General features: G+C 44.4%; 1 protein-coding gene across 3 annotated transcripts; it reads right to left on the reverse strand.

Moving 5' to 3' along the window:
- Positions 1-10928: 10928 nt before the first annotated feature.
- Positions 10929-66375, reverse strand: MUSK (muscle associated receptor tyrosine kinase). Of its 3 annotated transcripts, XM_076362217.1 has the most exons (17): positions 66279-66375; positions 61901-62027; positions 57197-57348; positions 55655-55782; positions 55015-55156; positions 38959-39083; positions 34920-35079; positions 33409-33415; positions 30356-30622; positions 25543-25718; positions 25101-25124; positions 21830-21918; positions 21330-21489; positions 19889-20078; positions 19380-19571; positions 13686-13834; positions 10929-11605 (listed from the first exon to the last, which is right to left on the reverse strand). In XM_076362217.1, the coding sequence occupies exons 1-17, from the start codon at positions 66373-66375 to the stop codon at positions 10929-10931; spliced, it is 2862 nt and encodes a 953-aa protein (XP_076218332.1). The 3 variants fall into 3 exon arrangements, with proteins under 3 accessions (XP_076218332.1, XP_076218331.1, XP_076218333.1); XM_076362216.1 differs by lacking the exon at positions 33409-33415 and having other exon boundaries at positions 34916-35079; XM_076362218.1 differs by lacking the exons at positions 21330-21489; positions 21830-21918.
- Between the last annotated feature and the right edge of the window lie 43794 nt (positions 66376-110169).

The following is a 110169-nucleotide window of genomic DNA, read 5'->3' on the forward strand; positions in this document are numbered from 1 at the left end:
CCATTTGCTTGTTCAAGCTAGAGTTGTGCTAAGTAAAACTAAGGGTAAAGCATCTCAATGGCTCCAGCACCCTTTGTCTGACGGGTCTCCCATGGGGCTGGTGCTGTACCTCTAGTTGTCCTAGGATTGGCCTTCAATTAAGTCCTGGGCCTGATGGTTTGCCTGATTAGAGCCATGAGTTACAGCTTCCCCTTCCCAGGACTGCAGGTTTAGGTGACAACTACCTGACCTAGCAAGGTCATTTATGTCTCCTTGTTTTTCCCACTGGCTCTCCTTCCACTGCAGTGAAGGACATTTGATTGTTCCACTGTGTCATAAGCATTAAGGAGGCAGGGGACATCCAATGCCCTCCTGTCATTTTGACTTGGGGCCCTCACAGCATGAATTTGCTCTAGTGTAAGTAGCAGACAGCAGTGTTTTGACCGTATCAAAACATACATTTGATTTTAAAGAAGACAAACCTCATAGGAAGGGCACTTCCCCAGAGCTTGCTGTAACTTATTAATTCAGCCAGGCAGCAGATGCCAGGAGGCTATTCCTGATTAAAGTACCTCCGAGGCAAAGGGAAAGGGGAAAGAGGGAGAGAGGAAATTTTCCTTGTCCAGCTGCCATCGAAAGTGTGCATCCCCCGGGAAGACATTCCAGGGGCAGCATTGGGCTACTTGGATTCCCAGCTTGCCAGAAATTACTATATCTGGAATTTGCCAAACTGTTTGGATCCGAGTATAAATTTGTCGCCAGAAGATCTCTAATTACACACAGGAAGCTGCCAGGGGAGGTCAAGTACAGGTCACTCTTATATAACTCCAGCATGAGTATGCAGCAACTCAAAAAGCTACATTACATGATCAAAACTGTCCGGATTCACATCAGCATAGATGTTATAAATCTTTGCCTTGCATAACCACTGACATTACGAAAACCTCGCTGTCAACAGTGAGGGTGGCATTTTCAAGCATGCTCTGAGCAAGACAAATTCTCCCGCTGGCGCCAAAATCAAGTGAAGTTCGACTTCAAGGGCCAGCAAGCAGCACAGCCTATGCAGTGGAAGGGGGAAGGACGAGTCTCATACTTCTGCCCCACTTTTCCTTCCCCAGGAAATGGAGCGGATCAGGAAATGATCCCTGCTGTATCCCACCGTGCCTGTTACTTGGTAACAGTATCAACATGCTTGCTGCTGCTTGGCCAGGACAAATTGCATTCCTCGGGAGGACAGAAAAGCCATCCCAAAAGTAGTCACACCCTTCCTGGGGTGCCTCACGAATGGTCTCCTGCAGTATCACAGTGTCTCTGCAAGGCGGACTTGCAGCAGAATGGTTTCAGCACGAAAATGGCGTGCCCACAAACCATTCTCCTTCCTACCGCTCAGCCAAGCGTTGACCCCAAAACGAATGGGAAGAAGCTTTCTGGAAATGTGGGGACATCCGTGCCGGCGCTGGGGTTCATGTCCTTGCTGGGGCAGCGAGTGCAGGGATTGCCGGCTTTCTTGGCTGTGGGTGGAACTGCCTGCCGATCCAGGGAGCCATCTGAGGATGAATCACGGATTTCCTTGGAAAAAGGCCTGCCCAGGGGAGACGAGGCAGCCAGCTGCTTAGGTTGACGGTTTCAGGGTTTGGAACTGAAAGAATTGCATTTGGCTGCAATCATTTGAAGCCGAGGGACTGATAGCTGGTAGTGACTGAATGGAAAGAGTACTTGCTAAGAAATGCCACTGCTGATGCCGTGTCGGTGTTTTACAAGTAGTGGCATTGCCAAATCTGCAGGAAGAAAATTACTTGATCCTGAAATGTCGGCGCACCATATCAGTTCAACGCAGGGGTAGCCTTAGGGACATGACCAGACTCCAGAAACTGGTGGGGTGTGCATTCAGCTTTCAGCACATGTTTCGCTATGGCTGGCTTAGAGGCAAGGGCTCCAAATGCATGTTTTCTTGATTCTAACTTGGAAAAAGGCTGTGTGCAATGCCAGCCGGCACCGTGGGATCGCAGGGTTGGAGTACCCTGTTGCAGTGCAGGCCCTACATGGGCGGCTGTAGGGCTTCAGCCCTGGCCTCTAGCAATTGCCTCTGCAGATTAGCTTGGATCCTTGCTCTGTATCTTCTAGTCTGTTTTTCATTATATGTCCCAGTTATTTCCCTTCATTTTTAGTACTGTTGCATCTTTGTCAGTGGAAACATGGTGAAGGCTTCAAAAGTCATTGACACAAGTCAGTGGGTAGCAACACTTCGAGGAAGAGTTTTTCTGATCCCCTTGGCCCTGCAGATGCACACAAGGCATTTGCCCATTGAAGGGTGCTCAGATGTTGGTTCAGCAGGTATTATAGCATTATCCAAGAGACACTAAAACACTGCACAGGAAAACAAAGTTAACATTTTTTTGTCCAGCTACATGCCTTATGTCAAATTCAGACCAACCAACTATCCTTCAGGTAGGAGACATCTGTGATCTGAGCCCAGATTTTACAACCCAGGCCCTTTTGCAAATGACTCTCACAATAGAAGCAGTAAATCGGGCATCAGAAGGTCAGACATTTGGTATCCTGACTCCAACTGTAGCCAGCAGATATTTTAAGAAAAGCACCAGATCAGGTCACACCTACATCCATAAAGTAAGTTTTTTGCCCTGTGTTCCTCTAAAAGCTTCTAGAAAACAGCACTGTAAGGCATTGAAACCATCAAATTTAATGAAAATTGGTGGGCCTCCCCTGTGTGAATTGGTGAAATCTCTTTTCTTTTTTCTTTAAATTTGTTCATGCTTTTGGCATCTGTAGCCTCCTGTGCATTTTTTGCTTCCTTGTTGTTACGTTCATTGGAGGCCCCTTCATTCCTGTGTTGGGAGAAGCAGTGAATAATTATCAGCTCCGCTAACCTCTGAGTAAAGTTAGAAGGATTTCCAGTGAAGCCACAGAGGATCTCAGAGTCCCAAAAGGATGAACTGTGCATATCTTTTATCATAGACAGAGATACTTTTATCCCATGTGTAAGATTTTAATCTAACGTTTTATCTCAAGTTATTTTTAAAATGTTCTTGCTAACAGATAATCCTTTGTCTGGAGTGGCATAAAAGGGCAAATGTGTAGTAGCAGCTACTTGACTGTATGGTAGCTGTCCAAGAAAAATATTTGTGCAAGGCTTGCTGAGTCAGGGTATGTTTCCAAATAGGTAGTGTTTCCCTTTCATTGACAGGATTTATCTCATGCAAGCCAAATCCAATACTCTGCTGCCCTGCACACTCAGGGAAATAGTGCACCTCGTTTGCAAAAGAGACAGCAACGCTGTTCAGCACAGTATGTAAGTATCAGTGTCCTGTCTGCACGTGGTGTGTTACACAGTAAAATCAATTGGCCAAAAACGTAACTGTTTTGTCTAGACAGGTGCCACCTGGTGCCCAGAGAGTATGTCACAATTTTTCACATGCTAGATTAATGAGAGGACAGATCTTTAGCACGCTTTGCTATTGACTTGAAGATCTCACATGCAAGACATACCGATACCAAGTCGTCTTGTCCGTTCCCCTGCCAGTCCACGACTGTTGGACTGTGGTGTGCTACCGACGCCAAGCTATAAATCAGGCCAGTTTCTCTTGAAATGGAGCCGAGCAGCAGCCTAGCAGCTCGCAGATCCTCTTAGCGAACCTCATCAGGGCGAGTAACGACACCCAAACACAAGTGGCTTCGCATTGCTGGAGGTTTTGATCTGAACACTTTGTACAGTCCTCGCCAGGAGCTCTTTCTAAACAAGGCGCAGCCTCCCAGCCCCACGGAGACTTGCAGCCATATCACACATCATGTACTCGCCAGGGGCAAGGGTAGTGCCGATCTGAGCAGGCGCCACGCAGCCAACATCCCTTCGCCGCCGTAGGAGTCATGGAAACATGCACTTTGTTTGCTGGCGCTGCCTCGCTCCGCAGGCGTGCACCTGCCCAGACCTTGCAGTCAGATGAAAGCAGTGCAGTGCTGGGAGGAAGGGGGGGGGAGAAGGGAGCAGGGCCGTCCTGCTGCTTTTCCTTGAGAAGAGCACAAGGCGTGAGGAGTTCAGGGTCTTGGAGCACCAAGACAGCTCACTGTGCTCCAGAACAGGAGGAACGATAGCAAAGGCACTGGAAGTAAATCCCAGGCAAAGCCAAGTGAATCCAACATGGGAGCGAGCGCGCCTGGTATTGCATCCCTTGGGAAAATGGCATGCTCCTCCGGTGAGGAACGCCCCATTCCCTGCTGCCCTTTCCACGCAGAGATCCTGTGTCATCCCGCCGGCTCCCAGCCAGCCACGGGAAGTTCCCCATCTTCACCATAACCAAAGCCCGCCTGTTCTCCAGTGTCGCTGCTGTGAAGTTAGCACCGCTTTAAGTAAGAAGTTAAATTTAGCACAGCATGAGCTCACCATCCAGAGAGTGAATAACCCCCATTCATTCATCTGGCGCTCCTCGTTTCTGCACAGATCCCCTCTTCCATTAAGTTGTTTGTTTACATAAAAGTTTGCTAGCCTGTATAAACTCCCAAGCTGCAACACCTCTTTTACATAAGAGCCATAGGGGAGGGCAGATAAACATACGAGTGCCTCAGCGTGTTCACTCATGCCCAGTAGAAATGTATAGTGCGATTATCGCAGAGTCGAAGTGAACACATCAGCCTATAAATGGCATGAGAATTAAAGCATCCCAGCAGACAGAAAAAAATATTTCTTCAATAAAATAATCAATTAATTAATTGATTGATTGCATGTTAGTCCAAATCTGTCATAAAACATCCTGTCTGTCATTTGCTGATGAAACTGTTATTTACTTAATCCTAAATTTGCGGGACACTAGAAGATGCTGTGTTAGCACAGAAATATGTCAGTCATATAAAGCACGACCTTCATTTCAGGCTAGCACCTCCTGCGTTGAAGAAAATTGTAGGTACTGGCTTTAAGGGCAGCTTTGAGCTCCTCAGATATCACCCCTGATGCAGTTACAGCTGGCCACTGTACTACCGGTACGGAGAGCTGCCTCTAGGGAATGCTCTTGGCTAAATACAGCAAGACTATATAAAAAAGTGAGTTTCTAAAGATTTTCCAGTGAATGAGTGCGTATTTTCTCTCCTAAGGTTGAGAAACTTGAAAAACATCCATGACTTTATTACAGCAGGATCTATGTCTTTGGTGGAGTTGGTAAATTGACAGGATTTTTCTTTTTTTTTCCTTCTTTTTCCTTCTTGCTAATAAGAAAAAGATCCTAGTCCTGCATTTGAGAACCACTGGCAGCCTCCGATATCTTTACGAAATATGAAAAGTAGTTTTGCATTTACTTCAGAGCTCCACACTGGCAGCAGAGAGGGGCAGCTGCTCCCACGTCACCACGGTGTCAGAGACTTGCAAAGGCCTCTTAGGACCTCAAGTTTCCTTTGACGAAGCGAGATGTCATTACATCCAGCTGAAGATGAGACGTTTTAAACAGCATGGAAATGGGTGAAGTGAAGGTTTTGAAAGACACAAGGAGAAATTTGCACAGAGGACTGACTGAAACCTCTTTCTCCTCCCCCCCCCAAAGCGTGCTTCCTCACCCTGACCATTCCCATACACACACACACAAACACAGGCATATGCACTCATGAGAACACAAATAAAAGCCAGGGAAAATGAAATAATCCGTTACACGCTTCTGCTCTCCCCAGCCATGTGTTACTGTCATTGCTTCACACAGGACGGCCGATGTTACCACTGTACTACCCAAAATACTCAGGGTGACTCATGATGCTGGGGACGTCTGCTTGTGCTGGCCGGTTCAGGTGATCTCAGAGGGGGTCTGGAGGGAGGGGAGCCTGGCAGTGATCGCGCTGCTGAAGACAATGGGTTCTGTCATAAGGTCAACCTTTTAGGCCGGGCTAAAAACATGTGTCTCTAAAGATTCAAATACCACTTAGTTTTGTGATGGGAAATGAGGGTCCCACTTCTCCTTGCACCTTGAAAAAGCTTGGCATCTAAGAGCCAACCCTTTTAATGTTATTCACCCCAATTGAAAGGCAAAAAAGTAACTATTTTCCTAGTTCATTATTGACTTTCTCAGTGAGGATAATATTTACAAAACACGGGTTTTTTTCGTAAGATTTCAAGCAAGACTATTTGCAGAAAACATTTTACATTGTATTTGGACAAAAAAAGAAAGAATGTACTTCATGGTTTGCCTGGCTAACTGTAGTCAGGAAATTTGGTTTTAGTCCCCAGTTCTAATTGTCAAATATTTGCAATGAATTTTAAAATAGTTAAAATTTCCATAGACTTACTGAATGAGTTCATGTTCAAGAATCGTGTGCAGAAAAAGGAGTTATGACTTTTTATATAAACCCATCAGTGACAAACTTTTCTCAGCTGTGTTCTATAGACAGCAAACTCAATTCCCTTTTGATTTTATACCGCATTTTAATTCCCAGCACATCTAGGTGTGAGATCGGAATCCGGGCACAAATGCCAGCAGAAATCAGGAGGGAGGCAGATGTCATTCCCACCTACATGAGACATCTTTCGCATTGGGAAAGTGGTCAAAGGACTCCAACCCACGCTGCTGTAAAAACACCCTCCTTTCTCTTCTTCTCACATCTTTAGTGTCAGGACAGGGATCCGTCGCGCTGAGAGCCCAGCGCTCTTCCACTCTGACCTGGACGCCGTCCTGCAAAACGGCCTCCTCCAGAGCAACCTGACCAGCTTCTTCGTTCGAAGCGTCTCGTTCAGTCTATAGTCTCTTAATGTGTTCCTATAGCACCCAATTTAACCCATCAAAACAACATGCCTTTGAGTGCACATAATAGGCTAACTTACAACTGCAATTGCCTACAGTATAACCACTGTGATATTAAAGCTGTAATAAAGCTGTTTTAATAAAATGAAATACAACCATTTTCAGAAACAAATACAGTGCTGGAGGAGGAAGAGAACAGACATATCGGAATTAGTATTATCCTTTTCTGATATCTCTTTATTCTATAAAATATTGCACACATGAGTTACACAGGTTGGGATAATGAGAAATGTACATCTCTGCTTGGGATGTCTTTCAAAGCCATCATTCGTGAAATGTGTAACAAACAATCACAGAATAATAATTGTTATATACCCTTGGAGAAATGAGACCAGACAGTGAAGTTTAGTCCACAATGTGTTTGAGAGGCAATTCCTCTAAACAAAATTTGATCATGTTGCAGGCAGTGTCCAATCAATTATGGAATTTATGCTTTTAACACGCATTTTAAATGCAACTGTTAAACAGAGTCACAGAAACATGAGAGGATTTCTGTGCTGTTTGGCTGATCAGATTTCACAATATGTCATCCAGGATAAAGTTCTGTATGTGCTGCAAATGCTCTAGGCAGGGCACTTGCAGAGGGAATGGGTACATCAAATGTGCTGCAAATCCTCTTCTTCTCAGGGTTCTCATCCAGTGCCACTCACTGCAAGGCTTCCTCTGCCATCAGTGGGAATGGGAATTGAAGCACCAAAAATGTTCATTTTTGGTTCATCCTCTTTCTCTGCAGGAATTATAAATCCAAACTAAAGACTGTAAAATATTTTTGTTTCCAAACAACTTTTTGAGTAATAAATTTTCCTTTCTCTTCTACTCTCTCACAATCTCTTTGTTTACTCCCATTCAGAATAATTTGAGTTATGCGATAGTTATACAGAAAGTCTAGAAGTCTCTGGAGTAGCAAACTGTACAACATACATTGAAGAAAGCAGACGTCTCAAAGAAAAGGAGGAGAAAAGAAAGCTGTGAAAGAAGGCAAACGGCTAAAGCAATTCAACCTCCAGCTTTTAGCAAGCTGAAAAGTGTACAACAGGAGGAAACTCTCAGGGGAAAATCCAGCTACGCGCCAAGGCAGCAGAAGGTCTGTCTACCATTTAATCCTCAAAGGACATCACCATTTAGGTGCTAAGCCCTCCTGCTGGATCACGACGCAAAAGTGATTATCATCCTTGGAGAGCATGCTGCAGAGAGATTCTCTGTGAGTCGATCTTGAAATGATCTCTTTCCTTTTATGACACAGGAAGCATTTTCCATCCCGACCTGCAGTCATTCACTACCACACATTTTAATGCATGCTTATAATGCAAAGGCTGGAATGCTTGATGAGGAAAACCAAATTTTCCACTCTTTTATAACTGCAGGCCCACCTTGATCTGAACATGGGGTCACTGAGAGAAGGATTTGAGCTAGGAAAGCGCAATGAAAAGGGCTACCCTTCTGAGTTTGTGGGAGTCCTTCTTTCACAAAGAAAATGAGAGAAACTTCATAGCATGTGACATTACAGGCATCTAACTTCATCCGACATGAAAACGAGAAGAAAACCATGATCATGGTTTCAAAGCAGTCTAGATGGGGGAAATGGAGAGCGAGCGACTGAAGCCAGCACTGGGATCCTAGAAGGCAGAGAGGCAGGCTGTCCTTCGGACTGTAAATGAGTGTGTTTGTTCACTTTAGCACATGGTGCAGGTTTTACAACCTAATCTGGTGCCCTTTGCTTGGTGTAAGATGCTTTCCAGATTAGGAGGAGGTGCTGGGTACCTGGACCCACACCACTACCCACATACAGGTCTGACCCTGCCCTCTCTAAAGAGAGTGACAAAACCCTTGCTGCCACGAGCACTGCAAGGCTCTTGAATTTGCACCCTCCGTTACAGAGATGGAGCAGCTGCTGGGCTGTGCACTGGGGCTCATCTCAGCAGAGGCTGCAGGCACCTCTGCTCAGCTGGGGGTGCAGCACACCCCCCATACCTCCAGACTCACATCCTCACGCCTGCCACAGGGAGGACAGCCAGGTAGCTGGCAAAACCTGACAGAATTTAATGCTGAGGACTGTGAGGTGGTCATAATGTGGTAACAGGAGCTATGTAAGCATCCCCAGTAATTATTTTATTTAAATTGAGGGCTCTGGGGTTCTCAAAGGGGAGGGGTGTTTAGCATCCAGACCTCAGTAAACTGTTGTGTCATAGTAGCATGATGGCAGGACTGCTAAATGATTAAGACAGCACTGGTCATTTTTCGCTCACTGTGCAGATATCCAAGCATTTTTAGCATTTTAATGTTTTGCAGCCCAAGCAGAGCTTCCTCTTTCTTCCCACTGTCTTGGGTAGCTGCGAGCTCTTTGCTTCAAGTGAAATTGACACCAGTGGTCTGAAAACACTAAACTATGCTCTTGTGGCCACAACCAGAATGAACTATGGTTATTTAAAAAAAAAGAAAAAAAGAAGAAGAAGAAGATAACATTATGATGTAGCAGAGATTAGCTCACATTATAGGAAAACAGCAGAGGAAGGTACGTGCTTTCCAGTTTTGTTCTTTGTAATGGTTAGCAGAGGTTTTCAAGCTTATTTTTCAGAAACCAAGGCTACTCCTGGTAGCCCTACAGATGGCTGCTCTCCACTGCTGTTTCTTGGATAGACTCAACCAGTGTGTCTCAGTTACGGAAGCCACACCAACTGCTCACTCACTGGTGCTCCTACTCTGTGGGGATAATGCACAACCCTGCCTCCAGCTATATTCCATATATTCAGCAATGAGGCTCTGGGACAACTGCTCCTCACCACCCAAGGAACTAAAAGGTAAAACCTGTCCTCAGAGACACACAATTTCTCTGAAGTATCCATTACAATATGGAGAACTTTTAGCAGACATTTGGTGTTTAGAGGCGGGCTGTGGACCATATGTAACCAAGGCAGTCTCATCTTTGCCCTGCAGATGGACAGTCTGCAACACTTCGTGTGGAGTGTGAACTCCCCCTTTTTCCACCTTCTCCTAACTGACAGGTTGTCTCTGAAGGCCACTGATGGCAGGCATCCACCTTCCTTATTTCTGTGCCTGTAAACTGCAGCACAAGGGAAGGTGGCCAGCAGATGTTGCAGTGGAGCTTACAGGGGTTAGGAGCTGCTGTCAGGAAAGGAAAACCAGAAACAGGAGGCAAAGATAGGCGAGAAAAGAAGAGAAATAAGTAACATAACCTGCCACATTTCTGCAAGAGGGGCTGTGTTTCTCCCTGCTCTCAGCGCAGCGAGGACCATACTGAAGGCAGAGGCAAATAAATACACCTTGTAGACCTACCAGGCGCAGGATCAGGCCTTTGTGCTGAATTTTTCCCTTAGCACCAAATGGATTTGTTGCAGGGGAAAGCAGGAAAGATGGGCTGCAATGCTTGAGGCAAGCTTTTGGGCGAGATCTTAACAAACATCAGACGAACCTCACTGTGGACTTCCCACTTTTGAAAATGTAAGGCTCTGTGCTTGACAGGAGTTTGCTCATCCGTGTAACATGAGATGCAGGCGGCTGCCAGTGGTCCTGCAGGCTCCTGTTTTGACTCTGTCAATGTTATGTTCATGAATGTCAAAGGGGAGGTGGAAGTTAAAAAGAAAAAGAAAGTGGCCTATGGCTTCAGAAACATCCCTTTTCTACAAAAGTAAGTTAGTATGCAAAATAAAATAGTAAACAGTATCCCCAAAAAGATTGAATTCTGCAATCTTTTTTTTTTTTTAAATAATACTTGAAAACACATGAGGAAGGGAAGAAAAAGCTAAAAGCCAAGAGCGTAAATACAGAAGGACATGGAGGGACCTGTTAGGAAGGGAAGTGCCACCAGCAAAACGTTGGTTTGCTTTCTCTGGGGAACTCTGTGCTCCTGGAAATGCCTAATATAGGTACGGAGTTAGCATGGCCAGCACCCTGGCCAACCCGAGGAGTCCAGGCTTGGTGGCCAGGGCTCAGCCCTGTCATTTGGGAGGTATAGTCCCACTAAGGAAGGTAAAGCCCACCGTAGGGGGGGTGCAGTCCACACTTCTTGTTTGGCAGAGGAACAAGCTGTTTCTCTTTCCCCTAAAGCAGGGCTTTGCATGGAGCCGCTGCTCAGGAGCCCATGGGCCGGTCCGAGTCAGTCTGGACAGGTGGACACGGGGGACCCCCCCAGCACACCCCTCAGACTGACGGAGTGGCCACGGCCCTCTCGTACATGCGCTCCAAGATGCGGTGGATGCTGGCAAAGCCTGGCCGGTCAGCAGGCAGCTTGCTCCAGCAGAGGCGCATCAGGTTGTAGAGCTCCAGGGGACAATTGTCCGGGCAGGAGAGGACGTTCCCATCCCTCACATAGTAGATGACCTCCTCATGAGCCATCCCATAGTAGGGCTGCATGCCATAGGTGAAGATCTCCCACAGCACCACCCCGTAGGCCCACACATCAGACTCTGTGGTGTAGCGGTTGTAGAAAATGGACTCAGGGGGCATCCAGCGGATAGGGATGGCATCATTCTCATTTGCTTTGTAATAGTCGGCTGAATACATGTTCCTTGAGAGACCAAAATCAGCGATTTTGACCACCATGTTCTCCCCCACCAGGCAGTTTCTAGTAGCCAAATCGCGGTGGACAAACTTGCGCTCAGAGAGGTACGCCATGCCGGCAGCCACCTGCTTGGCAATGCAGAGCTGGCTGGTGCAGCACAGCGCCAGGGGGTTGGGGAGGCGGATCCGTGCGTCCAGACTACTGTGCACCAGGCTGCAGAGGTTGCGGGGTGAGCGGTCACGCAGGTACTCGTTGAGATCCCCGTAGGCCATGTACTCGAACAGCAGGCACATCGGTTTCCCAACAGCACACACACCTGGAAGAAGATAGATGCACCACGCAGGTCATTTGAGTAGCAAAGAAAGAGGGTTCTGTTGTGCAAAACCAAAAAAATCCAAAAATACTTACACAAAGGGGAGACTTTCAACAATGCATGAAGGGACAGAGAGAAAGGTGAAGCATGCAAATACCATCAAGTTTGCATGCATCCCTTTGTGTCTTTGTAGCTCCTTTAGCAGGGATCTAATGCTGAGCTCTGTGGGAGATGCTAACAAGTCATGCAGTTGCCTCATTTGTCTGGATATCCCAGGAAAAAGATACACTTAATTAATGTTTAATTAAGACCCCAATTCTGCTTAAGTTGGCATTAACAGAAGTATTGCCTCTTCCTCGGTGCAACTGGAAGGACATACTGTCAGGAAGTAAACTTTATAGTTCTGATCACAGTATTTTTAAATCCTTTTGTTTGTTGTAATTATTGTATTTATACTGTAATGGGTGTAGGGGCTACACATATGCAGGAAGATTTCAGGAGAAATCACAAGGGGCATGTCCAAGGGTTCAGTGGGATACTTGAAATGCAAAGACACTCCCATTACAACTTCTTCTTGCTTTTTCTTTTTTTTTTTAACAGCTCATGCAAAAAATGTTGGTTGCAGAAATTACTTTTGCCATGACAGAAACTCAAAAATGAAAGGAAGACAAAGAAAAAACAGATATCAGAAAGGAGAGATTTGTCATATCTGATGGGTGCAGAACCTAGTCCCACTGAAGGGCACATGCTTGGCCCTACACCAGCTTTACTGGGGGCCAGCATCAGTACAGGACACCACTCCCACCAGTTTTACTCAGCATACAGTGATATGGCAAAAATATTTGTGTGCCTGTTATTGAATTGCCAGCCAGCAAAAGCCGGCATTTAAAATGTATGTGTTTTGCTTTCTTAGGGCCATCATTTAGCAATTGGTGATCCAACTTATTGTGAAATCTGAAATTCTTGTTTATGACCTAACACTTGAATCTCTGAGGAAAAACAGATAGCTGTTCCCCATGTGATAAAATCAGGATCTGACAAGCATGAGGAGTGTATATGAGAGCTTTATCATCTAAGCTGTCTTCAACAACGTGGCTGTTTTCTCCACACACCCATGATGTGAAACTAGTTTATTCCTGCACCTTTGCCCTTTCCTGACCTAAAATGTGTTGACAATAAACACAATGTTTATTTGAGTTTGGGGCATTTCCTGCTTTTTTGTTTCTGTAGCCAAAGTACTTGTATCAACCCAGCTTTCCCCAAACTGGAATTTATCTATTTCCAAATTTTGTGGAGCTTCCTATTGAAATAAATTAAGATCTCAGCTGCCTGTTCACAGGGATCAGACCTGCACACAACAACTTAGAGCAGGATTGCCAGGTGAAGGTGGCTAGCAACATCTACTTCAGTAAAAAACTGAAAATTTACTGAAATAAAATTTGGTTGGCAGCTTTCTTCACAGAAGAATGCCCTATTAGCCAAGCTGCAGCATCAAGACTTTCTAAAAAAACCAATAAACTGGGGTTTCCTTTCAGCTGGGAAAGGAAGGAAGAGACCATTTTTGCGGTTAGCTTTTTTTGTTTATTTGTTTCATTTTGTTTTTTTAATGCTGGTGAGCGTTCAGACATCACAATAGTAAGTGGGACCCATAAAACTAACAAGACTTGTTCCTGGTTTTTTTAAGTACCCACAAAATAAATCACAGCTCCAGGAAGCTCATGCCTTCCCTGTAAGACATCTGTGACAATGTTATTAAGCTGGAAGCAGAGCTAGGCAGCAAGATGGTCAACAGTATACTCAATGCAGGACAAGGAGGGTTTATTATGATGCACCATCCTGTCAAGGCAACAGCATCAGACCTACATTTTGAGACTCGTTCTGGTGGGCAATTTAGCAGAGCATGCAGTGGCACATAGAAAAGCTCACCTCTTTTGCAAGAGGCATCTTCTGTTGCAAAAGAGACCAGCATTGCCATTTGCATTAATTGCCGGTCATGCGTGTGTGTTCACCCCTGCACCCCCAACAACCCCACAGCAGATTTGCAGAAGGTGGTACCCAGTGCATGGGCGCATCATTCAGATACCTAAAAGCTTGACGATATTCGGATTGTCAAACTCTGCCATGAGGGCTGCCTCCCTCTGAAAGTCAGCTTGCATGTCTGCAGACGCTTCCTCCTTCAGCATTTTCACTGCCACCATTGTGAAAGACTCGTAAGGCAGCAGCCCTGGGGCCCTGAAGGGAGAGGGGAGAAAGGAAAGCATCAGTGATGGATGCATGCACACCAAATGTAGGCTCTGTTTCTGATGCAAAAGGATAAGCTGACAGAAAAAAGGAAAGAAGAAAAAAAAAGGTGGAAGGCCCCAGCACTGACTGGAGGAACATGAAAGACCATCTTCACCTCTCGGGCATGTTTGCATTGCATAGTACAGAGACATTTAATTTAGTTCAGGGGGTACTAAATCCAGTATAGCTTTTTTTGATCACTGTTCTTTCTGCTTACAGACTCTTTACCATGACTGGTAAAGAGATAAATAAATAACAGGTTGGTAAGCAATAAGGTCTCCCTGGGTTGGAGGTCACATCAAAAACTTCATGGAGCAGGATGGACTCCAGTCCAAACAATTTGCTTTTGGGGTGTAATGACTGAGCTTACCAGACATAAAAATAAACCTATTTTATACGAAAATGTAGAAAGAGCCTCTTTTCACTGCGTCTTGTCCCATACCTGGCACAATGGTGGCATTGGTACATCTGGCTACTATTAGAGTGAAAGTAACAATTAGAGTAAGTATGTTCCCCTGGCTTTGTAAGGAAAATAGCCTTTTGCCACTGTTCTCTGTGTGTGTTCGTGTGTGGCATGTGCATGTGCCTGTAGTTCAACAAGTTATAAACCCATTAGCTAATTTCAGCTGAATTTAACGTGTTGGAGCTGAGGTCTAGGAAATAGTTATGCTCCTGCAAGTTTTGTGGAAACAGGTGACAGGACAGAAGGGCCAAAGCCTACAGGTGCCCTGCCTGAAGAACAAGGTAATGTGTGAATACACCCGTGTTAAGACACTAGTGAATCTTCAGCTAGAGCTTAGAGACACAAATCCATAGGAAACAGAGCTTCCTGACTTAGAGCAACACAGACTCATTTTGTTTTCTTATCCACAGGTCACTGCACCCTCAACAAGTTTAATTAGATGGGCTTGCCAAAGATTTAGGGGTAGCTGTTGCCAATGAAGAGTAACTTTCCACTCTTCAAACATGCGTCAAACCTCAGATGTGCATTTTGTTGCCCACACTAATTCTTCCCAGGGGTCCTGCAGTTAAAACGCACTCCTTACAGGTAGCCGGCCAGAGCCCATGGAGAGTGGTGCCCATTTATGTGTCATGTTACTATGCCGGCCCAACTGCTCTCCCATTGCTCAAATGCTAGGTTATTTTACTGCTCAGTAGCCCCAAGAGGAGGTTCCGATTTCCAAAGCAAACTTCCAATTTCCTTGTCATCTACTCCAGACATATGGCAGTTGCAACAGTTGCACTTGGATGCTGTAAATGTCAAATGTCAGAAGATGGCAGGGTGCCCATTGAGAAAGGAATCTCACAGGTGGCCAGATCACAGCTGAGATGCTCGGGCGAGGAGGTCTGGCATGCCAGAGCAGAGAAGCAGACTCCACACTTGTCTGCTACTGCTTCCATTACAGCAAAATGTCTTCCTTTTCTTCCCTTGTGCTGGCAGCAAGATTCCAGTCTAGTAGGAGGGGAGAAGTACCAGCACCTACCAGCTGCTGTCTAATCTCAGCGCTTGAGAAAATCAGCAGCAACAGCCTGAAGAAACCAGTAGAGCATTTAAAAGTAAAAAGAGGAGGGCCTTTATCTCTTCCAAACAGCCTCGTTGTAGATTACCACTCATCACTGGCTAGCAGACCTAGTGCAGTGCCAAAGCAGGGGCAGGCACAGCTCCATCTTGCATGCTTCAGAGCGAGAAAATCACCCCAGGCTAAAGCCTGAAGTACACCCATCCACCTACTCTTCACTGAAATCCTGTAATGTAAACTAACGTAAATGTAACTTAAGTGAGATTAAGCCGCACAAGGCCTTTTAATGGGCCTTCAGGCAACAGCAAGTGATTTCACCCTTGGTAACTCATGTGCTCCTTCAGCCCATTTCTTAGCAGACCTGGGAAAATCACACTGATCTGGAACAGAGACAGACTCTGTTTGCAGTCTTGGCAGAGAGTTGTTGAAGTTGACCCCTTTGGTGCCCAAAAGACAGTCTTTGCACAAAGGGATAGAGGCACATCTGCAGGGGAGCAACGGGAAGCTGCTGCTTCTGAAATTGACCAAGACAATTCAGGTGGCAGGCCAGAATGTGGAGTGTTTTCTAGAAAATAGGTAAACTTCTTCTAGAACTGGGGAGCATCAACAGAAATTACCTTGGGTTTCCTCTCTCCTGATTAAATGCTTAGGAGAAATGTCCACTCTGTGCACAGGAGGGACAGCAGCTGTCCTCTCCTTCTTCACCATCAATGGATTTGTGCAACACTGGCAGCATTTGGCTTTTAGGTACCTGCCATTCAAAGAACTAACCAGCGGTGCAGCTAGGGATTTTGCCCAGAGCCTACCTACAGAGAGTGCCTGACTTTAAGTTTCCAGTCAGGTTTTCTTTCCAGAGCAGTAACTGTGAAAAAACTAAGGAGCAGCTTGAACCTATATTTAAGATTTTGTCCTGTCCCCCATCTTCCCCAGCATCACAGCTGGGTAGCTTCTGTTAGATCATTAAATGATGCAATTAACATCTACTGAGGCTGGTGGAGAACTATCTTTACCCTATCCTTTGGAGAAATTTGTACATGGGCAGGAGAGTACTCTGAATTGGCAGGGGCTTGTTTTGTTGTGGTTTTTTTTAATTAACATCCACACAGTTTTTCAGCTATATTTGAGACAGCAGGTCAAAGAAACACCCTTTGCACTTGGAAAGAACTTGAGGAGACTTCTGTCAGAGAAACTCCGACCTTAGGGACAGCCTTGTCTCTTTTGCAGAGATGACAAGCTGTGCCTTTGCAGTGGGGGTGTACTGGCCTGCTAGCAAAGACCCCACATCCAGGCTTTTAGGCAATTCTGGGTTTCAGGCTTAGCCTGGACCATGCAGCTCCAGCTCTGGGAGAAAGCTTGCATGCTGGTCTGCGTTGAACCACACAGGGCTGGTGTTCTGGTGGCCTGTGGGGCCAGTGTGGTCCTCCTGGGACAGAGGATCCTGAGTCGGCCATCACGACCCAGTTGGGACAGATCTGAGCCAGGTCCTGAAGCTTGTCTTAAGTACATCTGTTAGGGTAACTGGTTACTTCCTCATCCTTTCCAGTGTGAAGCTGCCCCTGTGAAGACGGCAGCCTTTCAGGAGAAGCTAGTAAATGATAGCCAGACGCTTCCTGTCCTAACATGTTGCTTGACCCAGGAATGAGTAAACACTGAATCAGGACTCACAGCAAGCCAGCTGGCAAAGGCATCACTGGCACTGTGCGCAGAGCTGTGTTTACAGGAGAGGGAGAAACATGAGACCAGGAGAAGTAGGAGGGTTGCTAAACTTAGCTCAAGATGTCCATTTAACACACGTAGACAAGTACATTTTATCCATCTGAGATGGGAAGGCAATGATTTGAGTTGTGATAGCTTCGGTAACCTGGAGGGATGCACAGCTGGCGCTACTGGATCAGCAGTCTGCGCTGATCTGCCAGTGGTGCACAGAAATGCCAGTGGCTTAAATGTTCCCTGGAAATATAAGGCCTTGGAGGGACTTTTGATAGAGATATTAATAAAAATAAGGAAGCCCCTCAGAAGCAATATTTCTGTGGCTCCTTCCCTGAGCCACAGAGAGCAGGCATTTCTCAGGGTACGGTACTCTCTACTTTGCAAATGCTGGCTAAGAAGATGTGTTGCTTTTTTTCTTCCCCCCGTCTCTTTTTCTCCCAGTTTCCACTGACACTAGCAAAAAGTTTTAATTAAAAGAAATTGCAGCACTGGGTGGGTGAAAGCCACATAAAAGATCTCTACACCACTTTAACACTTGCTTAACCCAGTGCTTTAGTGACATTTGAAAGCCCTTTGAGAGGTCCTGCTCGATGTGGGTGAGAGTCTTTTCCAGCTCAGAAAGGTCTGTGCAGCACTTAAATTATATTTAAGCTCCCAGCACAGGGCCAAAGCAGCACTTGGCAGGAAGACCGCCTGCCCTGCTTGTGCACCCGCAGCGTGGTGAAGACCCCAGCTGCACGAGTGGAAGGTGACAGTCTGCAGGGCATCTGAAGCACTGTTCTGAGGCTAGGACAAGGGCTGCCCCATGCCCCTGTGCCGGCTGGTGCGTGGCAGCCCCAGCACAGCTGTGGCACAGTTCCTACAGCCTTGTTCTCCTTTCAAGCTCAGATGCGTTTGGCTTTGCCATCCAGGCTAACAATCAATCACAGGCTAAGCATCTGTGATTTTCCCGTTGCACACCCTTCAAACTTTGTTAATTTTAGCTCTCTCTGTATTAAAGAAAAGTAAGCCAGCATTTCTTCCATTAGAAAAAATGTATCCCTTCGTTAGAAAAAAAATCCATCACAGCTATTGAAACTGTTTCCCCGCTCTTACACACTTAACCTGCACGTAACTCATTTCCTAGCAGATACATCAACAGCATAACGATAAACATGTCATATCTGCAATTATGACTGCATTTTGCAAGGGCAGTCCTTTGTCTTTGAAGTCAATGGGAGCAGTCCCACCAGGCAGGTCTTGGCCTGGGGTGGGACACTGATACTCCCCTGTTTTTTTTAAGGTCATCATACACTACTCCAGATACAGCTACAAAATCAGCCACATCCCAGACTTGTTAACTGTAAAGGGCAAAGAAAACCATCCTGTAAACAGGATGTCCAGTTCCAGTAAACATGGAACTGGACAGTTTATCTAGTTTCTTTCAGAAATTTGGGGATGGGGTTTTCCAAGGAGACCAGTACTGGCCAAAGTCTGTTCTGCAGAAATTATGGACTCTGTCAAGGCTAACAAGACGCTCTCCATCCACCTCAGTCTAGGAAGGACTGGGTTAATCTCTGGGGTTTTCAGTGAAACATTTTTCGCATTTGAAGAAGTGCATGATCTCACCTCCTGTGAGATTTAACAGAACTGGGATCTCATCTAATACCTTAAATTTAAAACAGGCAAAAATGGCTGCAAATTCCAAGAATAAAAAGTGAGTAACTAAAGGGGACACACACAAAAAAAAAATATTGGCCTAAGTGGGTTGGGTTTTTAGGGGATTTTTGGTTTGGTTTGGTTGTGCCACTGAATCAAATGGAAACTGGATTCCAGATACAGGGCCTAACTGTAGCATGACACATTGCCCTCTGTGGTAATTACTGGCCAGTGTTGGCATTATAATGGAGGACACCACACACTGACAGTTTGCAAATACTGGGAAATGCAAGAATTTCACAATAGGTCACATATCACAGGCAATACTCTTGGCAAAAACAGTGATGATAAATTTAGCTAAGCTTTACACCAGACTTTGGTATGTGAGTAAGACATTGCATCTACTAGAGAGAAGAACAGGAGAGCCATTTGTGACAAAAGTTTAACAAATATCAACAGAAAGCAGTGAACAGAAACAATTATTCAAGCATGAGTGTACTATTTGGTACACATGCATTTGATTTTGGTTTGAGTGAATGAATTTCCAGTGCCCAGATAAGTGGTTGCCCAACTGCCAATTTCTCCCAGGTACCTCCAGATAGAGAGGACTCACGCAGGCAGCTTACCTTGCTTGGAAGACTCTCCCAAATGCTCCTTCCCCGATATCTCTCACATATTCAATATTGTTCCTGGGATACTCCAGACTGAGCAATTTCGGATTGAGGAGAAGGGGCATCCGCTGGTACATTGGATTGGGATGCAGCCGGTCCAGGAGGAGTTCGGAGGGCAGAGTGGTGAGCGTCGGTGTCTCTGACTCCCTGAAACGACAGAGAAGTTTTCAGTCAGTGTCTGCACAGCTCCCAACCAGGAGATAACTAGCTGCATCTCTGCTGGGGCTGGTTTCTTCCAGGATGGAAAAGGGAGGTGCAGCAGGGCTGTTGAAAGAGCCTTGCAGCAAGGTGTCATGCCATGTCCCCAAAACCACCAGGCCAGCTTCTGCTCTGGCACAGGGACTCGCCAGAGCTTGCACTGGGATGCCACAGGCAAAGGGAGAGCTGCTCCCCCACTACCAGGCCTTTGCAGGGCAGAAACAGGCAAGCCCTCTTTCAAAGCAGCATTTGTTGCCGAGCTTTACCTTTTTTTGTTTTTCCACTGCTTTCGCCGACGGCAGCAAACCAGGGTGACAATGCCGAGGATCACGACCAGGGCAAAGCTGGAGATGATTGAGATGATAACAGTCATGGAGTATGTAGGGGAAAAGGGAGGAGGAGGGGGGAGATTTGGAGTCTCTCCATTTGGTTTTCTTGTTCCTAGTGACAATGATGCTGTAATGCAAACAAAATCAGAAGGTTATGCCTCTGCTCGTTATAGGGCTTTCTCTAAGAGGTATTTATGGAGTCAGCCTGAAGTCCTGGGAATTACTGACATTACAGATACAACTGTATGGCTGCATGAGAGGACCATACTAGGGAAGCCTGGTTTGCAGGAAGCAAAACCCATTTCTGCTTGCCAAATGTGAAAACCCAGGAGCTGGTAAAGGCCAAGACACAGTTCCCATTGAGCTGGGAACACAATTTTAGTAAGGAATGTTTGCACGAGTTACAGATGGGAGATCACATCTGATGTTCTCAACAGTATTCAAATATAGTAATGGCTGCAGTGGGAAAGATCAATGGTCTACAATGTGGACCACAATGTATCACATGTCCTAAAAGGAATCTGCAGGGAGGAGTGTAAGACAAAGTAAGTACCCAGTGATATTTTCCTGAAATATCCCCTTGGCTCCAACAATCTGCATCTCAGTGTCTTCATGGGGCAAATATGGTAAATTTGTGTAAAGTACATTTGGCTGTATCATTAGAAAAAAAAAATTAATATTCAGGTAGCCACCTGCTGAGTACTTTCCAAGACATTCTAGAAAATGCTAATCTGCACATGCAATGATTGAGAACAGAAAGAAATTTAAACCGTTCTTTTTAAGGCCAGTTAACTGTTACTGACTTGTGTTCCCTTAAGTCCACAGCACCCCTGTTCTCTGTGCAAGCAGAGTTGTCTTATTTCCAAACACCGAGATCCAGAAACTGTGCATCTTGGATGAAATACATTTCAAAAATTGTTCTGTTCTTTGAACAAGAAATAACAGAGTCTTAGTTTCAACATCACAGAGCAAAGATGTTTCCATCTTTTTCAGATTTGTTTTTAGTCAGAATTGGTTTTTTATTATTGAAAAAAATCACCAGAAGCAAAACAACTTTGGCAAATATGCCCAAAACTCTACCTTCTCCTCAAAACACAGTGTGGCAAATCCATTTCTCATAATACCACAGGAAATTTGATTTCATCCTTTGGCCTTAAGATAATCTGGGGCAAGGCGCTCGATTTGCCTATCTTCATTTTCCCATCTTTAAGGTGCATGTTAAACCTTCTGGTTAAAGATGCTGAGTGAATCTATGAGAAGAACCAGGGCTGGCCGAGTCCAGAACAGATCGGTACAGCCGTGAGTGCTCAGGATGCAAACTCCTTGCATGGCCCCAAAACAACCACAGTGGCAGTAATCATAAATTACAGTTGCCTACCATCTCCACAGGGAGACACGCTGCAGTATTCCCAGGTCACGGATGGGTCTTTTGTGTAGCACCAGGGACGTTCATTCTCACCTCCTGGATTGCGGCAGTAATTCTCAGCATCAGACAGCTCAGGGAAAACCTGAGGGGTCCTCCTGTGCAAGTGGGGCGCCTTGAGTGAGAAAACAAATTAGATTAGCATTTCAGCATAATTTTTCCTGCTGGTATTAGCAAAACAAAACCAAACAAAAGAAAGGAGCAAAGAAAGACAGAGGTAAAACAGCCTTCAGTAGCCTGCCAGAATGACAGAGAACGCATCTTGCCACGGGAAGGGGAACTTGCAGATTAAAATATGAAGAGGGTGTGAAACACGAGTGAACTCAAGAATGAAGGCAACCTGTCCCCTGCTCAGCCCTTCTACTGGGACTGGGCTGCCCAGCTCTGGGAAACTCTTTGGAAAAGCAGACCTCGAGCATGGCTCTCTGTTCGGTGGGTCTCACACTGATGCGCACCTGGTCGCTCCACTTCTGGCAAGGAATGCCGGAAGCCGTGACATTGGCCCAGCCCTGGTAAAACTGGCCATTGCCGCTGTAGCAAGTCCCTGGGGAAAAAAAAACACATGGGGTCAAGGCATCTCAGACCACGTCCTGCAGCGGGAACTCACAAGAGTAAACTTCATGTCATTACATGAGAGCATGTGGCAATTAGCAACAGATCTGAAGCGCATAAAAGGACCAGACAACTGCAGGCAGGGAACTCCTTAGCCTCCTGTTCGCACCTAAATGGATTTTGAGCTTAATACATAAGATCCAATGTGGTAAAACTTCAAAGAGGGAACTCAGATTGAGTTTCTCAACTCTTTCAGATTGAGAAAATGGGCCATGCGCCTGTGATGTTTGCACTGCATCTACCCAGTTCACAGCGCTTCTATGCAGAAAGTGCAGAGCAGAACCACAGTGAAGCCACCCATGCCAAACCAAGGCAGAACGCAAATTGCAGCACTGGTTGCATGATTCCCAGCCTGCACTCTTACAGGGGCACTAACAGGAAGACACCCATGCTCTTGGGGTAGGTAGCAGAGGACTGGGATTCATAAAGTCCCACAGTGCGATCCCTCCTCCCTGGCTCTGTACAGTGCTTGTCCTCTTAGACTGAATGTTTGGAAACAGCCTATGGTTTCCAGCATGTGTGGAAACCACACACAGAAGGCAACTACAGTTCTGAAGGAATAGTATCAGTATAAAATGTTCTTTACAGTGAAGAATGTGTAGTTCACTTTCCATACACAAGGCTTACTCCAGCTGCAGAAAAATTAAGCAGAAAATCTTGAGAGGACTTTTACTACAGGAATATCTTCCCAAAACAAAAATGTAGACACCACCTGTCCTCATAAGAGACTTTAATGCATGCTGGCATAATCTAGGAAGCAGGAAGACAACAGAGGAGATGCTGCCTTACACACTTCAAAACATTGTAGCTAATCTTACGTAAACTCTGCTGACCAGGGGCTAACATTCTGGTTGATGGCATGCATCAGGGTCCACTGCATTATTAACCTTGTTGGATAAATTATCAAGCCAGCAAACACTGTTGTCATAATTTTCTTTTCTATTGTGTTCTTAAAGTTGCAGCTCAGAAAAAAAAAACAGGAGGAAACCTGACCTGTTCTAAAATAAAGATTTTTTTAAGCGAATCTTTTTCAGCTTCATGAAAGCTTTGCAAAGTTTTGATCCAAGTTTGAGACAAAGGCCGTGTGTTTTAATTTATCATTGCAGATTGTCCTTTTTCTCTTGTAGGAGGAACATAGTAAATGCATCACGATGACTACCTGCTCTTTTCTTCTTGCATCACCCACTGCACTCAGGATTACAGTTATGGGTCTTTTATAGACCCTTAGCTTTCTGAACTTTCAGCAGGCACCAGGCACTACACATGAGTAGGCAGAAACACCACCATGACAACATTTGCTCCAGGTGAGTGAGCTTGAACACAGGATCAAGTTCCTATAGCCCAAGGCACGCAAACACCTCAGTATAGGAACGGCCATGGACTTCATGAGTGCACTTATCCCATCACAAATGCAAAGCAAAATGCTCTAACTTGGACTTCTTTGACTGATACGTGAGCTACCATGTTATGCCTCACATCTGCAACCAGCTAGCAGCCCCCACATGACCAGCACCTGTAGCTCTGCAGAGGTGTAAAATCTTGTTAAGCTGCCCTAGAACACAGTTGTGTGTCTGAGCCCAGCATTTTAAATGCCTCAGATTCAAAGGCAAGGAAAGCAATGCCTGAAACCTGCCTCATGACTGAGCTAGTAACCAACATGGAAAAAACTTTTGCGCAGATCTGACATAAACATCAGTGTGACACCTTAGAGGAGCAATGTGAAGAGCTTTAGGGGCAACAGCAACACTAAGGAAGCACCCCTGAGTCCTTGGTGGCTTGGAAAATGCAGATGCTCTCATACACGGTCTTGCTACAATGAGGACAGAGGGAATAATAAAGGTGGTCCAACTGGGCTTTAATGAAAAACTTTGATGGGCAAGCTAGAAAACAGTTCAGTTCATGCTTCCCAAACCTTTGTGCACATAACAGTGACTCTAAAGTAAAAAAGAGGGGGAGGGGGCAATATCGCTAAAATGTTACTGTTATGTCTCCCTGATTCATGACCAAATAGTGCACATCTGTGGAATGCCACCCTGGGAAAATAGTGTGAAAGCTGAACAAAAAGGTCACACGTTTACACAGGAGACAGATGCCATGTCCTACACTTGCAAACATCCAAGAGGGGGCTGAAATCATCCCGTGAATGCACCACTCATTTGCTGGCATCCCTCCCTCGTGCTCCTTTCCCCAGGAAGGGGATGGCTGCAGCTGTGGGCTGTAAGCATTGGGCAGTGATGCTGGAGCACCCACAGGGTGCTAAAGCGCTTGTCTCCCAGGTGTGCAGCGCCGGACACCTGGGGCTTGGGTGGCTGGGTGGAGCCGAGGCCTTCCCATGAAAGAAAATTCCCCGAAAGTCTTGATTTCACGTTTTTCACTTTCTCTCTCCACACAGAAGGTGCCTGCCACTGCCAAATCTGCAGACCTCACCTGCTCAGAAGCATGGCAGGAGGGAGGCACTGTTCTTCCTTTTTCCAATGGGACAAGTTCAGTGGCTGAGCTTTAAACTGCAGTTGCGTGTCAGTTGGAGGAGCGGCATGTGCATGTTTCAGCTGTGACCAGCAGCAGGGCGGGAGGCCGACAGAAGTCACAGCAGCACCGAGGGGGATGGCTGGATCTCACCGTTGGTCATGGGGGGGTCATGTGAAAAACAGCCAGACTTCAGAGATGATTGGAGGAGAGTGCTGGGGCCTTTTGGGTAATAAGGTCTTGTAAGGCCAGCCTGACATAGGTAACCATGTCAGTAACAGCATATAACAGCATATTATGGGGTGACCTCGTTAGCGGTATCAGAAATACCAAATTTAAAAAAAAGCAAAACTAGAAGCAATGGATAGAAAGAAGGGGGAACAGCTGGAGCGGAGGGTACCACCTAAAAGCACCATGCCTCTCTAATCGCTTTCAACAGGTACCAGCCCATGTTCTCCTCAAGCTCTGAAGAGCTGGAAATGTGTTTCCCCATGTCTTGGATGTGGAAGCTCAGGCATTCCCTGGTAATAACCTGAATCCAGCCAGCCAGGACCAGAGCAAAACACAAAAATGCTGTGCAAGCTGCATTTGCAACAAAGAATATCATGCCCACCTCTAGAAACATAGAGCCTGGAGCAGTTTACTTACTGGTTATATTCTCCTTCTTAAAATCTGTAAAAAGACAAGACAAGACATAAGGAGGGGTTGTCCAGGACGTGATATAACTGGGTGCTTGCTTAGGAGCACGCTATGGGAAAAAGTTCCTTCCCAGCAGTGCTTAAGCAGCTTGTTTCTCTGCAATGGCACCTGAATGGCAACTTTGCTGTCATTAAGACTGATTTTGGCAGAGGTTGTTACGACCCTCTCGATAAAGAGCCAGGCTTTATTTGCTTGCAGGATTTTTCCCACATGCCAGTTGGACAAGACAGGCAAAGAGCCAACGCGGCTGTCACAGTGCCGTGCACAGGCGCTGACAGGACAGTACCCACCGTCAGCCTTTACTTTAGTTGTAAATTATGGATCGCATCCTTCCCCCCTCCCTCACCAAGAACACAGCTCTCTGGACAACAGGCAGCTTGTGCCACCTTACCGAAGAAAGGGATGTGGATGCAGGCACTGGGGTCCTGGCGCAGACTGGGCAGCCTGTTGCATTCGGGAAGAGTGAGTAGCATCAGCCCTGGCTTGTAAATCCCCTTCTGAGAGTTTTCCTCCATTGAGAGCCATTCCTTAAAGCAGTAGAGATCCTTTACAGCAAGGCAATTCTCTCTACATTATTTTGCAAAAAACAGTGAAATACAGCAGTCAATGGCTTGATAACAGTGGCTGCACTTAGCAGCGGTGTGCAGGGATTATGCAGACTGACAGAAGTCCATTAATGGGACTACGCTTCTTTAAACCGGTCTGTCTGGCTCACAAACCATAAAAGAAACTCTGCATAAAACGTAACAGCTTCCTTTAGGAAACCCACAACACTACATTTTTAATGAAGCAGGGTTATGCTCAAAACACAACACACATCGCAGTCTGTGAGGAGTTTGTTCCTATCTTTTCCTACAGATTTATTACCATCTTCTACTAGTAAACATCACGTCTGGGAGTTATCTTAGCATTTTTCAGTAGATTCTAAAAATCTCACCTGCCTTCTGTAAATTATACATTAAGGTGTCATCTATTAAAGACAGGAGGTAAGCTGCAATTCTTAATCTTCTTAAAATAAATATTTGTCCATATTTTTAATCTCACTGAATCACCCATCCCATTTTCTTCTTTTCTCCACAGACACCTTTCAGTCCCTTTTTTATCTGTCATCTGTCTGCAGCAAAACCTTTACAGTGCCTGGTAAAACAAGAGACCGAACTGTTTCCTACCTCATGTATTACCTCCGTAACGATGTGAAACATTCACTGACAAGAAGTGCTTTGGATGTTGAAATGTTCCTTACATCAGAAACTGTTTGTGAAGAAGGCCAAGGCAGAAATATCTGCTCTAGCCAAAAAAAAAAAAGAAACTGTACCATACTGGAAAGTTTGAGGGTTTGTTGCATTAGTCAGTTTATCAGTGATTTGCTTATTTATGTACTCATTCTTGAGAGCCTGAATTGCAAAACCAGCTTTGAGGTCATGTGCAGAGGTTACTTTTGCTGAGCTCAACTGAATGTGGATCCACATCCTCCCCAACCACCACACCTGCTGGCAGGTGTGGGAGAGGACACAGTGATGCAGAAAGGTACTGCTCAGGTCCATGGTTAAGGTTTTAGCCAAATTCATCACCTGATGGGCTGACACAGTTTCTTTACTTATAGTCTGCCAACAGTTTTGGCAAGAGCAGATGGCCATGAGTTTCAGTGATGACTACCAATGCTGCAAACCTGCTAAAGCACCTGAAGGACAGAGGCCATTGGGAATTCTACCAGGGCAGCAGCTTTTCTGCAACAGCAATGGATGCCCTTCAAGTCTGCAGGCTGAAGCCATCGAAGCCCAGCTGCCCTGTGCTTGGTTTTAGCCAGTGCTGGTTTATTCCTTCCTCACTTCCATGAAAGACAGAATGCAGCCAGATGGCGTAATTTATCTTTTTTATGTTAAACAACATGTGGAACAGGAATGACCTTCTGAAGTAAAGAAATGTTTAGCTAGGGAAATGAGAAAATCTTGCATTTGAAGTGCTGGCTGACACTTGGGAGATCTGGACTGCATTAGCTGCCTTCACTCCTGAAGCCTGAGCATCCTTAAACAAGCCCCTTATTCGGTGTGCAAATGCAAAATGCAAAAGGCCATTCCTCTGCAATCCTGTCCGCTCACCCACAAATCCGCCCTGGGAGCATGGTGAGGCAGCCAGAGGGAGGGATGGTCAGTCTCAAGCTGGGTTCATACCATTGTTATAACACTTAATCCTGAGCAGCGAGAGCTTGATGAGGTCATATGCAAAGATTACTTCAGATTATTATTAGAAATTTTATGTCATGTAAATGGCAGATGGACAAAGAACAGTAGCAGCAGAAGAGGACAAGCGGACCAGTAGCATTTTAGGACCACAAAGGACTGTTTAAGAGGAGGTGGGGACACACAGACCCAACCAAAGTGAGATGTTTCCCAACACGAGACTGTTCACTGCAGCCTGGTCACTTCATATCAGCAGTAGTTGAAACAGAAATTGAGGGTTTTTCTTTTGCTATCACAGAAGCAGCCAGTGGTAAAAGGCAGATGTAATCAAGAATTCTGAGATGAGACATCACTTTCCCTTAAAAACAGGAAAACTCTAATTTTAATCAAATTGCATCTTAATTAACGAGGTGAAATTTTTCCCATATTGTTTTCTTCTCTTTCACTTCATCTTGTTTTACCCCTTGATTATTTTTATAAAAGCTTTCCTCAGTCTGTTTGTCAGTTGTTATTCTTGCTAGCTAGCTTCCAAACCAAAATGAACATAAAAAATTACATGGGGAGAGAAAAAATGGTGCAGAGAATAAATAACAAGATAAAAGCACATGGAAATATGTCAAGGGAAATATGCCTGTCAAAAACTGGGAGAATTCTCCTGCCTCTGAGGTAGTTAAATTCTTACTCATGAAGTATTTCAGCTGAAAATTGCTGTAGTCTAGCCAGTTTCTGCAGGGAGGTATAAAGTTGTCAGTAAAAAGCAGATAAGATAATTGGAAAGTAACCAAGACCATGTGAAATGTGTTCAAGAGCCCCCAGAGGTCTCAACTGTTCAGAAGTACGTATTAGATGTCTGAGTTATCAAAAGGAGTATTGGGATAGGGCTTTGGAGGAACTGTTGTCCAGCTGATGTGCTCTGGGAACAGGAAACAGGAAGGATGCTGTTCCAGGGCTCTTGTCAGGAAGAAAGCTGCATTTAAATCTGCATTAAAATCACGGGGGGAAATCATTAAAGGGAAAAAAACGTAACATTGACTCATGGATTTGAAGAAAGATGATGCCAGGCAAGTCCATTAAGATTTAGACGTATTTGCAAATGCTGTGCCTGTTAGCTCGAGATCAAGTGCAGTTTTATGCTGATTTATATCACTCTGACTTCAGAAGTGCCCCAGAAATGCAGGTCTTCAGTCGAATCACCACGAGTTCTGGCCCCTGCAGGACCACTCGTGAGCAGGGGTAAATTAAGTGAGACCCAGATCTCACTGAAATGCCTCGTGGAGCACTGTGCAAAATCCTTAGCTGACAAATGTGCTGTGCATGTGTGGCTCAGGTACAAATACTGTTACACATCTTGAAAAAAGGCAGAGAGATCGTGTACTAAAGGGCACAATGACAAAGAGCAGAACAACAAGGCGGCAGGGAAGAGTCTGCCAGCAAAAAGTAAGTTCCAGTACTTGGCTGCATGATTATCTGTGGATACTTGCACATATACTTCTTTGTAGGATATATGCCACTATCATGCTGGCAGAGGAATACCAAACAGCATAAGCACCAGACAGAGAACACAAAGTATTGTCAAGCTTTGTACTGGGATTTTCCTCTGTGCCTTTGTTTTAGAGATATTAAAGGAGGAGCAATCAGAAAGGTCCAGATTACAAAGTGCAGTTTTTGCAGACAACATGCTGCTGATTGTCCTAAAAAGCCCCTACATAACTGGAAAAATAATTGCCAGTAGACTACATCTGGCCCAAGTCCAGCTGGCAGAGTGCTTGCCATGTCTGCAAAGAAGACTTGTATTTTAGTTGAGACACTAGAGTTGGCGCTGCTCTCCCGATAAACACAAATCTGAATAATCTGTTTTAAGATGCGGTTCAAGGAGGACAAGAGCAAAGTACTGCACTTAGGCAGGGATGTCAGCTGCTCAAACAAGAAATGGGGAATGACTAGACAACAGTCCTTCAGGGGCTGAAAATGGACATAAGTCAGTTGTGGCCGACAGTTATGTTAGGAAAAAAGAAAACTTCACCTTGAGACGTCTATGTGGGGCTGTCCTCTGCAAGGTACATCAAGCAATCATCATTCTGTTATAGTTAACACTAACAGAACCGGGGCTGGAGGCTATATATATTTAGCACTTAAGTAAAGGTGAGGAGCAGAAGCTTCAGAGGCTGGAAAAGCAAGAGCTATGATGAGAGCTTGGAAAAACCTGTTTTATTCTAGTCTGAGAAGTTGGGGAAGATGTAAAATCTCACTGCAAAGAGGAAGGGAACAAGCTTGTCTCCATGGCCATGGTGGAAGGACAAGGAGCAATGAGGGAAGGGCTGCTCAGGAGGTTGCACGGGGAGGGAGCAGTGTCTCCATTGCTGGGACATGTGGCACAAACACCTGTCAGCAGTGGATTAGCTGTAGGGGGAGATGCTTTGGAGTCCTTGGGGTGCCTGTCAGCCCTGTTTCAATGCACATTTCTCTGCATATGGGAAGATATAAGAGCCAGGTGGGAGGTTTGGTTTAGAAGGTACAATTACACTGGCAGTGTCTCTGGTGTAGTCTTTTTTTGTTTCATCTTCATCGTGGTGGGAAGTGCTGAATGATTAGTGTATTGCCTTGGCCAGATTCGTTGCACGCACTGTGACCATATTTAGGCAAAATTCCAAAGAAGTAATTACTTTTAGTAGTAATGAGTATAAACTGACCTAGTAAGATTTAACCGATAGCAATATGTTAATTATTTAAATCAATTATGTCATTCAAATGGATATTTCTTTTCAACACTGTCCGCTAAAAGCCTGATATAACACAGACATCTGCGCCTGAAAGTCAGTCCACACCCCAGCAATGAGCACAGAGAGAGCTGGATCAGATTTTCTTTCTGTGTACAGAGGAAACAGCAAAGGGAAAACCCGTGCAAACCTAGAGGACCCATTTTCACTCAGTGTTGCTGCAGGTCTGTACAGACCCTCACCACTCCCCTGCTGCCTATACATCCCATGAAATGAAAGTGAAAAATGAGTATTTTTTTTCATTTACCTGCACACCGGTTTTGGAGCTGGCCCAGCTCCCGAGGGATTGCACTCCTGGAAGATGTAGTTACACAGCAGAGACTCAGCAGCCGGTTGGCAGAATGAACTCACCATTTTCAGTTCAGTCCAGGCAGTGTGCACAAGCAGCTCTTGGGTCTCCTCCGGGTCAGCATAGGAGGAGTTGTAGAAAACAAGAGCATTCTTCGTCAAGATAGCACTACACACCTCACCTCTGTATGTGCTGCAGTAGCCTGCATCACCCTTGTACAGCTTGCTGTCAAGGACAAGAGCATACACACACAGTAAGCTCACAGCCCTAAATACCAGCAGGAGCAGGATGCCTAGGCTCTGTTTCTGAATAAAGTGGCACCTATAAGGCTAACAGAAGTCAAGGAGAGGGTAGATGGTTATACCCACTAAAAACAGCCAATACCATCCAAAAATGAAACTTCTGCAGGGAAGCCCAGTCTGAGCACAGGGCCCTCCTGGTGAGCTCCAGGGCTGAGGTTCTGGCTGCGGGTTGCTAGCATTATAAGTGGGCAAAAAGACTGAGCAATCGTGCACAACTGTGACCTAACATGTCCCTTCACCCTGCCCCCAGGCCCTAATGGGAAAATGTTTTGTTTTCCTGCTTCCCTGCAGAAGAGATCAGCCATGCTGCTTGCTGCACACCTGTGATAACTCAGGATTTTTGCTCTCCTGACTAGCAACAGTTTAATTTTGGATGGACTCAGTGAGCGGGAGCCAGGTGAGTCCCACCCAACACATGCCAGGAAATTCTTTGCAAGATCAGACCAGCCAAGCTCCTGCCTGCCCCTCCTCAGCTCCTGCACCCCTCCTAACCCTGCCTCTCTTCCACACATGTTTAGGTGGGAGACACAGGGAGGAGGAAGGCACAAGCCTCTGCAGTTTTCCTTCTGGTGCTTCCCTGCAAGGTCCATCCTCTCCTCTCTTTATCACATCTCCCACTTTGCAAACTCCTGCAGCAAAGCATGGGGCCAGAGCTATGCACAGCAGGGCCGTTTATTTATCATTCCCACGTTTTTCACATCTAGCAGGAGATGGCTGTCATCCCTCCCTCCCTTATTCCCCATGGCCATCAAAAGCGAGCAGCAGGGCAAGGGCACGCACAGGTCAGCTGTGCTCCCAGCAGCTCCCACGGCTGCCCCACACAGCAGCAAGGTCTGTAGGTGAGGATGTGCCCTCCGCTCAGGCAGCCCATGGGATGCAGTGCCCTTGGTGGGGTGGGAAACCTGGGAAAACAGCCTCCCCTGTGTGGGGGGGATGGCCAAGCTGGGGAGGGAGGAGGGCTGGGCGCAGCTTTCCCCACTGCTCATTCAGCCAGTTTAGCCAGGGTCAGGGAGTTCAAGTCACAACATGCCAACCATTTGGAGTAGCCAGCAGAGCTATTTGTATCTTTGCCTTTTACTTCTTTCTCCTGTCCAAATAATCGCCCATTGTCAATCTTGGGGGTTCTTGCTGTTTTTCTTTGGAAAGCTGGAGGTACATGGACAAGGGATTACACAGAATGCCTGAATTTCAGCTCTTCAGATGCCACTCGCTGCAGATGACACTTTCTGGCCCTGGTTTAGCTGTACTACTTTGGGCTCAGTGTCAATTTTTTATTATTATTATTTTTTGCTATATGTCACATTGGCTAAAAAATACAGGAAGGCACTGATTCCTTGAGGTAGTACCAAAATGAGAGTGATGCTGTGACACCCTGCATCACCCCAGGCTCCACAGGCACACCTTCATGTGACACAGGCACCCCCCAGCATCCTGCACCGGTCCCCCAACCCGTGACATCTCCCTGGCACAGAGCAGGTTTCCCCACAGCACCACGCTGCCCCCAGCACCCTGCTAGAGCCGTCCTTGGCATAGCAGGGGTCACATTATTCACATTTTCCTGATAATGCCCATTGTGCTTAATCTGAAAGGTGCATCCTTCCTGTGCCCCAAGAGGCAAAAGAGGGCACAGGTGTGCATGGGGCAGCTGTGCTGCTGAGTTCAGTGGGCTGCAGAAGCAGCCTGACAAGAGCAACCAGCGCTAATATTGTGTTTCCTTGCTTTTTAAACCTGCGGGAAGACAGGGACCAGGCTGCAATGGAGAAGCAGCAACAACATGTTTCTCATGCCTTATCACAGAAAGGGAATTTTGTGCAGCAAATGTTGAGAACAACTTGCGGGACAGAAGGGCTGAGCATTTGATCACTGTTCCCATGCTTGTCACACCTACACAGGTGCAGGTGTAAGGCATAAGTCTGCCGTCATCATCGGGTGGTCACTATATCACTTACAAACTTCCTGAATCAGTCTTGCAAGCCCCTGTGAGGGAGCCAAGGACCTTTGCAGGGAGCCTGTGTCAGCAGAGTGGCAAAGCCATTTGCTCAGACTTTCTCAGGCTCTGCTCTTTGCTCTGAGAGCCAGTAGCTCCCAGCCCTCCTCCCAGGCTAACCCTCTCATTTTCCTTCCAGACTGATCTGCCAGTGCAGCATGTAGAAATATGCTAGGACTCTAAAAAGAAAAAGCCAGCCAAATTGTTCAGAACTCCAAAAAATACTAAGCAAAAGTGCATGTCTGATCACATACAAGTGGCTTTACCCATCCATAACTCTGCTTGGCACAAATATCTAAACCTCTCTTGCCCTAATCCTGTGATCACCGAACCAAAATATTGGCTGTGTACAGACAGGAGTTTAACTTGCAGTTAAGCTTTTGCCTGTAAACTTATAAGGTCAGTGAAGTTGTGGATGTGTAACTGTGAACAGAATTTACTCCAGAATATTCTGCCCACTACCGTATTTTAAACACCCTTACTGATGTGTGATCCATTGCTTGCTTGATACAGAAGCATCCTTATCTACCTGGTCCCAGTCTCCAATTATGCCTGTATAAAAAAGATCAGTGTTCCCTTCAGGTGAACCTCATCTGCATGCTTGGCATCCAGAAACCTGCTCCCTTCATTTAAGCAAAATTAATCAAAACCCTTCAGTTCATCATTCTTCTCCTCCCTGGCCCAGAGAAAACCCTGAGGCACCCACACAAAGTCATTCTTACCTCCACTCTGCCAGGAGGCACCGGATACAGGAATTGTGGTGAGCCAGGAGAAAGAAGAAATGGAAAAGACATCAGTGACACTTCATTGCCCCCTCTGAGATGTGGGAGTTAAGACTTCCATGCTATGAAATCTGTCTGAGACCTGTAAGCTGTCTGAAAAGGATGCAGCTAAATTCAGTCCTTATTTTGCACCTTCTTGTGTGGAAGAAGAGTTGGGCAACACTGGACATCATACGGGGAGAGGGAGTGAGGAGGAGGAAGTGGATCATTGACTGCAGTTCTTGTTGAGGTGGACTGTTGCACCCTAAACCCACACCTTTACCCTTATCCTTTGGGTCCTACATAACCAGCAGATAGCATCCTCTGTTTAAGCCACCTATGCACCTATTACTGCAGGCAGCAGCTGTAACAGGTGGGAGAAACGGCCGTGCCCCCTCTTGCAGCACCATGGGGAGCTGGGATGCACTGGCAGAGGGAGGAAGTGCTGAGCATGAGCCAAGGACCGGGACACCTCTGCCGTAGGACCCTCAGGAGCTGGAACAAGGCCAAGGCAGGCTCCTGCTCACATCTGGGGGGCTGCTCCCTTCTTGCTGAGCACAGGCAGCTTGGAGGAGGGCAGTGCAGCTTCTCCCACCAGCCTAAAGCACCTGCCCTCCCTCCTGCATTTGCAGATCTGATTTGTGGGGCAGAGCCTTGCCTGGGCTAAAAGCAGAAGTGGGGATGTGGAATATGGTACCAAGTGTTGAGTCTCTTATGGGGCAGAGCTTGCTGCTAAGTCTCAATGCCCAGTGTAAGAAAGGGCATGGTTATTTTCTCAACAGAGTAGAAGCTGAGGCACAGAGAGAAGGGCAGATGCATGCTGGGTTAACAGCAGGACCAGGGCTACCACCCCGTGTCTGGAGTCCCAGGTGATTCCTCTTTCCTCTGACTAAACCCCCCTGCCTGTCCCAAGAGGGAAGGCACAAGCTGCCACCTTTCTTTTGGTGTGATAAATGCTGTCAGCTGTCTCAGACCATTGGTATTTCTCCTCTTTGGATCATCCTTTCCCCATTTGGGAGATGTCCCTGGGAGCAGAGGTTACCCCAGGCACGGCGGGGTACTGCTCCGACAGGAACCTCCCTGCTTTCTAGATGCAACCCCCTGAGAAGTTGAAGTGCTCATGAAAGCTATTTTCACCTTGCTGTTAGGTGACACCCGTGCTGGGTCATGGCCACGACTTCCTCCACATGGATGAACTTACCAAGTGTGCTTCTGGGACATAAAGTACAAGGTGGCATCAAACATACAGGAAATGACAGCTGTGCCAGTCTCCAAAGTATAAGAATATATGAGGAAATAACCTGGCAGGGGATGCATTTGTACTCAAATTTAGCCCTCAGCACACTATCAGCTCTCCAAGGCTTTCCCTCCTCCTTCAGAGTACTTCATGCCCCTTTCCTCTCCTCCAGCAGGGAAGCTAGGACTACAATTGCAAGGGTAAAAAATTAATGACCCCTTCTTTCCCAGCATACCTGAAACACTGATGGTTGCTGCAGCTTTTGCAGCTCCAAAGGTTTTGCTGTGTTTGTTTGTGGCGAGGCAAGTGAACAGGCCAGGTCGGGTGACGTACACCTGTAGTCTGGAGTCAACCACTCTGTCCTTGACACTTTCCGCTATAGACCCTGCAGAAACCTAAGAGAGTGAAAAGCCCAGTGCAGTGGTGTTTCCAACAAAGGCAAACAAAAAAACCAAGGGAAAATCTAAGAAACCAAGCCCCAAACATTTAAATTGGCAGAGAAAGATGTAGCAAGCAGATAAAAGTGGCAGAGAGCTAAAGCTGCCAGCGTTCTTTTGGTGCTTTCATAGCAGCTGACTTCACAGACAAAAGCAAATGTTAAAGACCTCTCCTATTTCACACTTCAGCAATACTTTTGCAATTAATTTTCAGTTCCAGAGGGCTGTAGTCTCAGTTTTGCTCATGTAATTGAGCTGGCTAATTACTCCAGGACCTCTTCTAGTAGATTGCCTATTCATGCCTTAGCAAGGAAGGGCACGAGGCTGCTTTGTAGACCCTGGTTATACAGAGTGAGAAATGAAAAGAGTTTGGAAGCTGTTGATTCTGGATTAATGTAACCACTGCCACACTTCCAAAGCAGTCATGAGCAAAGCAAGGGCTCTGGCTCCAACACTTTGGCAGATATCCAATAGATTTTCTTATCTCACACCAGGAAATATGGAAGGGGCTGCAGATGTGGTGATTTTGGCCAGCTCTTTTCCCAGGTCAGAAATTCCCAGGTAAATGAGCTTGGAGCCTGCTGATTTTGCCCAGTTGGGCTTGATTATGTCCTCGAGTCTTTCCTGCTCATATGGCATTCATTAAAGTAGGAGGACATAGTACACCGAGACTCTACCCTGCAAAAGCGGTAGGAAGGAGCAGCGTTGCCTGCTCTACCCTTCATACTGATAGGAAGCATCAGGTGCAATTCAAGCAAGATGTGGTTGCCTGTGGATCCCACTGGTGCGACCTGGCCCTAAGGACAGTGAGAGTTGTCTCCCTGGATCCATCCCAGCAAAGCACTCTACCTACACATCTATCTGAGAGGTTAGAGAGCTCAATCTGACCTCCCTGGAAGTTAGTAGAAACATGATTTCAATGGGATCTGTGTCTGCTTCCAAAGGTATTAACAGTAAAAAGCAAGAAGGGATGTGTCAGTGTTGTATCACATCTTCAGTAAGCAGATTGGTTTCTCTCTGAAATGCTGAAAATAATATATTTGTTTTGCCTCACTCAGGCTCAACTTGGAGTCGTGGTGAGGGAACGTGCATAGGAAGAAATCACTAAGTAACCAGACCAACATAGTTATTGTAAGTATTGCATCAGAGATGGGTGGTATGCCCGTCACTGTGCAAATGCAGGGACCAGGGACATCTTTTGGCCTTATGCTGTGAAGAAAGTTCAGGTGGGTAGGAGCTCAGGGGATAATTTTTCACAAGTTTCTCTTTTGTTACAGTGCTGGTCAGATTTATTTTTAGAATTCTTTTCCTCCCCAGAAACCACTCAGCACTAAGACACGGCTGGCACCTCCCTGGTGGAAAGGAGGAATTTGTTTACAGGCTGCCCCTGCCTCCCAGCATCCACCCAGGAGAGGCTGCCGCTCATCCTGAGCTGCTTGTGCTGATCCGGTCCTCTCTCCCTCCTTACCCCTCCGGCCTCAGGCATACCCCCGTCCTGTTAGCTCCCCTCCCGGCAGCACTGGACTGTGCCTGGTGAGCACAGAGAGCCAGGATTGCTCCTCCCAGCTTGGGCTGCAGGAGGAAAAGGGCGCTCGGGTAGCCGCAAGCAGTACGAGCAGTACGCAGGGTCACATGCACCGTGGAAAATCACAGGTGAAAGCATCAGGTAGTTGTGCCTAGGACTTCCACACCAGCCAGCTGTTGTTTTCTCTACTGGGAACGTCAAGCCATTCCCTTCATGTTAATTTATTCCCTTCCCTTTTCAAATACATTCCCTGAGATTTTGTTTCCAGCAGGTCTTTTTTTAGCCTTTAAAATGCCACCTCAGCCACCACCAAAGCAAGGACCTCTTCACATCTTCATACCTGGCTCACTCATTCTTTGCGGTGTGGAAAACTACAGTTTAAGGTCCATGATACCCCGTGGTGCATAGCAGGAGGAAAAGGAATTGTGTTTGTTTAGGCAGGCAAGGCAGCTGCTGCACAGAGGAGTTTCCATCCTTCTCTTCAAAGGCAGCTCAATAACCTCAGCAGAGTCCCACTTTTTAAACCTCAGGACAATTACAGGTCGGCGTTCAGAGACCGTAATGCCACAGGCACATTGCATCTTCAAATGACTCACCATTGCTTGCTCGTGAGCCAGCACATGCTCCATTCCACCCGCTTCCTGGTCTGACTTTCCCAGAGACGGGCTTTTCTTAAGGTCTCCTTGCCATATTTAAAATGAGGCAGCCTGGAGCACCACCCTCCTGGGACTGGGCTTTGCCTTGCAGACAGGAATGGGGCAGAGCAGATCTGACCAGCCAGGCAGTGGTCCCGGGCAGGGGCTGAGCATTGTCTCACACACAGCTCTCTGCGGGACCGACACACTGGTGGGAACTTGGCAGAGCATGAGTCTGTGCTCTGGAAATACTCTGCCCTTGCCAGGGACCCCAGGCCCCCCAAAAGGTTTCTTCCCCAGTGGGGAAGAAGTCTTGAGTGAACACCTGCAGTTGTCTCAAAATAATTATCGCCAGAAACTACCAAGGACCCATGGGGCTCTGTGGAGGCTGATCTGCTCCCTTTGCAGTTCTCCCTAGTGACCTCAAGGGAATATAGAAAATTAGCCCTAATCAGACTGGAGGACAGAATAAGGTTTAGAGGAGACAAGGAAGGCAAGGCAGCCTGCAGAGTAGCCCGGGCTCCTCAATAATATATTTTAATACATGGAAAGAGAGGATACAGACCAGGGTGGAGATAGCCTCCTGAAGTAAGGAACTGGAGCAAGAGGATTTATTGGTCCTATGGCACAAGCAAGTCCACAGGATTGGCGATGGCCAGCCAGTGGCCAAAAGAACTTGGAGCTGACAGGGGGTCAGTGAGAAAGAGTGGAGGCAAATTGCCAGCCTGCATGCAGTGGCTGTTCCACCTGCCTCCACAGCATCATGCCCTGGGGCTCACATCCTTAAAAAAGCTGTTGAAAGACCACAGGGAGTATAAAACATGTCCACCATAACTGTGTGAAGACTGGAGGAAACCAATGGCAGGCTCAGGCTGCAGAGCTGCTGTGACTGTGGTGCACCCAGAGAGGCAATATCAGGTGTCAAGCGGCTCTTCAGTTCAGCTGAAGGGAAGGCATTGCAATAGCCTACACACAGACATGAAAGCCAGACTAATTCAAAGCAGGCACCTATTTTAAATGGTCAGGATAATCAGACCATGGAACAATTTCCTGTGAGAAGCAGTGGATTTGCATCTCTTGGTGCCTGCCGCTGAAGAGGGTGTGCCTTTCTTGAGGACGTGCTTCTAGCCAGGAATAAATTGATGACATACTTCAGCACATCACTTAGGTCAGTCTAGAAAATTTCAGATCTATTCATCTGCAAATATGCTGTGCATATATGGTGTCCCACAGGTATTTTGCTTCAAGACAGTTTGCTCTAACTACCTCGGTTTGTGTTATTTTGTCAAATAAGCAATTTTGCCATGTTATTGTTACCACATTAGGAGAAAGGAGAGGAAAGGTGGCTGCAGAAATACTTAAACCCACGATGAAGTCCTAGAAACCCTGGCTCAGAGGAAGGTTGTAAGCATCTAAAGTATCATTCATCTTGGGCTTTCCAGACCCTAACAAATTAACCCATGCAACACCGTGGAGAAGGGGGAAAGTGTTTTGCAGAGGAGAAAACTGCAGCAGGGAGGCGAGGCAGGCTCAACATCATTGCACAGCAAGGCGCTAAGTAAGGCAGGAATAGAAACCACGGGCACTGGCTCCCAGCCCCACATCTTAATCCTTGGGCTATGCTTCCGGCTGCTAACAGCTCTCCGGGGCCAAAACCATGAAAAAAGAGACACTTACAGCTTTCCCATTTTCCAGCCAGGTGATGGTGGGGACTGGAAGGCCGGTCGCTGCACACCGCAATGTCACCACAGACCCAAAGGTGATATTTTGGGATTCAGGAGCCTTCAGGATTCTGGCAAAAACTGCAGGAGAAGACAAAAGTGCTAGTTGAATGGCGATGTAAAGCTGAGGCTGTGCTGCCATGAGGATGCTTCCTTCCTGACAGGTCTTGAAATAAGCCCCACAAACAAAAGTCGGAGCATAGCACGGGCTTCCCAGTGAGCAACAGTCTTGGGAGAGGGATGAGGAGGAGAAAGGAAATGATTGGCGCAGTTAAGTTCTCACCTGACAGGACGAAATTTTACCTCTGGAAAAATCTGCATCATCTGTGTTCTACACCTCAGGGGAGATAACGTGCAAAAAAACAAGGGCAAACTCATCGGTAGCGTGCAGATGGTACAGCTTACAGCAAATACGCGGCAAGTTACCATGCTGCCCTGCCAAGGGTGACCTCATGCGAAACTTCTTCAAAACCGTCAATGGAGACCATCAGTGTGGTCACCTACTATGAAGGTTAAGGGTCAGATAAGCTCCTCAGTGTGATCGCAGTGATTAGGACTTACCATGGAGAGCCGCAAACCCCAGCATTTTCCATGCCACGACAACCTGCCATAAGGGGAGAGAGTCTAACATCGACTTATGGGGGAATGGCTGGCAAAGACTTTGGGAAGCTGAGATTGCAGGGGGAAAGTAGGTTTTTAAAGTGGCTTTTCATCTCTACTGCTCTTGCTTCTTTTGTGGCAATATGGTTACTGGGCAGTTTGAAGATAAGCAAGATAAGCGCCTCCCTGCTCCGAGAATTTTTTTTTTGTGAAAGGAAGAATCGAAGTATTTTTGCTGAAAACTTATTTCGATCCAGAAACACAGCTCTGATAGCCTTCACAAGCTGTATTTCAGCTGCTGTACTTGGACCACATAAAGGAAAGCAGAGAAGAGAGACATTTCCCATGTGGAACATTTGAGTTTTGACCCAAAATTTTTAATGGGGATGCCTGAATGTCTGCACAGAAACAGGGTGAATAGTTCTGTGCTATTTCTTACTCCAATTTCTCATGCTTAGTGAGTAATGCTTGCTCTCTACCTTCTGGGCTGCACAGCAATGACTAAAAGCCTCCGTCAGAAATTTTAGTAAGCAGAGGAGTTTCTCTTGGAGTTCTCAGACAAACCTGATATCTTCTTTGCCACTTTTGCTGTCTGTATGTTTCCCCTTACCAACATATCAGATCATGTCACGGTCTTCTGTGACTCTGTTTCCCGACGCACCTCTTGGCACTGGCCACTGGTTGCTCCCAGATGGAGACCTCCAATGCAGAGCAAGTAGGAGACCAATGAGGGTCTCTTCAGAAACTGAACATCTGTCCCCACCATTTGGGATGGGAAGGCTTCGTCTGCAAAATTTCAGTTGGAATAAAAAAAGTATATGCTTTCCACATCGTACTTCCACCCAGTCTTGGCCTGGGAAGGGGCTGAGATTTGTGTTAACAAAGAGCCTAAAACCAGCTTTTGTTCGTGGATAGGCAACACTAGGAGTACATTTCAGCATAGAAACTTTTTTGTCTCAGGAGCACAGCCATTCGATAGGCTCCTGGGCAGGGATTTTTAGGAATATTAAATTTAATTTCAGGGAAGTGAAAAGGGTGGGAGGATACATATTATATTCAGCTTCTTAATTCCTCTACGGTCTCCAAGCAGTCCCTCACTGTCAATTCTCGGTGCCACTTGCTTAAAGTCAAAGCAAAGCAGCAACAGGGCTGCTGTATCCCCCTGCCCCCTCAGCAAGGCAGCAGGTACGATGTTCCACCACTAATGAGGAAAGCTGCAGTTGCTGGCTAGGACTTTCCTGATGAATAATAAGCAAAATGAAACCTTTGCCTGAAGTTTCACTTCAGGCCATTAACACCAGATGGTTATGAATTCAGCCCCAAGTGCCCCAGGCCAAGCTCATAATTGCTTTTATACTTCGTTCAGAGAAATACTAAACTTTTGAGCCTGTCCCCTGGCAGCAGTTACGTGCACATGGCTCCCACTGAAGCTAGCACGTTAGCTCCCAGAGCCAGAATATGGCCCTTAGTGCTTTTCTCATGCTGCTGTTGGTTTCTCAGTGTGCTGCTGGGACCCTGCCCTCTTGACAGCTCTGCTGTTCAGATCCTGCCCAGCTTAATTAATAACCAAGTGATGAATTAACAGCACCCCGTTAGCTGGTGCCAGACACAGGCATGTATGCCCTCCTCTGTACCAGCTTCTTTCCCAAAATTTGCGAGGAGCTGTCAGCCAGGAGAAAAAAAGGTGCGCTTCAAAAATGGTGGCAGTTGCACAGGCGGGGAGCAAAGCCACAGCAAGCATGGCGGCTGGTCTGGCTCACGCGCGGCACCTGTGGGAAGGCCAGAAAGCTTCATCCTGCTCCCTGGGGCCGCCCCACCAGCGCTGATCACAGCACTTGCTTTAGAAGGTCAGCACACTGCTGGCGTCAGCACTTGTCCGCCAGCATAGGGAAGGCAAAGGGTGAGGCTATTCAAGCCTAAAACACCAAATACAGGGGTAAAAAATCCAGCCACAGCTGCTAAGCATTCACATGTTTCTTGTGGAAAGTACTGCAGGTGTATTATCCAGCACAGGGAGGGGTGGCTAAGTGAAAGTGGGCCTATAAGGAAATAAGCTGATTTCCAAAGTGTGGAAGAATGGTAGCTCTTGCTACTCGCAGTGCCACTGTGTGCATTTCCAGGAATTTCAAAATTGAAGTTACAGATTTAATACTTTAACATTTCAAGTACTTATATTTGCATACTTTTTAAAAGTATTTTACTTGAAGTTTAGCTATTTAACTTAAGTACTTAGCTCTAGATACTGTGAATGGAATAACCTGGGGTTTTTTACATTATTTCATTTTTAAGTGAGAAATTCCCTGGGATAAGGGCTGGTCTCCCCAGGTACCAACGGGCTTTGGAGCACCACTGACTGGCACACCCAGGGTCATATTTTCCAAAGGGTTCTTCATCACTTTAGGAAACAGCATTAAAAAAAATAGCATCAGCTATTTCTCAACCCCATCACCTATGGATGGATTGACACACTGCTGTTGCCGGCAGACTTGGGTGCTGTGGGAAAGCCGGGACGGGTTGTGTGAGAGCAGCCAGTGCCACCTTCCACGAGTGCAAAGTAGGGCAAGACCACCAGGATGAGCTCAAGGTCCATTTTGGTGACTGCATGAAGGAAATTTGTCCTGTAGCTAAATGAAAGAACCCAGCCCCTAAAGCTATGACCTTTTTTTCCCCCACCATATTACATAAAGAAAGAAAGAGGCGAAGGCGAGGAAGAAATGGTGACCCTGATGGTGCCAACCTAAGCAACTGGCAGAGAGAGGCAGATGAAAGGCAGGAAGAGGAAGGAACAGGAAGTGTCAATAGATGTTTGTGAAATTCATGTTATTTGGTGGGCTCAGGACATGGTTTTGTTTTCATTTTTCCTCAGAGTGAAAATTCCCAACAATCAGGAGATTTTTAACACCTCCATTACTTGCCCTCCTTTTCCAGATCTTCCCAAAAGTGGATTTTGACAGGACCTTTGCCTATTTAGCTACATCACCACAAGGTTAACAACATTCACATCAAGACCCCCCCAGGCTCTCAGCACGGGATTTACCCAAAGGCATACCAAAAAGCAGTTAGGGAAGGCGGGCGAAGAGGCTTCATTTATTTATTTATTTAAGTGCAAAATAAAACAGAGGAGCTGGAAATGAAATCCGGACAGCTAAAAGCCAAGCCAGTATGTTAAGTTTCACTCCCAAGCCCCCTAATAAATGTCCTTTCTTTTACAGCCCTGCTAAATGATGTGCTGTGCACTGCAGGGCTTGCTAGGAGGTATCTGCGCTGCAGCCAGCTGCTCTTGTTTCTGAGAATTAAGTAACATCATCCAGTCCAAACAGTAGGGCTTTAATTCAGTCACGAAATTTTAATACTATAAAAAGATTAAAGCAGGGTCCCCCCCCAGCCCCTGGTTTGAACGGCTAACTCTTTCCAGGAGACTTTGTTTTCCCATCGCCTTTGACTGAGCTGTGTTTCATTTCCAGGGTTTGGGGCCCAATCCTGCAGTCCTGGCAGATGCCTGCCCCCCGACTGGGTAAGGACTGTTTTTTTGTTAAAGCAGGCTGGATTGGGCCACTTGCATCCAGACAGCAGCCTGGGTGGCCTGGGGCCATGCTGCTGCTTTCGGGAAAGGACTAAGTGACATTCAGAGCTCATGGGAAACCCTTGTGTGCATAGCCCCACTGCAGAAGGCCGCCCCTTTTAGCCAGGGCTTCATAAGCCTTAACGCTGGCTTTGACACACCAGGCCCAGTCAAGCACTGGTTTTGGGGTGTGGGGTGGGGTTTTTTTCCAGAGCCTCCACTGGCTTTGGTGAACCTTGACTTTCAGAGAACGCAAGCAACATTTCCAATGTACATGAATTAACCCAGCCTGTCAACATCCGCTCATATACACATCCAAGAGTTTTTTGCTAGTCCTGGCATGCTGTAAAGCATACCTGATAGTCCAAAATTAGATAAGGCCACTGAGAGCTAAACCTGTGTTAGCAACCACTGGTGACAGTGGGTGCACATTCCCTTCCCACCACAGTCTGAACCTGGTCTAACACGTGAGCCAGACCTGGCATGCCCATAGTGCCAGATCTGATACCTCAGCCTGCTCCACTTTCCCTGATTGTTTTGCTTTTATCATGAAAAATGGCCTTTTGGGTGATTACGGCCAAGTCTTACACTGAAAATTTTTTCTAGCTAAGCTGCAAAATGCAGTGGGTAACAGCAACTCCTGTGTGCAAAATGTCTTTTCTTCTGGTACAGCTGGTGCCGTGTTGAGAACTGATGTGTCTACATTACTGGGAGAATTGGTAAGATATACATCGCCTTGGAAACTTCCCCAATATAAATACCCTGACAAAGCTTTTGTGCTGCGTACTATTCATGTGTAAGCATTTAGGAGCTAAACTGCAAACATTTTTTTGTTTGTGTTCACCGATGTTCCCATAGCTCTTTTGTACCTGAAGCGTGACAGATCAAAATGACTCCTTGTCTACAGAGGAGTTCTCTGGGCATGGACCTTGCTTACTAATCTGTAAATAATCATTTATGCTTGCCACCTATATGCTCTGAAGAACCATAAACTTGTGCCAATGTGTTTGCAGTCTTTTGCCAGTGAGAAGCCCAGTCATCTAAGTCCCCATTCAGATTCATTCATCTCACATCCATTCACTCTTCCTGACAAGCCTAAACTAGACAGTCAAGGAGAGGTAACAAGCACAGGGGCTACCATTTCCTTCCCACTGGTGAGAGATGAGGGAAGGTCTCACAAATACATTTACAAACACATAGAAAGCTGCAACATTTGTGTTTTCTGACATTTCAAATTAATCCATGTAAAACCCCAACAATTCTTGAAATACCAGAGCTGAGAACAGGTCACACCTCTCGCTCATGGATCAGCGGTCGCAGAGAGCGCCACGCTGAGCTGTGTGTAGCAGCTAATCTCATGCCAAGAGGCAGGGTTGAAGAAGCAAGGTACAGTTTCTGCAGCTGACACAGCGGGACCAAATCCCAGCTCGGAGAACAAACAAAATCTGCAGTAAGCATGGACAGCAACTCCTCTTGCAGCGGCAGTGATGGTCTCTGCACATGGCTCACCACACACCTCCTTATGGGAACAGCGCACGTTGTACCTTTGCCACTACTCAAGGTGTGCTGCCACCCTCCCACCCTCCCCTCCAAAACTGCTGGGTTAATAGTTAAATCCCAAGATAACTACAAGGTCAGTTTCACTTTGATCCCTGAGTATTTCTTATCAAAACTGCAATATTTATCTTTTTGCAAGCCTACTGAGTAATCACAAAGAGGAACAAAATGCCACAGGCAAAGCCGATATGAGACACTTCCACTTATCTCTATCAAATTGCTTACCTATTTTTATTTAATCCCGATCCAAACATGCTTATTGCCAAAGAACCATGTGTATACAGATTATCAAAAGAAAAAAATGTACAAATGCAGTAGGAAATGCACACAACCACTGTATTATTTCTCAAGGAACTGTATTAGGTGTGGGCCCCAGAAGAGCAAGCTGCAGAAGCACTGTAAGCAAACAGTACTTCATCATCCGCCTGGTTATCATGGTAATCTGGGAGGAGAACCCCCCAATGCTTTTGAAATATTAACATTTTGTACAAAATCTCAAAACCTCCAAGCTTTTCTGGCTCCTGATACATGATTTGGGAGGTTTGGGGCTTGCAGTAGTTCTAACACCTCATGCAGCACAGGCCAGACAGCACAGCAATACATAGACACTCAACCTGGAGCCTGAGGCTGTGAGGTGGACAGCAGGGACAATTCAAGATCTGTGTGGAAGGGAGATGGAGGAAACCACAACATCTCCATCCTGAAGCATTTGCCTTCAGATTCTAAGCTCTGGTGTCTAATATCAAAGCAAGTTTTTCTTAGCCAGGCAATAGCTTTTCAAGGTAACCTTATTCTAGGGTGAGCTCCAAGATTTATGGATGGTAGGACAATTTACATCAGCAGAAGGACTCATATAATGTTAAATGCAGCAGCCAGCACAGGAACTTCTCAGCTGTGAAAGACTTTGCATCGCATGTAGATGTCTCTGGAATCCTAAAAGCAGACCCTGCAAATATGCAAAGCTATAATAACCATGAGTAAAATGTAAATAGATAGCTTATATCCTGTGTAACTATATAAAACCTGTTCTGTACAAGTGTTCATTTCTATATACAGAGCAAACACCAGATTCAAGGACAAGCGAGGATAACATGTTCAAATTACTTACCGAGGAAATGAATAAGGAAATTCTTTTCATGTCAGTACTGGTTTTATATATGTGTTTGGTTTCTTTGAAGGAAAGACCCTTCTAAACCTCCCCATGCTCTGGCTTTTCTGCAGTACAGAGACACACCGTGTGCCATTTAACTCTGCCATTACCTGTTACTGCATGTGAAACTGAAAAAGAAGTCTCCTGAGACAAAGAGCAACTCTTTTGCTCATTCCAGTCATGATCATGACCCATCACGACTGCTGTCAAGGCTGCCAGTCTGCCTGTGCGTACTAAAATCTCCACAGCTGCACACAAGTCTCCCTCCCTCCCACTCTCAGGAATGGAACAGGCAGTTATGGGAATCACTGGGATACCCAAAACTGAGATAAGCCCTGCAGCATCCTGACATCTGGTCTCCACCAATGAGTAACAGCAGTGCCATAAATTTAATTACACGCCATGTGAAAAGTACTTCCTTTCATCTATTTTAAAGTGCTGCTAGCAGTAGCTGCTAGGATGTTTCTTGTTTTGGGGTGACAGCAAGTAGCCTGTTCCCTGCTCACCTTATCCACCATGTGTGCTTGGTTTTCAACGCTGAAAACTCTGCTAGTCCCTCCTAACACAGAGATCCATCTTTGTTCCCTATTCTCACCTCCTAGTTTGAGGTACCCTTTTTGGGAGGGGCTGCCTGGGGCTGCATTCAATTTCAGAGATGTGAGGGGACAATTCCTATACAGAGCAACACAACAGCAGACAACTTCTGTTCCATAGTATAGGCACACACACCCTAGAAATGTTGTGTGACACTAGAACTGGCATTTTGCTAGAAGAAAAATCTAGAGCTGTACAGTTTGGAATAGTCAGTTACATTGGAAAATAAGTGTGGGGCTTTCACCTCCACCAAGGCTACCTGAATGAGAAAGATGGAAGGAGGTCCTTGGAAGACAGAAGGCATCAGCCTCAGGAAAATGGTATTGGTCCACAGACAACTTACCAAAACTGGAATTTTAAATCGATTCTTTAAAATTTTCAGGTTGCCTTCAAAACCCTCCTTTCTGTGTCTTCAGCCCCAGCTCTATCTTGCTTTCTCAGTGTGAAAAGGCAGTCACTTCAGGATAGTTGTCTCAGTTTGCTCTGGCCCCCTTTATCTGACAGCTATGGAAATTCTCTGTCCTCAACTCTCTTTGTTGTTGTGCAGGAAGCACATGCTTCTTAGTTACAAGCCAGAGGGATTTTGTCTGCAATATCTATTTTTTTTCTTAAAACCACAATTCATGCAATGATGTGAGAAATTTGTATATTTTTAAAGTGCCTTTCCAAACTCTTTGTTAGGGGAAAGAGGTTTTTGCAAAAGGAAATAGCAGGCTCAAATGCTCATTAAAGAAGAATTGCTTGTATATGCTTTGTCAGAAACCTCATGCTCCCAGGAGGCCTGCTTTGCAGCTCCTCAGTGCAGGAGGCCACCCCGCAACAATTACTCGAAGGCAGCGTGCACCTCATGCGTATGTCAGAGTAGAGCAAGCCTCAGGAATAAACTGAATAGCTCACACTTCTTTGTTCATTTGCTGAAGATCTGGGGCTGTTTTCTTTCTCCTGTGGCTTGCCCTGTTACCCTGTAATTAAGGCTATGGTCATATCTGCAGCATCTGAGAACCTTGGGATGACTATGGTGAATGCAGTAGGTAGGAAGAGATTTAATGAGATATTCTGGGCTTTCAGTTACGCCCACGCCACCCTGTTGAGGCCAGTCAATTACTTTGGTATAATTACAGGCAAGCTCGGTACTATTTTCTTTCCCTGTAATGCTCCCTCCCACCAAACCCTTTGAAATGTTTAACAGCAAACTGCAGTATTCACCATTTACTGCCACAGGACAGTGACTGCAGATATACATACCAGCATCACAGTGGACAGGGAAGGCAATCCTTTCCCAGGGTTTCTGCCTCTGCTCATAGCAGAGCCAAACACTCTTACTCAGTGTCAGTATCAGAATTTCCCTGAGGAAATTTCGCCCAGCACTTAAATGCAAAACTGCAAACTTCCTTTTCGGTCTGCTATTTGGCAATCCATCTCACCCAAAACATCCTGCCTCAGAAGATGGCACAGATAAGAATTCAGATTTCACGTCAATAGCTGATCTATGGGCAAGGAGGTAAGAGTCAGGGTAACAGTGCTGACTGGCTGCTTTGGTGGTCTCTTAGTACCTCCCTTCCCTATTTTGTCTACGTCAAGTACAGAAGTGTTGACACAAAACTGTAGGAAACTTTCTGGATGGCACATCTGGAGCCAGTTTTCATTTGAAATAGGGCCCATCCCTGGAATGTGGTCCATCCAAATTGATAGATTAGCTGGACTAAACACATACTTTCCTTCTTGTTACTTGAGTTATGGTGTGACTTTCTTGTCTTTTGACTTATATGTGATGCAAATTTGTCCCAAGACTACATAAGAGGTCCACAAAACAGCTTTACACTTTGTGGGCATAGTCTGTTAACTAAATAGCCAAGGCACTGCTTTCTATTGTCATCTAGTCTGCTGTCCCCTCACTGCCTCCAAGAATTAGACAAAATGATTAAAAAAAAAAAAAATCTAGACCAGATCTACCCATGTCCTGGCAGATCCTTCCCTCTGAAGGGACGATTCTCCAAGGAAGACCTTCCTATTTTTAAGGCTAAGGCGGTTCTCACAAGTGGCTTATAGGGGAACATTTTTGTGGCCTGTGGCAGAGTATTATTTTAGTAGCTAGTAATAAGCAATAAACTGTGGGCAGGAAAAGACTTCTATCTGCCACAGTTGGAACGCAAAAACAAACAATGTCTAAGTCAGGGGAGCGTGAGGAACATTGCTTCTACCCTTGTTCTGATTTGTTTGCTTCATAGTAGAACAGGAGGAAGTGGAGCAGGAGCACTTTGACAGAGGGATGAATGAAACTGCCTGGATAAAGGATCAGTAGCCCTCAACCAATGCCCCCATTCAGCCAATTGGAAACTGCAGAGAAGATCTGATCCAAAAATCTTATTAAATCCATGGAGAATCCAGTTAGTTTCTTGATAAGCATACTGGATCTTCCAGCACGTGTCCTAGCTAATTTGTTTGTTTGTTTCCTGACAGATTTATGATTGCTAATTTCAAGACATGCCTTTGTACAGTGATGACTTCAAAACTAAACCTTATCGCACAGTATACTCCAAAATGCCTGAATTCCACAACTCTCTGGTGCCACAGGCTGGAGATTGAGCTCAACTTCATGTAAATCACAAGATGGAGGTGCATCTCAGTACACGACCAACAGGACTGTCTGTGTACTCTTTCCTTTTACATTACAGTCCATGTATTTATGGCCTTTTTCTTTCTTATTCAACATTAAAAATGCATCACTGGGCAAACTGGGAACATCAGAGGTTTCACTGGCTGGGTCCAAAAAAAGAAAGACACAACAGGAAGGTTGTTCTTCATCTTCAGGGGAAGAAAAACTTTTTTTTCAGGAATTCTGCACACAAAGTCCCAGTATGCAAGGCTAAAAAGCACAGTAGACAATTCAGACTGTCTTCCTACAGCAGAGGACTTCCACACACATGCTTCTGTTGGAACGGAAGGACACGTCTCAGAAGAACATTCTACCTTCATTTGTGTTGGTGCCTAATCCACCACAACCCTTTGTACATTTTAATGGCAATAACTTCATTCATTTCCAGAAAATGCTCTTTCCATATTTCAAGCTATAAATTAGGCTGATAAAGAAACATATGTTTTACAGTTTTATGCCTCATCTAAAAACAGCTGTTACTTCTAAACTGTAAGCGATTCACAGTCAACTTTTCAATTTCTTTTGTGACTTTTTTATTTTGAAGAATGAAGAACAGATAGGACAGGAGCTCATTCTACCAATTCATAAAATGACACTTTCCTTCCCCCAAGGAGAGAAGGAAATGTTCTCCAAAACAGAGCAAAAAACTCTGCCAGAACACAGAGCCCAGGTCAGGCAATCAAGCCTGTAAGTCATCGCAAAATGTATTATTTTACTGCTGTTTTGCAATAGATGCTTCTTATTTGATTCAGGAATTGTATATACTTTGAGCATTGGTTATAAGCACCACATCTGAAAAAGACAGCAAGAGAGTAAAGGAGAACCATCCAGTGGAATTTATTTTGCACATTAAAAAAAACAAAACTACCAGAAAGCTTCTGTCTGTGTCTGAGTGACAAGCATGCTCATAACAGCAATATGCCAATGCCTCTTACCAGGTAAGAGCTTTAAATTTACTCTTTCAATGTCATAAAATTTATACATAATGGGTATGGAGAATATCATTGTTGCACATGTCAAGCCATGGGGACCGCAGAGGATGTACAGTTTTAGGCAGCAGGCCCAGAAGCTGAACCTGATGAGCCCTTGCATAGCTTTTGCTGAACTGGTCCTATTAATGGACTGGATCAACGTCACTGCAAATAGCAATGAAAACCGAAATTCCTCCTGTTCTACAGCCTACGTTACATAAACAGCTGTCCAATGCATGAAGGAAAAAACAGATTAATGTCTCACTAATGCTGCCTATCATGCAAACCCTACAGATTTCAAATGCTCAGACAAGGGCCAAGAGATGCATTCCTGGCACAGCCTAAAAGTCTATACCCTGCCCTCAATTTTCACTGACTTCAGTGGGAATTTCTGCACTTGAGGACAACTCTCAATGTTACTGAAGGCAATAGCTGCTCTCCTATTTATTTCGAAAGGAGTGATCTTCAGGTAAAACTGGATGGAACATCTTAGCCGTCTGAGCCAACACCTTGTCAATAAACTTCAGCCTTCAGACATCTGTGTAAACTGCAGATCAGGTAAGCTAGCAAATGCTTCTGTTCTACCATAGTCCTGAATCTTGGATTCATCCAGGAACCTTTCAGCCACAGATTCACTTTGGGCATCAGTACAGCAATCAACAGGAAATTTGTACAAATCCTTTGGCAAGGTACTGCTTCACTGAGTACATAAATGCTCTTCTCTTCTAGGGTTAGCACAAATGTTCATTATCAAAACTGATAATGTAGCAATTAAACAGCTAGTTAGCAAAATGTTTAAGATGATAGAAAATTAATACAAACCCGCAGGTCAGAAATGTTGCCTCCAGGAAATTAAACACACCTTTCTTGGCAAACAGCCAAGAGTATAATATTGGTCTTTTATCTCAATGCACATGTTACCTCCTGTAGCCATCTCTGGACATATGTGAGCAACAGGAAGTCATCCTCACACACTAATTTTAACAGAACCAGCAAACTGATCATTGCTCATTTGTTTTGCTTTGCAGAGCTGTGTGGAGAAGGCTTCTTTCTGCCTATTGCACTTCTGTCTCATGCCAGTACTTCTACTAGTCCTTTTTTCCATAAGTTGTGTAGGCTATAACTAATTTGACAAAGGAACCTAACGGGGGAAAGCCAACTCAATACACCCATGCAGCTTCTGCACAGCTGGAAACCAGCACGGTGGTGGAGGACCACTTCATAGTGACCCCAGTACATGCCAGAAAGAACCAACCCTGCTCCTCCAAGGTGTCCCCTCAGAGCTAAACCAGAGGCAAGTGTCATTTTATTGCTACAGGACACACCAAGATCGTAAAAATAGTGTGCAACCCTCCTTCAGCAGGAGGGCTGCCTACCTTGCATGGTCACTTACTTGGCTTTCTTGGCCAACGCTTGCCTCTTGTGCCCCTTCCCCATTCCTCACCTCCTGTGCCCGCTCCCTGGTGTCAAATCAAGGGGATGCCCCATGCTCTGCTTCTCATCCTAACACCCTCCAGGCACCCCAGGCAGCCTTTTAGTGAAGGCAGTGCTGTCCGTGGTCTCAGCACGGTTCCCAGTGAAGATCCTGGCTCTTCCCGCAGACCCAGCAGTCAGGTCCATTATGATTGTGTTTCCACTTTTGATGGATTATTCCTTTCAAGGAGAGAATCTGTTTCAGTATCACATGTCCAAATTCATGTGGGTTTGCCCCAAACTTGCAGAAAAACACAGGCCAAAAGGACAGGCTTTTTTCAACCCTTTTAATTAAAATCCTGACCCAGTTCTGGACACTAAAGCTCATTAACTGATTAGAGTTCACTAGTTCATCACCTGAACTCTGGTGCCTGAAATGTGTCCCGGGCTGCGCTGGTTAGGGACCAGTCCATGCAGGGGGCAGCACCCAGAGGATCCTTATCTCCTTCCCTCCATTCACTGACAGGAGTGAACACTGACAGGAGCAACTTAAAAATCAGTTCCATTAAGAAAGGCCTCCAGTGCTTTCTTTTTCCTGACAAGAATTGCACCTGAATATTCATCTACAATTGTTGCTCAAATTATTTCAACTTTGCTTTAAAAATAATAAAGCTTTAAAAATATTAAAACTGTGCTTTAAAAGTAATAAATAGAGGCCAGTATTATAAATGTTGAGGAAAGCCAACAAGGAATGGAGAAAAAATATTTGGAAAATCAAAATAGCAGCATTTTTCAAACTGTTTTACCCTGGACCGCTGAAGCCAGACAAGAAGTAGGAGTATAAGGCACCTCAGTGGTGTAAATGCTTGGGCCAAGATTATCATCAGTTTGAATGAGTGGATCCAGCATAGATAATTATACATATTTGAGACTTGCTATAGTTTCTGGGCCCAGCTTCAGCAAGTCATTTAAGCATGTGCCTGACCTTACATGCATTAAGGAGCCTGACCACATGCAGGAGGCAGAGGGTCAATCTTTCAAGAAGTTAAACAACTCTGCACTTTGAACAATGCCTGAAACTAATTGTGGGACTAATGCTGAACCTGTAAAAATGGAAGCTCACAACAGAAAATTAGAAACCTCCTTCAGAAATCAGGACCCGTCTGATCTAGATTTAGCTAGGCATAAATATTTGCACAGCTCTTTGAATGGGCATTTGCTTCAGGATTAGATATTCATAGTTAACCAGCCATGCTTAGTCATTTTATTTTAATATTAAGCCACACTATGCAGGGTGGTAACTCCAGTGAATGTAGCACCAAGATTTAAGAAAAAATATTGTAATGTTATTACAGAGAAGCAACAAACAGCATATTTTCATAAGTTTTCTGAACATAGTAAATGCTCGAAGAAGACTGACTGAAGTGTGATTTTCCTGCATCGAGTAATTTTAGATTATTATTTACTTGGAGTTATTTTAAAATGCTGATACTATGGGGGTAGGGGGGGTAGGAGAGGTAGGAGGGGAGGGACACTAAAAATAATGATAAAAGAGGTGTATGAGGGGGGCGCACTTGTGTGCTCATACCTGCATGCATACACAGGTATGTGCATATATCTATATATGCTAAATATCCATAAGAATTAATCTAAAATACTGGGAGGGGAAGGGATCTGTATACACAGCAAGCTGCAGTCAGGATTATTACCTTTGGATTTTGGAAGCCAAAACAAACATGCATCAGTCCAGTTTGGGTGGCAGCCTGAAGCAAGGTATATTATATGGGTGCCCTACCAGAGAAACCAAGGCGAGCCTGGAGAACAGCATTGCTTTGTTCACCCAACACATGAATGGAACATGAGGGGATAGTTTGTGTGGGAGCACTGAGCTCACATTGATTAATTAAGAACTAATCTTCCTCATTTTAAAAAGAGCACACACAGGCTCTCCTTTGCAAGTAGGATATTTGTGGATTATTTTGCCATTCCTTGAATTAACAGGTGACTGCATAATTCCAGAGACAAGGACAAAACAAGATATCAACCTTAGCAGCCTGGATTTTGGTGCTGTTCCAGCCCGCTTTTAGACTCCCTAACTGGCTCTGGTAGATCCAGAGCAACAAAATCCCAGAGCCTGAGGCCCTTCAGCATGGAGGGGGCAATTGTATGCAGGCATCGAATATTTGCCATTCACAGTTAATTCTTGACAAGCCTTTGGCCACTGTCTCAATGATGGGGCCAAACGAAAATCCAGGACCCAAGCTGTTCACAGCCAGATCCAAGTGTCTTCAGTTTGCCCCATTGCTTTTAGCTCAGGAGAAGTACAACTCTGAATCTAGATTAGGAATAGCTGCCTTCCTTTTTTAAAGCTATTTAAGGAATTTCTAACATACTTGAAGTCCATATGTGTAAATATTAAAAAAAAAAAAAAACAACTGAAAAATGAATGCATTTTTTAGGGAAACAGCAGACCTACAGTAATTTGTAGTTGGATCTAATACACCTGATGCTGCTCCCAGAAGAAAGTCAATGGTCATCTTAGAAATGGGATTGCGTCCTAAGTAACCTCTGATAGTCCCAGGCCAAATGTAACCTACAACAGTCTTTTGAAGCTTACCAGGCAAATGGACACCCTTCTCCACTTTCTACAGTACAGTCATTCTGAATAAGAAATAAACATTATTTTATCTACTGAGTCAGTCATCCCTCCTCCCACTCTGCAAAATTTTGTTTAACCCAACTTCTCTTATAGGGTTCCAGAACATTGAATGCTTCATTGCCTACATTTGAGTTCCCCTGCAGCCCACTGGTCTCAGCACTCTGAAACTGGTGATGATTTATACCACAAAGCAAACACCTTCTGTAAATAAGAGACGGACACTGAGCACATAAAGACCAGAAACTGAAAAATCAATCCGGTGTTTGGTTTAGTGGACAGAAAATGTTCAAGTTCTCAAAGAGAAAAGCTCTCTTTACCTGAAGAATCAACCAATTCAGATGGCAAATCAGAGGAAAGGGAGAGGGACATACACATAATGCTGCAAAATGCTTCACTGTTCGCAGCTGCAGCTCTCTCTGATCAGGCTCTTTGCAGTGAGTTTCCAGGGCCATCAGCTTTCAACTTGTCCACCTCCACAAGCCATAGCATATAACCCATGGGTCTGGTGGGACTTTTCAAACAAGAAACAAGCTGGAAACCATCACTCAGAAGGAAAAACATATTTGGGAGTCCTTACTCCGACAAATATCCCACCAGAGCCACAGCAGCCATGGACAAGGACCTTCCACAGATTGTCCCTTTCACCATCAGCCAGCAATGGGAGCAGTTATGGACAAATTTTCTCTGTTTCTCACTCTGCTTTCCTTTCCTTTCCCTTCTTCTGCCTTTTGGGTCACACCCTAGGATGTTTTTGTTGCCATCAATGTGACACTTCAGGTTAATTCAAGTTAAGCAGGTATGCACGAGGAGCTGGCATGTGGACCTGGAGCCCACTGCGAGGATTACTCACCTTCCACTACCACCATTGCAGGTTTCGAATAGGCTGTGCCCAGGCTGTTCTTGGCTACACATCGATATTGTCCTGCATCTTCTCTCTGAACATTGTGGATCCTTAAATTCCCCGAATCAAGGACAGCAATGCGAGCGTTCTCCTGCCAGAGGAAGGAGGAATCAAGGTGAGGGCTCTACATGCAGGCTGCACGCAAGCAGCACCAAATATCCGCTTCCAAAGATTGGGCTTACATGCATGAAAATTATTTGTGTTGTCCTACAACTGAAGGATTTGGGGCCAGCTCTTCCTGCTCAGTATTGTCAGAACACACTCACCCATCCCTCTTTTTGCAGATCAGTGAATTATAGCTTCAAAAGAGCCCTGAATCTTAGCTAAGTGGCTCAGTCACTGCATTCAGAAGCATTTGGCTACGCTTAGTAGTAATAAATATATATAATATAAAACATAAATACACAGAGAATGTTTGGTTTATAGGCAGAAGTATTGCAGATGCTGATATTTATGAGATGAGCCCTGGATTTTCCAAATGCTTGCTTCCTAGCAACTAGAATTTACAAATTATGTAACTGATGCTAATATTTTAACACAGTAACTTTAGCGAATAGTTAGCATTACTTGAATTTCATTCTCTACTCACCTTTACAACTGTTTCTCCTTTGATCCATGAAACAGAAGGTTTTGGATTCCCCATTGTAGTGCATGGAAGAACAGCCTTTAACCCTTCTATTATTTCCACATTTATAGGCGGTCGGGTTATTTTGGGTCCTAAAATTTTAAAAGTCAAAAATTAAAGTTGAACAGCAGCTAAGAGATACTAGAACAGGACAAGTTCAGAAATGACAACAAAATCTCTGCTGCTTTTTCTGTACATTGCTGAAAGATAGAGCAGTCTTAGTAGGTCATGAGCTGCCTTGGAAAGAAAAAACTTTATTAAGCACAGCATTCAGAGTTTCAGTGTATGGCTGCAAAAGAGGCTAACTTGCATGGGTTGTTTTCAGGAGTGGAGTTTGACAGCCATTTGAATTAGGGCCTGGGCTAAAATCCAAATCCAGATAAGAATATTTCCAATATTGAAGAAGGTTTGCATTCCAGGTTTTGACATTCTTCACTGCATAAACAGTGTCTTGTGTGAAAGTTCAGATTGGGAGTGAATCAGTTTTAAAATAGTTTTAACCCAGGCTTGTCTCTAGCTCAACAAGAAGGGCATGTAAACTCAATTAATGTCCCTAATTGAAGGATTTATAACTATGTTAGTAAAAAGGAGAAAGGATCCTTCAAGAAAAAAACAATCAAACTCCCTTAAAGTTAATATGGGACAAATTTAAATTCATTTTACCCAAAGAAAAACATGGCTTAACTTACTCTGAGCTGGGAGTAAAAAATATCTTCATCTCAGTGTTTTGGGAGATCTGAAGTTTTGTCTCCCTTGCACGATACCGAACCAGCAGAAAAATGACCTTCAGAGAGCATCACCTCCTGGCCCCCACCTGCAGGCGACTGGGGTGCTGGAGAGCCCCAGAATTACCAGACCTAGAGGGTCATGCTTATTAGCACAAACAAATCCTTTCCTACAAACAGATGCTTTAGCCAGGATATATCTCAGCTGCCCTTTTAAGTGTTTGTGTAAATAACTGCAGCCATGTGAGTTCGGCTTCACCGAGCTCAGCATGTATATAGCCCTTTGCAAGAACCAGTCCTCTGCCTTCCACGTGGGATGATGAGATTTACACCGTGGTGCTCCAGACATTTCAAGGTTGCTAATAACATCCGAACAGCATTTATTTGCTTTTGCCATCCTCAGGCATAAATCTGATTAGTGAAATCTCATGTTTAAAATTCACAAGGGATTTATGCAGTATTGCTACAGAGGTCTAATCTATCAAATTGTGCTGCTTTTACGAAGGTTTGTACAAAGGGCATTCTTCGAAGCATCGGTTTTTATCCTCTGCTATGCAAACAGTTCCTCTGATCCTAGCACAAGTGTGTGTTATTCAAAGTGAATAATCACAACTGCTTTTAGTTAAGATATGATCCAATATGCCATGTCTCTGCCTCAAGGGATTGCACCCAGCCCCACAGGAACATGGGTCTGCCCTGAACACGGACCCCCGGGGGCCATACCTGGGGGTCTGCTCAGGCTCTCAATTACATGCTCACATGGTGTCACATTCCCACTTACGCATTTTCACTTGGAGAGCCCCACAGCTCTGCGCGGCCGCTCCAACCCCGTTATCCGCTGTGCAGCAGTACACCCCATCATCACTGTCCTCCACGCTCAAAATGGTCAGGAGCTGCCCGTTCCTCTGTATGCTGTACCGGGTGTCAAACAGCCTGCAGGGCAGAGCACAGATTGTCAGAGGTGGGGGGACAGCAGGGACAGAGAGGGGGGATTGCATTTGTATCTGCAGACCGCTGGTGGCACTAAAAATGGCAATATGTTTTACTTTTTATTTTCAACCTGCAAAGAGAAGGGAAGGCACTGAAAATGCTGAGTTTGGCCTTAAGATTCTGTTTGGTCCTCACTAGACTGTGCAGTTCCTGACTGCCACCAGCATGGTGGCAATTCTTCCTCCAGTCAGGTATCGGTAAAGTAAGTAGGTATCATGGTTGGGTTTCTGTCTGGCCAAGGACAGGCATGAACACAAGTAATCTTATCCAGCTGGGTCCTGTTTTAGGTATAATCACTCAGTGCAAAGGAAGGACTGCCTATATAAGAACTGGAACTGGCTGAATTTTTTTAGAGAAATCTTCTTCAGATTTTAAAAAAAAAAAAATTTTTTTTCACTGAACAGATAATGTTATGGAAAGTTTTTTACTGTTCTGAAAAGAAGACACAAACCAAAAACTAAGTATTTTTTATGTCTGCATCCGGGAGTGGTTTTGTCTATTTTTTGGAAAAAAACACAAACCAGAAAACAAGCAAACAAATTTGCTGAAGAAAAGAAGCCATCTAAAGATTAGAGGATGCAAGTAAAACTATAGTTTAATGACAGCAGGCTTTAACCTGGAGACTTCAGAGAAGTCAAGAAAAGCCCTGAAGTTGGAGCAACAAAGGTACGGGATATTGTAATAAAGTCTGCAGAGAAAAGACCAATTCTATATGTGAGCATGGGGTGTGTGTGGGTGTGGGTGGGTGCGTGTGTACACATGTGCAAAAGCAAGGGAGAGACAAAAAGAAAGGTGGTGAGAAAGCGGAGGGCTGATCTCCAATTTTCATTGGAAAACTGGAAAAGCATAGTAAAACTTCAGTGGAACAAGATTTGCATAACATTGATCCTCCTGGAAGCTCTGCTAAGGCACATGGAGGACAGGGAGGTGATTCGAGACAGCCAGCATGGCTTCACCAAGGGCAAGTCCTGCCTGACCAACCTAGTGCCCTTCTATGATGGAGTGACTACATCAGTGGACATGGGAAGGGCTACAGATGTCATCTATCTGAACCTCTGTAAGGCCTTTGACACGGTCCCCCACAACAGCCTTCTCTCTAAACTGGAGAGGTATGGATTTGATGGGTGGACTCTCCGGTGGGTGAGGAATTCGTTAGATAGTCACATCCAGAGGGTAGTGGTCAACGGCTCAATGTCCAGATGGAGACTGGTGATGAGTGGCATCCCACAGGGGTCCGTATTGGGACCGGTACTGTTTAATATCTTCATCAATGACATAGTGGGATGGAGCGCACCCTCAGCAAGTTTGCAGATGACACCAAGCTGAGGGGTGTGGTCGACACGCCAGAGGGACGGGATGCCATCCAGAGGGACCTTGACAAGCTCGAGAAGTGGGCCTGTGTGAACCTCATGAGGTTTAACAAGGCCAAGTGCAAGGTCCTGCCCCTGGGTCGGGGCAACCCCCGGTATCTACACAGGCTGGAGGATGAAGGGATTGAGAGCAGCCCTGCCAAGAAGGACTTGGGGGTACTGGTGGATGAAAAGCTGGACATGAGCCAGCAATGTGCGCTCGCAGCCCAGAAGGCCAATCGTATCCTGGGCTGCATCAAAAGCAGCATGGCCAGCAGGTCGAGGGAGGTGATTCTGCCCCTCTACTCTACTCTGGTGAGACCCCACCTGGAGTACTGCGTCCAGCTCTGGAGACCTCAGCATAAGAAAGACACGGACCTGTTGGAGTGGGTCCAGAGGAGGGCCATGAAAATGATCAGGGGGATGGAACATCTCTCCTATGAAGAAAGGCTGAGAGAGCTGGGGTTGTCCAGCCTAGAGAAGAGAAGGCTTCGGGGAGACCTTCTTGCAGCCTATCAGTACTTAAAGGGGGCTTATCAAAAAGATGGCGGCAAACTCTTTAGCAGGGCCTGTTGCGACAGGACAAGGGGGAATGGCTTTAAACTGAAGGGGGGTAGACTTAGACTAGATATAAGGAAGAAATTTTTTACAGTGAGGGTGGTGAAACACTGGCACAGTTTGCCCAGAGAGGTGGTGGATGCCCCATCCCTGGAAACATTCCAGGTCAGGTTGGAGGGGGCTCTGAGCAACCTGATCTAGTTGAAGATGTCCCTGCCCATGGCAGGGGGGTTGGACTAGATGACCTTTAGAGGTCCCTTCCAACCCAAACTATTCTATGATTCATAAATTCCTCCATGTTTGATTTTCACACCTTCTTGCTTTTTGGAAGCACTTTCATGCAATTGACCTTTGATTCTGACCAACGGTAACAAAAGGGATCTGACCTGAGGATTGCCTCCCAAGCCATCACAAATACCTGACGACTAAGTATGTCCTGTTTTTTCTTTTACTGTTAAAAATTGTACAGCAGTCACCAAGTAATCTGAATGTGCCATTTATGATGTTACAGGCACATATTTCCTTTCAACAGCCTTTCGCCTTTCAGTCTTGTATCTCCCTCCTCTTTTTTACCCTGGGAAGAAAGAGTACAATGAACTCATCTGTCTTGTAAAAGACATGTAGGCTCCATTCCCTTCTTTCTCTGAGGAAGGCTCACCCCATGCCCCGGGACATGGGGCAGGTAACCATTTCACTCATCACAGGGCACCTGCCAGTCTACTTGCACAAGTTGACGCCAAAAGGAAAGGCACTTCCAGAAGACTAGTGCTGACAAAAGCCTCTGCCCTGGCACTATTCTCATTGAAGCTGAATGTTTACACACTGTTTTGTTTTGAAGGTTAGGTTAGATGTCTGTTCAGGGTGCTAGGACCTTGGCAAAAGAAGAAAATTTTGTAGATAAAATAATTGATGTTTACTGCTTGCAATAACTAACCCCTTTGAAGTTTGAGACATACACACACACAGAGGCAAATAAATATATTTATAAGTTTTTTTCTAAAAAAAAGTCCACTGATCTGATCCTTTTCCATTATGCAAATACTTTCATCCATGTTCTTGGAAAGTAACAAAAATATTTTCAGTTTATCTATTTCCTTGTCTGTAGTCTGAGCTTTTGTATCCAGCAGCACTGACTATTAATGCCAACACAGCTTTGGGAAAGTGCAATAGTTGCTGCTATTAACATTGCTCCAGAAGCCCCAGTAAAGGAATGAAGCACCTGAGCTCTCTGGCCTCACCAGCAGAGCTTTTTTGATCAGTATTTTCCTTTTTGGTCAATGTTGTGGAAAAGGCACTGTGTCTCAGAGAGAGTGGGATGGCTTTTAGAAAGATGTGTTTGGCTTCTGGAAGTGAGGACTGGGGTAAGAAAAGATCTGGGTTTCATATGACCTTAGAACATAGAGAGAGTGAAATTTTAAAGACCGTGGGGAGAGAAAGGCATGTAATCTCCATGGTCCTGCATGAATGGCTTTCTCTCCCAGCTTTGATTTTCAGACATGGTGTCACCGATGGGGAAGGAATTAAGAGAAAGGTGACCTGATTTAGAAATAACATCCATGGAAATTCAGATCCCCATCCTGCAACTAGGCTGGGGTCAGAAGGTTAGGACTGGGGTTTTGCTGAGGTTCTGCTGCAGGCAATGAAAAAAAGATTTCGGAAGGCCAGAATGCATATGTGTAGAGTTCTCCTTTTCTCCTATTCTGAAATGGTCTTCCTAGCAGTAAGACCTCCTTCTGCTGCTGACTTATTTGGAGTCTCCCAAGGCAATGGTTCAAGGGCTCTTTTGATGCTTGACCCCAACAGCAGGAACCGTGCTTCAGGTGACCATCTGCCTAACATGGACAACTCTTGTGGAGAACGGGCCTTAACTGTGATACACAGAGATTGTTCTGTAATTTTCCCTTACAGAGGGAGTCACTAACAGTGATCCAGAATGAGAAACTGATGTGAAGCCATGTGGCAGCCGTGATGTGATTTCAGAGTTGGAATATCAGGTACAGTTTACTCTGCAAGAACTTGTCTACAGCAACAGAGCTAAAGCAATGGTAACAACTTCCATAACACGTTTCCAAGGCTGCCTTCTTTGGCGGCACCTTGATACTTGGTGGTTAATGTCTGACAGTGCATGACAATGGGAAGCCAGTTTCCTATGGTCAGATCCAGAACTAGAAACAAACAAGACTGGCATGATACGACCCCTTGCATGCAAATTTTCCAAGCACGTTGCAGACACTTGGGCAACAAGTCTGGCAACGCTCCTTTTAAATATTATACAACATCCTCCTCCTTTGTAAATGCATAAACTGAGGAACAGAGCAGATTGCATTGTCTGAGGCTGGAGAGCAAACTCCTTGCATTGCTTGCAGCAGAAACTGTCTGTCTGCAAGCTCAAGTGTGTGAATCTGCAAGAGCACCCCCAGGCGCTCCTATCACTCCCTAAAGAACACAGATCCCTGTATAATTACAGCCACTCACCCTCTTCCCTTCCACAAACCCATTTTGATGTTTCCAGATATCTCCTTTATCATGAGGGAAAGCATTGACAGTTTTGGCAGGAGATGCTGGAGAGGGCTGGGGCTGCTCCCTACCTGATGGGAATGCTGTTGCGCGTCCACGTAATCTCCGGCTCAGGGTATGACTCCACTACACAGACAAACTTGGCGATGTCCTCTACCAGCGCATCCACAGTTTCCAGAGGAGTGCTGATCAAGGGAGCTGAGCAAAGGAAGAGAAAATGAGAAAACCTCCTGGTGCCTCCCAGAGAGAGGCACAAAGCCTGACAGACCCCTTTGGCAGAGGCAGGGGTGTCCCTGCAGGGTCACTCCATGGCTTTTTCCCCAGCGCCAAGGTGCTTTGCACACCCTCTATGTATTTGCTGTAACACAGGTCTCTCCGCATTTGTAGCTGCAGCCTTCTGTTGTTTGCTGCAGGTTTTGCATTTTCCCTTGTGTTCTTTCTATAGGGTGCAAAAACAGAGCAACCCAAGTGTAGTGCAGCTCCAACAAGCCCAGTGTGTCCCTTGTTTCTAACCCTCCTCTCCCCCAAGGTGCATGGCACTGGGTGGCATACTGTGAGGACACAGGTGAGGCTGTCCCCCTGCTACGGGGGTGGCATTGCATGGGCTGGAAGTGCAAGAAACAGCACACAAATTGACGCCAAGCTGACCTGCCCCTGGAGTGGGCACAGTGCCTCCTTATTAACGCATAATGCATGAGATTTAGGCTTCTTTGTCATTAATACGGGATTTGTTCCACTCACCTATTTTTCTTTTTTAAAAAAAAAACTGTTATATAGCACTATATTTTTCAAAGCCAGGCTCGTAAAGGCCCTTCAGGTCTTCCAGATTTGTGGCATGACTAGCACACATTCTCTTTTTCTCAACTTTTCTAACCAAGTAGCACCAGGGTTAGAAGTCTAATAGCTGTGTCTGATGCTTATTATCACACACTTGTCATTGTACATTATTTGAATGTATCTTCAGAAACATTTTCTGTTGCCCTGGTAAAAGACTTGAAGCATGGCTGGAAGGGATCAAAGGATATGTCTAGCGAATCACTTTCCCTGCGCATGGTATGCATTGTAGCCATTGCCTCCAAAGATGCTTGAATGACTTTTAATCTATGGCTGCGAGGGACATATATCCAATATTTGTTGGACTGGATTTCATTGACAGCTGTGCTGAGGTGAACTAGTTTCATACCATGTTCCTGAAACACCACCTTGAAAATGTACAGTGGATGCAGGAATCTTCCTGTTCCTTGCTGACTGTAGCAGTATCTGGCTCACTGTGTGTCTTTTCACAGGACAATCCTGCCTACACTGTATCTGCTGGCCTTCCTCAGTACAATAAGATTTAAATTCAGGCAAAAAATAAACTACATCAATTTTACCCCTCCCTAACAAAAAAAAGGCAGAATACAAGGCACTCCAATTTAAGTGACTGAGAATAATAGAAAGCCTTTACCTTAATGCTTTTTCAATTTACATGGGAGTAAAAATTAGAATGTCTTTGGAGTTCAACTGGAATGAAGCTAGAGGAAGAAAGGGACAGCTTCCACTACCAGGTTAATGTAAAAGTCCTAATACTTTTGAAATGTTATTAGAACGAATCTGTCTCAATAATATTTCTAGATTATATGACTTCAGATTGCATAATTGGTAATGACTATACTTATATAAAAAAATCTTAAAACTACAGCTAAGGTAGCACTAAAGAATATAGTAATTAAACATTAGTTAAAACATGTCTGTGTCAGATTCATTGTTTAAGATCACTGCTTCAAATTGTATCAGGCTTCAATTTATTGGGTCATTTTGGGTCACATCAGATAGAAGTAATCATCCGTATTGCACCCCAGATGAATCCCACACCAGTGAAACCAAATGGAAGATTTTCATAAAGCCTAAATTTCCCTGCTACTGAAGATTGTCTTAGGAGAATAATCTCCAATAATGGCTATCCTGTCTACTTCAAGGGGATGTTGCTATTTCGTGACAGACTTTATTGGGTTTTAATGGCATTAAGCCTGGCTGAAATGGAGCTTTACAATCTGATTTTATATAGTATGTTTTTATTGCTGTTGTCCGCATGCCTTGATCTCTGGAAGGATGCTTTTTTAACCCTGAGAAATGTAAATTTTTACAGTAACCAAAATTCAAGCAACAAGTTTTATAACTGTGTTGTCACGATAAGCATGGCCATTCTCACGAAGAATAAAGTTAGATTTGTACCAAGAACCAGTGGGCATAACGACAGTATTTTATTCTCTGGGCAAATAAGGGCTGTCAGTTTTATGTATTAAATAAATTCACTAGCAACAGTTAAGTAGTTTCATGGTATCTCTTTAATTCAACATATGACAGAATTATCCTTAGCAATATTGCCTACATGAGGCCTGATGTGGCATCTCCTGAAAGCCAGCACACAGCTTTAGGGCAGAATCAAGCCCCATACTCATAGAAAATACTGTCCAAACTGACAGCACTTTACCTATGGTAAAAGCAGAAAGGGAACTTTTATTTTACAGCTGCCTCCCCAAATTCTACATACTTGAAGAGCAACCATGACAACAACAGCAATGTGTCATTGTCTTATACGCTCTTTTTTACCTTTCCGATATTAAAACCGAGTGCTGGGCCAGCAAGGAGGTGAAGGCAGTGCTCCTGTAGCCGGGGTGAGGGGGCAGAGGGCATGAGGCCAGAGGACATGCGGTGTGTCTGCAGGGGGCAGCGAGCCGTGGAGCACGCCGCCATTTTGTCACGAGGCAGCGAGAGAGCCCCAAAATGGCTGAGATGGTGCCTGCTTCTAAAAGCCGTCCAAAAAGCTCAGGTGTTGGTGTCAGTCCGTGTTTTCTCAGGAAAGCAATCAAAACTTATGATGCCTTCATTACCAGATTTCAACATGAGAAAATAAAATCCAAGCAACATGAGGACATGCCTATCAGCATATAGAAATGGTCCCAGACCTTTCCGTGTGCATCCACTGGGGCTGTCTGACATTTTTTAGGTAGCCCTGTGGCTTTAAATAACATTGAAAAACAATTAACTTATATATCTGTAAAGCCACACAGGTGCCATTTTTCTGGATGTCAGCTGTAGTTTCCCGAGATAGCAAAATGACCCAAGGCCAGTCACGGGGCCCATGAGAAAGCCAAATCCTTTTCTATCCCCAGCCCACAGAAGCTCCCAAATTGCTTGGCTTTGGTTTTGGATTCACACTTTCAAAACAAAACAAGCCAGGCAAACAAAACACAGTGGAAAACAGAGCCAGTCTCCCCTGCAATATTGCAGATGCCTGGAGATACTGCAGTTCCTCTGGTCAAAAACTGCTCAGTTGTGTTTCCAGCAACACAACTATAGGGCACCACTGGGCTGTAGCCGCATTTCAGCCTCTCTCAGGGAACAGGGCAATTCAGACACCTGTGGTGTTTTAGGAAAGGATGTGTATCTCTTCATTGCACTGTGCCACCAGAAAAAATCAACCCCCTTCCTCTTTGTTTTTCTTGTCTCTCCAATCCCGTCTTACCACAGCTTTCAAAAAGACCGGGGTTCACCAATTTACTTTAGTGTTTTAGGAAAAAATTAACATTTTTATTTCAAAAGGTTTTTTATGATGAAGAGACCATTTTTTTTTCCATTTTGAGACCAACCTGACTAATAATTGTAAGAGCACAGTCGTGCAAGAGCAGTGATGTTGGCCTAACAGGTGAATGCTGGCATCCTCCTTGAGTTTTTTTTTGTTTTTCTGAAGCTGCAAAGTTTCTGGTATGCTTTGAATGGCTCCTGACAATCACTGTGCAGCAAAACCTTTTGTCCACAGGGTTACTAGACAGTACGTCCAGAAGACCACTGTTGCACTGTGTACCTCGAAGACTTTTCTAAATCAGATTTTTTTCAGTTCTTCTGTTGGCTAAAAGTATGTGTGCGTGTGTCCATGTGCATGTGTGCACACAAGAAAGGGAGAAGGTATATTAACTTTTATGTTATATGCAATACAAACCATGCATATTTGTATTTATATACATACACTGTGTAAAGGCATTATAGCTATTTACTTCTTCTTTGAGCTTTATATATTTATAAGCATACACAGGCATGCAGAACATCACAAATCTTGGGCTCTGCAGCAACGGGTGCTACCAGCCATTAAAACCTCTAAGCTTCCTTTGACATGAGAAATGTCCATCCCACCCAGGCTGAACCCAAAGGTCTCCCCTGTCCATTACAATGGGACTACATGCTCTTCCTAGACAAAGAACCTTCAATCCCAGACACAAATATGAGATTATTTTCACTGCTATCCTTCTAAAAGCAGTGAAGTGACCACCAAAAGCAGCACATTTTTGTCCTTTTCAGGAACGCTGTCGCTCCACCCACCCCACTATTACCAGAGATGCCTTCCCCTTTGCAAAACCTCCCTCAGCAAGTGGAAGAAGAAGAGCAGGGCAAATGCCCCTCCAAGCAAACCTTTCGGGAACGTCTCGGCCAAGCTGAGGGCTGCCAGGGTGAGGATGTGCACCAGGGGCACCTTCAGCAGGTCATTCATGTTTGATCCAGAAGGCATCCGGCTCCTTCAGGCGAGATGTGCGGAGCTCCCAGCCGGCTGCATTTTGGATAGTGGTGTGCGAGCAGAGCTTCTCCGCTAATGACGGAGCAGGGTCTGCGGGATCTAAGTATAATCAGGAATTCTCCCACCCGATGGCAGTGATGGACATGGCCAGCTGGTGCGTATCCACTTCGGTCAGTGTGAAAGTGTGGGGCTCGTGAAACAAGAGAAAGCAAATCCCTTCTGAATTCCTTCTAAGCAAACAGAGAGGAGTACAATGGGCAAATCCCTTTCCAGGGCAGTACCGTACCCCAGCGCTGCAAAGTCACCAGGCCTTTATTTCAGCACCGTGTAAGTGCGGTAGTGGAAAAAATGCTTGCCACTGGATTTTTCTTCAGCTTAGTCCCCCTCTTTTTCATTTTTTCTCCTCTCTCTCTCGCACACACTCCCTCTGTCTTATTATAACCTTTCATGATTGGCTGCAATATGCCACCTGTTGCCCTGCTGATAGCATTTCTTTTCTTAACAGATGTATTTGCTGAAGCAGGAGAGGTTGGCATTGGGGTCTGAAAGTGCCCCTCTTTGCCAAGGAGGCTGTCAGTATTTGAGAACTGCTGGAGCACACTGAAAAAACAGAGCCTTGTCCTGGAAACAGACCCCCAAAAAAGTGAATATCCACAGCAGGAGTGACAGTTACACCCTGGGAGAGAAGGAGCATTTCATTTCAACATCAGCAGCAGCCCAGGGGATTTGGGCATGGGTAGAGGCATTGCTGTAGGGAAATATGACTGTTGGGTATTGACATTGTCATGGTTTAACCTCAGTTGGCAACTGAGTACCACACAGCCACTCGCTCACCCCCCCGCCCCGCCCACCGGTGGGATGGGGGAGAGAATTGGAAGAGTAGAAGTGAGAAAACTCGTGGGTTGAGATAAAAACAGTTTAATAATTGAAATAAAATAATAATAACAACAATAATAATGTAGTAATAATAATAATTAAAAAAGAATACACAAAGCAAGTGATGCACGATGCAATCGCTCACCACCCGCCGACCGATGCCCAGCCAGTCCCCGAGCAGCGGCCCCCCCGGCCAGCTTTCCCCAGTTTATGTACTGGGCATGACGTCCCATGGTATGGAATGTCCCTTTGGCCAGTTTGGGTCAGCTGTCCTGGCTGTGCCCCCTCCCAGCTTCTTGTGCACCTCCAGCCTTCTCAGTCGGTAGAGCGTGGGAAGCTGAAAAGTCCTTGACTAGTGTAAGCACTGCTTAGCAACAACTAAAACATCGGTGTGTTATCAACATTGTTCTTGTCCTAAATCCAAAACACAGCACTGTACCGGCTACTAAGAAGGAAATTAACTCTATCCCTGCCGAAACCAGGACAGACATTACTAACCCCTCAGAAATATCGTCTTTTCCACCAGGTCTCTGCCTAAAGTGAAAGACTGAAAATCAGAGCTCATTTTCTAGGAAGCTTTAGAGGAGCATCAGACTTGAGGCAATCTCCTGACTAACTCCGTCTTGCCCCATCCTAGCACAGCGGTCTACATGACATCACCTTTTTCAAAAATGTGAAGTCATTTGTACTCCCTGTTTTTCCAACATAAATATTTATATGAAGAGCATTTGCAATCAGTGTTACCACTGTGGAAAGGCTGATGTGGGGGCAACATCTGCATGAGCAGAAGAGAAGTTGAATAATCAGGCAGGGGACAATCTAACTGATGATGATGCCCTGGCAACATGACTCCAGATACTTTTCATCATGTTATCAGCAGAGCAGATGTGAGCTTTGCACTAAAAGGCATGGTTTGAGGAAAGGGGATGTGCAGTCATAATATATCACAGTAAAAGGTACTTTGAGAGCTCTGGAATTTCCTTTATTTGCTGAACCTCTTGGTTTCAACCACTTCTTAACAGCCATTTCTGCAATGAACGTACATAATTCAGAAGTGTTTCCTCTGAGGAGCAAATGGAGTAAAGCCAGCCAGAGTGATGTGTGTATGAATCCCAATGGTTTGGTATGGCGTGATAATGGCAGTGTTACTTTGGGGACACGCAAAGGCTGATTAGGAGCAAAGATCCCTAGACAAGTGCTCCTCTGAAGATGAATAAAGGCAGAAGGGCTCGCCGAACATGTGTTAAAGATCTTCCAGGAATTCTGGAGCTAGCAACAACAGCAAAGCAAAACAAGACAACAATGAAACAATAATAATCCTACCAGGGAACAGAGAAATCCTGACTTATGGCTGAACTTACAAATATTTCTTTCGTTTTGTTTAAGTCCAATCACATCCAATTAATCTGCTCCATAGAAATGCAACTTGGTCTTTTAGGGTAAAATTCTCTCCATGGAGGGACTTGACCAAAGATCCCTACATCACTGGATTCCTGTCTGGGTTATGAGGCCTTTGAAATTGCACCATCCCGTACAAGTCCAAAAATTAATCTTTCCCTTTTACTTGCCAATTATACCATTTAGAAATGACACTGACAGCAATGACTGTTAAATGTTAATAATGCCTTTGCATTTTTAGGATTAACAAACTACTCCTAACCTCTCATTTCCTCTGCTTTATAAATTTTTATTAAGGACCACAGTGAGCTACACTGCTCTAAACTGAAAGGATGTAAATTTACATTATAAATGGGAGTAGAGAGGATACACGTGCATAAGGTGGAGTTATTTTGTTCTCCAGCTGCACATGCCATACAGCTAACAAACAATATATATGGGAAGCTGGTGATAATCTGTGTCCATCACGGAAAGGTGTTTCTGTATCGAGTGAAATCAGTGGAAATGAAATACCGGTGACACCAAATTTTCTTTGATTCCAAGCATTTTTCTGGCTTACCTTACAAAAGTAAAATGCTCCTTTAATTTTTACTCCCAGTAGTTACAAGTTTGCTGGTTGTTGGTTGTTGGGGGTTTTTTTCTAACAAAGCTGAGATGCATAGAGTTTACAGTTAATTGTTATTTACAGCTGTTGTTATTTGTAGTCATGCCCCAAGGCCTCTGTCGAGATGAGGTCCCAGCAGCCTACACAACTAATAACGAGAAGCAGTCCCTGGCTTTCACACGTTGCAGGCAAAGCTTTGCTCCCACAAGGATTTCTGCAGCAGCTTAGCTCTCTGCACTGCAAACACCTCCACAGAAGTCAGTTCATGAAGTTCAGTGCACAAAGACAAGGTGTGCTGGAGCATTCATTCATCTAGCTACTATTTTTTTCTGTTTGCAAATTGTTTGTAGAGTGACTTTTAATAAATACAATATTTTTTAATAAATGCACAAATACAAAGAAAGTCAGAAGTTTTGAGAGTTTGCTGAATAGTTCAGATAACTGTCTTCCAGATAGTCAATTGCTTGGCATCTCCCCGCAATGATGAGGAGAAATTTGCTCTTCACTGTTTGCAGGACAGGACCATGGTGGACCTTTTCTCTGTACACCTCTTCTCTCCCTCCTTCTTCCAATTGCTCTGCTGGAGGCTGACAGTTTTACACACTAATGCAATGTGATTTGATCACTGGATGCTTTGAAAACTGCCTTTTGCCCCACATCACTGTCTGGGATGTCTTCTCCCTAGATAGTCCCAGATGTTCATCCAACTAGACAGGCTGGGGCAGGTATTTCCAGCAGAAAGTGTCCAGCCAGGGAACAAACTGTTTCTGCAGAGGGACCCAATGAAGTTGCTTGGGCAATGACCTGAGTCACGCAGCATCTGGTGATTCACACAGAAATATCCAAGTCAGCACTAACCCAGCCTGACCAGTGTCTACTTTAATGCAATGTCATGAATGTTGGTGCTGGCAACCTACCTGAGTAAATAGAGAGGCCACTGGTCTTCAGCTTTGGTGCTGCCGGTCCTTCAGTCACCCTTTTGAATGCAGCACAGACAGTCTCTGAAGCATAAGACCAGATCTGAGGCCTTATGCAACAGGCCAGGCTATTTTTAATTGTTTTTCAGCAGCAACCAGAATCCCTAAAAATGACTAGGTCACTAGTATTCAGCTCAATTCATATATGTAACAATCAAGCCAGAAAAAGAGCAAGCCCTAACCTGCCAAGGTAACAGATGAGTACAGACACAAAAGACAAGTGGTCTTCAAACCCCAAGCTCCCATATCACGGCTCCAAGCCTCTTCCAGTCAGCACAGAGCCCAGAAGGACAGTCTTTCCCTGAGATGCATGCATGCACATGTCCCTGGATGCACTAACCCTCTGGCTGGTGTGCGCTTGCTGCTTCCCTCCTCAAAGCTCCTGGCTTCTCAGATACAGCCGTCCTCACAAAAGGTTTGACAGTGAAACCGATCTGACCACGTGGGCCTGCACGTGTGCCTTCCTACAGAGAAATGAATCAAGGTCGCATTGCCATAGGGTTATGGGCACACCAGTCCTCCTAGTCCACCCTGCACACACTGCCAGCAGTACCTAAATGCAGCACACACTCCTGGTTGTATGGCATGGAAAGGGCATCTCTGACAAATGCATGCCAGCATTTGGGGAGGAGGTAAACATTGGTTTAGCTCTTTTATTACACATTGCAACTCGCTTCTTTACAGTGATCCTGAGTGGAAGCAGCTGTTACAGCCACTGGCTCCAAGGGATTTAACCCAACCTGCAACACACACATGGCTGGTAAGGTATTGTTGCTTGTGTCAGTAATAGCAAATGCTGTATTCAGTGTAACATGTGAGGGAATAAGCTACACTGCTGCTGTTCTTTACCCTGCACTTGTGGGTTTTTTATTTGGGGTTTGGGTTTTTTTAATTGTCAAAATGAAGGAAAAGACTTTTCTCTAAAGTCCTTTAAGAAACACAGACCCATCCCAAAGCCCCACTTACTGTGTTTAAGTTGCAGGGATTCAGGTGCACTTGGCTGGCCTCCGCCCTCGGCCATCTGGACCAATCTCTGATCTCCTACTACTGTGCACTGGTGTATTTAGCACAGAGAGTGAGCTGAATGCAAGTTTTTCATAATATATGAAATTAATTTCTGTGCTGGGATACCTGCCCCCTGTTTCACCTCACTGCCCACAGCAGCCACCACCACACCATAACACAGGGAAAGTTCCCACCCTCGATAACCCTCTCCTCTCTGCGATGATAACGCTGCTGTTGTGCTGAGCTGGGGGGATTCAGAGATGCCCATTTCCCCAAACAGGGATGCCACAGGCAAGCACACCCCTTGTTCCCCAGCCTCTAATTTCAGTCCTTCATCCTCTGGCTGCCATCAGAAGAGTGCAGTCTGCAGGACCAGGGCGGCTGCCGATGCACGAAACCTGCTCTCCATCACATGGTACCACAACCCAGCAAGCAAGAAAAAAGACCTGCATTTAGAAACAGTTATAGCAAAGCCCCGAGTGACACCCCCAGGGAAGCAGGGGAAGGAGGGACACAGTGTGGATTTCCAGGCCACAGGGACCGCATGAATGAGAACATCTCACAACAGAATCCCTTCTTGCAGAAATGAGGAGGTGCTTCAGGACAGGAATGCGTTAGGGATGTAACGTTGATTTTCATCCCATAATACTGCACCTTGTCAAATCTCACTCTCACCAAGAAGTAAATTCAACCTCAGCTTGATCTGATGGTAATATTAGCAGTTACTGCATGAATACAGGCACTACAAAATAAAATCTGGTTATTTCATACCAGAACTCCTGTGAGTAATATTTTAATTATTGTCAGCACCTCTTTAAACAATCAAAACTAAACTGAAGGAAAAACACAATGAAATAAATCTATGTACTGTGATGCCTCGTGTCAGATTGAAAAATATTCAATTTTCAGTTTTTGGCTGTCATTATTTGTTGTTCTTGATTGCTGTTTTAGAGTGTGGAGGAGCAAAAGCCAAGAAGCAGGAGTTTATAGGCGTGCCACAAGCAACCAACCAGTTTGGTTTCAAATAAACAGCCTCTAGCACAACTGGCTTTGAGTGGAATATTGTGGCCCTGTACTCAGTGTAGAAATTAGCTTTCCTAAGTGATTTGTATTCACAGGCCTGTAAATACCTTTCCCACCCATCACTATGGCATCTCAAACACCGCAGCATCTCTCTGGAGCCAACCGGAATCTGGGAGGTGTTACAACATATGGGCGTGATATGAGGAAACACTCAAGTTTCAAAAGTACCTGCACCCATGCAATAGCGTGTCTGCCAGTGGAACAGGACACCTGAAACGGAGCTGCCACGTCCTGCCAGCCAATGGCAGGTTGCCACAACCGGTTGCAGGAGGTGTGCAACACACAAGTCCCAGGGGCATCCTATCCCCTTTCATTTCACTGAACCGTGCACAGCATGCTGCAACACGTGAAACAGCTCCACGAGCTTTTTCTGGATGAGATAGCTTTTTTCTGTTGCTGTGATAGGAAGAAGAACTTTGCAGCATGTGTAGCCCAGGAGTAACTGGTGACATTTTTGGACGCTGTACCATATGCTGAAAAACATTTTGGGGGGCTTCAGCTATATGCATCAAAAACAAGGAACTAAATTCTGCTCTGAGTTAACCCCAGGCAACCCCACTGACGTCAATGAAGTGTAACTGAGAGCAGAAGGTTGCCTGTGATCTTTATTTCTTAAGAGTTCACCTGCTGCTCATTTGAAGCCATAATCCTTGGTGACATCCCAGTCATTTCTATGGGAGAGAGGCTTGCACCGCAGAGATCAGGTCCCAGTGTGAACTTCACTCAATGCGGCATTCTTGGCTGTAGCGTTTTGGACCATCCCAATATCTACCTGCTACAGCAGTCTCACTGGCTGCTATTTAAACACTGCTGCCTATTATTTGGAAGCACCACAATTAGCATGGCAATATGTCTAGATATGTCTCCTTAGTCAAATGGCAGGTCCTTAGCTGAAAGACGCATCCAACACATTCAGCACATTTAACAGCAAACACTGCAATAGTGATATGCACCCGCGTGACTGATGTGAGGCAGGAAATGAGAGCAGAACCAAAGACTGAAGCCTCAGGAAAATGTCCTTATCAATGCACAGCTCCCCATGGACGATGGGCCCCTGCACCAGCTGTGGGGGGACTAGAGCCGTGGCACTGCTTTCTGCAGGAACCACAGCGGGGTTCTGTGCCCCGGCAGCACGACCGTCCTCGCACACCACTGTGCAGCACTTGCAGCCCTGCAAAAAAGCCTGTGGGGCACACAGAGTGTTGAGAGGAGGGAGTCCAGGACCCCCTAAGGCACTACAAAAGAGGGATAGGTATGGGATTTTGCATATGCCTGACAAGCCTAGGGAAGAAGACTAGGCAGTGAGAAGAAACTTCTGCAGGCTTTGAATAGCAGGTGGCATTTATGACCATCCATGAGATGTTATGCTCTTCTGCACCATATTTATAAGCATTGTCCAGTATTTTTCCTTAGGAGTTGGTTTAGTCCTGAAAAAGAGCTAGAGCATAGAAGACCTGATCCAAAACACTGGCACATCCACGGGATTAGTCCTTTCAACTTCAGTGGACTTGGCCTGAAGGTCCTGTCCCTGCCTGTTGTTGACATAGCATCATTAAACCTGTTTGAAGCAAGGGCGATATCAGCAGACTGTGGGCATGGCTCTACAGCCCAAGTGTTTGGCCAGCATGATGTGCTTCTGTCACTTAAGATATTGTGAATAATTAATGAATGGTGGATCAGCAGTATAGCTGGTCAGGAGATAATACAGATGGAGGTCAAGGGGTTGCACCAAAACCTAAACTGAAATTGCCTGGTGGCTAACTGCTTCACCATTCGATATCCGTCTGTTGGAGAGGGAGTGGCAAAGGACAGAATTCACCTTATGCCCTGAAAAGATGGTCATAAAGCAAAACACTTTGACTCAAAAACCATACAGGGCAGAAGCCACCCTGGATAAATCTGCAAGAGGCTGAGACTCAGAAGATGGGCTTAGAGCCCTTCCCAAGAGCCACAGCTGCTGCTGCCAAGGGGTGACTTCTCCTACATACACCTGCCCTGATGCACTGTCCCCAGAGAACAGCTAGAGAGGGACATTTGCCCAGGTCAGGGTCCTTTGTGCCCTCCACCTCCTCCATCCTACCCCAGATGGAGAGGGGGTTTCTGGTCACTGCTTCAGCACATTTCCACCTTGGACCTTCTTCCCCCACCAGCAGCAGATTTGCTGCGGGTGGGTGGTCTCTGGGAGAGGAGGTCACGTTAGGGAAACCCACATGGGTTTAGCAATGCAGTTGTTCCCCAGGAGTGGTAAGATACCCGAGTATCTTTGCAGCGGTGGCTGACCGAGACATCACACTTGGCAAGTGGTACCGGGCTCTGGTCCCCAAAACAGCTTGCAACCAGTCAGTTGTGTCAGTGCTTCCATGGAAAGCTTTTGTCTGGGGCATTTTCATAGTATTTGCCTTTTTTCCGTAAGTATCAGTGGCAGCTCTGGAGCATCTGGATGAATAAAAAATGCTCCGGGCCAAATTCATCCCCGAGGTGTCTCCTCTGACCGCAGCAGGCGTGCAGCAGGGCTGGATTTCCCCCTCCCCAACACTGCACTTAATGCGCCACAGCTGCCAAGCAGTGCCTGCCGGTACGTCTGGAGCAGGCAGGGGCTTTCCCACGGCAGGCTCCTCGTCTCTGTGCAGACCGGGTCTGCCGAACTGCAATCCCGTCCACATGCGCTTGGACAGGCCACGCAGCTCCACAGGGTGCCATCAGCTGTGCCCTCCGTGCCCTACACCAAAGGACGCATCATCACATCCCAAATCCCTGACTCTTCTCCAGCCATTTGGGGATGCAGGAGATGGTCCATGAGGGATGCACAAAGACCCGCTCTTCTTTCACCAGGGGCTGGAAATCCCACTTTCGCTGACACCGGGGGCCCAATTCCTACTGGTGTCAATAAGACAGTTGAAGATGCAAGAGAGAAAAAGCAGGATGGACTTGAATTTCCACAAAACATCTGCAGAATTCCAGCTGGTGTAAATTGCTATCGTTCCTTTGGCAATAGTGGAGCTATGCCAATTTGTCCTTGCTGGAGAACTGGGTCTGTATTTCATATTTGATTAGCATCACTGAGACTTCAGCTGTTTGTCTTATCGGCACATCAGAGGTTCCCTGTGCAGCTGCTACGCTCTGTAAACAGCTCTGCTCTCCCATGCTTTATCTCCAGCTGAAAAAGAAGTATTTTAGCCCATGGAGACATTTTAAATTAAGCCTCTGTGAAGACTTGTGCCACAGAGGCTGTGTAGCATCTAAATTACAACTTCAGTGGATGTATCTTCCTACTATAACCAAATCATACCAGGAGACAGAGTCTGCATTTTCAATGTGAAGTTTCTGTTAAAAGTCTGAATCTTTTATAACATGATAATCCCATGTGTGAGGCAAAATGCAGTTTCTCTTCACTAGGTCTAGAAGTGAGAGGGCTCCGTCTATAACAGCAACCACCACCCACCAGCCTACATCCATACTATTGAACCACACGAGATGGACAGCCTCCCAGCCACCTGCTGGCAAGGGCCCATCCTAAAACCCGAGCCACACCTGAAAATTGTTTTAACATGACCCAAAACCATGCCAAAGAGCTCATAAACCACCAAGTAGTACGGACCCTGAGCTTCCAGCGCTGGGAGCATTTCCTTCTGCTGTGCAATCAACAGGTATACACAGGGCTACAACATCCAACTGAAGTCAGGGACCCCCTTTTAATGCAGCAAGGAGACCCTAGCATTTTAGTCCTGGCAAAAAAAATGTCTTTGAGGTATCTGGGTGTTTGGCTGTTCTCCAGCGTACGTGGACCCCAGAGCTGCTCTCCCCACTCATGCCAGTGTGCTTTTCACACCAGCAGGAGCAATCTGGACAGCCTTTCACAAACAACAGTCACTTTCCTTTCTACAGCCAGCTGAGTTGGGCAGTTATTGGGCAAGTATTAAGCTCTCTCTGTAGAGAGCTTAACCCTAGCTCTGGGGGCTGTTGTCACCAGCTGGAGATGCTTGTCCCATGCCATGCGCTCATCCCAGTAAACCCCTCCCAAACACCGCTGCCTATACCCTTTAGCCCAGAGCTGTAGCACAATAATTCATGGCGTCACACTTTGATGGAGACATTGTCTTCTTCCCACCCAGTTCTACCCTTTGTCTCCTATGAACAGGGAAAAGCATTGCACAGTCCATCAGTGATTGCAAGTGGCAACACCACTCACCAGCATTGTCAGGGGTCAGACAACAGGGGATACTTTTTTTTCCAGGAGCGACCTCAGGGCCCTCAGGGCAAGGAGGACGTGTTCCTGGGGCAACAGACAACTTCGTCTCCCCAGATATTGGGCCAGCAAAGGGAGGAATCAACTGCACCTGTAAAGTCACAAAAGCACATGGGATGGCTACCCATAGAGTCAAGATGCACACATGCGTACTTCACAGCAGTTGTGTCTGTGCTTTCATACATTGGAAAGAGAAAGATCCCTGCTATCCTTGACGGAATTTGCATCCTGAAGAAAGTTTCATCATGGAAATGGTGCCAAAATTGATATATCTAGCAACAACTTTTTTTGCGGACAAGCATGACTTTGAAACTGTAAACGTGCTGTAGGACATTTGTTAAGGCACCTCCAATGACAGATGCATGACAGAGGCTCCTTGGGGCTTGCTTCTGGAATGCCAGAAATGCATTACAGAGCTACAGCGTTCAAAACATTCAGAGAAACAAAAATCCCTGAATTAGGCAATGCTGTCAGGCTGAGGAAATAAGAAATCAAGCTAAAAAGCTGAACAATATTTGTATTTTTGAAAATACATTAGTGTCCCTCAGGCATTCAAAAATCATGAGTCAGATCTTAAAAAAATCATAGTTGGCTTAAACATAATAGTTGGGGGGGGGTTAGTAACCTTGCATTGTCTGCACTATTAAGGGTCACATTTCTAAGTTTTTTTGGAAAAACTAGAAAATTAACTTTATTTTGTAATAAAAGCAGAGATTCTTACATAATCTTATAGCCCTGGGGCTGAGGCATTAAGCAGAACATCAGATAATGTGATAAAATCCCAACAGTTGGAAGCGCTGGAGCAAAACCGACTTCTGTAGCCCTGGCAATAGGTTTGGGACCTGGTTCAAGAACCCACATCCACAGGAGGAGCGTGCTCTAGTGGAGTGATTCACAGCCATAATTTTTCCAGGCTGCGGTTTTCGGATGGTGGCTGTCAGAAGTTACATGATAGCCCTGTTCCAGCCAACAGAAAAAGTCTCTCTGAATAGGAGAAAAGAAAAGCCCCTGAGGGACAGACTTCTGCAGTGACAAATTAACTAGCACAACAAAGTGTAGAGTTTCAAAGGACCTTCTGAGGTTTTAGGGGCTTTACTCCGGGAGGATGAGTCTCATTGTATTTCAATAGATGCACCGACTTCCTCTAAAACTTGTCCCCTGTGTATCACATTGTGGTGACATTAATGTGTAGTATGAGGTTTGGCTAAAATACATTTATTTATTTGCTAACAACTTGGCTTTTAAGGGGATCTAAAGTTTGGTTCAAAAGCAAGAAAAAGTCTCAGCTTCTGACACTTCCACAAGCCCTTGCAGATGCCCAGCCTCTCCTAGCACAGATCAGACCTCTTCCCATCAACCAGCCCCTCATGCTGGGAGATAGCCTAGGAGCCCTGGGTCTCCACCATCACACTGAGGATGGACCTGGGATGAGTTCCCAGTTTTTAAGGATGTCGCCATGCACTTTGCACAGGGAGAAACAATTCCCATATTTGACTGGGGACAATTCCATATTTAGAAACAATTCTAGAAGCACAGACTTACCCTGAACGTCACATCCTCCGTATGTTTTTTTTTCTGGAACATAGGTAACTATAATCCTCTGCCAGACCTTTCATTCACCCCCTCGGATCCACCCACCCTCGGTTTGTTATCATACGTCACACAGTGACCAAATGTACAGCATGTTTTTCATAAAGTGTGTATCAACATTTCCAGCAAGTGCACTTCATTACAATTTCTTTGCCAAGTGATGCTGCATCTGGCCATGACTCTGTTACAAAAAACAGAGTACCATGTTCATTTGCTAAGAAAAGGCATGTGACTTTTCCTCATCAGACTTTGCCCTTAAAAGCAAAGGTGCTGCCAGTATAGCACTCTGTGCTGAAACCATCCCCATCTGCTGCTCCCTGCTTGTCAGAAGCACAAAATTACACAATCTTTTCTGTGCAGCTGGTATTTAAGCAAATGTGGTAATGTCTAAACTCTCCTCTCTTATGTAAGCTCAGAGGCATCACGGACACAGGCTTTGCCCCAGTCCAAGCTCCTACAAGGCCTGATAAAAGATCTGTGGCCCTTCTTGTGTGCCAGCCAAGAACTTACATCCATCAATCCTGTCCTCAGGCATAGCAGGATTTAGGCTGTCAAATACAGTACCTCAAGTTCAGTTAGGTAAGAGAAGTTGGTGCGAGGGCTAATGAAGACCTGCTGTGTTGTGCAATGGCCCTGTGGTTCTCTCTGAGGCTGTAGTGCCTGTCTGTACAGCCTTCACTGATGGCCAGGCAGGATGAGAAACACTCCTTTGCCTCCATCCTGCAACTACTTGACCCCAACATCAGTGTTGGGGGAAAGGAACAGGGACATGTAACCAGAGATGAAGTTGGTTATGATAGTAGCTACTGCTACTGCCAGTGGCATAGCACAAGTTATACGTGGCAAGGAAGGAGTTAGCACAGGCAGCAGTAAAGAAATCAAGTGAGAAACAAGCCCAGCCACAGCAGACAGAGAAGGGGAAGTGATGGATCCTAAAAGATGCGGAGTTGGCCAGGAGTGTGGGGAGAAGCAGAGGTTGGTCTTGAGAGATGAAGGCACTTGGTGGGCTGGAAGTAGATCTCACAGACCAAGGATTGTGCTAGTGGAGAGGATCAGTGCTGGGTGATGTCTGGCTGAATGAGGCTTGGTGTGGTTACCCTGACCTCACCAGCGCATGCAACCTGCCTGATCTATTCTGAAATGTCATCCCTGCAACGCAAGCAGGCTCATGTAGACTTTCCCACCAACTGGCTGCACATCACACATTTCCAATGCTGCCTACACTAGGACAGGTCAGAAACCCATGCTGAACACCACTGTAAAAAGAGCAGTTTAATTTCTTCTTAGCAAAAGTTCAGAGGGAGATGGAGAGAATTCCTTTGTTTGCTGCGCACAAGCTAAAAAGCATAACCTGGGGATCTCAAACTGAGAAACTAAGGACCAATCAAGGGCACTTGAAGTCAGTAGAAAGTCTGTTAGAACACAAACTGCAATACACCTTGTGCCTTTCTCACCATCCTTGAGCTGGCAGTCCAAGTCTGCTGCCAGCCTGCTGGCTTAGTAATGTTCTTTACTTGCTCCAGTATGGAGGCATTAATCTATAAGTATCCACATCAACCACTGGGCACCAGCAGCAGCCAAGTGACTGTACAACCAGTCAAAGAGGCAGTGATTAAATCTTGCCAGAAAAATAGCTTCTCCATTTATTAGCTGCTGTCCTGTAAGTTACATGTGAGCAGCCATTTTAGTGATAGACAGAGAGTGTGGAATAAGAAATCTAGCCAGAAAATCCCTGACTGCTGTGGCCCAAGGCGTGAGAGCATTTCCCTGGTGGTACCCAGCACCATGAGACAGCAGACCCGTAAGGCACGAAGAGTACCCATCACACAAGGCTCACGCAATGCTGGGTGGGAGGATAGAGCGGCAATGAACAGGTCCAGTAGATTTTAACCCTGTTGGAGGTAACTGGTGACCTGGGAGCCAGCATGGGTGGCTTGTGCCTATTGCAGGATTTTCCAGGGGACACACTTCCCCCCTGCAGTGCCATCCAGCATGGGAGGAGCTATATCACACGCAAAGCACTTGTAGTGAGCAAACTGTGACACCTGGCTAAAGGGATAGTCCTAAAATGGCTGCCAAGGTGCCAAAAATTTTGTTCTAGTGATGCACCTTAATTTTGATGTCTTTATTAATTACGAGCATATTTTAAAAGTTAAGTAACAACTGTAATAAAAAAAAGGTAAGTTGTTATTCCACTTCTTTTGCAGAGATATGCATTAATTTCAAAAGGCTTTGAATTACAACTGGGAGTCATCTAGAGAAGATTTTCCTACATAAGTTTTTCTGCATTGAATATTGGTCCTATAGATCCTCATATAAAGAATTGGCAATGAATGAAAATGTAAGGAAAGTCTCCTGATTTTCAGTTGGATTCTTATCCAATCTTCAGATAATTGTTCTTTAATACTGTGTGAAGTGTCTGATTTTATCTAAAAGCTACTACTTTTTTCAAGTCAGATAATAGGGATCATTGAACATTGCCAAGTTAAACTCTCCCGAACACTAGGAAAGATAAGTGAGGCCTTAAAAAGAAAAATGCAGTCTGGGACTAATTCCCAGGAGATTTTTGGCTCACAAAGCCTCTATTAGATTCAACGTGCTGATAATTCATAGGAATAGGCCATGGATAATCATCCTTTGATTTAATTACGGTCTGATTCATGGTAGTTCAAATCTAACTGAGTTTGGACTACTAAAACGTCTGCAGGGGAGTTTCAGATTTGAGGAAAGGCAACATGAATGGGATTCTGTGGTGCAGCGTCCGTTTGCTGATATGAATAGTACCCTCACTTGGTACAAAATGCAACATCCCTTGTGGTTTGGTTTTAATACTTAGTCCCTGGCAATGGCAAGTGCAAAGACTGAAGTGGTTCATTCTGTGCACCACAATGAGACAGCACTTCAGGCACATATCTGAAACTGTGCACCTTATTTACCTCGAGCAAGTTTGCTCTTTCAGCAAGAAACTTCTGTGTTTCACAGTATCTGAATTTCCAGGGACAGAGGCACATAAGAGCAGTATATAGGGGATGTGCAAGTTACTGAACTAAAGACCATTTTATGAAACGTTGAGGATGAGCTTGGGAGGTTACCACCAAGTCAAAAGCAGGTGAGAAGTTCAATTGTGCAATAAGGTCATTTTGGAAGGAAAATTCTGTCACACAGTCATTGCTGTGTGAGTTCCTTCCTGTGCCCCTGTGTTGGCTGAAGACACGGATGCAGAATAATCTGCTTCCTTTGCATACGCCCTCCACTAAAAGGACAGAAATAGGCCTTGGATGTTGTTTAATATTCATTAAACTCCCAGAGAGGAAGACATCCATTTCCAAAAGAGTCAAGCTTGAGCTCATTGAAAACATTTCATGGGGAACACTCAGGCTTAGTCACGTCTTTGCCCTGTGTTGAGGATCACAGCCCTTAAATATTGTTCTGTGATGTGAAATTACATACAGTCTGGTGGGTGTTATAAATCTCTGTTTTGAACGTGCAGTCTTAAGACCCTCCAGTAGTCCTAGAAACCAGCATCTGGCAACTGGATAATATTGGGTGTCCACAATACAAGGATTAAATCAAAACTATTAAGATAATTGGTCTGGGGCCCTTTTGTCTCAGAATTGGTCATTATTATGAAATTTCATGAAGAAAGTCTGTTTTCCTATGACAATTTCTTTGTCAGGGCATGTTCTGTTTAATTTCTTGCTGGATGATCCTGAATAGTCTGGTATGAAACCACAAGGAAATCCATCCGCAGGCTGCAGCAGATAATGCTGAAGAGCCAGGGCACCAATAGCACACAAAACTGTGAGAAATTAACACAATTCAACACATCTAACAGGAAAAAGAAAATCTTGACTGCTGGGGCACCAGTTCCTCCCAGTCTGTCATTGTAACAACACACAGGAAAAAATGCAGAGTTGACTTGGACTGGATGGGACTTTGTTTGGGTCCTACTCCTGCAGCCTCCATCTGTGGTGTGCCTGGCAAAACAACACCATGGCCTTTCTGACACTGAATATAATGCTGCTGAAAACCTTGCGCAAGTCCTCACTGGGATTTTTCATGAGCTGCTTTCATGCCTCCATCTCTGATGTCCTTCACAAGGCATGATTCTGTCATGGGCACAGATGGCGAAAAACTCCATTCTTTCAAAAGCGGAGAATCTGGTTTGTTTCTATATTACTCTTTATTTTATGACAGTGTAACAAAGCCTGTAAATGTTGTTAAGCCGGAGTCAGTATTAGCAATGGAAATAATTACTACCGCTTTAACTGACGTTTTGTTAATGTTACTGTAGCGCCGTCTCATGAGTCATGACAGGATGGAAATTAATTTGTCACTGCTGTAGGTCTCTTTCTTTACTATAAAGCCAGTTTGTCCTCTTACATTCATCTGTCCAAGTGTCTGTAATAGAACTAATAAACCAAAAACATGCTTGAACATCCTTGTATGTGCTGCCTTCTCTGTGGCCAAGGCATTTTAAATGTCATTTTGCTTAGGTGATGGAACAGTCATGTGAAAACTGAGGCCCTGGAGAAGGCACCTCTGAAATTCACAGAAAGGCTCTGGACTCCTTCAGCCTTTGCAAAGGTATATTTTTACAGCCTTCGCAAAGCAATTTGCTTCTGAGGACTTTGTGGTATAAAAGTTGTGCCTCCACCAAAATGGAACTCATTTTCTATCAGTTCACCACAAAGCCAGCTGTCCTCTGCCCAAACTCACCTGCCAGCATGGTGGTGCATGGAGCCTGCGTGGTCCCCTTGGCAGCTGGCAGTGGTTCTTCATTCGTTTTCATCCTTTCCAGGATGCCGCCTTCTTGTGATTCAAAGGCTTCTTGGCAACAAACTAAAATACAGTGAGACTATGTAAAGGATAAGCAAGAAGCAAGAAGATGCATTCTACCTGGTGACCACAGGAGGTCCTTGCAACCGTTGGGGCTGGAACATAGGGCATATGAGGGAAGGCAGAGGGTGCTGGGATGGTTCAGCCTGGAGAAGAAGGGAAGGGCAGACCTTATGTCCAGGCATTCTGTGGTGCACAAGAGGCAAGAGGACACAATTTGCAAAAGGGGTCATTCTGGTTTACCTATTAAGGAAAGTTTTTCACCATGAGGGTGGTCAGTCACTGGAAGAGGGGCTTGGAGATGTTGCAGGATCTCCAGCCTTGGAAATACTCCAATTTTGACTGCACAGGGCACAGCAAGCAACCTGCTCTAACAGGGCCTGCTTCATGCAGGGAGTTGGACAGCCAGAGGTCCCTTCCCACCTCAGTTATTCCATGAGTTAATGAAGTCTTTGGAAGGTTTGTTGGTTTGTTTCTTTGTCCGAAGAACTGGCTTCTAATCCCTGTTTAGTTTCTCTGCCTTGGATTTAGCAAACTCACAATGTTTCAAACAAAGTATTTGACCAGCTTTCCATATAAGGCTTTTTTATTCTAAAAAATTCAATAGGATAAAATAGGTAGGTTCCTAGACAACAATATTTAAAGAGGAAATTCATCTTCACTTTTCCTTTGCCTGTTGAAACAGGAATTTGTTCTATTTACTGTGGATATGTTCAGCCCTTTCTGCAATACACACAGACTTCAGCAGCCTGTTGAGTCTTTAGTCAGTGGCATAACCTGCATTTCCCAGTGTGGATTATGACTGAGCCAGCTACAAACTTAGCTGACTTCATCTGGCGCTCTCCAGATCTGCTTCCAAACTCTCTTTCTGAAGAGTGAATAAGTATGAGTGCTAATGCTGAACTGTTTCTACTGAGGAGCTTTTTCTCATTTTCAGAGCTCAAAGAAGCCTTTCTCTGTTGTTTAGTGATTTTATTTTATGTATTAAATTTAGCATTTACTGAAACTTGAATTTGTTGTAAGTTGGAGGAGTGTACTTTGGGGGTTTTGTGATGTTTTAATGTCTGAAAGTGACGCAGTCAGAAACGCTGGAAGAAATTAGATTTATGATGAAAAACAACTTTTTTTGAAAACAGACTCCAGCAGTGAGGTCTGAGGAAGCCTGAGGCTCTCATCCACATGTGCAGGAATCCAGCTTTGTCCCTGGGAAAGTACGTCTACTTTCTGTGACCGACGATGAACCATAGCCAATAGCTTTCCTGCCTTGTACTTCAAGGGTAAGACCTGAGTCCACAGCACACCTCCATCTGCTCCCTTCACCCAGGCTGGTGCACTGCTCCATTGCCCAAGCATCTTTGGGAAGACGATAGTTCACTTTCAGCACCATGCTATACTCTCCCAGCAGCTTGCATGTAGGGCATATGCATGCACCCATAAAAGGACCTGTGGACATAGGAAATGTCAGACTTCTTTTCATTGCTTCAAACATGTAGTTTAACACTTAAATATTTCATTATCCCAGGATGTGCTTTGGCAATACACAGAGGAAATAACAGTGGACTTTCCATCTGCAAACTCCATTTTTCAGGTGAAATTTCAGCTCTTGAAACCAGATCCTATTGTGAAACTCTTTCCAAAGGGCTTTCTGTGAGCCTGATGCATATTCCATAAGTTCTAAAACAATACAATACCCCTCTCATGACACAGGTAAACTACACCATTTTCCTCATGTCACCATGGGTGTCTGGTTTTTAGCACTGCAGCAATAGAGATGTGTATTTAAGACTTGAGAAAAAACAGAACACTGATAGTCAGCATGGTATATTAGTCGACAACAAGGCTCTCTCTTGCATCAGGCACAGCAGTCTTATCAGAGAAGGACCTGAGGAGGGGAACACAGACTAGGACATGCCAAACACAGCTGCTCACCTTGGGGGTTAGGAGAGGTTGGCATGAGTTCTTTCTATCCCAGTAGCAGTTTCATTGAATTCAGTTCTACTGGAAGATATTTGGACCTGGAGGTTTGTTCCCAAAACTGCACAAAGTTTCTGTAAACACTGCCTGAGAAAAATGTGACCACAATGTCAGTATGTTATTCACAGCTTTCACAGCACCCACAAAGTAAGACCTGGAGGGCATTTTCTCTGACTGACTGAACAACATTCCAAACAGTTGGTAGCAAACTTGAAAAGGTGTCATATCCTGGCTGTTTCCTATCTCTTCCTTCATCTCTCAGACCTTCAGTCTCTTGACCCATGACTTTCACAGCATACACCCACATATCTTTTCCTAAATGAATGGATCTCATCATTTGGCAAAACAACACATAGCAGAAGTGGAGGAAAGCTACAAATTAATTTCAGTAAGTGTTGCATTTTAGCATCTGGACTCATCACAGGTCAAATGCTATGCTGCAGTGCTGATGGAAGCCAACAGTGTGCCTCCATGAACGCATGAATATTTGCTTAACTAAGTAAAATGAGAAAACCTGGATTCTTCTTGTAGATCACAGATTATTTCTGTTGACTTTGTATGGACTGCAACAAAGAACTTTAAAACAAACAGGATTTGGCTCCTAATAGATTATTCACGAATACATCATCTTGCCTCCTTCAAATAGAGAGGTTTAGCCACTCTTACAGACTTAAGCAGTAGAGCTGAGCACATTCAGCCTGAGATAGTTCCTAAAGCTCTTGAGATATCTGTTTTTCAGAGGTGCTTTACTTTTTCGTGGGTGTATAGATGCTATCACTGAATGACATGTGGAAAGCTGTCCAGTGCGTGGTTCAAGTCAAGGAGAGCTCTCTTGCAAGTTTGACTAGGCAAATAACTTAAGTCCTGTTTGTTACCTTCGATCTTATAAACTTAGAAAACGTTCTTCTGGGTGAGAGAGAATGGGAGGACTGCCTAAGACTTTAATAAGGTCTGCGATCGTCCCTATTGCTTCCTCAAGCTGCCTGTAAGCGAGCAGCTTGTTCTTTGTGACCACCACTTCTTGGTTTCTTTGACGCACTTGCTTTGGGTGTCATTAGCAGTGCTGATTTATGAGATAGGGAATGTCTGTTCATGAGCAATTGCATGGAGATCATTAAATCAAAGGCACAAAACACTTGTCAAGTGTTAACAGTATCCAACCAGTAAAATCTGAGACAGGTGTGAGCCAGTAACATAGAGGTCATGAGCATTTTCAGTAAAGACCAGCTCTGATTTTCAGCTCTTCTTCTGGTTTCTCTTTACTTGCAGCCCTTTCATGGAGTATGAGCTATGGAGGGGGAGCAAACTGTTATATTTTAGAAATAGGATGGCCGCTGCCTGACCTTGTCCGTGAGTAAAACACAGGTGCAGGCGTGCTAGTAGCTTTCCCATGCGAATATTCAACAATTTTAATTCTCCAGGAAGAATCCTTCTCCTAAGCCATGTCATATATAAAAGATATCATCCAAATACTAACTTCTTAAGAGAAACTAAGCATCTGTTCCTTAGAATGTCTTCCGCGCTGCTTAAAACCACCTCCAGCGGTTAGTTCTTTGTGAGCATACTGACATCTCCTGGTTGCATCTGAAACTGTGACCGGCTCATGTACAAAAGATTGGTTTCTGCAAGGGACACACTAATTTTTCCACATAAATTGCATTGTTTTGGCTGATTCCAGGAAGGTAGACCACTGAGAGGGAAAAAAATAAGATGTGAAACTCGAAAAGCAGAAGGTTGGGGGTTTTAAGCCAGCTGTTTCCAAAGTGCCCGAACAGACTCTGAAGGCTGGAGCACTGCAGTCTAGGGATTCACAGTTCCTGGCGGAGCCGCCAACAGCAAGACTCAAATCTGTTTCCACCATTCACTGCACTGTCTTCAGATGGAGATAGGTGAAGTGATTGTCTGGGGGATGCTGACTCAGCGTGACCCAGCCTTGTCCTTCTCCCCAGAACTCTGCAGGTGCACTTACACGTGCACTGACCCAGACCACTGGTGTGATCATGCACGCCTAGAAGATTAGTTCTGTGCATGCCAGAGAGGATTTCCAAAAAGTTGTCTAAATCAAGACAAAGGACAACTGAGTGACATGTGAAATTCAGCCCACAAATTATCCCTTCTATCACTAAAATCTCAACTTCTCCAGACAAGGAGCTTTAACAAAGTCTGTGTTTGGTATGTAGATGGAATTTTTATTGTGGTTTTGGTTTCAGAAGGTTCCAAGCAAAAACAAAACTCCTGAGTGTGAACACCTGAAATATTTTATTCAAAAATACTGAAAGAAGGTGGTCTGACTTTTTGCCCTTCCTTTTCTTTCTGCGTTCCTCACAGCAGAGCTCTTACTGATTTTTAACTGCTTTTCTGATAAGAAAAATGTCCAGACTTTTCAGCTACTTTGTTATATTGATTTATTTGATCAGTAAATATACTCAGCTTCTTAGTAAAGCATTGCTTAGGGCTAAACCTTCCAACCATGCCTGACTTGATTGAATTTTCTGTGGTTCTAGTCAATGAAATTCTGTTATGCAACAATTCTACTGGAAGTAAGAAGGAAGTGAGAAATGTCATTTTAAAAAAAAAAAAACAACTCTCTGCATACAGGGGTAAGTCACATTCATGTAGCTAGTTCCCAGCCATTCTGCATAAGATATAAAAAGGCTAGAGTGGGGGCTGAGTCTGAGCTCACCAAGGTATATTCACCACCTGCCTGGTGAAGGGCATTGTGGAAAATCTTCTTGCGTCTAACTTCAGTTAATTAGTCCGTTTCAAGCAAATTTAACCCTGGGTGCTGGTCCCTGATCATCTCCCATATGTCTGAGGGAGACATATGGGAGTCTCTTAGGGTCTCTTAAGACATATTGTCCCTCTTAGGGTCCCAGTGGTGCTGGAGGCTTGTGGGGAATGAGAGGAGACCAAGATAGCCATATCTGCTTCCTCTGCAAAGCCAGAAATAAGCAGAGCTGGGATGCTGCAGAGGGCGGTGGAAGTGATTTTGAGGCTGTACTACAGGCAGCTCAGTGGAGGGATTTTTCACCAAAGACCTGAAAAGGAAGACCTGGATAAAAGGCTGTGCAAGAAGAAAGCCTGGGAGCCGAGACACGCTGTGTTATTGCTGACCATCCTCTAGACCTAGCACTGAGAGGGCATTCCCACCAAGCAGTGACCCCGAGGGGGAGTCCCACGGGGACAGCCATGCTTCCCTTTCCTCACCCCTTGGCAGGAGATGGACTCCCACACTGATCAGAAGAGCCAACACAGCACTGGCATCAGTGGAAGCTGTCATGAAAGGGGATAGACAGGGATGTGAAGAGGAAAGCCAGCAGATATGATGCTTGGCTGTGGAGATTGTTCACATGCTATTAATTTGTCATGGAGCTACTCCAACTCGGCCATGCAAGTTGTCTCTTGCAGGCTTCATGGAAAAAGACCTTTTTCCCCATGAGAGTGGTGCTCACGGAGTGGAGGAAACAAGAAACAGGGATGCTCTTAACACAAGCAAAGATTACATGACCAATTTCTAGCTCTGTCAAGCAGTGAAAAATGGATCAGGTGTTCACAGAATAGCCATACTTTATGCATGCAAACATCATATAACAATAGCTGCTGTGTCCATGTCTGGAGCTCATGGCTGAACAGCAGCACTTGGCAAAGGCCAAGCCTGAGGAGCCTACAGCCGCTCACCGTGGGTCACAGTGCCTACCTTGTGGGTCAGGGTGCCCCATGCACACCGCAGACTGCTCCACAGGCAGCTGCCCTGCCCTTTCCCTGGCTGGCCCCAGGGAAGTTGCATCCAAAATATATAAGGCCAAAAAGTGCTCATCTAAGGATGGGCTGATGTTTCTAACCCCTCTCTCTGCTTGAGACAGGAGGAAGGTAACCTGGAGGCACTGGGACCAGTCAGTATGCTGGGGAGCAGGCCCAATATTCATCCCTGTTCATCAAAACATGCAGGAATGTCTTGCCTAAAGCCAAGCTAGCCTTTGTGGATAGCTAGGGGTGAGGATAAGTCTGGGGCTCAGGCTGTAATTGTCATCCAGGTCCCTGTAGTGATGCTTGTTACACTGCAACTTAAATTCCCTCAGAGAGGCCCTTGTTACTGTAGGGAACATGGTGCAGGAGGCAAATTGCATGAGCCAGAGTAATTGTACAGTGTGGTACAACAGGGGAAAAACTGTTGCTTGCTCACTTCAGTGCCTCCTGAAAATGAAAAAAAAAAAAAAAAAGAGAACTTGTGAGGGAGACTATTCCAATTTTCACATGAGCTCACAGACCATATGGCACTGAATGGTTAGTTACATGTTTCATTAGCCAGAGGACATTGCCTGCCTCCCCAGAAAAGTGTATTCCAGCTGCGCAGTTAAAATTAACTATTCATGGCTGGAAAGCTCAAAGTATTTATCTCAGATGAAAAGGTTGGAGATTGTACCTCTGGTCATTCCTATTAATGCTCAGGGTGTATTGCTCTCAACTCTAGCCTTTCAGAAGTTGTGAAGGGTGTTTTACTCCAAGGAAGACCCATGCCGCAGCCCTCAGCAAAATCTGCGCGGTGCTTCAGCTCACACCGGGTCTGCTGCATTTTGGTTATTTTGTGACGGGCTTTCCCAAGAGCACAAGAACTTGAAGGCTTGGAGAGATGTTGGCAGCCTTTAGAGGGCAGGGAGGCTTCCCTCAAAAACATGTGAGGCTTCACTGTTTACAATCTGCATTTATAACGTGTCATAAAATCCACGCCAGCCCCTCCTCCTGGCTTTCCTTCCCAGCTTGGCTGAACTTTAATGATGCCCACACAGGAGAGGCTCTGGCAGGGTGCACGGCCACCCACAGCAAAGGTTGCCATGTGTGGGCTCCTTTGATCTGGATGGCGGGCAGACTTTGTGACAGAGGGAGCAACAAGCAAATGTCAAGCTCCAGCCAGAAAGAAACCTTGTGGGGAGTGGAGTGTGTAGCCGGGTGGAGAGGCTACCCTGCAGGTTTGGCCTCTCTCGGATATCTAAGATGCTGCTTTCCCTGTAATGTAGTTTCCCATTCCCTAGGCAATCTCAAAGGCCTGGGGGAGAAGGTGTCAAAATAAAATTACTATAAAATGTTGTTTCAACTCATAAAGTCCCTGACAAGGGGAAAATAAGAGCAGCAAATAGAAGTCACACAAAATTGGGACTGGGAAAATATCTTATCTGTTTCAATGGATTTTGGATCAGCACTTCAAAGTCCTCCATAACTAGATTTTGTCCTCATCACTTTCAACATCATTCTCTGTCCCTTCACCTAAAATGTTGTGACACCAGCATTTCTGATGGATATCTCTGCCCGTGCATCTACCAGGGCCTCAACTGCAGGGCCACCTCCAGTGGCGCAGCTGTGATGCAAGTGATCACAGATGCTGCAACCAGGCAGACAGAAGAGGGAATGAGAAAAGAGAGGGACAAAATATTACTTTCCTGCCTCTTCATCTGACAAGACTGATTATTATTCTACCATCCTGAAATGGAGAGGAAAAGATCTCGAACTTCTGAAAAACAGCAATAAAAATAAACAGAAACAAAATCTTATTGATCCTTAAATGAAACTGACTATTTATGGAGTCAGATTCCCCTTGGATAAACATAATTTTAAAAGTGTTGAAATGGCACAGTTTGACATTTCAAACAACATGCATTTCTGAGGAAGTTGCTTTAAACCATCTATTTTCTTGCAGTCTCAAAACAGGCTCAACTTTCTGGAAAAGACTTCATCGGGAAACTGCCACTTACTGTTGCCTACTCTGCAGTGCAGGGCTTTTCCCTGCCTCCCAAACGATGAGGAGAGATGAGATTATGCCTGCAGACAGAAGTGACTGGCTGCTTGGTTTATTGACTTCTTTTTCCTCATTTGTGCTGCTTATTTCAAATCACTTGTGGGTGGCATAAAACTGCTTGAAAATCTCCGTAACTGCTGCTCAGATTCTGCTCAGAGCCCTTGGGCATTAAAGCAGTTTCAAATGTCATTACACCTATAGTATATAAATGTTTGTAGCCTGCATAATTTTAAGCCTTTCTTGTATCCATCTCCACACCTTGAGTCCTGGATATGCAAAAAGATCATACAGCATGCAGCAATATCTTATAAATGCCATTCCTTTTCTTTTCTTTTCTTTTCTTTTCTTTTCTTTTCTTTTCTTTTCTTTTCTTTTCTTTTCTTTTCTTTTCTTTTCTTTTCTTTTCTTTTCTTTTCTTTTCTTTTCTTTTCTTTTCTTTTCTTTTCTTTTCTTTTCTTTTCTTTTCTTTTCTTTTCTTTTTCCAGGTATGTTGCAAAACACAGCTCTGACTTACTCCTTAGTTTTAATCAATCTTCACCAGTAGTTTCAAGCACGCTCTGTTCAACAGAACCAGATGGGCAATCACAGAAATTGGTCTTTTTCAGGTTTGGATCACGTTTTAAGAGAGCAATTGAGTTTCTGACAGTCCAAGAAACTGCCGTTGCTTGTGAGCTGTCTGCAGTTTCACCAGAGCATCACCAGAGGGTAGCAGGACGCTTTGTTGCGGCTGGTGTTCCCGGGGTTTGATGCAGCTTTTGCAGTGCTGAGCTTGTACACACAACCCTTGCCCTGCATTTGTTCTCTTGATCTACAAGAGATGTTAATTTCCTGAAACAGTAAACGTTATTTACTGTCTTTATCCTTTTGAAAGGCAGCACGGAAAATTGGGACTGAAATCCCCACCAGAAGAGCCTTAGCTGTCGCTAACTGTGTGGCTGTTGTGCAATGCTGCTCACATTTAGCAGGAAGACTAGACTCACTCTTCTCACACACTAGCAACAGCAGTTACTGTTCTCCAACCTTCTAGCTTCAAGAGCAAAATCACTGAAATAGGACCCTGTCTTCTACACATTCCAGTGTTGCCTCTATGGAAGGCAGTTGCTAAAATGCTGGTTTCCAGGATGCAGTTTGCCACAGCTTTGTACAGTGGCTGCTTAGTTGTTATTTCTTACAGGACCCAAGGTGCATGCTTCTACATAACAGTGCAGACTTGTTTTCTTCTTGGCATTGACGGTCTTTGGGAGCTTCCCAGCTAGGACCAAAGTGGTTCTTTTCAAGAGAGTAAGAAAGTGGGCAAAAGAGAAAGTCATGTGTGTCCTCCAAGAACCTCAATGCACTTAAAACACTTTCCACTCATTGGCATGGAGATAGGGAACCACAGTGTTTGCAGGTGTACTGGCAAGGTTTTCTTCACTGCTGCCTTTGCAGGCTTAATTTGGGACTGTCTAGGAACAGCTCTGCGGAAGGAGAGGACCGGCCTGGGTGGAAATACACAGCTGATCTAGCAGCTACTATACCAGGCTGTGTCTGGTTTGGCTGGACAAAGTTCTTGGTCCTGCTATTCTTCCTAAGTAACCTCTTCTCCCTGGAGGAAAGGGGATATTTTCTGCCCCATGTAGAAAACGGTATGGCATGAATTGCTGTTTGACAGCTGGATCATACAACCATGACCCGAATAGTTTTGGTCAGTTTCCACTAGATGATGCTGTAGCCACTCCATGGAACAGAGGCTGTTGCTGTAGAAGGGAAAAAAATACATTCTTAACCACAAATTTAGATGTTTCTGCTCATCAGTTCACATCCAAACCCTACTCTTTGATCTTATCCTCAGGGTACTCTAAGCGAGGTATTGTGCATATATGACAATAGAGGTTTCAGCCCAGATGACCACCCAGCTACTTAACACCAAGGATAATCAAGCCTTGGTGGCAGCAGACTTCCAGTGCTAGCCTGCAGTTCCAGCTCTCTTCTCTCTCCTCCTTTCCTCTGCATCGGACGTTATCTAGGGTGTCCTAACATCAGAGCTTGGTGGTCTATTTCCAGCGTATGTCCACAGCAGCCAAGCAGGGCAGATGTCCAAAAATCCTGCCTCATTTAGCTGGAAGCTGAAACAACTCTTCTGGTAAATCTGTGATGTGGTAGCAATGGGGGGTCATAATTTTAGGAAAACAAACCCAAATTATGAACTTTCATGTTGTAGTGGTTGGGACAAAAATGAGAGGGAGGGAAGTTGTGCGCACATCCTCTGTGGAGTGACTTTCTTAATGACACTCTCATTAAGAGTGACTTCTGCCAAATGCTGTTCACATTTTGCTGTCAGATCTGTCTGAATTAATCACAAGCAACTAGACTTAAAAGCGAGACTTGTTCTACTCTGCTTGCTGAATGACACACAGACCAAGTGCGAGAAACAGCCTGCCAATGGCTCCGTCAGGCAGCCTGCTTCAGTACAACATCTGAAAAATAAAAGATACCTTGCCAAGTCTCCATCTTAGCCCATGGTCTCTCCTACTGCTCTCCCATGGATGTAGTTACATGGCCATGGTGTGGAGAAGGCTTTGCTCTACAGATCTCTCATCTGTGGAGCTGGTCTTGCACTGCCGGCAGGTTCGAAAGAGAAATAAAGCAAGAATCTTACTTCAGTCCAGACTGGCCACACACAGCTTAGGACTGAGAGAAATCAAGCCTGGATGGCGATAGGAATTTGGGAGGGCACGTGAAGCCAGATTGGTGGACTAGAAAAATATGAGGGAGTGGTACACCAGATTAAATTAATTGTGCTCATTTCCAGCATCATGAAAACTGTTACAGGCTTTAATGCAGTGTATTCATGGGGCAGCTGGACTCTTGAAGAAGCAGTCCTCAGTCTCTCATCCTGTGATCACCTCCTTTTTCTACAGTGATCTGTTCAGTATGTATTGGTGGTATTTATTATGCCTTTACAGATTAATTAAGGAATTTTTCTTACCACACTTACTTACACTTACGTCACAAAATATAACTGCCCTCTGAAACACAGGCTGTGGGTTTTGTTTCCTCTTCTGTTCTCAGGACATCTGAGACTAAGTCAAATGTGTTTACACCAAAGTTAAGATGTCTGATTTGTCCTTGGCCTTCCAGGTACTTCACAGGGAGTAGTTAGATCCATATTTGGCCAAGTCATATGGTCAGTACCGTAACTTTCAGGGTCTGGTTATAGCTGTGAAGATCTTGGCTGACAATCCTTGATGATGTACAAACTCTGATCTTGACCAAAATACGTGACTTCTTGGTGCTCAAATCCACACAGCTGCAAAAAGTGAAGAACTCAAATGAAAGTCAACACCTTTTTTGAGCTACCCATTCCTGGATAAACTGTTGACAAATGGGAAGGAGAAATAGTATTTTAAAACTGTGAGCATAACAGGAGAAGATTAGCATGTTCAAGTGATCTCAGATGCTTCCACGTGAACAGCCAAAGCAGTGCTCAGGAAGCCCTTGGTCTCCCTTGTGGGTTACATATGCCCTAGTCAACCACCATCGTTTCTTCATCCCCCCCATGCGCTTTCGACAGGACAGAGGTCTGTGGCTGGGTGAAAGATAGGAGACAAAAGCTTTGTACCAGCCTTTCTCCGCTTGACCCCCATGGGGGGGACATTACTGCCTCTGTGCTGTCCCTTCCCTACCTGCCTGACTCCTTTCTTTAAGAGAAAGGAACAAAGAAACTTCATAAACCGACATGCTAAGCCAGAAACATTGTCTCTCCATCAGGTTTGTCCTTACAGTCAGCAAGACCATGCACACCTGTAAAAAACACTCCTGAGTATCTGGTCAAAAAGGAATTCCTATGAGACAGAGCAAACAGAAGGGAAATATCAGCATGTGTCTGCCTGCAATGAATTAAATCACACCCTTTATGCTATGGCTTTTACGTATCAGTGATTTGGTGGTAGCAGTACTGAAACACTGCATATAACAAGTTGCTCCGTGAGCTGAAGAACAATTGTCCTCATGCTCTGTGTCCTCTGGGGGGAATCACCAGCACCTAAGAAATGCCCACTGCAAACACCTGTGCTTTGTGTTGCTGGGGGTTCCCTCTGTGCAATTTGGCTTCCCTGATGTCTAGTAAAGATTAAGCTTGCACAGCTGTCTTTCCTTTTTACAGTGTCTCTCTTCATAATGTCTGGTGGTTCCCATGAAGCTTACAGTAACTCAGTATCTGTTAGTGTCTTTGAGACTCTCTAATACTCTGTCATGAAGCGTTGTCCTCAGGTTCAAAGACTATGTGGGACGCATACATTACGTATTCACCTGCACTTAATTTCCTTATGCTGAAAAGGCAATAAACAATATATTAGAATTAATTATTGACTTGTTTATAACCAGAGTGCTTGCAGTTCAGTACCCAAAGCTGTAAGATGTATGTATGCAAAAACAAAAACCTGATCTTCAAAGCTGCTTTTGATACCAGAAGTTAGTCGGGAGAGCTGACTATTGCTGTTGTGGCCCAGGGTGGAACATGTGATCTACACACGTGCATGCGGGGAAGGCAAATCAACTGACTACTAGTGAGTTCTTTTAACATAAGGCCCTGATTTTAGATTTGCAACCACACTACATTTGAAGTTTCACTGTCTGAAGTTGATAAAAATGGGCATGATTCAAGGAGAGGTTTGCGATAGATGCTGGATCGTTTTTACAGCCAGAGAGAGCAACTGGCCCAAGAGCTCCCTCGCTTGGGTTGCAAATGAATGCTGAATAGATTGCAGTATGGTAGCCCTTGGTTCTCATCATGGGGATTAACTATATCACGGTCTTAGAAATATAAAGGATTTTACACAGCCATCCTCTGCCTTAGCGCTGCTAATGCTTTGTCTAAAAAATCCTTGTCAGTTTGACAGAAAGAGCTAATTCTGTGCAAAGATACTTTACGATTGAACTGACACTAGTATGGTGAAAATCTGTTTGTTTTCTGGCACCTCAAAATCTGTAAGCCAAGTATCATGACTGTGATCCAGCCAAGCCTTTAGTATGAATGTGCACTCTAAGCATGTGCATTGTCTTATCAGATGCAAGCACTAGAATAATTAAGAGCCATCATAACAGAAATGTGCTCTGGATTGCATATGTAAGAATTCATCTCTTCAAAATGGATGTTGAATATCCTCTTTGCATGTACTTTCCATTGTTCCTCATCTTGAACAGAAAGCTTCTTTAAGAAATTTTTTGCAATCAAGGAAGTGGGAGCAAAGGGAAACAGATTAAGAAATGCCCCTGCAAACATGAACAATGACAGTTTCAAGTTACCGTGAACTTGTATACAGTCTGTACAAACCTTCCAAAAGTTTGCATAGTGAGGCTTGTTCTGCATTATTTTTGGAAGCTGGGTGGGGTTCCTCCTCTGTCAGATATTTCCAAATCTCTCCTGCTCTCTGTACAGGGCTCTCAGGCTATCCCATCTCTTGGGTGATATCTCTAGGTCTGTCTGCTGTTCCAAGGCTCTGACCTAACAATTGTTATGTTTAAACAACGCCTCTGGGAGTGAGCTTTCCCTCTCTGTCTGTCTTTAAGATGGGTGGGAAACAGACTTTCAGCTCTCAGATATGCACTGTGCTCTGTTCTTGCTGACTCTGTCCAGGTTAGCAGGATGCACAAACACACTCAAGAACACAACTCCTGTGGTGACAAGCTAGATATGGCTTACAACAGAACATGTCCTGCTGCATTAGTAAGTGGCTTGTTCTCTGATAAACTGTAAAGCTGCTCTATCATGTGTTTGTTGTACTTTGCGGTACCTGAAGGAAACAAGATTTTCCATCTTGGCACTGTTGAACAGCCATGATAAAAGTATTGACCTGCTTACAACTGGGGAAACATTCCAGTTATGTAAACAGCAGAGAAATATTTTTTTTCTCTGCATTCCTAGAGTAAGCTGGCTTTAGCTTAGTCCATAACTTAAATTCTGTCTATGCTGTTCCCTTTGCTGCCTCCACACACATAAATTGATTTCTTTAGAACCACAGGCTGTTGGCCACTGAAACAAGGTGTTTCAATGTGTTCTTGTAAAAACCAGCAAAAGAATCTGAAAAGACATCAAGTGACCAGCTCTAAAACGCGTTTCCAAAAGATGTAAAAACTGCCGTGCTGGGTGAGGCCAAAAGCTGCTTTGAGCAGCATTCATTTCCAACAGTGGCCGCTAATGACAGCTTAAGAAAACCGTACAACAGGACAAGTTAAAACCTCTTCTTCCTCTTCTTCTTGTCGAAAGTCCCAGCTTCCAGTGTCTAACAGTGTAAGAACTTTCTGGCATGGCAGCTACTGAGTTTAGACTTGAAGTACTGAGTTCAACAGAGTTTAACAGCCATACATAGTTCTCTTCCTGGAATCTATTGAACCTATTTTAACCCATTCATATCGCTGTCCTCTACGATATTCCATCCTAGGTGAGTTTCAGAGTCTGACTTACATAGTGTGTATAGTGGAGAAGAGGTCAAAAAAAGGGAAAAGAACTTATTTTTGTTGATTTAAATTGGCTGCCTGGTATTTCAAGTCTGTTGCCTTTAGCCCTTGAATTATTAACAGCAGTAATTCTCAATCCTCTGTACCTATGCTTTGTATAGTTGCACTCTCAATCATCATGTTCCCAGGAGCAACAGTTATTTCACACATTTGATGATTTCTCTGTTCTTTTCTTTAGTTTGACTTTGAGATGAGGCTCGAGAACAGGCATATAATATTGATGTGGCTACATGACAGGCTTATATAGGGATGCAATGCTTTTCATTCTGTTCTCTCTCCGTATCTATAAGAGAAAGCTGAAAGGATTCCTTTTTTTTTGTTGCAACATATACAGGGACTTGAAATTCATGAAGTGCAAGAATACTGTCACAACATAATGCGTAATGGGCTCTGTTTTTCCTTCATTTGGATTGGACTTCCATCTGGACCACAACAGCAGAAGGTAGGTGGAAATTACACTTGATGTAAAAATACAAATCTGGTACTTGTCTGGATTTTCATTTCTTCTGCAGCTCAGGCTCATTTCTTTGCTCACCCATTCAGGAATGCTGTCCGTAATGTACGTTGCAGCCAATCCAATTCTACATCCACCCTAGTAAACTGACTGCACCCTGTTAATGAAGATGTCATAATTTACTGGTTCATTAGCTTTTGAAACTCAGCTTTAATGAATAACTGCTGGACTTCTAACCTGGAGTGCAACTGGTTCACCTTGTCTTGATTCTTTCAGATGTATTTCAGGCAAAAGAGAGACAGCAGAACAGACAGCTTAATTCACCTATTTGCTAACTAGCGTCAGCACAGTCCTCAAAGTCAGGCTGCTCTGGAATGCCAGAGATAGTGAAAGCCCCACATAACTAAACAAACAGCTCAGAATAATAAACTGATCCACGCAATTTCCTGCATTGTCTCTTTGGAGTCAGTGGGCTCATGAGGCTCCTAAGTGAGCAGGAAAAAGACAACCAGCTCAGCCAAAAAGAGAGGTACCGCCATAAAACAAACACTGCAAGAGCTGTGTCAGCTGCAGTGGATGTTATTTCACCTTTTCAACCTGCGATCAAAATTGAGATTACCAGGAAAAAGCAGCAGTCCAGGAAGTTTGATGGATGTGGGTGTCAGACCATGCTCAAAAGTAGCATTCTACTTCGGCCCCAGCATCAGCATTTCTTGTGCAAATAAATTGCAGAAAATACATTATGAAAACCTACTTTTCAGGTGCACACCGGAGTTTTCATTTGGCATAAACATATGGAAGTGGGGGCCATGTTCTCAGATGTTGAGTACTGCCCTCTTTCTACTGAACACAGGGAGAGCTGCAGTGGTGGGTGCATTACTTTGTGTGATGTAGGTAACCTTTGGAGCTTAGCTGAGTAGCATGTAGAATTATATATGCACCTGTTTGCACTAATTATTGCAAAATTCATGGATTTGTGGAATGGCAATGAGATGCTTTCTCCCTACGTCTCTTCTATTCCTGTTGGATTTTCTTTTCAAAACAATTATGTGACAAAAAAAGCTGATCCCTTTTCCAATTCGAAGCTGAAGTCTGACACTTTTTTAAATTAGTAGTAAATGTTCACTTACTACAGTGTGTTTGGCATTCGGGTATAAGACAGTAAACCTGATGTTCAGCTTAAGCTGACTTTAAAGGACTCCGGACATCCAGATAATGCTGAATCTTCACTAAGAATAAGTTTATAGACAAAGTCAGAAGAACAGCATGAAGCCAATAGACCTGCAAGCCCCTTGATCCTGTTTCTATCAACAGATATGCCTTGTTAAAAGTTTGGTAAACTTCTAAGAACAGTTGTTGGTCCTTTTAAAGAATCCAGCAATATTTGTATGGAGTAGCTGGCCATGTGAGAGGCACAGCCTTCATCCAGATTCATCCTGGTGTGTGCATGTATGGAGCAAGACTAATTATGTCAGCACTCATTATTCATGACACTGCTGCCTTGCTCAGTGCAAGCAGTTGTGTCCAAAGAGTCAAAAAGACAATGTAGCTGTGTTATTTCCCATCCTCAGAGTAACCGATTTTGCAACCTGAATGTATCCTTCAAACTTTTCAAATGGTCTTAAATATAGGATTATGGTAGAGAGATTGCATGTTTCCCATGGCTCTCTGGAAAAACGGTGTGCTAGACACAATATAAATTTTAAAATATTTGGAAGGCAAAAGTAGCAGAGCTTGCCAGAGGATGACTGTTTCACAACAGCTCTCAAGGTTTCAAAACTTGTTTTCAATGTGTGCTAGAGGAAAAACAAAGCTCTTCCAATGCTTTCAGGAAGCATAATCATGATAAAATGGCTCTCCCCAGACACAGATGTCCAGGGCACACACTTTCCACTTTTCAGGAGCAAATCTGTCATGTTCAGTTCAAGAATCCTCTCGAATTGTATGTAAGACTTTATCAAAAATTATGTTTTGTTAAATGAGGAGAATATTCTTCTTATTTTGAAAGCCTTTGGGTAAGCCTAGTGGATCTATCAGCTCTAAACCAAGTGTCACCTTGTGGATCTGACAGAAGCTGAATGCTCCACCACACAAGCCCCGACCCAAAGGCCAAGGTGACAGTAGAAACGCTCTTAATAACTTCTCTAGGCTATGAATTTTTTTTGTTATACTACTTTCTTAGTCCTACATTTATTGCCTGAATACAATTCTTCCTGTTTCTCTTGCCAAAGAAAAAAAAAACAAATCCTGTGGTGAGGAGAGCATGTAGAAAAATCATGTCAGAAGAGCAGAGCCATAAGCTTTCCAGAAAGACACATGCTTTTCATGCTGCTTTTATTTGTTCTCGAAGTGTAGGAGCGCAGTGAATAACACATGCGTTTTGTATGTTCTGTATGTTCATCCATGCTATGCCAGAACCTTTACTGGTGAACTAAGCATCATGCCATTTAACCTTTTGCCACAACTATGCAGACTATTTAACAACCCAGGCCAAGGAAGTTAAAGTTTCTAGGCATACTTGTGCAGTAATCTTAGTATTTTAATGTGTAAGTGGTCAAATCCTTCTATATTCAAAACCCAGAAAAATAAATGAGCTTTCCCATTTTGCTTCATGTGACTGTTTAAGATTGTTTTATGAAACAATAACCAATGTGACTTTCCAAGGTCATGTGCATGTTAGTGACAGAATTCAAATATAAAATGTCAATGCACTCTTAATTAGGTCAAGATGTCTGAGCAAAATTCCTTCTGTCCAAAGCATCCTTTTTTTCCATGTGTAGGATAATTAAAATAAATTATGCCCATGAGAAAAGCCATGCTCTATCATCAAAATCCCATTTATCTAGATAAGCTTCAAATCCCTCCTTGTTTTGTTCAGATAAAGTTCATCTGTCTTTATTTGCAATCGATCTGGCTTTGCTTAAGCTTAGCGTAGTAGGTTGGGGTTTTTTGCCTCCGTAGCCCCCACGATTAGGTTTACATCATTGAAAAAAGGAATCCTTAGCCCCTTCTGTTTTCCAGCTGCCCCCACGCTCTTTATCTTAACCTTTGTTAGTGACCTTATAGGCCTCCGTATTTGGCCATGCTTAAGAAGCAACAATCCAAAGAGCCATCAACAGGTCCTTTTTCACCCTGAGGTTATAAGGTGAGGCAATGGTTAGATGGCAGGGACACACCACACTTTTCTCATAGGTATAGCAGTGGACAGTCCACTTCACCCCAGCTGTGCACTGGGGAGATGGCCTGAGACAGGCAGCCGTGCCAAAGACACAGGAAGAGGATGAAATTCTCCAGTATTTATTTTTGTAATAGATACTTCAGTTCATGTTCTCCCTTTCCAGTATTTACCTTAGAAAGTACCTCCAGCCCCACTGCTTTCTATGGGATAGTTCATGAGCAGTAATCATATCCACACATAATGGTATATTCAACACCGAAGAGGATGGTTGGCCCTAGCCTGTAAAACTGGAAGAGCACCCTCCCTTCTTCCCTACCATCTGGAGTAAGAAAACTAGCCTCCACACCTAAGGGCAACTGTTTCCCTTACCCCTCACAGCTTTCCAAGAGTTCATCAGCCGCCTTCTACTCTGGATCTTTCTGAGCTGTTCTCTGTGGGGGTTTTTTCCCCTAAGTTTTAACACTCCAGAAAGATGTTTCCTTACTGTAAACTTTTAAATGTGCTTGCAGGAGAAAGAAGCAGAAGTAAATAATGAAAGGGAAGGGATGAAACAAAGAGGAAAAGATGCTTTTTTCTTTCTATTTAACAGAGGGGGGGGAAAAACTAATGCTCAACTAGGTCCTAGCTACATTTGTTATTTTAAAAAGTTCTTGCTTGCTGGTCTGTAACGTATGCAGCTGCTAATAAATTAATAAAATTTAGTACATTAAATTAGCAAGTTTTACTACTTTACACTACTATTTTGTGGAAAGGAACATTTTTGTATTCCTCTACCCTTTCATTAAGGACAAAAAGCAATTTCCATTATTACCTCCCTTTCAGTTCTGCAAACTTTACTTTGGGAGTTGAAACTTTCCACTCTTTTTCTAAATCCAACTATTTAATGACTTCAGTGTGAATTTGAGCTGTCACTGAACTTGGCTTTGATTTTGAGCTTTTTATCATGCATGTCTTTCCTGACCAGGGTTACATACCTGAACTGGAGCATTAGATGTGTGTCTGCATATCAATTTCTTCATGACTTTCTGTAGGCATGCTGGCAACTCCTGCAGCTGCAAACTCGAGATTGCATAGGACGGAACACAGGAAAGAGAAATTGGTAATTTTGGTGTTCATAAATCTATGGGAGTTTAAGAAACATGTGCAGTACCATAACTAATTATTTTTTTAAAGACACCACAGTAGTAAAACCCACTTTTAGAGTTCACACAGCATTAGGCTTCCTCTGTCCTCTCATCAATATAGCCTTTTTTCAGTGTTTGACAAATTCAGGGAACTTTAAAAAAAAGCATGTGAATGTACTTTACACTTCATTTTTTAACATTAAAACTTTCCCAGGCTGTAATAAACAATGTAGATTTGTGATATACTGTATTCCTTTTTCTTATACTTGTTTAAATACAATAATGGTACACTGCTAATCAGTTTATATCTGCAAGTGGAGCATGAAAACCTGCAAAAGTTCCTGGTCATGGAAACTGGAAGATTCTTAGAGGGAACAAAATACTTCGGCTTTTTATAGTTTTTGAAGGGCTTATCACCTAATGAGAAGAAATCTCCAGAGAGAGAAAGATTTTTTTCCAAGGATTGTGGTAAGAGGTCTGGAAATATGTTTGGCACCCAACTGCCATTTCTTAGTTCCTCTAATTTTAAGTAAGTGGGATTTGTTCTGAATTTTTTTATCCAAATCCCCATGTCTCTTTGGAAATTAAAATTCTCATCAACAGTGATGAGACAGGGAAAGAGAGAGAAAGTAAACTTCTGTTAGCATGGCTCTGGCACATAGAAGCTGAGGAAAAAAGCGATCTTATCCTCAGCAAAAAGCACCATTTTATGGTTGGGTCCTAGTGAAGCTGGTATGCTTTAAGGTGATTACTTTACATAAATGGCTAGCTGCTATGGGTACCAACTCGTCAATTATCCTTAAAAAGTTCACATATACTGTGTTAATTTGGAAGGCAGGGACGGTCACTGCAGGGAGTCTGTCCATTCTTGAACGTGACGACATTCAAGACTGTGTGTGCCCCCATTATTTTCATTAAGTAATAAAATAATTGTTTCTAAAAATCTCACTCTTTCCTTTTGAAATGTTGTGATGTGATAAAACCTGTAAACACCTTGACCAGCTGTATCAAGCAAGTGACCCATGGGCTGGCACTTGCACATGCACAAACCAAACAATGTAGCAACAAAAAGGGAAGCAATTCTTGTACTTCTGGAGAAAAAAATGTGTTCCTTGTGGAATAATTTTGCAAGTATGTGCAATTAATTGTAAATAAATAGGCAAACTTAGTGTTTATAAACAAGAAGCTTTGAGTGTAAAAGATGATAGTTTAAGTTGGGGTGAAATAAGCCATTGCTTTCATTCACAAAGAGAGGTTTCAAACCAATTACATTCTGTTATGACATTTCTGCTCATGTCAAGGAAGATATTTTAGGGATTGTATCTAACAAGGAAGTCTGTCATTTTCTTGGCTCCTTCTGTGAATAATGGTGTGATAATAGAGATATGAACAGAAATTGTCCCCATTTCCTTGGTGTATATACGAGAACAGTCTGGGTCTACTCTGAGTAGAAGCCTGTACAGTTGCCATCTGGTATCTGGAGACCGGAAGGAGCTCTTCAAAAGATCAGAATGCAATCTGGTTATTGAATACTGATATCAGGGTATTGTACTGATATGTTTAAAAGAAGGGGCAAAAGCAAGACCATATGTTTTGTGTGTACATACAAATGATGAGGAAGAAAAATGTAAACATTAAGTTTGGAAGGAGAACTGAAACCACCAAAGAGCAGGAACGAAAATAACAGAAGAGAGCCAAAGTACCTCTTTACACACAGTGCATGATCCAGGACCTTCAGTTCCTACCTAATGGCTACTAACAAGCCCTGGCATTTCCCTCCCAACATGTGAGTAGGTATTTATAAAAGCTATTTATATCCTGTTGGATATGAACAACTTCTCCACGATGCCCTAAGTGATTTCATCCCACATTTCTGGTAAAAACACGTGCTTAAAGCTTGATCTAAGCCAACTTGAAGTTGATTGATTCTCTTAGAAGTCCGTGAGCCATGAGACTTTTATCAGGATGCACCAGGCTATTATAACTCATCTAGAAAATGGGGCTGTAACATCCCTGATGATGAAGACTGCAAAGCTGAAAACAGCAGTGGATTCTAGTTGAAGCTGAGCTTGGTCATGCAGTGGTATTTAGCGCATGGCCCTGGTAACAGCTCTCTAACCTGGAATGTCTGAGAATGAGACACCGCTGAAGCAGAATGAAGGTTTGCTCTGCTGGCTACATCAGCCAAAGCTCTTCCCTCCCTAAGCCTCTCTTCCCTTCCCCACAGCACTTGTACAGAGAAGGCCTTTGTCTTCACCGATGACTACATCACAGCAAGAGAATGGAGGTCCTTAGACCAAATCTATCTGAACACCTGCTGTCTAATACAAAGTAAATCAGCAGTTGAAGTCACATAAACCTCAGTGAACACAAGACTGAAGGCCAAAATGAAATCATAATTTCTTTAAAACATAGTTTCAGTTAAGTGTGCCTAGAACAAGAACAGAGCACCAAGGTACACATAAGTAGAACAGAACATAAAATGGATGAGTACTAGCACTGAGTTGGCTAGACATGACTCTCCATGAGAGACTTAATTCTTGCACACCTCTAGTAATTTCAGTGGGGAAAAAAAAGATCATTTATTCCTGTTTATGGCAAAAATAGGCTTTGTACAAGATACAGTAAAATATACCTACCAAATTTATTCTATGTCTTTTTCCTAAGATTTGTCTATGAGTAGTGATAGCGCTGAAGTATACAGCGATTTTTTCAGAGTAGTATCTGAGCTTTTAGTACAAGTTGTCTATTGACAAAAACTGCACAACTAATTTTCTACCATATACTCTGCAAAGAGGTAGTAATTAACTTCATTGTTTGCTTTTCTTGTCATAATTATCCTTGCTTCATTCCCTATAATGAGAAAGAATGAAGTCTAGTTCTTGGATTAGGAAAAGTTGGGATCATGAAGAAAAAGAAAGACCTGAATGTCCTCTAATGGAAATTATGAGAAGCAGAGATAGGCATGTTTACTAATCACAATATTCATTAACATACTTCTCTGAAGACTGAGAATACAGACAATGTGTGAGAAACTCACTGTGTAACCTTTCAGAAGACATTTTCCCCTTATGTTTTTATTAAACTGTAAAAGTAATAAGATCTTACAAATTAATTTCCAAGTTATACAAGAGTTCATGAAAAAGGAGTAGGTCATAAAATCTAAAAAACCAGGTATTTGTAATAGAATATAAAAACATGGAAACCAAATTAAAAAACGGTCAGTTTCTTCTTTTATTTCAGGTGAGGATCATGCTTTACTTCTTGAGAAAGTTCATCTAATGGCAAACATCAAAAGCAATAGAAGAAAGACCATATGTCAACTGAACTAGCTTCATCTAACTCCCTCTTCCTTTGTGGTCATGCAATACTGATCTGCTGGCACATGCGCAACCAAATCTTTGTGACAAGTAGACAAAATACAAGACCACAGAAAAGGTAAATAGCAAGATACAGGGCCAGACATGATTACCATACAGAGTCCAGACAACAAGAGAGGGGAGCACACAAAGCATACAGTTCATCATGGTGCTGATGTGTCTTCATGCACCAGGCGGACAGCCTTAGGGCCATCACTTACATGGACACGTGTATGTGAAGACAGAAAGACAATTCTTTCCTCTATACAACAGAATACAGGTATAACATTTAGACGATTTGCTTCAGACTCAAATCTGGGATTCTGAAATGGTGTCAACTGCCATGGCTTCATTGGTTTCACTGATTTCCACAGTTAGTCCAAATTTTGGGGTCTTTCTTAGCCCTTACTCTGGCAAAATTTCCACCAGTAATAAATGGGAATTATGCCTGAATATGCATGGAAGGATCAGGCCCAGAACACTCAGTCTCAGTTTGAGTTCCCTGATGTTTATTTCTGTTTTGCTGAAATTTTAGTATTATCTAGCTTTTGTTAACCAGACAAGAAAGGAGACACTTTGGGCTGTTAACAATAAAAGGATATAACCTGAATGTCACTTCAACCAGAAGCAAAGTCACATCAACCAAATGGGTCAGACTGCTAAAAGAAGTACTAAGTTTACTCCACTTTTTTGGTTTAACTGCTGCAAACACATACACCTTTAGTGTGATTTCAAGTGGGCGAGGGAGCCAAACCCAAAACACAGCACGTCCTCCTTTCTGTTTGCCTTAATTTCTGATAGGCTGCTGAGGTGGACATGGCAGGGTTGTGTGCGTGACTTCAAACAAGGGTTTGTAAGCTCTCGAGGTGCTGAGTGTACCTGCTGTTAGGACAGAAAAGATGCAGAAGATGTCCGGAAAAGGAGAGGATGGAGGCTGGCACTCTTCCAGCTGTCCCAGTATTGTGACATGACTGTTGGCTGGGATGACCCAATGCTGTCCTCATTAATGTGTAAAGGAAGAGGTAACTTGACCTTCCTACAGCTCTAGCTTGTATTTCAGTTTTTTCCTGCTCCCATTTTAACATTCTGAGCTCAGCGTCAATTATTCCTGCTGTCCCTGAAGTTACTGACAGAACTCATACTTTTTTCTGTAGGAGAAAAGAGAGCACGTTCTCTCTCCAGCCTTGTATATTTTCCTTCTCTTGGCACTGTGTCTTTAAGAGCTCTTTGTCCTAGATGTGTATCACAGTAATTCTGAAAGCATTTCTATTTCTCGTGTCTTCAGTCCTGGGTTGGCTTAATTTCAGAATAATATTTTGAGTAACGTGCATATGAACTCTCCCACAGAAGGAGAGCGAGGTTATATGAATATAGTATGAGCCATACCAGACTAGACCAAGGATCTGTCTACGTTTGAATCTTCTTTTTAACTCCCACAGTTAAGGGAACAGTTTAAAGCTAGGCAAGTGTAGTTAATACTCACTTAAAATCTGGGATATGAAACTCCAAGTGTTCAGAGTTGGAAGAGATAACTTTGTGCTGTGTTAAAGCATTGGATGGATTTATATTCCACAGTTTTTCTACACACAAACTTTTAGTATCCACTGCACTATTATATGGCTTGGAGTTCAGTTGCTTAGGTACACACTGTTGTGTGACGCATCTCCTTTTGAAAGAAGTCCCTGCCATTTTCACTTAATGCTACGTAATCTTTGCATTGGAAACAATAGTGAAGTAACTCCCTATTCATTGCCTCTGTTTTTCCTCATGACTTACTATCTATCATACTCTTTTGCCTATCACATCTCTTTTCAGTTACGTCTTTTCCAGGCTGAAGATGATTTCTTGTCTGAGAGCAGTATTTTCATCATAATATCCTAAATGCATACCTAACATATTTGATTTTCATGGGCGATACTAAAAGTTGTGTGAATTTTAACAAGGAAGCTATATCCCTGGAGACTGGAGTCCTTTCTTATCCACAGAGGAAAGTCACACTTCTGCTTGTGAGTTTCAGTTGCAATAGGGAAGAACTGCTCCACATGCCCCAAACCTTCTCTCCTTGACTTAAACTTTGGTACCTCTGGAAATGACAGAACTAAAGTCCTCCTTCAGAACAGCACTTTCCAAACATGCTTTTCAAGACCATTTCTTAGGCTCTTCAGGGGCTTTTTGATATAGGCAAGAGAGGTTAGAAATTTACTCTCATTCTTCCAGAGCACCGTCCTACTTTGCTGGGTTAGTGCAGAACACCCTGTAAAGCAGGTATTCACAACCAGCAGTACCTGTGCACTGTAAGCAAGCAGAGTCAAAGACTGCCAGTGCTTTTATGTTTCAAGACTACAATACACAGCAAGTTTTGAAAAAGCAACCTGGAATAGCCTGTCTACCAAACCCATTTTTTAATTGTGTCAGCCTATTCAGGAGCAAAAAAAGTCCTAAACAGACTTCACGCTACAGACCTTGCCTGTATCTTCTGTCCTGCCACACCAGAGCTTTCAGAGTCTCCAGTTTTCCTGTATTTGAACCTGCCTTTTATGATCAAAGAAGCCTTTCACGGTTTTCTCACATTTAATGTCTGCCTAGATCTTTACAAAAATCATACAGCACATACTTTGGGGTGTAAAATATGGCAAAATATACTCACTTTAGCATGAATGTACTAGGCCAACAACAGATTGACTGTGCTTATGGACGAAGTATGTTTCATGAACTCTCATGAGCTCAACTTAAAAGTATATTCAACATCTGCTGTGCAGACGGAGACCAGCAGATGTTTTGATTTTGCCTACCTTTTTTTTATCTTGGAAGCTAGCCATATGATATTCTTAGTGTGTACTGGGCTTGTCCAGAAGTGAAGATGAAATTCCTATGACTAAACTTTTTCATTGTCCGAATTCTGCGGAGCAATATGAATCTTGTTTTTCTTTTTTATAGCTTGAACTAATAACCCATAGCTTGGATCATTCAAATGCTTGTTTGCTCTGCTGAAGACTAAAACACCCAGACCTCTGCCTGAAAGGAGAAACTTTTGGCAGACTGACTCTTCTCCTCCTACGTAATAATCTTTTTCCGAAGTCATGTGGACAGACATTTTGCCCTCATTTAAGGGCCGTGTACTCTCTTCAGTCTGTGTCAGAACTCCCAGAGGTGTCAATGGGATTTGCATGTATAAATCAAAACTGACTGCCCTCAATTTGTGTGTGTTTAAACAATTTATGTGGGAAGGCTGAACCTCAAGTTTCTACCCCTGAACAATTTATGTTAAAATAATTAAAGTCAGTGAATTACTGTTATTTGAAAGGATTGCAAAGTATCTATCCTAGCTTTTTAATGATAAAACAAGTGATAATTTAAGACATGAATCTCTTCTTTTTCTCCTTTTTGAGAGTGCTCTTACTTTTACAGAAAATTCTTCATTTCCTCCATGCATGTTGCTTCATGTTCTGTTTAAGCCAAGAGCTGAGGCCTAAAATGTCCAAAAAAACCCCACTCAGTTTTTACAACTAAGATCTTGATTGCCTAGCTTTGGTACCTCAGTACTGAACGTAAAATACATCCTGATCTCTCCTCCATGCTCCTTTCACTACTGCCACTAAAAATACATTCAATAGTCAGAAACTGCTGAGGCAGCGTGTTCCAGCAACACATCCTACTGTAGGGAGCTCTCAAGGACAGACTGCTCTGCAGCAAGACTTCAGTCCTGCCTGGTCTTTGTCATTGTTCAGGGGCAGCGAACGAAAAACATAGCTAGAGCTGTAGGCAAGTAAGGCACTGGCAGCACTGGGAGGTGAAGGTTCTCAGGGGTGAGGAGAGAACTTGCATTCCAGGACTTGGGAGCTGGATCTGTTCTCTCTGACCTTCCTCTCAAAAGGTATGGGAGAAAAGAGGAAGAAGCAACTTCCCAAAGCCCCTTCTTCCTCTTCCTCCCCCTCTCCTAGAATAGCTCTGCTGTTTTCATTTAAACCATGAAGACTTTGGAAGTCACCTACCAAGGACTGGCACTTCTCCCCCAATACTGTATTAATGGCTCCCCGGTAGCACATTTCAGAGGTCATTTTCTGAGAATGCAAGTATTTCTCCTCTCGCTCTATAACTACTACTCCTGCAACTTTGCTCCTCACAGAGAGTCTTAAACACCCCCGACTGAAATACTGCCTGACATCTGCAAAGGGAAGTGGACAGCACAGAGCAATCCTGTACCCTGCCAATGGCTGAAATGGAAGAAAGAAGCCTGGCTCTGCTAGCTCTGTATTGCGTGAGGTTTCCCCAGATGGACGCTGTGTGCTTTAGCACAAAAAGAGGCTTAGAACAAGCTTAAGTAACATCAGGTTCTGATTTCTGTTCTTTAGCTGTCATTTTATCTCTAGTTTAGATAAAATTTAGAATGCTGCAAGATTCCTGTAGAAGACTTAACGTTTCAGTTGCGGCTATGTTTCCACTGTGGCACAAAGTCGCTAACAGAACATCTTTACTGTAAAAACAAAAATGACCTGCATTCCTCCAAAAATTATAGGGTATGTGATACTGCTGCGTTGTCTCTGCAGGCACAAATACTGTGTGGGTTGAGTACAAGGATGTAATCTGTCCAGCTGTATTTGGGGGAACACAAAGAGGGAGGAATATAATGCTTTTCTTCTCCATATTTGGAAAGATGCTTGGCCACGTTTCATTGAGTAATTCAACCAAAAAGCTATTTGGCTAAAGGACAGCAATCCTCAGACTGTTTGCAGAAGGGTTTTTAACTGGGGGTAAAGATTTCCCTTTTGTTTAGTAAGCAGGGTGGTGTTAA

Source organism: Aptenodytes patagonicus, chromosome Z (assembly GCF_965638725.1).
Source record: "Aptenodytes patagonicus chromosome Z, bAptPat1.pri.cur, whole genome shotgun sequence".
Lineage (NCBI taxonomy): Eukaryota > Metazoa > Chordata > Aves > Sphenisciformes > Spheniscidae > Aptenodytes > Aptenodytes patagonicus.

Excerpts from the sequence above, each read along its gene's own strand:
- MUSK (XM_076362217.1), bottom strand. The coding sequence starts at position 66,375 with ATGCCTTCTGGATCAAACATGAATGACCTGCTGAAGGTGCCCCTGGTG. Across the intron at positions 39,084-55,014 it reads TGCAATGGTGGTAGTGGAAG|TTTTTGCCAGAATCCTGAAG; the intron begins GTGAGTAATCCT and ends CTTCTCCTGCAG. Across the intron at positions 35,080-38,958 it reads GGCTGGAAAATGGGAAAGCT|GTTTCTGCAGGGTCTATAGC; the intron begins GTAAGTGTCTCT and ends TCACTCTCTTAG.